The 143059-nt window shown below is 46.6% G+C and overlaps 4 protein-coding genes across 7 annotated transcripts; 1 reads left to right on the top strand and 3 right to left on the bottom strand.

Moving 5' to 3' along the window:
- Nucleotides 1-32732: 32732 nt before the first annotated feature.
- On the bottom strand, nt 32733-55315 carry TSPAN17 (tetraspanin 17). Of its 2 annotated transcripts, none has more exons than XM_066614234.1 (8): nt 55136-55315; nt 43755-43805; nt 43000-43146; nt 37713-37883; nt 36807-36932; nt 36012-36059; nt 35547-35663; nt 32733-34144 (listed from the first exon to the last, which is right to left on the bottom strand). In XM_066614234.1, exons 3-8 carry the CDS (start codon nt 43063-43065, stop codon nt 34079-34081), a joined length of 594 nt encoding a protein of 197 aa, XP_066470331.1. In that variant the 5' UTR covers nt 43066-43146; nt 43755-43805; nt 55136-55315; the 3' UTR covers nt 32733-34078. The 2 variants fall into 2 exon arrangements, with proteins under 2 accessions (XP_066470331.1, XP_066470330.1); XM_066614233.1 differs by having other exon boundaries at nt 55140-55315.
- An 8457-nt stretch (nt 55316-63772) lies between these two features.
- EIF4E1B (eukaryotic translation initiation factor 4E family member 1B) lies at nt 63773-78164 on the bottom strand. Of its 3 annotated transcripts, XM_066613729.1 has the most exons (9): nt 78080-78153; nt 75134-75258; nt 69241-69416; nt 67159-67244; nt 66351-66446; nt 65298-65361; nt 64871-64984; nt 64337-64476; nt 63773-63995 (listed from the first exon to the last, which is right to left on the bottom strand). In XM_066613729.1, exons 3-9 carry the CDS (start codon nt 69253-69255, stop codon nt 63881-63883), a joined length of 630 nt encoding a protein of 209 aa, XP_066469826.1. In that variant the 5' UTR covers nt 69256-69416; nt 75134-75258; nt 78080-78153; the 3' UTR covers nt 63773-63880. The 3 variants fall into 3 exon arrangements, with proteins under 3 accessions (XP_066469826.1, XP_066469827.1, XP_066469823.1); XM_066613730.1 differs by lacking the exon at nt 75134-75258 and having other exon boundaries at nt 78080-78164; XM_066613726.1 differs by lacking the exons at nt 75134-75258; nt 78080-78153 and adding an exon at nt 77409-77602.
- SNCB (synuclein beta) lies at nt 77486-106244 on the top strand. The gene is made up of 6 exons (XM_066613731.1): nt 77486-77903; nt 78880-79014; nt 100474-100512; nt 101104-101222; nt 104606-104695; nt 105461-106244. Exons 2-6 carry the CDS (start codon nt 78894-78896, stop codon nt 105491-105493), a joined length of 402 nt encoding a protein of 133 aa, XP_066469828.1. The 5' UTR covers nt 77486-77903; nt 78880-78893; the 3' UTR covers nt 105494-106244.
- A 12833-nt stretch (nt 106245-119077) lies between these two features.
- On the bottom strand, nt 119078-142496 carry LOC136639868 (glutamate dehydrogenase, mitochondrial-like). Its single transcript, XM_066614462.1, has 12 exons — nt 142004-142496; nt 137322-137402; nt 134428-134483; nt 133346-133409; nt 132965-133059; nt 132513-132692; nt 127942-128079; nt 126579-126716; nt 125328-125408; nt 121299-121514; nt 120194-120256; nt 119078-119756 (listed from the first exon to the last, which is right to left on the bottom strand). Exons 1-12 carry the CDS (start codon nt 142476-142478, stop codon nt 119640-119642), a joined length of 1704 nt encoding a protein of 567 aa, XP_066470559.1. The 5' UTR covers nt 142479-142496; the 3' UTR covers nt 119078-119639.
- Between the last annotated feature and the right edge of the window lie 563 nt (nt 142497-143059).

The following is a 143059-nucleotide window of genomic DNA, read 5'->3' as shown; positions in this document are numbered from 1 at the left end:
TCTTTCCCAACCCCGCTACCCCCTGAATTTGAACCTGGGATACTGTGCATGAAAGAATGCACTCTGCCACTGAGTCACAGTGCATAGCTTAGCTGCTCGTGCATCTGGTCCAGCAACCTCTGTCTCACCTTTGCAGGGTGACATCTCCCAGGTGAACCCAAGCTAGGTATGGTCCCTTATTATAAAATGCTTTACAAGAAGTGCAGGGTCAATCTGAACCACGGAGCACAGCACACTCTTTTTTAATGCGTCCACATCCAGCACTGCACTGAGAGAGCCCAAGTAACAAAAGGTATATTGTATGTCTTTCCCCCTGGTCTCATGTAGTGGTGCTGCTATTTTTAGTCATCATTTACTATGATGTTGCCATTATGCCTGTTACTATGACCTTTCACAACACCTCTTACAGAAGCCTGCTACAGGACAGTATGACATGGCTTACCTGCCATTGCACCATCAAGGTCCCAACCTGCTCCCGTACATAGTTCATACCACAGAATCAATCACATGACCCTGAATGATTCTAAGGTGAAGTGTAATCCACAAGCAGGGTGCCCTTTCTCACCATACGCTAATCTGGGAAAGTTAATTTGCAAAAGGAGAGGGATGTATCCTTCCTCCAGGCTTTCCACCCATCAATCACAGGTAGCAAGAAAGAACAGGCAGCCTGGGATAGAACTGTGGGAGTGTACACTGGCAGTGTTCCTAGTGCACAAGCAAGAAAGGAGATAGCAATGGGGTGAGGGGGTGGGGGAGACAAGTGCTTCCAGTCTTGGCCTTTTGCCAACTTTCCACTGGCAACCAATCAAGGTGACCCCATCAGAGTGGGGAAGATAAGGCAATGGCTGGTATGATCAGCCAAGTTCTATCTACAGACCACCTGGTTGGGATTATGGAGAAAGAATCTTTCAGTGCAGACTTGCCCATAGCATCAGATGTGCCAGCCCACATTTGCACTGAGCTGGGAATCAGCTGAATCTCACCTCTGTTCAGAGTGTGCCCCACCTTAATGCACCAAAAGGAGCATTCTATGGCCAGGGCACCACCTATATGATCCTTGCCTACTCTGTCTCTCTTCCAGTTCCTCCTCAAAATGCACTTTTTTGTAAAGACACTGGCTTAACTTCTTAGTTCCCATTCCCAACTAAAATAAAGCCCCAGTGCAAGGAGTTGCATTTGATCAACTCTATTATGTGTGTCTCTCTTCTACCCTCCTGTCTCCTGTCTTGTTATCTTTGCTACAGTCAAAATGTGTGTAAGTTCCTTGGGGCATGGATCTGTCATTCTGTTTTTGCCGATGTGATTCTGTTAAGCACTATGTTCAATGATATTGCTATATTAATCATAATTATATATATGTTTCAGACCTCCTATTGCTTGGGAGCTGGCTTGACCCCTTAAACTGTGATGCCCCAGTACAATTCTACCCACTCCCCATCTCCACTCTTTTGCTTGAGCACTGCCAGCCACTGCCAGGGCTTGCGGCTAAATGGCACCATGTCCTATCCACATAATCCCTGCTTAGGAACCGTAGTTGGAGATCCTGTGCAAAGGTTCCCTTAGCCTGGCCCTGTTTGCTGCCTCCTCTGCCAGAATGGGAAGGGATGAGTCCAACAGGAAGATGCCTCCCTCCCCACCACTTGCTGCCTGTTCTTCTGCAAGGTGCCAGCTCTCCCTTCCCAGTAGATGCAGCACGGTCTGGGCTCGGCACACTGCCTACCATGCAAAGCATCTCCCCGCACCACTCAGTTCCTCTGCCAGGCAAGCCACACGCATCACCATCTGCTCCATTCTTTCATTAGGAGAAGATCTTCATTATTATTGCTATTGACAAGGCTGAATATCTGCAGCCTTTGCGGCAGTGGAAGTTGACCAACTTCAGGCATGGATGTGATGATGCAAGACCTCTCCCCAGTTTAGCCTTGGGGGTGGGGGCTAGCCATGTTTGTGTTTGCTAGCAGTTTAATAACCACTCCTCTTCCACACAGCATGAGAGTCTCAGGAGGAGCCGGAAAGCAAACAGTTCTGTCTAAGACAGAGACCTGCACGGAAGTTAACCAAAACATACAGAGTCCAGGAATGGCTCTACCACCTGCCTACTCTTTGATCTGAGGCAGGCCATCTCATGAGAAGGGAGGACTCTAGAAAAGATCCTGAGGCAGGGAAAAATTGAAGGCAAAAGGAAAAGGGGACGGCAGAGGATGAGATGGTTAGATATTGTCACCGAGGCAATGAACGTGAATCTGGACAAACTCTGGAAGTTAGTGATAGACAGGGAGATCTGGTGTGCTGTAGTCCAGGGGGTCACAAAGAGTCGGAAACAACAACTGAACAACAACAACAACAAGGCCTGTCCTAAGCCAAACAGGCTACTAAGTTATGTCAAAATTTCTCCCTTTTTTCTGAGCACAATCCTAGCCAGCCTCCACTCCGGCAAAGCACACACTGCACTGGTACTAGCAGTCACTGAAGTGCCATAAAGCACTTTATAACGGCATAGAGAATACCTGAGATACCCGAGAGATACCGAGCTAAACAAGTGCATCGGTAAAGCAGCTACCACGTTTTCCAGACTCACAAAGAGAGTCTGGTCCAACAAGAAGCTGACGGAACATACCAAGATCCAGATCTACAGAGCTTGTGTCCTGAGTACACTTCTGTACTGCAGCGAGTCATGGACTCTTCGCTCACAACAGGAGAGGAAACTGAATGCTTTCCACATGCGCTGCCTCCGACGCATCCTCGGCATCACCTGGCAGGACAAAGTTCCAAACAACACAGTCCTGGAACGTGCTGGAATCCCTAGCATGTATGCACTGCTGAAACAGAGACGCCTGCGTTGGCTCGGTCATGTCGTGAGAATGGATGATGGCCGGATCCCAAAGGATCTCCTCTATGGAGAACTCGTGCAAGGAAAGCGCCCTACAGGTAGACCACAGCTGTGATACAAGGACATCTGCAAGAGGGATCTGAAGGCCTTAGGGATAGACCTCAACAAGTGGGAAACCCTGGCCTCTGAGCGGCCCGCTTGGAGGCAGGCTGTGCAGCATGGCCTTTCCCAGTTTGAAGAGACACTTGGCCAACAGTCTGAGGCAAAGAGGCAAAGAAGGAAGGCCCCTAGCCAGGGAGACAGGCCAGGGACAGACTGCACTTGCTCCCAGTGTGGAAGGGATTGTCACTCCCGGATTGGCCTTTTCAGCCACACTAGACGCTGTTCCAGAACCACCTTTCAGAGCGCGATACCATAGTCTTTCGAGACTGAAGGTTGCCAATACAATGGCATAGAACAGGGGTGCTCACACTTTTTTGGCTCGAGAGCTACTTTGAAACCCAGCAAGGCCCGGAGATCTACCAGAGTTTTTTTTTTACAATGTTAGCGCCATCATAACATATAACATTTATGTGTACAATGTATGTTGGTGTACCTTGAGCCCCACTGAGTATAACAGGACTTACTCCTGAGTAGACATGCCTAGGATTAGGCTGTGAGGCTGCAATCCTAGCCACACTTACCTGGGAGTAAGCCCCATTGAGTACAATGGGCCTTACTCCCGGCGTTTCCTCCCAGAGGCACCTGAAGGGGGGGGTTGGCACTCCGCGATCTACTCATTTTGCCTCGCGATCTACCGGTAGATCGCGATCCACCTATTGAGCACCCCTGGCATAGAAAATGCTGGCATTGGCAGGAAGCCTGCAGCAGCAGTAGCAGCAGCTCCTGTCCGATACAGTGAGTTCCAGCTGAGCAGGGCAGGGGAAGGATGGGGAGGGGTGTAACAGGGTGGGGGAGGGAAGCAATAAGGCAGGTGTGCATCCTATCCCCCTTCCCAGACCTGATCCACCAAGAGGCTGTCTGCTTGCTAACTCCCCCCCCCCCAATGCAGTGTAAGGCAAGCCAGCGCTCAGCGCAGGGGAATTTGAACTGGATCAGACTGCCTGTTGGGTGAGTGCGTCAGTATGCACGTCAGCACCCCTCTCCCTCCATCACCACCATTTCTAGCTCCTTCTCTGCCCATCACATCTTCAGATTGGCTGGGCAGGGAGGGGTCTTGGGAGCAGAACTCCCAGGGTTCTCATCCAGCAGAGGAGGAGAGGAGGTAGAGGGAGGAAGCGCCCCCCCCCTTTTCATCACTAGAGAATGATCAGGAACAAGGTCACAGAGGCCACCCCTACTCCTTCCTCCTCCAGCACTGCTGCTTTGGCAGCAGCATTGGAAAAGGAAGTGAGTCCCTCAGCAACCTCTCCTCACTTGCTGGGCAAAGAGAGTGAGTGAGAAGAAGACGGGGCAATGGCTGGGTGAAGTGGCTGGACAAGTGGTGGGTTGGGAGAGGAGGAAGGTGCCAGGCAGGCACAAGATGTCCCTGCCTGTTCAGCGCCTGTCAAAGCAGCCACATGACTCCAGCTTGTAGGTGGGCCAGGCTTGGCCTTGGACCGAAAAGGAAACAGTGTGGCACATCCTTCCCCTTTCCATGCTGCAAGGCTTTCTCCATGAAGGCCACCCATGAGCACCAGGAATAGTTAGCCACACCTAGTGAAAGCTGAAGTCTTTCTGACACAGGCTGCAAGACCAAACCACACATGAAGTTCAGCCTGTCATTAGTCCTAATGTGTAACTTTCCTTTTCACTTGCAACACCTGGTAAGAAAGCAGAGGAACTCAAGCTGCATGGAAATCTATGCTCCACTTGGATAGGGATCAAAAGTGTTTCTGGAATTCTGGCACATTTGTCTGAAATGACATCTCTGCCCATTTCCACCACTGCCAATTCCTACCCCAGGCACAATTTCCCCTTTTAGGTTGTCTGCTGTACAAAGATATCTGTGTAGACCTGACATCAAGGTCTCGCTGTGAACCTGAACATCTCTGCCTTCTGCACTCCTCTCTCTTCCCCTCTTTCTTAGGGCTGTGCCAGGCAGGGAGCTGGTCCTGAGATGGATGGGCTGCTTCATTCAGGCTCAGCACTTTTTATTCCCCAGAAACAAGCTAGGAAATTTATGGGCAGGAGCAAGTGAGGAACATTAGTTCAAAGTGTGTCCCCGCCCCCAACTGCTTAACCCAGCCAGCAAATGTGGCAGATGATGCTCAATGGCCTACAGGACCCACCCTGGCAGCTCTATTTTGATGAAGTGCACTGTAATGGGACCTTCCAGCCCAGAGTGCATCCTGCAGTTAATTCTGGGGCGTGTGGGCAACAGGCGAACACAATGGCTCTGGGGGTTGAGAGAGTCAGAAGCACCGTCGTGTCATGACATTAGACAAAGCAGATCCTGCCTAGAATTGTAGCCAGATAATCCTGCCCTGTGAGTGTAGCAAGAATTTTTGTGCTCAGGCTTGGAATGCTTCCATGGAGCAGAGCTCCTGTTTCCCAAATGAATGCTGACATAAGCCAAAGGCAGGCAAAATAGGACATCTAGCCCTGACCTACCTTGCAGCAAGTGACATCTTTGCCCCTGCCACACAGGCAGGGTGCAAGAACACTGTTAGACAAAGTGAAAAAGGCTCACTTCTATCATGAGGCAGGAGAGAAGCAAACATTGAGTCTATATACTGGTACAGTCAAAGCTTTTACATTCACTGATGGTGCCTTAACACCAGGAAGTGTTCACACTTTTATTGGTTTTGTAAAGCACAGTTTACAGCCATCTAATGCTGTATATGTGAATGGAATTCTTAAAGGCCCAATCCCATCAGTGCAATATGCAGCCTGACATTTTATTGCACGTGCCACCATCTTTGCAGCTGCTTTGACGGTCTGCAGTGTGCTGCCAGTGGTGCAGCAACTGGTAAGCCCTGGCAGCAGCAAACCACAGACTGCCCATTGGCACAGGTAGGTTGGCAGCAGGGGGCAGAATGGAACAGGGATCTGGCTGGGTCGGGGTAGATTCGGAGATGGATCTTGGCAGTAGCAGTGTCCATGGACCCGGAGCTCCTGTCCTGGACCCAACATGCCCCATGCAGTGGTTCAGATTTACACCAGTGAAAGAGCTGGCATAGATATGAATTGGCCCATAAGAGACCACAGAGCCATTTAATGTTTTAAAGTTTTCATTACTTACCTCTTCCTGTTTGCCTGATCCCCAGCCAACCATGCAGTGTCGCTGTGTCAGAAGCACTGCACCCTGCAGGCTGACCATGGATAGGATTGGGCCTTAAAACAATTAAAGACAGGTCCTGCAGAATTCTAGCATGCCTTGGGCTCAATAAGGATGTCCCAGGACAAAGCTGTTTGATCCCCAAGGGTGGGTTGGGGTGACTGGATATATGGTCTCTCTGGCATACTGCAGAAGTTTATTTCTCAATGTGAAAGGTTCACTGCGGCACATCATATCATTTACACAGGTTTGTAGTGGAGGCCTTTGAGCCTGGGGCACTGTGTGAATGCCCTCCGAGGTTGACTAGTATGATTCTGACAGTACATTTTGAGAAAGCACAGGTCACTTGGTAAGTGCTGTTCCTCCAATGCTGAGAATGTTGTGAAGAGTTAGCGCTCCTACAGCTGTTCTGTTTCCATCCACTCTGCCCTGCTACCCGTTAGACTTCTAACTCCCTCTTGTAAGATAACAGCCCTTATGCACACATCCTCCCTTCCAAGGAACAGCTGTAGTTTAAGTATCCTCAAGTCCCCAGCACGTTCTCTCTGCTAGCCAAACTTACATCTTGTTCTATAGTCTCTGAAAGGGATGTGTGGTGTTGATGGGAGGGGATCTGTCAGCTTCCTCAAGAAGGGGGAGAGTCTGGTCTTTCTGCTCCCAAGTGACCTGTGCACCAGCAAGCAGTGCTGGAGCGGAAAGCAGGAGATAAATGGCTGCTATTATTCTCCCAATCACATGAGATCCCTGGTTGTGACTTAATTTGAATGATAATAAAAAAACCCAGTGCTCTTGTCAGCACCAGCCTGTGTTTGTGCCTGTGGGCCAAGGTAACCTTGGGTGGTTCTGCCACAGAGCCCAGCTGCTTCATGGTCTGACTGCTGACAAGATCAGCCCATGGCAGGGCAATATGGCCTATGCCATGACATTGGCCTGCATTCTCTGGGGGGTGGGGTGGGCGCACTGGGATGGCAGGCAGCTCTCCCACTGCTGCAGCCAGCATCTGGCAACCTGTGAGGGCAGTGCGATGAGCACAGTGTGGACTTGCTCCCCCTCCCATCAAACTGTTTGGCCTGAAATGGGCCTCCTGGAAGTGGTTGGCAGTGATATTATGTTAACTATTTCTGGGTGCATGCTTTGTGTTGCAGCACCACAAGTGTCTGGCTTGCCATGGCTGCAGTTGCTGTGGCTGCCTGGTGAATGGGAGGCCCTGAATAAGGGCCTCAGCCTTGTGCCCTGCCGGTCCTGGGGGCCCACAAAGTGCCAGTTCAGCTTTCTGATTTTGCTTCTCACACTGTCTCAGTGTAAAAGCTAGTTTGGAATTCACCATTTCCCTTTTTGTTGCAGACAGACAGATACACGTGTGCCCTTGTGGAGAAAGATGGGGAAACTGAGGCACACAGCAGAATGGGGCTATGCATATACCCACAAGGAAGCCTTATGTGGAGATCAGGACAGGGCAGTTCTAGGCAGTAACTTCCTAACCTGCTGCACTTATAGCTACTCTGCGTGGAACACATTCCTCACTGTGGAGTGAGGAAAGATACTCAGTTGGAGTGTTGGAGAAGAGGAAAGATACTCAGTTGCACCCTGGGCCCCATCTTGGGAAGAGGCGACTCAAACTGTGAGTTAGATGGAACCATTGACTGAAGGGAAACATGCCGAGGGTGCAGGGGAGGAGCACGTGCTTCCGTGCTGCCTGAATCTGCCCCACTGAAACCTCTGCTAATCCCACTCTGATAATCCCAAGCTGATCTGGAACTGTACGCCTGGGCACATCCCACTCCACACGAACAGGTGGCCTCACAGTTGAGCCTCCCCTGCTAGAGTGGGTCATACCAACACTGCATAGTTAGCCCTCTCCTTTCCTGTGGTAAGCTCAGGGCCTCCAAGAGGCATTGTGTCAGGGGGTACAAAGTTTCTTTTGGGCCCCTTCCCAAAGAGGGAGGGGGTGAAACAGGCTGGGGCGGTGGCAGTGGGGGCGGGCAGCACTTTTGCAACAGCTGTAGCCTTGCAGCTTTGTCCCTGAGCTCCTCTACACTCCTTCATGGCAAGCAGATGCACAAGCCAAAGCAGGCCAGCCTCCTCCCAGATGAGACACTGTTAAGGAATGTACACATTCCTGGGCCTGGTGCATATGGCTTCTGGCAGTAGTTGCTGTCATGTGCCATGTGCATCCCATGCGGGAAGCGGGTCTTGGTGAGATTGGAAAATTTCAGATCCCAGGAAATTTCTGGGCCCCCTCCTTTGACTCCTGGGTCCCTTTCTGACCCTGGGCCCAGGTACAAATTGCCCCCTTTACCCCCCCCCTCCTAGCCCCTGGGTAAGCTGGTAAGAAGTGTGTCACTTGATACTGGAATATCATAGAGCTGAGCACTATCATGCTCAAGTGTGTTCTCACTCAATTTGCTGACGCATTCTCAGGTTGCTTTCCTATAGAACACACAGCTAAGTCACAGAAACAACTACACCCATGCATAAACATAAAGCATAACCCTGTGCATTTCTACTTAGAAGTAAGCCCCACTGAATTCAATGAAACTTACTCTCAAGTAAGTGAAGATAGGATTGTAGTCACAGGGCTCCAACCTATCCTTTTCCTCCCTCTGCTGGAGCACACGCTGCATGCTGCAGGGAGGGGGGTGAGTCCAGGAGATCTCCTCCAGGTAAGGGAACATTTGTTCCCTTAGCTAGAGGTAAGCCTGCAGCACTGGAATAGGTCTGGAACTATGCTGGTGATTTCACTGGCACAAGTTGGAATGGACCTGGGAACATGAACTGAAGCCTGGAAAGGGGATGATATTGGTGGTGCTATCTTTGCCGATACCACAGTTTCAGCCCTCTTTCCAGCCCCATTCTGCCCTATCTGTGTCCTTTCCTGTTCTGCGTCCTGCCAACCTCTTCTGCCCACTCTGATTTGTAGGTACCAGAGGCCATGGAAGATCTGCTGGCAGGCCACTGCTGTCACTTGCAGCCCACCTACATGTCACATTTGCAAACACCATAAAATGCCTTATGCCTCTGGAACACTAGTTACAGTGGCATAAGAGAGCCTTAGAATTGATCTGACAATCACATACCAAAGCTTCTCCCTCTCACGTGAGCCTCCCTGAGAACATAGCTCTATTACTGATGTCCTTCTTCAGACCTCCCCCCCCCCGACCCCCATCGCAGGTTTGGTGAGTGAGTACGAAGGATAGGACTTCTCTGCAGTGGCCCTTGGATTTTGGATTAGGGCCCAGCCCTATCTTTCCAGCACTGGTGCAGCCACAATGCAGCCCCGAGGTAAGGGAACAAATGTTCCCCTACCTTGAGGAGGCCTTTGTGATTGCCTCCCCACCACAATGCATGCCCCATTAGTACAACTGTACCAGCACTGGAAAATTGGTTAGGATTGGGCCCTTAGAGAGGGTCACCATTTTAAAGAAGACTATTCTTTAGTCTATTCTTTGAAGACTATTTTCTTCCAGCAAGCTTGTTAGTATTACCTCTGTGATGTTCTTAATCTGCTGTCAGCCATATTTTGATGTTTTCTGTCATGTTACATTCTATTTTGATGTGTTTCACGGTTAGCTGCCTTGAATGCATTAGTATACAAGAAGTTGGGATATAAATTAATAAATGACGCTCATCTAAATACACCTATTCTCCAGGATGCATCTCTCCATCTTGCAGCACCAAACCGTTACCTGATTGTGCCTCCACTCTTAAGGTGCAATCCTATCCTGCGCTGGAACAGGCAAGCCAACAGGCAAGCCAGCTCAGCCAGAGGTAAGGGGAAACATTTCCCCTTATCTCTAGGTAAGGGCTGCTGGCCCCAATGGGTCTCCTCAGACTTGCACCACCTCTAGAGGTGCTGCAAGTCCAAGGAGAGTGGAGCAGCTTGAAGCCGCTCCGTTCTTCCCGGGAACAGCGGTTGGGATCTGGCATAACTTCTGGATCCCAGCACCACCTCCTGCTCCCACCAACCTGGCTTCCTCCCGAGGAGGCACAAATGTGCCTTAGGGTGCAATCCTAACAGGTAGTTAGGCACATTTGCGCCTCCTCGGGAGGAAGCCAGGCCAGCGCTCCAAGAAGCGCCAGCTTATCCCATCTGTGATAAGCCGATGCAAAGACAAAAGGTAGGCGTGGAGGAGGGAGAGAGGCGTTCCTGGGGGGGGAGGAAGGCAGGTGATGGGTGGCCCTGGGGGCGGGTGGGTGGATGGGGAGCAAGAGGCGGGCTTCAAGCCGCTCAAGCCTCCTGGCTTGCCTGTTCCAGTGCAGGATAGGATTGCGCCCTTACTCTCATAGGCAGGGCCTCTGAGAGGAATTTTATCAGGTGGTACAAAGTGTCTTTTGGCCCCCTTTGCAAAGAGGGAGGGGTGAAACAGAGCAGGGGAGGGTGGTGAAGGGCAAGAAGAACAGGGGCAGGGAGGGGCAAAACAGGGTAGGGGGAGGGTAAAGACAGCTAGAATAGTCTTTGAAGCCCAGGTCTACCAACCCATGTGGCATCAGTAGTGTCCCCAGCATCCCGTGCAGGTAACTAGTCTGAGTAGATAGGAAAACATAACATCCCAGGAAATTTCTGGGTCCCCTCCTTTGGCTCCTGGGCCTCCCTTTGGATCCTGGGCCCGGGTACAAATTACCCCCTTTACCCCCCTCTCCTAGGCACTGCTCATAGGCACACACATAGGCACTGCTTTATCACTCACAGCTGGGCAGCCACACATCCAGTCACACACACTTTATACACTCAAATGCTTAGTCACAGACCTTGCAAACTGTCTCACACATGCCAAGTCCTTGCAGGTTCTGTAAATCAAAGTATATTTCACACATATACTAAAACCAGGAGACAATTCTATCATGCCAACCTGCAGCCAAGTTAAAATCATTTTACGTACGTTTGAGCTGTGAGTAGTGGGTTTATGTACAGCCCCTTGGAGAGGGACTGAAGTTTCAATCCCTAGCATATCCAGCCCAGGCTGGGAAAACCTGCCATCTGAACCCTGGAAGGCCACTGCCAATCAGAATGTATAACGTTGAGGTAGAACCAACAGTCTGATTCACAGCCTAATCCTGAGCTGCCCAGCACATGGGGCTACTGTGGCGTCGAAAATGGCTGCCACAGCACTCAAACCACACCGGGCAGCCACAATGGGCACTTCTGCACACCGGAAGTATCCCCACAATGGGGCTACTCGATTCAGTGGCAGCTCTTTAGGAGCACAGAATCAGAGTCCCACGTTGGGGGGCACTGGATCTGGGGGGCTGAGCTCCGCTGGTCCTGCCCCCCTCCCTCCCCGCTCTCCCCCCACAATGCCTCCTCCCCACCCTCCCCCCACCCCTGATTGCCTCCTCCCCACTTACCCCCACTCACCACTCCTCCAGTCGGTGGTCCAGGTGATCTTCCAGGCCATAGACAGTCGGCCCAGCGCTGGAGCTGGCCCTGCCCAGCCTCATGCTGGGCTAGCTTTGGTGTTGGGCCTGCGGTAAGACTTGCAAACATAAGGCATGTTTGCGACAGTGTGCACCAACAGTGAGCCGGCGTTCAAGGCTCAGGATTGGGCCTTCAGTCGTCTGATTTTCTCCCCTCTCACACACAGTACTAGAACCAGGGGACACTCAATGAAACTGAGTGGTGGGAGATTTAGGAGAGATAATAGGAGATACTTCATCACACAGTATTCCACAGCCTGTGGAATTCATTCACAAGATGTGGTGATGACCATTAGCTTGGATGGCTTTAAAAAGGGATTTGACAAATTGATGGAGGGCAGATCCATCAATGGTTGCTAGTTGCAATGGCTATGCACTACTTATGGTTTCAGTGGCCGTGAGCACGGTTTTAATTTGTTTGTGAGCTCACAGAGATAGCTGGTGGGCCCTGGGCGGGGGGGGGGGTCGCAGGATTCTGGTGGGCCTTTGGCCTGATCCAGCAAGGCATTTCATACATTCTTATTCTAAGGTTGCTTCATAGGTACATTTAAACTCTGCTAACCAGAAGTAGTGATGGCCTACAAAATGGCTGAGATTTAAAAAAAAAAAAAGGTACGACAAATTGATGAAAAGTATGAATATCTAAAGTTATTCGAAAGGGTGCTAGGATATCCATCGCAAAAGCCAGAACAGCTGCTACCAGGACCAGAATAACCATATAGCATTATGGAGCAACTTTTCAGCCCTCCTCTCCCAGCAATTCCTCTACAATTCTAGGCAGAAAAAGTGCCAGGATTGCTTTTCTTTAACCAGCAAATTCCTTACAGCAGAGTGAACTAAAGCAGCAGCTGCACCTGCTGACAGTTAAAAAAAAATAACTAGACAATGTACTTCAAATTTGTTCAATAAACTCTAATGCACTTTGAATGAAGCCACAGAAACTACTGGTGTTAATGAAGTATTAATGGCTTTGGAGGAGGTGTAAATGGTTACTGCCTTAATGCCTGCTGCACAGGCATTCTAGCACAAAGGAGAAGTGAGAGAAGCCACAATCTACTTCCTTGAGTGAGAGTCAATGATCCAGTCTGTTACTCAGGGAAGGGGATAGGAGTGTGCGTATGGTCATATTTTAAGTGGACAACCCCAAGATTGTCAGTGTCCTGGATCCACCCTAAAATTTTAAATTGTCTTTATCCATAATACTATCAGTTGTCTGAAGTTAGAAAGAGTCAAGTAGCCTAGACCAGTGATGGCAAACCTTTGGGCTCAGCATGTCAAAAATTAGGAAAATGCCTAACTTGACTGGGCTAGCATCTCTCTCTCATTCTCTCTCTCTCTCTCTCTCTCTCTCACACACACACACACACACACACACACAGAGAGAGAGAGAGAGAGAGAGAGAGAGAGAGAGAGAGAGAGATTACAGTCCAATCAGGGGTCTCCAAACTTTTTGTCCAGAGGGCCACATCAAATGTCTGGCGTGGTGTGGAGGGCCAGAAAAAAATTTAAATATAAAATTTAAATAAATAAATTAGAGATGGAACTTAGATGAGTGAGTGAATAAATGAATGAATGGGCTCATTCATTCAACCCCTCTGGCCCTCAGAACACCCTCCAGACACAATCAGAGCACAGTTCTGGTCATGTTCAGTTGAGTGGGCCAGAGGCTTTCGGGGACAAGAGGTTGGCCGTGGGCTGGAAAGAGGCTTGCTGCAGGCCACATCTGGCCCCTGGGCTGGGGTTTGGAGACCCCTGATATAAAGGGACATCAAATAATTACAAAAATGAATTATGAGTAAAACTCAGTCGTGTGTTGGTGAACACTGGTGTGCCACCCAAAATGTCGTAGTGTATCACGCATGCCATAGGTTTGCTATCACTGGCCTAGACTCTTGTTGTTTATTATTATTTACATCACACCATCCCCTGGGGGCTGGGGGATAAGAATAGGCCCTCTGTTTGGCTGTACTTGTTGTAAGAGGTGACTAAACAGCCACCGGGTAGATGGGACTCATCAGCCTGGGAAGGCAGCTCATCTGAGAGAAGGAAAACTCTGATCCCAAACCTCCACTGCCTTGTGGCTACATCCAGTTATGGAAAAGGCTTCAGGAGTCAACCTCGAGGCAAAATCCGGAGCCGGAGTCCCTGAGGCAGTTCATGGCTGAACACAGTCACGTTCTGGCAACTCCTGCAACGCCACTGGAACCAACCGTATTGGCTTCTGCCTTTCCATTGGACCATTTCAGCGACGTGGAGAGGGGGGATTTGCTGCATGGGTAACAGCCTATCCTCCGTACCTACTTTACCCAGGCTTCGCGCACTGGAGAGGACACTCTGTTCCAGAACTACCATTCAGAGCGCGATACCATAGTCTTCCAAGACTGAAGGATGCCAACAACATCACACCATCAATATGTATGGCATTTTACAAGAAAAAAGAGGATGGGTTCCTTCCCCAAGGGGTTCCAGCCTAGAAAGAGACACAAGGATGATGACAGAGGAAGGGGGAGGGAAGGGAAGAGGAAGCATGGTGGGATAATTTGAAGGAAGAACATGCAATTTTCGCATGTAAAACTTAGGCTGCAATGTCATGCTTAGGCTGCAATCCTTTACATCAGTGGTTCTCAAATTGGGTTCATGACTGGGAAAATGGGGTGTCTGGGCTTGAAATAGAGGAGGAGAAATAAAGTGGAAAGTCTGGAACCAGCATAGCAAGGAAGCTGTAAACTGAGGCTGAGAGACAGCAGCAGAGCTGATGAAGGTAAGAAAGCTGGGGCTTCATTTTGTACATCATACGCTCCTGCACCAAAGTCCAACTAGCTCAGCATCCTGCTTCCTAAAGTGGCCAGCCAGATGCCTCTGGGAAGCCCACAAATGGGCATGGAAACAACAGTCCTCTCCTGCTGTTAATCCCCCCAGAAACTATCCAAGGGTAGACAACCTCTGAAGCTGGAGGTTCAACATAACCATTATAGACTGGTGGCCATGGACAGACCTGTTCTCCATGAATTTGTCTAACCTTCTTTTAAAGCATCTGAGCTAACAGCCGCCTCTGCAGCAGTGAATTCCCTACATTAATTACATGTTGCATGAATACGTTATTTCTTTTATCACTCTTGAACCTACTGCCAATCTACGTCATTGACTGAACCTGAATTCTAGCATTATGAGAGAAGGGGGGGGAACCTTTTTCTGTCCTCTTTCTTCACACCATACATAATTTTGTAGGCTTTTATCATGATCCCTTCTGTGCTGGTGCCAGGCTGCTATGTCTCTTGGTGGGAAGCTCTGCACTGGGTCCCGCATGGTGCCAGCCCCTGATTGTACATTGGGCACTCCCACTGCCACCGGTACAGAGGGGTAGGGGTCAGCCTGGCCAAGTGGGCTCTCTGATGAACAGTGCCTGAGTTTGCAGACCCCCGATGCCATCCCTGCCCCCCTTAATTTTTTTTTCTCAACAAACAAAAAAATACTTATTTTAGTCTTTTCTCATAAGGAAGATGCACCAAACCTTTGATCAATTGAGTTCCTTGTTATCTTATCCAGTGCTGTGATAACCTTTTTGAGATGGTCACTGAAATGTACACAATATGCATGTGCGGCCACAGAGTTATATGAGGCACTACGATACTGGCTATTGTACTTTCAATTTCTTTCCTAATAATCTCTAACATAGAATTTGCCTTTTATACTGTTGCTGCACTCAGAGCTGACATTTTCAACGAGCTACCCGCTGTGACCCACCCCCACCTATGCACACCTGTCTTCTGGAAAAAAATGGGTCTCCCCTTTGGCTTGGCATAACTTGGGTAGTGATGGAGAGCAACAGATATTCTTGGGCATTTGGGCTACTCTTTGTCTAAAGCCACACTGGAATGGGTCCTGGGTTGCAAGCGGCTCTAAGGTGGCTGAAAGTACAGGTATGCAGCACTTAAGGACGGAGGAGTTATGTTCTCTTATCCTTGTTGTTATGCAGTTAGGTCATTAAGCAAACATTCAGCCCAATCTAGTACCTTTGTAGTGTAAACAGATGCTCCCTGCCAGGCATTCTCTGCACAGGTTACTGGAGATAGATAATCTCTTCTTTGCATTAAGAGTCTCTTTGTTGCGTAAAGGGACACTGCTGCAGGATAAGGGAGTCCTGACTGCCTCATTAAGAGCCTCTGCAGTGCTTTGTCCTATGTGCAGTCCATCATTAAGCAGAAGGTTAAGAACATAAGAACATAAGAACAGCCCCACTGGATCAGGCCATAGGCCCATCTAGTCCAGCTTCCTGTATCTCACAGCGGCCCACCAAATGCCCCAGGGAGCACACCAGATAACAAGAGACCTCATCCTGGTGCCCTCCCTTGCATCTGACATAGCCCATTTCTAAAATCAGGAGGTTGCACATACACATCATGGCTTGTAACCCGTAATGGATTTTTCCTCCAGAAACTTGTCCAATTCCCTTCTAAAGGCGCCCAGGCTAGATGCCATCACCACATCCTGTGACAAGGAGTTCCACAGACCAACCACACACTGAGTAAAGAAATATTTTCTTTTGTCTGTCCTAACTCTCCCAACACTCAATTTTAGTGGATGTCCCCTGGTTCTGGTGTTATGTGAGAGTGTAAAGAGCATCTTCCTATCCACTCTGTCCATCCCCTGCATAATTTTGTATGTCTCAATCATGTCCCCCCTCAGGTGTCTCTTTTCTAGGCTGAAGAGGCCCAAACGCCATAGCCTTTCCTCATAAGGAAGGTGCCCCAGCCCAGCAATCATTTTAGTCGCTCTCTTTTGCACCTTTTCCATTTCCACTATGTGAGCTGCCAGCCGAGGGCTTCCTCCACTGCTTGCTGTTTCATGTCTGTGATGCAGTAGCAACAGCAAAGGAAAGGCTGGCCTTTTCTCAGCCTTGAGTTATTGCAAGAACTTCATTTGTTCATATAAGTTCCATCTCTAATGTATTCATTTTTGTAAATTTATGTAAATTAATTCTTTTTTTCCCTGGCCCCCGACACAGTGTCAGAGAGATGATGTGGCCCTCCTGCCAAAAAGTTTGGACACCCCTGCTCTATACCAATAAGGACACACATTACCAAATGCTTTCTTCTAGCTTTATTTTCTAGATGTTCAGCTTGCAGTTAACTTCTCAAGTAACTGCTTCTGCCTAGCTAATTTATCACCTCCAGCCTTTAGATCTTTTTGAATCTTATCATGAAGTTTATCTTCCAGAGTATCCAACCTATTTTTCAATTTTCTCATTCCATCTTCAGCATGTTTAATATCTCATGCTTCTATCAATAGGTCATTTCAACATGCCTGTATCGGTTTAAAAAAAAAATTGGCTTCCAATATCATTGTAGAATTAGCACCTTCACTGTTGTCTCTGTCTTTTCAATCAGACCTCTAACTGAATTGAGCAGCCATTTTATCACAAAATCCTTGCATTGTTCTTTTGCCCTAGTATTAAGATATTTAAATTTGTCCAATTAAACAAAATCAGCTAACACAGCTTGCAATATAATCAGTCTATCATTTACCAACAACTGACAACCCAATTCTAACCTGTGCTGGCGCAGCCAGGCTGCATAGCCAGTGCTGGATCCAGTGTAGGTTAGGAGGTGCCTGGAGGTCTCCTCTGGATAAGGTGATATTTTCCCCTTGCCCCAAGTAACAACCCAGCCTACTGTATGGGGCTACTTGGATCTCTGCCAGTTATATAGCTGGCGGAATTCTTAGCGGCTCCTTGTAAGGCTGCCTGATCCAGGAGGGTCCAGAGAAATCCTCTGTCAGTCCCATCCCCTTCTGGGCCCGACATACCAATATTCTGCCCTCACTCACTCACAAACGCCCCCTCCCTGCCTCCAAAACGTCCTCCTACCACCCTCTCCCAGCCCCTGTGCTTCTCAGCATGGAACTCTCCTCCACTGGTGCCCCTAGGACTGAATGCAGAGCTGGTGAAATGGTGCAGGCTGTTCTGCCAGTGATGCTTATGCACCGGGTGCTGTGATGTGCCTTACAGCTGCAGCGGCAGAGTTCTCAACTTAGGATTGCACAGTGAGTTACTGCTCAGCCCAAAATGTTTCTTTCTTTCTTTATTTAACCCAGTCATTTCACACCATGCTCCATCAATCAAACTTAACAATAGTAGATATGCTCCAGTCAATCTGTAAGCAAGCAACTTCATACACAGTGTTGATCCTCTACTCCACTGCATTATGAAATAATCCGTTGCTGAAGACAGAAACGTGGAAACTAAAACATTTCAATATACCACCCCCTGGGCACACTAGAGAACCCGTCAGCACAAGACTCTGCATCCATAGCAATGCTAGAACCTGGAGACATCTCCCCAGAAACAAGCCAGTCTTGTAGCTAATAACAAAGAGAAAGACTGCCAACAAGAATAGAGGTTGCTCTTTCCCAAAATAAATTAACAACAATAGTAAAAAAAAAATTATTATTATTATTATTATTGCACAACAACACTCCTTGCCACAGGATGTGGTGACGACATCTGGCCCGGACGCCTTTAAAAGGGGATTGGACAAGTTTCTGGAGGAAAAATCCATTACGGGGTACAAGCCATGATGTGTATGCGCAACCTCCTGATTTTAGAAATGGGCTATGTCAGAAGGCCAGATGCAAGGGAGGGCACCAGGATGAGGTCTCTTGTTATCTGGTGTGCTCCCTGGGGCATTTGGTGGCCGCTGTGAGATACAGGAAGCTGGACTAGATGGGCCTATGGCCTGATCCAGTGGGGCTGTTCTTATGTTCTTAACACACATAATATTTTACACAGAATGAGAAGATGCCAGGGGTTCTCACAATTGAAAAAGAAGGACAAGGAAAACAACAGAGGAAAGGGAGGGAAGTGTAGATGGGGAAACAGGAAGACTATGTGATTACGTGATGTACACATTCTTAGGTACAGCAAAGCCATTAGAACCAAAGCACCATCTCAGAATGGGAGGTAAGTATCCTCTCTGGCGAGACCAACTAACTAAACAATATTTCTTCAAGTCACTCCTTGTCCATCCAAGGTTATTTTTCTTTCTTCAAAAATGACTGAACGTTAAAGCACCAGTCCCTATTGGCTGAGTGTCAGTCACCAGAAGCTTTCCTAAGTAAAAAGATGGGTTATTTCAGTCTTCACAGGATGCACCAGACTTCCACCAATGTGAGTCACCCACGGACAACCATTCTTTCCCTGGCCTCGCGGTGTGAGCCTGGCATACTAGAGTGCAACCGAGAGAATGTTTTGCAATTAGTCTTTGATGCAGGGCACCAGTTAAAAACTTCTGGTAGGTGTGTGGTGGTGGTAGTAGTTGTAAGACTAGGGTGGCCATGGCAGTTCCTGGAGATGGGTAGACATGGGTAGAACTGTGTGCAGCCTCCAAAGAGGTTCAGCTGTTCTTTCTTCATCTGAGAGAGGGAGGAAGAATTCTGTGTTTGAATGTCATTATTCAGCCTGTACATTTTGCTCCATGCTTGAGAGGACATGTCTGACTACCACGTCCCCTTGACCCACCTTCCAGGGTGGAACAGTCACCTCAGTACAGGGAAGCAGTCCCCTTGGCCGCTATCATTTCCTCGCTGGGTATTCTGCCAAAGGTCTCTCCCTCCTCCCTCCAACCTCGTGGTTAGGGTCTTGTTACAGCACCAAATTCCAAACGCAGAGGTGTTCACATAAGCAGCCTGAAATGGAGGCTGAGTGTAAAAGCCTCGCTGCTGGGGCAAGGAAATGACAGGCAAACAGGAAAAAAAAACCCTCTTTAGCGCATCTGAGAGAGGCCAGCAGCAAATTAACTCTGACAGCGCCAGCCTCACTCACAGGGGCTAGTGTGACGGAGCTGGCATAGCAAACGGCTTAGAGGAGGGAGCGAGGAATGACAGAACACAATCCCCTCTGCCAGCATTCAGTCTGCCACCTTCAAATAAGCAAGTTTCCCTCTCGGCTTTGTGGTGTGGATTTGGGCAGACATTTTGTAGGCCAGGAAGTGTAGATTAGGGCAGTGTGGCCATGTCCCTCCCTCTTTCCTCCCTCTCCAGTCCAGCACTGCGCCTCTGTCTCTTCTGGGCTTCCCCAGAAGTGATTTTGTCCTAAGCTGTCCAGTAAGGTCATTTCACCCAGGACTTCCACAAATCAGCACAAATTTACAACCTCTAGCCCAAGAGTGAAGTGTTATCTCTATTACTGGATCCTACCTCTTCTTTTAAGGTCATTGCTTCATTGTATACTTGCCTTCCAGAGCCTCACTGTTTCCGAGCAATCTGACCTCCAGCTGCTACCTCGTACATCCCTCACACTTGCCCTCCTGGCTCCCTAGATTCCCCGACTTCCTCAAAGGAAGAAGTATGTTTGTTTAGGAATCCAGCCCTAAAGTGTGAATCTGTTCCACTGAGGGCTGACCCCAAATGTGTTTTTAATGCTGATTTTGGTTCTGACTTTCTCTGTTGAGTCTGCAGTTCATTGCTGAAGCAACAGGATGGAACCTGAGGTAGCAGAGGTAGCCCTTTGCCCTTCAAGGTCCCACCTGAAAGCCTTTCTCCTGCAGCCTTAGCAGCAACACTACTCTATAATGCCTTATATGTAGGGGAGGCCAGTGCCTCTATGCAGTGAAACATTCTGTAGCGAGCATGAACAAAATCAAGAACCTGACATTCATTTGAGGACAGCGGCCTGTGCTCCAAGTCATTTAAAAAAAACACATGTGGGATGCCACACATGATAAAAGGAGGACCTTTATTGCCCCGTGATCTTCAGGTTATGTGTTGCCTTTTAAATCAACATTGTGCCAGAGGACAAGAAGGCTCTCAGTGTGGAGCACAAGATGACTGGATGTATGGGGGGGGGGGGGCAGGAAACACATCAAACAAGTAGCTCAGTCTAGAGCATGCCTGCCCCCTAGTGGTCTGTTCACAGCTCCCTGAAATGATATGTTTGGAGAAAGTACAGCCAAGGGGCTTTTTGTAGTGCAGTACATGCATCTGCAGCCGCAGAGGTAGAAACAAAACTGGGCTTTATCACTGACTTGCTCCCCGAGTTCCCCCTAAAGAGCAAAGCGACGATAAGCTAAATCATAAACAGGTGCCCAGCAGTGGAGAAAAAGAAGTGGAGTGTTTAAGAAGTTGGAACTGGTAGACTCCCTATTGGAATCATGCCTTCATTACATTCATTGCATGTGCGTTACATGACCCAACAGGCCTTCTGAATTTCTTATGCCATATGATGTGTGGATCTGCTACTGATGCTCTTTCAGTGAGAGTCTGGCTTAATTTTCCACACTTCATTACAGTGAGAGAGGCCCAAAGACTGTTGTTGCTAAGGAACTTTAGCATCTCAGCTTGCTGCTTGTCTTCATCTTTTTCCCCCAGCAACTCATACTTTGCTCTTTTATTTGTAGGTCTGTTGGCTGGAGCATCTTTCATAGCTGTTTATTTTTCATTGCTGTGGCTGGTGGGAGGAGGGCTCTTAGCCAAGTAGCAACCGCACATCATGTAGGAGAGGAGTTATATTAATTTGGTGGTGTTTTCTTTTTCAGAATCATGTTTCATGGGCAAAGTTTAATTAAGTTTTGTTTTTATGTTTCTGGCTTTATTGTTGTTGGCAACCTTCAGTCTCGAAAGACTATGGTATCACGCTCTGAATGGTGCTGCTGGAACAGCGTCTAGTGTGGCTGAAAAGGCCAATTCGGGAGTGACAATCCCTTCCACACTGGGAGCAAGTGCAGACTGTCCCTGGTCTGTCTCCCTGGCTATGGGCCTTCCTTCTTTGCCTCTTTGCCTCAGACTGTTGGCCAAGTGTCTCTTCAAACTGGGAAAGGCCATGCTGCACAGCCTGCCTCCAAGCGGGCCGCTCAGAGGCCAGGGTTATGGTAGCAAGAATAGCACCAACTGAAATAGTACTATTATATATGCTCAAACAGTTAGGATGCATCCAGGATGGCCAGTGGCAAGGACAGGGTCAGTAGCATACCAAGGGCAAGGCGGGGCAGGGGGAGGTGAGTCCACCTCGGGTGCACACTGTGAGGGAGTGCTAGCACACCTGTCCCTTTGAATGCCAGATAGTCCTGGTCTCCCCCAGGGGATGTCAAACATAGGCCAGGTCCATCCATGGCTTTGAACAGCCAAGGGCAGGAAGAGGGAGCAGTCCATACCTGGTATAAGTGTGCCAGGTATGCCACTGGACAGGGTGCCTCTATCTTTAAAAGCTGGGTGGAAGAGGGGATTTCTGGCAGGTGCAACTTGTCATGTTGCACGAGTAGGTAGCAGCACCTACCAAAATCCCTTTTTCAGTGTAACTATTAAAAATACAGTATCCTTGCCCCCTTTGCCTCTGGCCACCCTAGGTTCCTCAGCATCAGCATTACCGGAGTTCCTCTGAACCTGGAGTCTTCGCTTAGAGAATCACAAAGAACACCCCATAATGCATGCATACAATGCAAAGTGAGACCCAGTAAGTTCAGTAGGACGGATGTACAAATAAGTGTGCTTAGGATGGTTATCTAAAAGAGGGGAATTTGGCATTTGGGGAGGATAAAATTTCCTCTTCTACATAACTGTAAAAAGTATGGGAGCAAAGTTGGTCAGTTACTGGACACGGTGAAATGTGTCAGACCTAGAAGCCCTGCTTCTCCTTTTCTGTCTGTTTTTTGCCTGTATTCTAAAGCCTGTCTACATTTTCTTCTGCCCTGACTCTGATGGTGTGGTATATAAATTTGTATGCTGTATGTTTTCACACTGATTTGTAGCAATTTATGTTTCAATCCTGGGCATCAGGTAGAATCAAAGGAGGTTTTTTGGTGGGGTTTTTCCCCCTCTTTTTTTTTTCTTTTTGACAGTAGAACAAGCAGATATGTTTTCCTTCTTTGTTGTTTGTTTACTTACATGTTTGTTAATGAACATGTGTAGTGTGAAGACATGGCTGGTAGTTGGCTTGCCAAAGAGGAAACCAATTTGGCAGTCAAAAGGGAGAACTTAACAGCTTCTCAGGTACAAGGTTATTTGTAACAAATGCTGACGGAGCAGTTTACAGTGACCACTCATGACACATGTACTCTCAGTGTTCCGTTGGTACGGGGTCCTTCTGTTTGTGATGCTAATTCCATGCCGCTTAATCTAAGAGAAGCACCCTGCTTTGAATGATTAGGCCACAGAACCTCCTGAAAGCATTATCGTTTTTCTCCTGGAGCTCTGCAAGCATCCACAAATGCTTGGCACTTTAAAATACCTATTTCTGGTTTTCCCGGAAAATAAATGCCAATAATAAATGTCATTATTTTCCTGAAAGATATTTCTGCTGTGGACACATTCTGTTCTTTCCTAGAGATTCTAGAATGCTGAACTCCCTTCCCCCCTTTCAGAGTTAGGATAGTAAAAGAAGGGTAGGAGTAGAAATTCAACCTTCTGATACACCCTGCAGTTGAAGACGATGGGCCAAATCCTATTCAATTTTCCAGTGCCGGTGCAGCTGTGCTAATGGGACGTTTGCTGCATGCTGTGGTGGGGAAGCAGTCACAGAGGCCTCCCCAAGGTATGTGAATGTTTGTTCCCTTACCTTGGGGCTGCACCGCAGCTGCACTGGTGCTGGAAAGTTGGATAGGGTTAGGCCCTGTATCATATACCTGAATAGTATATACATACATCTACTTTTGATATAAGTGCACTCTGCCTCTATTACTATTTAACCAGATTACCATTACTATTTAACCATATGCACACATAATTTGTGCCGCATTACACACAGAAGCCCCCAGACCAGTTTAAGTCATGTTTATTGGGTGTGACTGGTGGGCATCTGCATTTGGTGCAGGTACGAAGTTCAATCTGGATATGCATCTATTCTACACCATATACAGACATCCCTTGCTGCAGGAGGGTGGAGGGCTGACAGGATCTCAAAGAAATGAGGAGAGCTTTTGTTGATAGCTCCTCCCTTGCAACACTTCAGAATGCTGCAGTATCCATTATTGCAGTCTTCAAACTCAATGCGTTGCTGGTTTCAAGACAACGAATATGGTGTGACAAACAGAACTGAGATTATGAAAATAATTACAGTCATTGAAATCGTAAGGAATGTGAGTGAAGGTTCAGATCTATATAAAGGGTGGTGAAAAGCTGTTGCCATGACACAAAGTCACATTGCACGGTTCACACTATCAGATTTAGCAGGACACCATGAACTTAATCATGGCATGAGAGTGAAATGCAGAGTTCTCTTCGGAATGCACTGCAGGTCAAAACCAAGATTCCACTTACTGTGAAGCACTTGTCGCACATAGAAAAATGATTCCGTGCATCTGCTGATCTCATGGTTTCAACCCAGCCTTGCTGCTCCTCTGCAGCTGCTCAAAAATCTGGGGAAACAAGAGGTGTGGTGGAATCTGAGGCTTAACTGAGTAGTTGGAAGCGGCAGACAATGTTCACATAGGTGCTGGGCTTGGCACCACTTCGGACAATAGATATAGGGTCCCCTTAAAGTACAGCAAATTGCTAATTATTATTTCTACTATGTACCACCACAGCAACATGCTACTTGGACTTTCTGCCCCAAGCACCAAAATGTCTGGGCCCTCTCTACCTCGACAAAGATGCCACAAGATAAGCATTAAAATAGCTACAGCATGCAGTTCCTGCATCCAGCCACCTGAAACTAGCTTGTAGGAGGGCAGCCCCTCATCTTACAATTCAAAGAACCAGAAGACTCCCTACCACCTCCTCTTCCAACGTCTGAAAAAGATGGGATATGGAAGCAGCATGTTGTTGGAATAACAATGATAATATTCATTATTTCTTAAGTGCCTAAGAACCTAGGCAGTGTACAAAGCAGGATTAAAATCAATGAAGCCTGCCTGCAGGCTTACAATCATATGCTGTACATGTAAGGAGATCTGCAAACCATAACACTCCAACAGCAGCTTATACAAGTGCCTGAATTTCACAGATGAAAACAGGGACGGTCTTGTGTAGTTGCAAACCTCCCCGCCCCCATTTTCACACCAAGGATCACTGCCTTCCTAACCCTCTCCCACTTTTACACATTGTTGAAGGCCCATCTCCACCTGCTATATGCTATCTTCATTTACTTTGCAATAGCCTCTTTCAACCTGATTGAAAAATAAGGGTGTTTGTTGTTTTTGTTAAAGGTACATAACAAAATATAATTGGCCTATAATACGTTATCAACAGAATGAACCTCACCTGCTCCAATGTGTGAAGTGCACTGTGGAGCGCTTTAGCACTGATGTCGGCGCATGTACATGCATGTGTTTTGTTGTGTTAATTCTTACTTTTAAATGTCTATTCAGCCAATAGCCCCTAAAGCAGTGAACAAAGAATATAAGACACAAGCAAAACACTGTACGCAACAAACAACCACAGTATCCATTATAAAGCAGTCAGCAACACCAACAGATCATGGAGGGGAAGTCAATCATCTCCAAAGGCCCCAGAGGAAAAACTATGGTCTTTACTATCTATGAGAAAGGAGCTAGATGGGCCTCTAAAAATGAACTGCAGTGACTGGGAGTCACAGTAGAAAAGGCCCTGCCCTGCATGCCCATCAATCTCACTTCAGAAAATGTTAGGACACAAAACAGAGCCCCCTCTAGAGATCTTAGTGGGTAGTGGGTAGACAAATCACGGGAGAGCCCACAGTCCTTCAGATATCTTGGACCCAAGCTACGAAAGACTTTAAAGGCAATGATAAGCAATTTAAATTGGTTTCAAAAACCAATTAAGAGCTCATGCAGTGTTTGTTTGTTTTTTTTAATGGTGTAATATATTTTGAAGAGCAGGTCCCCTTCCCAAACCTGCCTTGGTTAGCGGTAGCAGAGTGGCTGTCAGGGGCAAGGGGATATTGCTCTTTGCTCATGGCAGAAAGAAATGGGTAAGTAATTTGCAACAGTGACAACAGCCGATTTAAAATAAGAGAAAATTAAAAGGGGGAATGGGAAATGAATAGTGGGCGAAATAAGCACCTGCAATTAGACAAAACAAGTCTTGGAGCTTGAGGTAAATTGAATATAGAGTGTTCTATAGTGGGAACACCCAGAATCAGCCCCTTGAGCAGTGGTTTTCAACCATTGTGCTGCAGCACATTGGTGTGCCACAAATGGTTTGCAGGTGCGCTCCAGGAGTTTGGGGAAGGGTCATTTATTAGTAGGGTCATTTTGGGATGCGAGTGCGGTGTGCTTCGCCAATTGTCAAAAATGGATGTGTGTTGAAAATCTTAGTGCCTTGTCAGTGAATTGTGAGATGAAAAAGTATGAATATCACTGCCCTTGAGCTTCCCCTTGCCCATGGTCATGTGGACAACCTTGATCAATAGACAGGTGTGACCAGAGCTGGCCTTTGCATGTAGGGACCTGAAAGTGGAACTGATGATCCCCCTTTACAGCCGCTCTAGTCACTGCTGTGATTCCCTTCTGACTCTCTGATTCAGGGCCCAACCCTATCCAAATTTCCAGCATCAATGCAGCCACAATGCAGCCCTGAGATAAGGGAACAAATGTTCCCTTACCTTGAAGAGGCCTCCATGCTGCCCCCCACACACAGGATGCAGCACATACCCCATTGGTATAGCTGCATTGACACTGGAAATTTGGGCTGGATTGGATCCTCATTCACTTAGCTATTGACCACGATGGCTTTCTATTAAGCTGAAGGTCCCATTAACCACAGCAGCTAAAGCATTTCAGGCCAGACTGAGAGAGGGTCAAGATTATGTACCATCACTGGTGTTACTGGCTCTTGTGCTACCTGGAAGCCAGGAATGCACATGTTGCCTTCCTGCCAGGGGGAGCATGGGTGTGTGACCACCCCCAACTGTCTGCTAGCAGGGAAGGGCACCCATCAGGCTGGGGAGCACACTTGGGAAGGGAGAATGCCCACTGGGCAGGGCGCTGGTAAGATTGGCTGGAATGGGAGCCCAGGTCTACCCAGCCGGTAGATCTGGGCTCCAAGTCCAGGCGGGAGACCAGATCTACCCAGATACCAGCACTCCCTGGTAGGTGATGGGTGCCGGCTGGGTAGACCTGGGCTTCCATTCCAGCCAAGAGCTCCAAGACCAGGTGGGAGTCCAGGTCTAATTGCCCAGGAAACCTCACCCATGGAGGCCATAAGTTAAATCGGGAACCCAAGTCTACCCAATTAGTTGATTTGGGCTCTTCAGTTGGTAGTGATCATGGCTGCCCCCGCCCCAAACAGCATCTGTCCCTGCTTCCTGCCTCACCCGGCATTGAGGTGATGTGATAATACCACTACAATCACTTCTGGCATGTTTGGAATTTACTTTTGTTTTGTTTACTTTTTTTTGAAAGCGAAGAAGTCAGCAGCGCCACCAACTTCTTTCACTTTCAAAAAAGTGAAGGAAAGTGGGTGGCTGTTCAGAGCAGTGCCAGCTTCTTTCACTTTGAAAAAAAGAGCAAAAAAATAGGTGCAGGGGGAAGTGGATGGCCCCCGCAGGCTTGCCACCTGGGACACTTGTCCCTGTTGACCCCTTACATACACTAGTGTGTATCATCCAAGCTCCCCACCACCACTTTGAGTTGCTAAAACGTAATCAGGCATCTTGCCTCCAAAAAGGAAGTCAGAAACTGTGCAGTCATTATCAAATATGCAGGAGTCTAGGGAGGGCATTTTCAACAACTTTTGTCACCACAGCTTTCTTGAAAGTGGATTACTGGAAACATCTGCATCTGCCCTGAGAGGAATCTTCTAAAGTAGTGTTTCTCAAACTGTGGCTCACGAGGTGGGTCGCAAGCTAATTTCAGGTGGGTCCCCATTCATTTCAAAATTTTATTTTTAATATATTAAGACTTGATGCTACCATGGTATGTGACTGCATTTGAGGAAATGTTACAGACCTGTACTTTTAATAGGCTACTATGCATATGCTTTTAACACTAATAGTCAATGGGACTTACTCCTGGGTAAGTGTGGGTAGGATTAAAGCCTAGATTGTTAAAATTTTCCTGCTCGCTGATGTCACTTCCGGTCATGACATCACTTCCAGTGGGTCCTGACAAATTCTCTTTCTAAAAAGTGGGTCCCTGTGCTAAATGTGTGAGAACCACTGTTCTAAAGAATCAAGGACAAGGATGGTGATGGAGTGGTAGATGGGCAATACTAGCAAATCAGAAGAACTCAGTTTCAAAAGGCATCCCACAAAAGTAAAATAGGTGTAGTAATTTACTGGGGACACGTGCCCAAACCAGAAGCCATCCCTCGTAAATAGGGGCCATTGGAGCATATGATTGCATCTCTGCCACATGCTTTACGCTTCTTAATACAATGTTATGTGTCTTTTGAGACATGGGAGTGACTCATGGGAGCTTTTAGGCCTTTAAATTGAGGCAATCCCTAAGCTAAAAAGTACCCACGTGAGGAAAGGGAGAAATAGCTCAGAGCAGTAGCTGATCTTTGTGAGTCAAAATCATTAGCCTCACAAAGAGGGCAAATAATCTGATGCTCACAAAATTGCCTTTTAATATTTTTGCTTCAAAAGCCAGCCAATCTTCTTGTGCTTTCCAGTGTTACAAATTCTTCTTTAGAAAATCATCTCTCTTTGTTTAGGCCAAGTATGTGCCTGTCTCTAGCACTCTTATCCTGAACACGTACTTTCACTCAGAGAGGCAGGTGATTAGTGATAGGACCAAAAGGTACAAGGAGCTGATGTACCACAGCAGCTAAAAGCCGGAGCTGTGACTCAAATCTCTCCTGGTCTGAATCTTGTTTCTGCCGTGACCTCTCTATATGGCCTTAGACAGTCTATTCCCTCTCAGCCTCAGTCTTCTCCATCCGCAATACAGGGATAATACTGTACTTCTTACCTTACTGGGTTGTTGTGAGGACAGCATCAAAGTAATATATGTGAAGCACTGTGCACACTCGGAAAGTGCTATATAAATGTTAAGTGTTATTATTAAGGAACTGCCCTGTACTAGATCAGACAATCTAGTTGGCTCAGTGCTAACCATGATTAGCAGTAACTCTCTGGAGTCTCATCAAGCTGTTTGTCCCAGTTCTGCCTTCTGAGACATTATCTAGAGATATCAGCAATGGAAGCTGGCACCCCACATACATAATGGATCTACAACTCAGTTATAGCCCCTTCCTCTACTTGGGGAGATCAAAAAGTTACTCTGACTTACCAAAAAAGCCCTCTACTCCTAAAACTCCAGTTTTATATTGATCCATATGCCACTTGAAATGTGGCAAAGCAGGGGAACTACTTAAGAGAAGCAGGAGGGAAACCCCTCTGCCCTACATAATGAAACAAACATGTAGAACCAGTCTAATCTAATGGAGTGCAAGCATGCTGACTTCTTACCAAACTACAATTCCCACAAATCTTTGGGGAAAGCCACTCAAGCAAAGCCAGTCTGAAACTGTACAGTAGTTTAGATAGGCCCATCCTTTAGATGGCTTATGACAGTGTCATAAAAATGGGAATTGAGTCATTACATTACAAGGTATTAGAAGGTAACCACCCTGCAGATGCCTGATCTTGTCTGATCTTGGAAGCTAAGCAGGGTCAGGCCTGGTTAGTACTTGGATGGGAGACCGCCTGGGAATACCAGGTGCTGTAGGCTTATACCATAGTCTTTTGAGACTGAAGGTTGCCAACCAACCAGATGATGATGATGATGTATATCACCATCTACACGGCATTTAACAACAGATAAGGGTTTAATGTCAGGATTCTCTGCTGACTGTATTGTCCTCAGCATCCATGCGCTAACCTTTGAAGGAGGCTTAACTAGACTCTAACCTTGGCTCCTGACACAGAACGCACATTGATAATATGCACAGTATACTTATGTGTAAGCTTAAGTAATGATAGCACATTCCTCTTATACAGAGAACATTAGTGTAAACTGGCATAAGGAATTGCCTGCATGATTGTTATCGATGGCAGACTTGCTGTTTTAGCACGTCATGTAGGAGCAGCCATCCACAGGTCACCACTATTGTATTAGCAGAGTGTATTCAATTTGCACTGAATTGTCTAAGGCTAGCTGAAGTGCTTTAAGTGGATGGACACAAATATTTATTAAAAAGTCAATATTTCTCATTGATCCACAAATCTAAAGAGACTGAATTATTTGAGCTCAACTGGAATTCTTTCCAGATTTATTAGGGGTTGACTTTCTATTGCACTGTATATGGGACTTGATTCCAAGAGTCAACGTCCCCCTTAGGTGCTATATACTGCAGTACTTCGTATTTGCATAACAACTTTTGGGGTGTTTCAAGAGCTACATGTACATTAACTTGTCATGATCCTCAGAGCAATCTGGAGGGAGCAACTTGCCTAAGGTCACTGCATCAGTTTCAGGCAGATGTGAGACTGGAACTGGGGAAGTCCCAATTCATAGCTATGTCTCTTAGCTGTTGCACCAGTTCTCTATTTTTATCTTGTCCTGGTACAAGACAACCATACCAAGCTGTCACTGTTGTGGATTCATAATCACAGTTTAACGACCCAATACTTAGAGGGAGGTCTTTATCAAACCATTTTTCATCTTTGCTGTTTTTTACTTGGCTCCATTTATATGTACTTTGCAACTTGCGTACTTAAGCATGCTCTTGTTTACCTGCAAGGATGTTCAAGGGGCCTTTTTTAGTAATGCTGACACTCATAATTTTTGACAGAAATCCATCCATTACATTTTGATCCCTGGGTTTCCTAGCATTCCCTTGTATTCTATTCTTAAGCCATGACTCTAACAGTGCAAACCTAACTTGCTCTGGAACAGGCAGGCCAGGAAGCCTATGCTGTATCCAGCGCAATATAGGGGCCCAAAGTGGATCAGCCGGAGGCAAGGGAAAACTTTTACCCCCAGGTAAGCTACTACAGGCCCAGTGGGTCTCTTCCGACTTGCACCACCTCTGGAGGTGGCATAAGTCTGAGGAGAGCAGAGTGGCTTGTAGTCACTCCGTGCTGCTCGGGAACAGGGGCTAGGATCTGGCCTATCGGCCAGGTCCCAGTCCCATCTCCCACTCCCCGTGCACCCCCAGGACCATGCTCTGCCTGCCCAACCTCCACCCTGCAACACCTCCCTTCTATCTCCTTCCCGCCCACCCTAAAGCCTTGTGTCGGCCGAGCTCAACCAATGCAAGGCTCCCTGTCAGAGTCGGTGCAGAGGCAGGATTCAGCCTCCGCAGGCCAGCATGCGTCCCTGCACCAGTCCAGCCAACTCTCGAGGAGACACAAACGTGCTTTACAGCACGTTTACGACCCTCCTGGGCTGGCGCAAGGGACTTGTGCAGGTCCAAAGGCAACCTAGGATTGCGCCCAAAATCTATTTCCTAAGTTCCTGCTGTAAGTTTCACAGTATAGAATTGCAATCTACTATTACATTAACAGCCCAATCCTATCTAAATCCTCCCCCACCAATGCTGCTGCACCACTGGAGCAGTGTGCTGCATCCTGCAGCATGAGGGCAGTTTCAGAGGTCTCCAAGTAATGTAACATTTGTTCCCTTGCCCAGTGGTTAGCTCTGCTGCCCCATGGGTCTACTTAGACCTGTGCAAAGTCCAAGTGGACCAAGACCGTCACTGGCACGCATTCTCACTGCCCCAGTCTCTGACCTGCTCCTACCTCTCCCTGGCCACCCCCCACTGACTTACTGAGGTCAGAGCTGTTTCGAAGGCTAGTGGCTTGCAGCAACAGTCTAGCTGTGTGGAATGTTGAGTTGCACTTTGCAACTGCTATAAAGCATGCTGCACCACTGGAATGTGAGCCCCAGAGGTATAGTGGACCCACAGGATTGGGCCTTAAGTCCCTACACATGTACAGGTTAGGCAGGGATCCGCATGCAAGCTGAAATGCACACAGGTCAAAAAGTCCAGCTCTTGCAGGCCCAGCACTCTCATGCCTCTACAAAAGCACCAAGGATGTACAGTTTCTGTGCCGACACAGCTGTCTGTAACTCTGACGTCCGTAACTTGCTGACCCAGTATATTAGGTAGTGGGTTAGAGGATTTAAAAAAAATAATTAAAACATTGGTTGGTGGAAAAATACCCAAGTTGTTATTACACACTACTCTTCTTCAAGTAGGAGGCTGTCTTCCCACAAACAGACAGAGCAGACAACTGAACTGATCCATGATTAACAGCTTTTCAGACTAAAAAGGAAACTGCAGATGCCAGAAAAAGACCAGTAGCACATAAATTTGGAATAATACTGAAGGCCTAAAGTGGAAAGTGATTGATAAGGATATGCTTGAAGAAAAACTTGCTTGAGGGGGGCCATCTACCTACAGGCATTAATATAAACATGCATCTCCCAAACAATCCACCAGCTCAAGTTGATTTAATAATGAGAGCCTCCCCTCTACTTATTGGGGCCACCAAATAATAATAAATGACAATACACTGCACAATACAACATACAGAAGTGGGAGTGTGATTCCAGCAAAAAAAAAACAAGGGAGCAATTGATCCAAAGAGCATCAATGGGCCAGGGTAGACAACAGCAGCTTGGAAACCAGCATGATGCAAACGAATGGAATGAGAATGCCTAAGCTGGAGAAGAGTCAGAGATGTAAGAGCGCCTGTAGTCTTACTAGACATGCATTTGTACTGCTAAGCCCTGGTAGTTAACTGCACAGTCAAAGCATACTGTATGAGTAAGAAAGTAAATCTGCTTAGTACGTTATCCTTTGCTCTCCGATTAAGATGGATAGGTTGAAGTTTTTAAATATGCAGTAGTTAGTTTTCATTTTCATATACGCTGACAGCTACATAATACCCCCCTCTCTCTCTTTGGGGCGGGGGGAGGATGTTGCTGAAGAGTTTATCATCACACATGCTTCAACTGCCAAAGGTGACAGTAAATAGGAATCCTGTGGCAGACAGAAACCGTCTGCGCACCCTCATTCCCCCACCACCACCACCACCACATACAGGCAGACACTTTTTTTTTTGTTTTGCATAAGCTTACATCCCTCCATGCTGCAGGCAATAAGCACAAGAGCCAAGCAGTGTTTGAAATTGCTTCGGTGAAGGAAAGTGAGGCAGGAGCACCTTCATGTGGAGACAAAATGGTACTGCAACCAAAGATTTCAGTCTTAGTCAACTGCAGAGGGAGGCAAACCTCACCATTCCCCATAGGGATATCCCAAATATCCATGTCACAAAACGGGAAAACACTTTGGGCTAAAACCAAATAATCAACTCCTTCAACACAAAGGCCAACCTGGCTCACAAGAGTAAGGAGAACAAGATAGTCATTTGGTAAGGGTTGCTTTATTAGGTCAACATAATCCAAAATGACCTGATCAGTCCTGTTAGCAGCAGAATCCAGCAGGATAAGGTGGAAGAATCCATCCAAGAGAGAGAAGTAGAATCAAGTGTGTGGGCAGCACAGATGAACATGTGGACACAAAAGCTTTTCCCTGCCATATGCCAATACCCTTTCAGCTTTATCACCTGCCAGCCTGTGACCTATGGGGCAGCTGTCAAAAAAGACAGAATGCTTTGTCCTGCCAGAGTCAAAGTCTGGTTCAGTTCAGGCAACAAGGCTAGAGTGCACCATGGCTAAGATGTCAGACCAAGACAAAAAAGGGTGGCACATACCTTACACAAGCAAATGGGTGCTCCCTTGTGCTCCAGATAGTCATTTTAGCTACACAGGCAGTTTCTTTCTCTCTCCACTACACAATTGCCCATTATCAAATGTTTAGTTTCTTTACTTGTATTTTTTTTCCCCTACCCAGAACAGATTTTACAGATTCCTGCACTCTCTCTTGGTGAGTAGATGTGGGCCCTTGTTTGATTCTCCCTGGGCACAGTTCACGACACACAGTAGGTGCATGGCTGTAGAACTGGGATTTTCACAGACCCTTTGGGAAAACATAGCAGGCAGAGCCAAGGGTTGCTATGGTAAACGTGCTACAGAAGCATCTTGTCCGATATAACCCTTCTGACTTGTTCCTGATTCAGACAGCAGAGACCTGCCATGTGACCCAGAATGCACTCATATGAGTCTGCACAGGGGAACCCAACCTTGTGTCTCCCTAATCCAATCCCCCAACAGAGAGAAAACCTGAGCATGTTGGGAAAGGTGAACAGGAAATTCAAGTAGAGGCTCAGGGGAGGGTAGGAGTGCAGGGCTGCTCCAGGCAGCAGGAAGAGGGCTCTGGTTTCAGTCAGCTTCCCAATGACAAGCCACACAGGCCATACCTCATCAGTGTGAGATTCCTATGGCAACGCACCTGCTCCAGAGCTGCTTCTATATCATTTGGCCCTAATGGATCTGGCCTGCAGGTGCAAGAGGCCTTCTGTCTCCATAGATTTTTCAGTGGGGGTGAAGGAAGCCCTGCTCTGGAGGCCCTGTATAAATACTATTTACATTGCCACCCACAACTCACATGGTAGGAGTGCCCCAACTAAGAAAAGAAAGCTATGAGAAGTCACCAGACAGCCATTATTATTGGCAGCACTGGCTCCACACATGCAGAGACACCCAGCTGGTGGATGGCACAGCAGCACCCAGTGGTTGTGGCTGGGAGTGTGGCTTCAGTCCTACAGAGGGCACTGTGAGCCGGTGGAAGATGGCACAGGCCCCACTCCTGGGTCACCAATTGGCTTTCACAGCATTGATGTCACTCACTAGGTTCTGGGCCAGGCAGATACCGAAGATCTGAAAGACAAAAAGGTACGGGAGATGCATGTCAAACAGAATGGGAAGCTCTTGTGCGCACATGAGAGGCCATTCAATGAGGCTGCTTATTTCACAGACTGTGCTCTCAACACAATATTATTATTATTACTACTGGTACTACCTCCACCAACAGGGGTGAGGGGAAGCTCCCAATCAGTGTTATCTTTCCAATAAGCTGGCAGCTGTTTACTGAGAGCAGCAGGGAGGAGACAGAAGAAAGCCTCATTGCCCCTTTCCCTCCCAACCCAGGCCACTACAGAATGAAGCTATAATTGAGGGTGTCAGGTCAGCCCAAAATGTTGAAATGACTGAAGCAAAATTTTCAGATGCCACTGGTTATTATGGGGTGTAACCCACTGGAATGTTCTCCTGTGCAAGCCCTCTTCAGACAAAAGAGTCATACACTGTTCTGCTTTCATGCAGACTGTGTCTTTTTCAAGGCCTTCTGCAAAAAGAGAACTCCATCATTGATTGTGCCCTGTGTACCTGTCTCCCACCCATCTACTCTTCACGGCACCCAGAAACCACCACCTGAAATAGCTGCCATCTTGTCTCCCGACAGAGCCACCTCTGCTGGGGAGTTAACACCATCACCTAATCCCTGATAAAAGGTGACCTTTACAATGATTTCATGGTATGATTTAAGCAGAGGATACATATGCAAGTAGACCCAACATGCTTTCAGCATATACCTGGGAGATCCTGAAAGATCCCTCTTGCAAATCACATGAGCCCAATGCATGCTGGATGTGTTCTGAATACCACCCTCTGACAATGACTACAGCTAGCATGATATGCCGAGTTTGTCCTGAGCAGAATCCAGAAACAATGCAGCCTATGCTCCTGATTCTACATATGGCAGAAGCATATGGAAACAGGGAAGCAGCCTTTAGATGTCACTACTAAAGGAAAAGTGGAGGCTCCCAGCTCATTCCACTGCTTGCCTTTTGGAGCTGCTCAGTCAGGGAACGAGGAGACCAGGGAGCACAGTCTAAAAGCTCCATGCACCTATTCCTTCCCAGTGGCAAGTCACATTTGAACCTGAATGCTTCAATAACGCCACTTTCTGCCTTATTCCAGCAAAGAAAGTGCTTCACTCTGGGGAACAGAAAAGGTTCTGTTCTGAGAAAAGGTTCTGAGAAATTAGCAAGCATAGCCTGAGCGAGCAAAGGGAAATGATTTGTGTATGCCAGTTTGGGTCCTGCAGCGTTTCAAGTTTCTTCTTGTTTAGAATTAGAACTCTGGTTGAACTTCACAAAAAAGTATCTCAATGCCTTTTGCAGGTTTCCACTACAGACCTAAAACTCAGGGCCACACTGTCCATTTTCCAGCATTGTAGTCACCCTATGATAAAAACTTCAGTGTCCCTGGAAACGCATACCTGGAGCAGTGCAACACCCACAAAGGTCCCTGCCACTACAATGAGATTGTCCTGGAGCCATTTCTCAAACTGGCCAGCACATCCCTTGGTGTGGATAAAACTCTGCTGCTCCAGCTCCTGCAGGAAGGCAAGCGCAAACACATGAGCAGCACAGCCAGCCAGAAAGATCTTCTCCACCTTCCACCCCCCCCCACACACAAGCAAATTGCTCCTGCTCAAATACTACTGACTTAGATAGTCCCTCCCACTCCAGTGACTCGAATACCATCGTCTCCACAGCCACTACATACCCATCTGGACCCCACTCTAACAACATGCGAGTACCCACCCTTGCATTTCCCACTTTCCTGAACCCAGTGAAATAACATGCTCTGGACTCAACTCTGCCCCTCCTATGGATTACACTCCTGGAAGCCCATCCACTTGGCTCTCCCACCACAGTAGCACACCAGCTTGATCACTCACCAGTTTAAGGCGGACATCATAGCCACACTGTGTGTTGAGGACATCCTCCTGGAGAAAGAGCAGACACACAGCTGATTCAACCATCTTGGGAAGCTCCCCAACCATCTCCCGAGAAATGGGATTCATAGCATCTTCTTTTAATCTCTTCAGCACTTGTTTTGCATTCCACATAGCTCAGCTGCACCCCTCAGTTCTGCCCTCTAGCCCAGTGGTTCTCAAACATTTTGATTGTGGAGTCCTTTACACTTCTAAGGGCCAAATTCTATCCAACTTTCCAGCACAAATGCAACTGTGCCAACAGAAAACACTGTATCCTGCAGTGGGAGGACAGTCACGGGGGCTCCTCAAGGTAAGGGAATGTTTGATCCCTTACCTAGGAGCTGCTTTGTGGCTGAATTGGCACTGGAAAATTTGACAGGATTGGGCCCTAAAAATTACTGTGGAGCCCCAAAGAGCTTTTATTTATGTGGATTCTACCTACCAATGTCTACTTCATTAGAATTTAACCTCTGGATTAGGCATTAAAACTAAGGCTCATTGTTGTGCCAATCCAGTTTATTAAATCAGAGATATCTGAGGTCAGACTATATCGTAATCTAATCTGGCCTACAGTACATCCTGGGCATCAATCCCTTTGTTAAGTCTGAACTGAAGCATACTCTCCAGAAATTATCTGGGTCTAGAGGGGACAATCAAGAAGAGACACAACCCACCCCAAGACTGGCCGTTCCCAAGATTAAATAAGGTTTATTGCAAACTCCTCCTTGCTTCAGCTCCTATCCAAAGGATCCTTACCGCGGGATCCTTCACACAGCAGGAAAAGGGCACTCCACAGCGCTCCCTGCTAGGGTTAGAGTCAGTGCAGTTGAAATAAATGTTGAGGTTCCAGTCATTAGGTCCATGAGCCCCACAGCAAGACCACTGGAGAGGGAGACACAAGGATCCAGTCAATGATCACACTCAGCAGCAGCACCAATCCACGATGATAAATTATTATACACAGAACAAAGATGGATCTAACTAGTGAATCTGGACCTGAGAAGGACCTTTTGAAGACAAAAGCATGATAAGGGGCAAGGTGGCAGCACACAGACCCCAGCGTTTTTATACATTGGTTGCAGTGAATACTTCTGCAACTCTGCCATTTCATCTTCAGCCACAAGGTGGAAGGGTCACCTTTGGTTTTGGCCTGCCAGTCACTACCATTCTAATCCCATGCTGTGCAACAGTAGAGAGCCACTGGACTGCTAACATATCCATCAGGTGAAAGGGGTTCAGGCAGGCAATACCATGGCTTTTGCATTCTAAGGCTGGAACTTTGTATTAGAGTTTGGAACAGTGCACCCCCCTGAACCTGCTTAGTGTGACCCAGAAGAAGGGTTTGCTTCTCTGCTGTACCCAGACAATAGGCACTGCAATGTCAGGGGACTATTCCCTGAACAGACAAAAAAAGAGACCCCCCTCTCACAACACAAGTGCTGTGTTGTGTTGATTAATATCTCACCTTTTTTGGAATTCTGATACTGTAGGGCTGGAAGTGACCTTTAAGGACAGCTTTGAAGCCAGTCTCTCAAGCATTGTCATCAGTTGCTACTCAAGCTGTCACGCAACACATAGAATGGCACCCTCCCTCCCACAGAGAGAGGGAGAGAGAGAGAGCACACGCGCACACAGAGTTCCAGGTAATGGACACACACTCACATATTCCTGAGCAAAGTCAATGAGGTTCTGCAGATCAATGTCATCACGGTAGGCCTTGACATTGCTGTTAATGAAGAAGTTGAGCTGGTCTTTGATCCAGTCCTTGAAGATGAAGGCCAGAACACCTGCTGTCAACTCCAAGAAAAATATGAGCCCCAGGAACACAGAGAACTGGGGACAAAGTGGAGATGTGTAAGAGTCAAAGGCTATGAAACCCAGATGGGCCAAGCAGTGTGGATGCACTCTAAGAATCAATGCTTTCCCCTGTTTTAGGTAAGGATTGCCCAAACACTGACCAGGAAGCCATAGCTCATGGGGAACTGGAAACAACTGAAAAGTTATGAAGTCCCAAAGGTTAGATAAATGGTACATTAATTCTCAGTTCAGGAACAGCCCACTTCCTGTGCAACAAGGCTGGGATGTCCCCCCCCCCCCTGCGCTGGAAACAGTTAAGTCATTGTCTCGTTTTCTCCATGAAAAGAAATCCAGCAACAGAAATCTAACATTCCAGTCACAGTGCCTACTGCTTATTCTAACCATTAGACCCTAATCTCCAAACCCCATAAGAACAGCCCTGCTGGATCAGGCCATAGGCCCATCTAGTTCAGCTTCCTGTATCTCAAAGCTACCCACCAAATGCCCCTGGGAGCACACCAGATAACAAGAGACCTCCATCCCGGTGCCCTCCCTTGCATCTGGTATTCTGACATAGCCCATTTCTAAAATCAGGAGGTTGCACATACACATCACAGCTTGTAACCCATAATGGATTTTTCCTCCAGAAACTTGTTCAATCCCCCTTTTAAAGGCGTTCAGGTCAGATGCCATCACCACACCCAGTGGTAAGAAGTTCCACAGACCAACCATACACTGAGTAAAGAAATGCAGGTGGAGCCTATTTATCTGCGTTAGTTCCATTCCGTGACTCGGCGCGATTAACAAAAAACGCGTTGTGCTAAACTCCATAGAGTTACGCAAATTCGCTGCAGCCTGACACTTCCGGATGGAAAGAAACTAAGGCAGCTGTTCTCAATGCCCTCTCCTCCCCACCGTACTCAGCCCTCCTGTTGCCAGCTGTCCTGCTTCTTCCACAGTTGGAATGGTGAGCTTGCTTGGGAAGCCTCATCCTCTGTGTCCCAGGTGGCCTCCCAACAGCGCTGCAGGTTCTCCTCCTCCTCTTCACTGTTGCCGCTCCTGCAGCCCTCCCTGGCCACCATCATGGAAGCTCCTCTGCCCCGAAGCATTCTGGGACTTGTAGTCCGGCTCTCTGCTCACCCTCACCTGTCTCTCCAAGGCTTCCCAAGTCTTGCTGGGGGGGGAGGGGGAGAATTGGGCAAACAGTCCCTGGGTGTTGTGTGTGTGTGTGTGTGTGTGTGTGTGTGAGAGAGAGAGAGAGAGAGAGAGAGAGCGCTCCACCTCACTGCATGTGTTCTGGCTACAGATATTTTCTGCCCCCCCTTCGCCTATTCAGCCTCGGCTGGCTCAGGGGCTCCAGGAATGTTACTGTTCCTTTGTAAGGGGAGCTTCTTCCATGGTTCCAGGGTTATTCCCTGCCTGGGTGAGGCGCAGCCTTTTTGCAGTGTATTGGGCTGCCTGGAAAGGATGCCAGCTCAGGGCAAAGGAGGCAAAGGTGTATGTGACTTTCAGTTTCCCCACCCCATTCTGGTTGAGACAAATCCGCAGATAAAAAATCCATGGATAAATAGGCTGCACCTATAGTTTCCTTTGTCTGCCCTAACTCTCCCAACACTCTATTATAGTGGCTCTCCCCTGGTTCTGGTGTTATGTGAGAGTGTAAAGAGCATCTCTGTATCCACTCTATTTTTCCCATGCATAATTTTGTATGTCTCAATCATGTCCCCCCTCAGGTGTCTCTTTTCTAGGCTGAAGAGGCCCAAACACCTTTCCTCATAAGGAAGGTGCCCCAGACCAGTAATCATCTTAGTTGCTCTCTTTTGTACCTTTTCCATTTCCACTATGTCCTTTTTGAGATGAACTAGACACAATACTCCAGGTGTGGCCTTACCATCGATTTGTACAATGGCATTATAATATTAGCCGTTTTGTTCTCAATACTTTTCTTATGATCCCAAGCATAGAACTGGCCTTCTTCACTGCCACTGCACATTGGGTTGACACTTTCATCGACCTGTCCACCACCATCCCAAGATATCTCTCCTGATCTGTCACAGACAGCTCAGAACCCATTAGCTCATATGTGAAGTTTTAATTTTTTGCCCCAATGTGCATGACTTTACACTTACTGACATTGAAGCACATCTGCCATTTTGCTGCCCATTCTACCAGTTTGGAAAGACACTTCTGGAGCTCCTCACAATTGCCTTCTGGTCCTCACCACTAGGAAAAGTTTGGTGTCGTCTGCAAACTTAGCCACCTCACAGCTCAACCCTGTCTCCAGGTCATTTATGAACAGGCTGAAAAGCACTGGTCCCAGGACAGATCCTTGGGGCACACCACTTTTCACCTCTCTCCATTGTGAAAATTGCCCATTGACACCCACTCTCTGTTTCCTGGTCTTCAACCAGTTCTAAATCCATGAGAAGACCTCTCCTCTAATTCCGTGACTGTGGAGTTTTTTCAGTAGCCTTTGGTGAGGGACTGTGTTGAACGCCTTCTGAAAGTCCAGATATATAATGTCCACGGATCTCCCGCATCCACATGCCTGTTGACCTTTTCAAAGAATTCTAAAAGGTTTGTGAGGCAAGACTTACCCTTACAGAAGCCATGCTGATTCTCCCTCAGCAAGGCTTGTTCGTCTATGTGTTTTGAGATTCTATCTTTGATGAGGCATTCCACTATCTTACCCAGAATAGTTGTTAGGCTGACCGGCCTATAGTTTCCTGGGTCCCCTCTCCTTCCCTTTATAAAGATTGGTGTGACATTTGCTATCCTCCAATCTTCTGGCACCGTGGCCATTTTAAGGGACAAGTTGCATATTCTAGTCAAGAGATCAGCAACTTCATTCTTCAATTCCTTAATAACTCTTGGGTGGGTGCCATCAGGGCCCAATAAGGTGACTTATTGATCTTTAATTTGTCAATTAGGTCTGAAACATCTTCTCTCTTAACCGCTATCTGACTTAATTCCTTGGTCAGGAGGGGCCGTTCGGGCAGCGGTACCTGCCCGAGGTCTTCTGCCATGAAGACAGATGCACTCATTTAATTTCTCTGCCATCTCTAAGTCCCCTTTTATCTCCCCTTTCCCTCCCTCACCATCCAGAGGGCCAACCACTTCTCTGGCGGGTTTCCTGCTTCTAACATACTTGAAGAAGATTTTATTATTCCCCTTAATGCTGCTGGCCATGTGTTCCTCATAGTTTCTCTTGGCCTCCCATATCACCTTCTTACATTTCTTTTGCCACTGTTTATGTTCCTTTTTATTCTCCTCATTAGGGAAAGACTTCCATTTATGGAAAGAAGCTTTCCTTGCCCTTTATGGCCTCTCTAACTTGGTTGGTTAGCCATGCGGGCACCCTCCTGGACTTAGTCGAGCCCTTCTTCCTTTGCAGTATACACTTCCGCTGGGCCTCTATTACTGTTGTTTTAAACAGCCTCCATGCACTCTGGAGAGACTGGAGTTTTTTTACCTTCCCTTTCAACCTCCTTCTAACCAGCCTCCTCATTTGAGGGAAGTCCGCCCGTCGGAAGTCAAGAGTTTTGTGACAGATTTGCCAGGCATTCTTCCCCCAACATGCATGTCGAAACAGATCATAGCATGGTCACCGTTCCCCAATGGCTCAGTAACACTGACATCTCTAACCAAGTCCTGAGCACAATATTAAATCCAGAGTCACCTGTCCTCTGGTGGGCTCCATGACTAGCCTCTCTAAGGCACAGTCATTTAGCATGTCAAGAAACCTGGTCTCTTTTTTGTGACCAGAACACAAATTGATCCAGTCGATGTGAGGATAATTGAAGTCCCCCATGATTACAACTCTATCCCTCCTTGATACCTCCCTGATCTGTCTCCACATTTCAAGGTCCCCTTCCAGTTTCTGGTCTGGTCTGGAGGACGACAGTACGCCCCCAGTATTACATCGCTCCTCCTGATAATTTAACCCACAGAGATTCTATGGTGGAGTCAGACCTGCCTTCAATCTCTGCTGGATTCTACCCCTTTCTGAACATAAATGGCCACCCCACCTCCAACACACCCCTCCCTGTCCCTCCTGTAGAGTTTATAGCCTGAGATTGTGGTATCCCACTGATTTTCTGCATTCCCCCAGGCTTCCGTTATACCCACTATATCAAAGTTTTCTCTAGTCACCAAACATTCCAGTTCTCCCATCTTCGCTCAGAGACTTCAGGCATTTGCATAAAAGCATTTGTACATGGAATCCCCCAGGATGGGCTGCTTACTAGCTCCTTCATCTCTGCATCCTCTCATTGTGCCAGACAGTCTATCACATCCCATCATGCTTCCATTCCCAATTTCTTCTCCTACTCCATCTTTACCTTGTTGTTCTCTAATCTCCCCATCCTCGTCCCATAGGGATGATGAGTCCCGAACCAGATGCTCTTGTCGCCTTTCCCCCAGGGATCAGTTTAAAGCTGTTCTGCCACCTTTTTAATATTTTTTTTAATACCACCCTTTTTAATGCAACCCCCCAAAATACTGGTCCTTGTATAATACTCTTGTGTTCCCCTTATTCTCCTTGTAGCGCTGAAGGAAAACTCAATTGCTCTTCACCTTCCTTGGGATGCAACACCCACATTCAGCCTCCTGCTTCTATCTTCTAGGGCTACAGAGGCTGGGCAAAACTTGAACATATGGACTTGCCTCATGTAGAGTCAGACCACCTAGCTCGGCATTTCTGACACTGACTGGCAGTGGCTATCCACAGTTTTGGACAGCCTTTCCCAGGCTTGCCTGGAGATAGCATGGATTAAACCTGGAACTTCCTGCACACAAAGCATGTGCTCAATGGCTTTCCTCTGCCTACAGCCCCTCATTTGAAATACTGCTAGAAAAATCCACCTGGTGCTTTTCCTATGCACTTAGAGCACTTGCACACAGCATTTCAGTAATTCATAAGGCAGGAGAGGCTTCTCATTTGCTGCCTTGCAATTGAGGTGGGATGAGGCTGGGCGAGGCAGAGAGAGGCTTCCTAAGGACACCCAGTGAGATAATGACCAAGCTGAGATCTGAAGTTGCCTGTGTCTTTTGAAGCAGAAAGGCAGGATCTACATTTTCTAAGTAAACAAATGTCCAGCTTATATCACTATACGTTCTCCAGGAAGGAAGCAGGAAGTAACAAACAACTTACAAATTTGAGCAGGAAGGTATTCTCTCTCAATGCCCCAACGCAGCCAGCGAAGCTCAGCACAAACATCACCCCTCCAACCACAAGGAAGAGCCAGACAGGGTCAAAGCCACCCAGGTCTGTGATGGATGACAGATTGGAAAGCACGCCCTGGAGGAGAGAGCAAGATGGGGGGGGGGGGAGTGAGATAGGCTAAACTTGACCTCACAGCAAAGAACCCTGCCAGTAAATCAGGCCCCAGACACATAACCAAACAGGCCTAGAATTCCTGCACTTGTATCCTGAACAGAGAGTGGAGCAGGAGCACAGCAGAGATCTGGACAGCCTCGCAGGGCCAAACTACATGCTGCTTTAAACCTGTCTCTTACTGATGGGCTTAACAAGGAAATGAAGCAGAAGTCATCCTCTTACACCAAACAATTTACATTTGTGGGAGACCACAAACAACAGGAGATACAATCCAGCGTAGGGTTGCAGTACACTATGCATGTGTGCTCAGAGCCAGAGGACAACAGCTAAGGGAGGTGTCTCAAAGGGCTCAGAGGTCAAGATCTGTCTATCATTTGTCCCATCACCTGATTTAGTGCACTTTGGCACTGGCCTCAGGACCCTAATACTGAACTACCACAGGCAGTATTTGCTCACACTGCTCTTTCAGGAGCTGCAGAGATGCTTATGACTTCAGGTGTCAGACAGACATTAGAGGTACCAACCCAATAACACCCCATCACTGTGTCCAAGGTACTGATTTCACTCACCTTTTCTGCCCAGGCCCACAGACCAATGGCCAGGAAGGCAGCCCCCAGCAACTGCAAAAGAGGAATGATCACAGTCACACAGAATCAAACAAGAGGAAACCATGTGCCCCATACTGACACAATACCCTACTCACAATGTAGGCATCTTCTGAGCAATAAACGCCTCAAGCTCCAACCCAACTACTATTTCCCACCAAACATAGGCATCTCCATTTAATCTTAGAAATATCCTCTATCAAGGTACCTTCCTTGCAGCTTGAAATTTTCAGATAAGGTCTGCCTCTTTAGAAGGTATACTTGTTACCTAGAGGTAGGGATCAAACAAGATTGAAAGCCTGTGAACAGGGATAGGCAAGAGAGTAGCCAAGGAGAAGATGTTATCAATGAATTGCACTTCACTTTGCTACCAGCACCTTCACATTGCCAGTCTCTCTAGAAGTCATCCCACAATACATGTCCTCACCTACAAACTGCAGCTCATTAGCCCAAGGAAAGATTCCCAGATGTCACAGCATGATCAAGCGCTTCAATGCACGTTAATAGGTGGGTCAGCATCAGGGCCAAGAGGGTGGCTGCCCTCTTTGGCTGCTCTGGGTCTCAGAACTAGGTGATCAAGGAGCCTTGAATCAAAAGACCAATTCCACATTATACAACCAGGAACCCTATACTTTGTAATGGCAAGACAGCATCAAATTAGGTATATTTGCACATTAGCAATTCAAGGGAATTTTTTGCTCAAAGTTAGGTCTACTGCAGCATTTTTCAACGTTTGTCCCTTGCTGTACCACTTCGCATCATCCACCTACTAGAAGTACCACTAGATGTAACTGCTGTTGACATAACTGGTGATGATGGCCACATGCAATATGACAAACACTGCTAAAAGGCTCAGGGCTAATGGGAGGGCATTTTTGAGCATGCGAAAAGTGCACGCTGGAGCTCTGCCTGCCAAGCTCAGCCTCATACTGCTGCCTTGTTGTACTGCGTTGCTGGTCTTGCTACTAGAAGGCAGGGGGTGCCATAAGTACCACCAGACATCACCTCAAGTACCACCAGTGGTATGTGTACCTCTGGTTGAAAAACAGTGGACTAGTGTAGTCTGTTTCTTGTCACAGGGTAAGGAAAGAACGTTGGGGTGGGAAATGGAGAGTGAAGAATTGGAGGCCATTGCCTGAGGAACTCCAACTTGTAGTGAGAGAACCTCCTCAGACACCCCCCCCCCTTTTTTTTTTTAAGATTCTGTGATGAAATAGTTAACAGTTGTGGTTTCGTTGGAGAATTTTCTCTCCAATGTCTGAGGTGCTTCAAACTCAAAGGGGAGCCAGTCAGGGGCCAGAAGAAAATCTCCAGGCCTGAGGAGATTTTCTCTCTCAGAAAATCTCTCAGAATTGAGAGAGAGAAAATCTCTCTCTCTCTCTCTCTCTCTCTCTCTCTCTCTCTTCAGCATGCTTCAGGCTGGTCAAGAGAGGGAGTGCCACTCTCTGATTAGAAGAGTGAAAGCTGCTGGGGGGAGCCCCAGGGAAACAGAGAAGGAACCACCACATCTGCTGGTATCTTTTCCTTGGCATCTTTTTAGATTGTGAGCCCTTTTGGGACAGGGAGCCATTTAGTTTTTTTATTTTTCTCTGTAAACCGCTTTGTGAACTTTTAGTTGAAAAGTGGTATATAAATACTGTTAATAATAATAATAATAATAATAATAATAATAATAATAATAATAATAATAATAATAATAATAATAAATAAGCTAGGTGTGTCAGGTTTTGTTTACCTTAGTTTGTCCTTCCCATCCAGAAGTTGAGAGCTCTTAGTTGCCTCCGCTTACCCTATGGTGAGTTGGGACCCAGGGGGTTAGTCTCAGCCTGCACATGGAGGCTTTCCTGTACAGCCAGCACCATTCAGGGGACATTTATTGGTAAGAACCCAAGCCTGTTTACATTGTTTTCATCTTCCTCACCTGTTAATAAAATCTTTTTGCTTAAAACTTCTGCCTGTTCCGGGAACAGTAGAACTGTCAGTGGAATACCGCTCTGCAGGTATTACTGACAGAGTGAGAGCATTTTAACAAACAAGCACAGCATTCTTGGGAAGAAGTTTTGTCCAAGAAACCCCTCTGGGAACCAGATCTCTTGGGCTGGTGGCAGCAGACTAGATCTACCAGGTCTGGTCCCACCAAGCTTCCAGTTAAACCAATTGAAGAGTGGGGGATGGGAAGGGAGTGAATGCTTGGCACTAGGCATCACTGCCCTGGATTAGCGAGTTGTCACTGGAGTCTCCCCACCCTTTCCTGACAGATCTATTTTGCAAAATGAATGTTAGATTCTCTACCTTTCCACACATGACCGAGGAAAACAGGCAAACTGCTTGCCCCCCAAAGAATTTTCAAACTATCAACTCCCAAATATTTACTTCCATAGAGTCCAGAATGCACAGCTTTACAAATTGATAAACACTAAGGAGAGGGGCAGCTACTCAGAGGTAGAGCACCTGCCATGAGGCAGCAGGTCCCAGGTATTGAACTCTGGCATCTCTAGGCCAGACAGAAAAAAGACCCCTATCTGAAATACAGGAGAGCTGCTGACAACAGCATAGTAGACAATACTGAGCTAGATGGACCAATGGCCTGATGGCATAAGACAGTTTCCTATGTTCATAGTTGGAAGATACATTCCGTTGTTGGGGACAAATGCAGTATACACCCACAACCTGCATACACACAATTAAAACCCAGATTGGTGACCTAAGATATAACACACCCACGTTTTAACAGCAGCTGCTTAACTCTGCTTTAGAGGCAATATTCTTTTGTGAAGCAATCAAAGTCATGATTTCTAACTCTCCTGACCACCATTTCTCCAGCAGTGCTATACCCCAATGATTGAGAAGTGACTCCCCTTGAACCAGGTCACCAGACTATTCCTCAGTTCTACACCTGCCGAACCAACTCCTTAGCAAGACATTTAATAAGGGAGCAAACTCTCTTTCTTAGATCAAGGCTGGCAAGGCCAACTTTTCCTGCTGTAGGATAGATCAGGCTGAATTTTCCCATTAACACCAGCACAACACCCCTCCTCAGCACGGGCCCTGGCTTGCCAGTACTGTTAAAACAGAAGCCTGGAGATGCAGCGTCTGGAGCAAGTCAAAGCCTGGCACAGGATAGACAATGGTCACTCTGTTCCCATAGTGGGGGCTGGACATTCCTCAAATAGCAGCAGCACTCAGCTGAGCTCTTCCTCTGCCCACAAATCAGGCCCAGTCCATTTTTCCATGGCACTTGCTACCACCTTACTTTTGCCTATAGGAAGCTGTATGTAAGTGTTGCAAAGGCAGTGATGGGATCTCAAGAATTCTTGGAGTGCCCCCACATGGTGGCAATGCTGGTCACATCCCAGAAGATGCAAAGGAGCAACACCAGTGTACGCCAGGTACTGTGTAACTTTGCCTGAAACTAGCCTCACATCCAGCCATTCTCAGACCCCAGCAAAATCCCACTATTCCTTATAAGCTCCATAAAAAAACAGAGATTAAGCAAAAGCAGGAGGAATTCAACTTTTTTTACTCCCAGTAATAAAGCCTTGTGCCTCACACAATTTTTTGACAAGGCATCACAGGTGATTTAATTCCACATTAAGATGGTGTGTCAACACTGTGCTGGTGCAGTGATGCCAGCTCTCTCAAGCTGAGGATGTAGGCAAACAAAATATTCACTATAGACAAATGATATGGGGGAAAAAATCACTTTTGCAGTGACTCTATCATGCTAAAAAGAACATCCTAGTCTGCAGCCATGGAAAGACCATTTAACCTTATAGCACAAAGTCTCCTGTACCATCCTGATGGAGAGCTTTATCCCCTGCCTTGTACAGTAACCAGACACTCCAACCTTACGATTCACCACCTTTCCCCTACACCCCACTCTGGCATGATAAAAGCCAAGGCTGGAAGGTCTCCAGGTAAAAGATGCTGCCAGCAGTAAACCTTTCGTACAGACGATTCACTTGCCTCTCACTAGGCTACACATCCACAGGAGTGCTGCTCCTTCTTTCACACAGGAGACTGAATGGCTAAATTGCTCTTTTGTCCACCGTGCCAGTTCAGACCAGAAGTCTGGGAGAATACATTGTACTGTCATGTAAATAGGAAACATAAGGAACTGAAAGAGCACTGTTCCAGTACTAGAACCACACTTGCTGAAGACTGGGAGGGGAGAAAAGAAATTGACCTAAGAGGCTTTTGTTGAGCACCAAGGTAAATCCTCGCCAGAGGAAAATATACCAAAATTACATAATACAGAACTGGGAGACCCTGCTGTCATGCTGATAAAATCACAAAGCCACAAACAAGCTGCAAATCATGGCATTTTTCTAACGCAGAACCAAGAGAGATATCCAAATCTATTTAGCTCCACATCTCCAAATTTTTACCTAGCAGCAGGGATCTCTGAAATAGCAGCAGTTGATAGAAAGTCCAACAAAATATTCAGGATGTGGCTGGATGTGCTACTTTTGGAATTTCACTAGCCCTTTGTCTGGACACAAAGAAGGCAGCAACAATATTCCAGACCAGGCTGTAAACCAATAGTCACAGCAGTAGTCTACTTGGGAGTGGCACTGGTTGGGACAATCATTTTTCAGTGTTCAGGTCCTCATCATTTGCAGTGCATGTGGTTGTTCTGACTGTCCTGTCAGTTTCTGGTCAAACAGTCCTTTGTGTAACATGGGGAATGCTATCTCTATCTACAATCACCTGTAAGACCTTGGAAAAACTACTGTACTCTTTGAACATATGCAAAATGGAATGGCTCAGATGCGGGGGGGGGGGGAACTAACTGGAAGAAATTCACAATGAGAAAGGGGGCACAGCTCAGTGGCTGTTCTGCATATGGATGACAATCTCTGGTAACTTCAAATGAAAGAATCTCAGGTACCAGGCTTGGGAAATGCCTGTCCAGAACATGGAATGCCACTGCTTGTAAAAGCAAACAACACCAGGCTCACTATAAGGCAATTTGAAACAGTCACAAGCCCACCAGGCAGATCCAAGCTGTAGGACAGGGGTGCCCAAACCCCGGCCCTGGGGCCGCTTGTGGCCCTCAAGGACTCTCAATGTGGCCCTCATGGAGCCCCCAGTCTCCAATGAGCCTCTGGCCCTCTGGAGATTTGTTGGTGGCCGCACTGGCCCGACACAACTGCTCTCAGCGTGAGGGCAACTATTTGACCTGTGGGATGAGGGCTCCCTCCACTGCTTGCTGTTTCACATCTGTGATGCAGTAGTGGCAGCAAAGGAAAGGTCAGCCTTGCTTTGTGCAAGGCCTTTTATAGGCCTTGGGCTATTGCAAGACCTTCATTCATTCAAATAAGTTCATCTTTAATGTATCCATTTATGTAAACTTATGTAAATTTATTCAAATATTAAATGTAAATTAATTATTTTTTTCCCTGGCCTCTAACACAGTGTCAGAGAGATAATGTGGCCCTCCTGCCAAAAACTTTGGACACCCCTGCTGTAGGATAAAGCCCAAGCACCTGCGCTAGGATCCATTTCCTTCAGGTCTGCCAGTTCTTCTGCTGAATTGCCTCATCCTGCTCACAGGTTGAGACAGGCACGAACTCCAGGCTGCTCCAGATGTTCTTATCTCAAGCAAGGCCTCCTCTCACTGTGATCATCTGCAGAGGAGGTGTTGCAAGTGCCCTGGCCACTTGGGGTACAGTGGCTCACTGCATAGAACACTGCAGGATCTATGGAACTCCTTGCTCCAAGAGGCTTGCCTAGGATCCTTCTTAACATTTAAGCTCAAGGCAATTTTATTTCATTTATTTCTAGATATTTCCAGATATTTATCTAGAGTTGATAGGGTTTTTAACAAAGTGAATTACCCATTTCAATTCTTCCTTCATACCTTGTTTTACAGATGCTGACTTGTGATTGGATGTTTAATTTGTATTGTGGTATAAACATGTAATAAACAAAAAAATACACATTTTGCCAACAGCAACATTCCCTGAACACATAGGGCCCCATACCCCATCAAGACAGACCATATGGTATGGGAAGCAGCCTTACTTAATCCCAGCTTCCTTGCTAATTGCAGACAAACATAACACTGTGCTATTTGGACTCCCAATACATTGTACTCCCAATACTCCCAATCCCAATGATTGATATAGTTTGTAACAATCATGGCAGCTCAGAAGGGCCTTGAGACTCTAGGCCTGTTTAAGTGACCAAAACAAACAAACAAAAAACCCTACTTTGAGAGCTCTTTCATGAAGCATGTAATGCAACCCATGAGTATGCAGTTATACGGTATAAAAGGACATACATGCATTTCAAGGCATACATATGAAGCAACAGCAGAGCTTTCTCTTTTGTGGTGCTTCAGCCTTAGAACTCCCTCCCTGGCAATCTTCCAACAGGGACTGAAGACATTTTATATGCCATTTTTAACACATTTAACACATTCTATGGTTTGCTCTTTTATTGTCATCTGCTTTTTTTTTTGTTGTTTTATGGTATTTACTGAGCTGCTGCTTTACAGCTTTTATTATTTATTGCCTTGGTACTTTTAGTCATTAGTATTTTAATGTATTTTTGTATTTTAATTTTTTTGTTAGCTGCTTTTGATGGCAGGAAAGGTGGGATACAAATATTTTAAATAACAAGCAGTGATAACTCTGCAAAGATTATACAATATTTCCTGTCTTCCATTGCATCTGAAGTGACCCCAAGTCTCCTCTTAGACTCCAACGAAGCCAGGCAGAGAGAGATCTTGGAAGCCTTCTTCCAAGTTACCTGACTTCCTCCCCCCCAAACCTTATGCTGCAGCATGTAATCAAGGGTCTCAGAAGACTGGGGCAAAGAGTTCAACCAACCACAGGAAGGTAAAGAATTCAAACAGAAAAAGAGTTTACTAAAAATACAGAGAGACCTAGGGTTGAATAATGAGAGGAAGAAAAACAAAACCAGCAGACTTGGAAAATGGCTTAGACAATGAAAGTATCCCCACTGTGGATGTCAGCAAGAGTACAAGCAGGTGATTACAAGCAAACTGAAAGCAAAATAATTCCCAAAACATCTAAAATTCACTTTCCTAACTACTTACTCCAGTATCAGCTTAAGGAGTCCATTACACCTCTTTGAACAACAAGATGAGAACTTGGCCACAAACAGATGTGATGTTTGAGGAGCTAAGTTGGAATACATCCAAACAACCTTAAGCTGGGGGGGGGGGGAAGCAAGGCTGCTCTTCCCTCCATACAGGCTCTTTAAACAAAGGATGAAATGTAGAGCACTCTGAGCAAGATCCTGGCATACTTCACATTTCCTGCTTTGATTCAAGAATGTGCATGGAAGGAAGAGACAGGAAAGGGGGGCAGCGGTCCTATGTGCTTCTCAGGCAGCCCAATAGCTTCAGCCAGCCCTTCCTACCTGCCCCCTGACCTGGTCAGGTGACTTTGGATAGCCAACCAGCTGGTACATGTCAAGCTCAGCAGGTGGACTAGGACCTATTGCTCTTGGAAAAACCAGGTTTTCTTCCTTGGAAAACCAAGGAAGTCACAAATCTACCAATTTGCTTAGCCATGCTGTCTTTCTTCAATGGTGCTAATTACCAATTGTCTCAGGGCAGCCTCTTTCCTATTAAAACTTACACTGAGGCTTTCCTTGAGGGAAACATGTGGGGAAAGAGAATGGAGCTCAGTCATCAAAACACCAAATACTGGCCCAGGTATAATCAGACATAGACAGACATAATTAACTCCACAGCACCAGGAAATGTGTCAGCAGGGCATGTGTTAACTCAGCATTGTGAAGAGCATGTCACAGGACAATATCAATCACTAGGCTGCAATCCCAGACATGCTTACCTGAAAATAAGCCCCATTAAACTCAGTGAGGCCTAATTCTAAGTAGACACACATAGGATTGCATTGTAAAGGAGGTTTGGTTGCTTCGGAAAGCTGCTGGCAACTCCTATCTTAACCACAAAGTCTTCAGTGGTTATGTCAGCCACAGGCAAAAGCCACAAAGAAACCTAAGGAGCCTCAGTCATGCAGTTGGTAAACCATAAGCATTTGAAACAACAACATGAACTCATCTCACCAGTGCTGCTTCCTTCAGCAGGGGAACAGGGCAGTAGAGACTGAAGAACAGCAGAAACTGAAACAGCAACAGTCAATTTCCCTCAACCCAGTTTCAGTGGCTGGATATCTATGGGATTCTCAATGAGCATTTATGAAAAGCTCATTGGTTTTCTGAGACCTCTCTTATTTTGGAATGTTGATCCACGTGCATACTAATCATGCTGGGCATACTGTAGGTATGTTGCTTCATCTGCTGGGCGCCCACCCCAGAGCACCAGCTGTGGCTTGAAACATTTAGGGCCCAATCCTATCCAACATACCAGCACATATACAGAAACAATGCAGCCCTGAAGTAAGGGAACAAATGTCCCTTTACCTTGAGGAGGCCTCCATGACTGCTCAGGACACAGAGCGCACCCCATTGGCATGGCTGCATTAGTGTTGGAAAGTTGGATAGAACTGGGTCCCCAGAGTTTTAGATCTGGATGGAGGAACCACACACATTGTTGCAAGAAACAATCCAGAGTGTTGACCCAAAAACAGGAGATAGTCACCAATCAAAATAGTTATGGGATGGTCTGGTCATGTAGTTCATGGCACTCAGTGAGAAGTTCATCAAAAAAGCTTGCTATTAAAGCACTTATGTGCATGTGCCTATAAAGCAGATGGTTTTGAACCCCTAGCTTGCTAAATGCACAGAATCTCACCTACCATGTCAAGCCAGACACTGAGTTTTTGGAGGGGAAACACTATGCAGTTTATAGCTGAGCATTTTGAGCATTAACATGCACAGTTTATAGCTGAGCATTGACACAGCTGAGCATTTTGAGCTAGATCAGTGTTTCCCAAATTGTGGGTTGGGGCCTACCAGTGGATCATGAGCCAATTTTTGGTGGGTTGCAAAAAGTTTTTGAAACATGAAAAAAAGAAACTTTACAAGCACCCTTGCCTGGTTTGCAAAAGAAAATCATTATCTGGTATGAGGTAATCTTCATACCCCAAATTAAAATGCATCATTTTAGTGCATCATTAAAATCCACTAAAATGCATTTAGATTAGTAATTGGCAAGCCAAAGATCGCATTCGAACCCAGTTTCAGTCTTTTGTCTGGCAATCCCTTTTGTTAGGAAATCCCTAACTGCACATCTTGCTCTCCAGTTCAGCCGTCCGGGTACCCTGGAATGAATACAGGTTGACTCTCATTATTCCAGTGAGTTCCCAGGACTCAGTGGATAGCAAAAAAACACACTATAGCAAATCAATTAAAAAAACAAAGTCTCTTTGTTCTGGTGATTTAAAAACAGCCTTGCTGACCTTTTGAAAAGCATACAGAGGCAATCAGTCTCTCTCCAAGAGCTTAGGCTTCACGAGGAGGCAGCAATCCTTTCCCTTCACCAAGAGCCCCAGCAAGGGGGAAAGAATGGAGAAGGTGATAATCGCTGCCATTTAGCCTTCTGCTCAGAGGCAAGGGAGGAGTGTTGAGTCTATCTGTGTATAACAAGGCTGGACCTGTATAAAGGTTTGGGGGAACAGTCCTTAAACTCCATTTCTAGGGAGAGTCTAGCAAAAGTCTACACACATGCTATATGTAAGGTCTCTAGCAGCCACAGAAGCATAGGACCCTAATAATAATAACTAGGTATTTATATACCGACTTTCTGGTCATCGGGTTACTCCTCTGACTTTATTCAAGGTGGTTTACATAGGCAGGCATTTCTAAATCCCTCAAGGGGATTTTTACAAACATAGAGGTTCTCTCTTTCAAGAACTAACAACATTTCAGAATGGATCTTCCTGGTTTGGTCTCACTTCTGGCCTCCAGTTCTCCCATGCAGGCTGACAAGCAGCTCCACCGCTCAAATGGAGGGCAGCCAAGACGCTTCTTGCTCACACCAAGAGCAGGTGGAATAACTCAGCTCTGCTTGTCAGCTGCTTCAAGGTCTCGCCATTCTCAGAAGCTCAACTGGTGACCTTCTGATGCTATCTTCGGGCTAACGGAGGCTCTACCCTCTAGACCAGACCTCCTGCCCAATAATATTGATTAATACTGTACTTTTATTATTCATAAATAAAATTTTCCTTCTAGATTTTTTTTGTCTAGTGGGTCACATCATATTCTCATTTTAAGAAGTAGGTTCCAGTGCTAAAAAGTTCGGAAAGCACTGAGCTAGACGCATTCTAAGAGGGGCCAAGTTGCTCTGCCTGCAGAAGGCCCCAGGCCTGGCCTTGCCAAGTAAGGAGTCTCAGGGTCCAATCCTACCCAACTTTTGATCACTGCCTCAGCTGTGCCAATGGGGCATGCACTGCATCCTGCAGTACAGAGGCCTCCTCAAAGTAAGGCAACATTTGTTCCTTCATTTTGGGGTTGTGCTTAAGTTGTGCCAGCTGTGGAAAACTGGACAGGATTGGGCTCTCAGGTAGCCATTGCTGGAAAAAGCCTCTCCACCTGGGAGCGCGGAAGGCCAGCTTCCTACACCTGTGCCCCAAACCAGGCAAGGGCAAAGTCTGGCACCGGGGCTAGCTGGACGCTTCTTGGTCCCTGCAAGAACTGGGTGCTCCTCCTGGAAGCCCAGCCTTGCAAGTTCACCCCCAGGCATGCACACTAGGCCTGCCATCCTATCCACACTTACCTGGGAGTAAGTCCTATTGATTATAATGGGACTTGCTTCTGAGTAGACAGGCAAAGGCCTGGGCTCTCAGGCTGCAATCCTGTGGACATTTTCCTGGGAGTAAGCCCCATTGACTATAATGGGACTTACTTCTGAGTAGAGAGGCATAGGCTTGGGCTCTCAGGCTGCAATCCTATCCACTTTCCTGGGAGTAAGCCCTATTGACTATAATGGGACTTACTTCTGAGTAGACATGCATAGGCTTGGGCTCTCTGGCTGCAATCCTATCCACTTTCCTGGGAATAAGCCCCATTGACTATAATGGGACTTACTTCTGAATAGACAGGCATAGGCTTGGGCTCTCAGGCTGCAATCCTATGGACATTTTCCTGCGAGTAAGCCCCACTGACTATAATGGGACTTAGTTCTGAGTAGATATGCCTAGGCTTGGGCTCTAGAGCCGCCTCAAGCCTGGAGGCTGCACTGCCGGACTGACCGCTCCGCTCCCCCCGGGCGCAGGGGGAAGGGCCGCCGGCCGCCTACAACCCCCGGGCCAGGCCCGGACCTTGCAGCCAGCGGTCAGAGCGTCCGGTCCAGCCGAGTGTGTGCCCCCCGCCCCCGGAGACAGCAGCCATGCAAGCCGGCAGGCAGGCGCCCCCAAGCCCAGGCGGGCCGCGTCGCGCTCGCTCACCCACCCAGAAGAGCACGTTGGAAGCGAAGAGCAGGTACTTGGCGCAGCAGCTGACCTGCGGACCCTGGAAGTGCTGGGCTTTGCCTGGCATGGCGGGCGCGGGGCCTGGGCGCTGCCCGCGGCCGGCTCACAGCCCCATGCCGCCAGCCAGCGGCCCTGCCCCGCCGCCGCCGCTCCCTGCCCAGCCCGCCCCCTAGAGGAGTCGCGTGGCCGCTGCAGCTTGCAGAGCCGGCGAGGGGCCGCTGCACGTACGCACACGCTCGCGAGCGGGCATTCTGAAGCGCCCACTGAACCAGCCACAGGGAGACTCTCAACAGCGCAAGCCTGTGCCTGGCTACTCAGAAGTAAGCCCCACTCTGTTCAATGGGACTTACTCCCAGGTAAGTGTGTATATAGGTTTGCAGCCCGAGGCTCGCTTTCCTGGGAGTAAGCCCCATTGAACTCAGTGGGATTTACTTCTGAGTAGTGCATAGGCTTGTGGAAGCAGGTCACCACCTTTTGTATTTTGCTACTGATCATCATCAGGCTTAGCATTATATAGCATCTCTCAGGTATTCCAAGCACTTTCACGTCTATTGTTAAGAACATAAGAACAGCCCCACTGAATCAGGCCATAGGCCCATCTAGTCCAGCTTCCTGTATCTCGCAGCGGCCCAACAAATGTCCCAGGGAGCACACCAGATAACAAGAGACCTCATCCTGGTGCCCTCCCTTGCATCTGGCCTTCTGACATAGCCCATTTCTAAAATCAGGAGGTTGCACATACACATCACAGCTTGTAACCCATAATGGATTTTTCCTCCAGAAACTTGTCCAATCCCTTTTTAAAGGGGGCCAGATGTGGTCACCACATCCTGTGGCAAGGAGTTCCACAGACCAACCACACGCTGAGTAAAGAAATATTTTCTTTTGTCTGTCGTAACCCTCCCAACACTCAATTTTAGTGGATGTCCCCTGGTTCTGGTGTTATGTGAGAGGGTAAAGAGCATCTCTCTATCCACTTTATCCTTCCCATGCATAATTTTGTATGTCTCAATCATGTCCCCCCTCAGGTGCCTCTTTTCTAGGCTGAAGAGGCCCAAACACTGTAGCCTTTCCTCATAAGGAAGGTGCCCCAGCCCAGTAATCATCTTAGTCACTCTCTTTTCCACCTTTTCCATTTCCACTATATCCTTTTTGAGATGTGGTGACCAGAACTGGACACAATACTCCAGGTGTGGCCTTACCATAGATTTGTACAACAGCATTATAATATTAGCCATTTTGTTCTCAATACCTTTTCTAATGATCCCAAGCATAGAATTGGCCTTCTTCACTGCCGCCGCACATTGGGTCGACACTTTCATCTACCTGTCCACCACCACCCCAAGATCTCTCTCCTGATCTGTCACCCACCTTTCATTCTTTCAGTAACAAGGCAGAGCTCAAGCAGCCCTGCTGGAATGTAGGAGGTAAGTACAGAAAGAATAAATGAATGTGCTCTTGAGCAGGCACAGAGTTTGCTTTCTTCATGATCCCACTCATTAACAAGAAGCTTTGTACATCCAATGGTGTTTCTAGGCAAGGCTTGGCTCCCAGCTCTATTTTTCTGGAAATTAAGCATAGGTGTGTTCTGATGGCGTTCTGTGACCAGATAAGATGGTTCAGAGGGATTACCAAATACTGTACTCGCCACATATCACAGGTACAGCTTCTCATCCCTGGCTGCAGAGGTGTGTCATCCCCCCCCCCCAAAAGGGAGGGTTGAGTTAGGAACTGACAAGCTGCAATATTCACAACTGTGTGTGTCTGACGCATTCCAGTCTGGGCCATGCACCATAAATAACCTTACCCACATTATCCCACTGTGTCTATTTTAGGCCCAGGGCCTGCTTTCTTCCTATTAACTTCCTATATCAAGTTTATGACACATGCCACATTTATACCTGAGCATGCCCATTGTAGCTTCTGGCTGGTAATACAGTAGCTTTCTTTTCTTTTTTTAAAGGTAAGAAAGGTAATGCTGCAGTGTACAGGAGGAGGAGAGCTCAAAATGAGTTGGCCAAGGTAGAAGGAAGAGGTCTGAGAGCTGGTCCAGACTGTACTGAAGAAGCTGATAGCTCTGGATAAGGCTGTAGATGAAATATGCAGGTAGAGTTCCAATCAGTTAGCCCACCTATGCAGAAGAGCAACTCTGCTGAAGCCCTGGGAAACTGTTGTGTTTGAACAAGCAGCAGTCCTTATTGTGTTTGAGCAAGCAGTCCACTGATGTATGGACAGACATGATGAGGGACTTACTGGGTTTTAAGGAATACCACCAAAGATATTACTCATATCAAATTACATAACAGCTCTGTCTACATTGGTTTTCCTAAGACAACTGATTCATACCTACAAGTCTTCTCATGATGAATGTTAATGTGCACAGTGGCCTCTAGTGGACCTATGCCATGCAGATCATATTAAGAAAGATTTTAGTCCCCATCCCCCAAATCCAGAAATAGCAGTCCTCTTCTATTTAATAATGGCAAAATACAATTTGGAATATAGCATCATTCTGAACACAATTTAAAAAGAACAACAGTTTGTAACACATCTCCACCCTCTGACCATTCCCATCTCAGGAGTCAGACATGCTTGTCTATTTTATTTGTTTTTGGCATCCTATAGAACTTACAGCTATGCATGTCTACTCAGAAGTAAGTCCCATTGTGTCCAATGGGGTTTACTCCCAGGAAAGTATGTATAGGATTGCCACCTTATAGCCAGGTTACCAGATGCATAGCCAAGATTTTACCTTTCCTTGAGATAAGCCCTAACAGGATCGGAAGAGAAAACTCATCCACCTCAAAATTCCTATGGAACATTGCCCTGTATAATCATGACCATAATTCCATAAAGCCTCAACTTTAGTTTAGCTTCTTTTTTCTCTTTGGGATAATAGGCTAGCATGCCCCCTCAGATACATATCCCTGGCATGCTTGGTTGTTGAAAAAGAACGCCAGGGCAAATGATAGAACTGGGCATATGTGTCTAGCAAAAAAAAAAGACTGGCAACTTCCATATGCTTAAATGAACACCTACTATTATTCCCTTTAAACTGAGCAGCTCAAAGTCACCTGAACCTCAAAGTCATTTAATGTCACCAGTGTATCTGGAAATACCAAGAAGCTACTACACAGCAACATGGACCCCTGAGCGGGTATGTTTATTTCTACTAGAAGAAAATAAGGCTGAAACCTTATACTGGAGTAAGCCCTTTTGAACAGAATACAATTTATTTCTGCGTAACCATGTCTAGCATTGCACTGCAAGAGATTCTAAAACCACAGCTGACTGTTCTACCCTGTGGGTCAGGGGCCAGCTGAATAAATCACAGAAAAGTAAGATATAGGCGAGACTTGAATAGAAGAACTTCTTAACTAGGACAAGCTGTCCAAGGAGACTATAGAATCCCCATTAGTTTTCAAGTGCCCTAGTTCAATTCCACTGCAGTCTCTCACCAACACCAAGTATATTGGATAAGTTACCTTATTTTAAGGCAAGTGTGGGTTTCCCTCTACTATCCTCTGCCATTAGAACAGTTGCCAATAACTTGCACTTATCTGAGCACAAAACTAAACTCAGTAGGACTCCTGCATTGATTTATTCAGGACTGGGTTCAGCTCATAACTGGCATTCTACAGAAGTCAATGGATCTTGCTCCTAAAGGATCATAAAAGCTTTGCTCATACGGGTATTACTTGTTGCATGGGGCCCAAATATCTTTCCTCAGTTTAGTACTGAAGTTGTAGTAAGACAGTACTTTTTCAAGAATGCTGTATTTTTTGTAGGGGAGGGGGAGAAAAGATCATCTTCTCCAAGCTACAGGCGTATTATGACACCCATCAGGAATCTGGTTACATTAGGACCATATGCCTCTACTGCAGATCACCTATGATGGTAATTGTGTCAAGTAACACCCATCACTCTAAGTCTGTGCCCCTTTGTGACTGTGTTATTGAATTATTTCCATTGCTTCTCTTAAAAATCTGAGAACAGTAGTCAGTTGCTTTGGTACCCAGCAGAGCATTCCTCCTCCCTTGTCACCCTTAGTACCTTCTCTTCTACCATTAAGCCATTTCTGCCCATATGTAAGAGGGATGTTGCACATATGTAAGAGGGATCAAATGTGTACACCTGTGGGCTTGGCTGAAATGGGTTAAGGAGGCTCATTAGCACTTGAAGAGGATCATGCCCTTTCTAGAAGTCCACCCTATGGCTGCACTTTGAAATTCAGAACCTGTGCAAAATCAGTCTCTTCCACCTCTCCTGCAGCATTAAAAGATTGTCTTTTTGACTGGTAGGTGTCAAGGAAGAACCAAAGAGTAAGTCAGCGAGCTATGGCAGGGGGGAGCCAGCACTGCTCTCATGTGCTCTCCTAGCAAATGATAAGGTGTCCAGCCTCTACCAGTAGACTTCTTTAAAACAGTGTCCTATTAAAAAAAATATAGTTCTTTGAAGAACTAGAACTGTGTTTGTCATCTTCCAGAGCTACTTTTTAAAGAGATATAGCCAAAAATATAGCTGCATCCTTTGTAACCAAATCTACTACCTGTATTGAGGGACTGGCTGTTGCACCCTGGCCTTTGAATCTGAACTTGAAGCTTCAGAGATCACATAAATGAAGCAATTTCCCTTAAATGTTTCTGTTTTGAATGCTGCTGGCCTTACATCTGCACATCTAATAGGCCTCTGACAGCTCTGGCCAGCTGCCTTGCCCTAACAGTTTAAATTGGTAGAAATTTAAAACTAACAAAATTATCTTCTAATCTCTTGGCTGGTCTTATAGCAGTTTTCTATTTGATTAGCCAAAGCGTTGAGGCTGTATTATGTCATATCCTTGCTACCCAAGGAATTGGACACAAACTGTTCCATGTCTTGTTACATAACCCTCTCAGTTATTGATTTATTTTACTATGTAAACCACTTTGAGAAATACTCCTGATGAAAAGCAGTATATAAATATTCTCCTTAACTCAAGAGTCTCAAAAGCTAAATGCAAAGGTGTACAATGTTTTTAGGACCAAATCCTAAAGGATTATAGTGCTGGTGCTGAGCTTCCCTGCTGGGTGTTGTAAAGCAAGCTTATGGCACCCATGGAGTAGGGAGCACTGGGGCTGGGCCTAGTGCCAGTTGGCACTGGGCTCAGGACCTGCAAGAGTACACCGCCTGAAGGTAAGTGGGACTGGTGGGCAGCACTATGGCCATTCTGGGCAAGGAGAAGAATGAGCTTGGGAGGCCTCCACCACTGGATCCTATCCTCCTTGTCAGGATGCAAAGCCTGACATGGAGGTTCTCAAGTCTGCAGCAGCAGAATAGCCAGTACAGACTTAAGAAGCCCCAGTGCAGAGCCTGGGGATTTCCTTGGGGGAAGGGTATGAAAGTTCCCGTTCCCCCCAAAGATACCGCCAGCGGCTTTCCTGCACCTGCTGCATACAGCAGTTGCCATTTTGGTGCCACTGTTGCTCTGAGAACCAGGAAGCTTAGGATTGGGCTGCCTGTCAAACATACATTGAAAGTGAACAGTATGTATACAGAGTATATACTGTTATATGGAGTATGGTATGTGCTGAACATATAGTACCAAATTCTGAGCACCAGACTGATTTAGTTTGTCTTCTTGCTTGTTCTATAATTAAATTGTGACAAGACAGTTTTTTGAATCTAAAAATTATATCCCTGTCATGACCAAGTGTAACGTCCATGGCAGGAGGAGGCCCTTGCCCTGGGGTCGGTACCGAGCGCGAGGGGCATTCCCGGTCTAGGCTCAGTGGTTGACGGTGAATTAACACACGGGACGTGGGTAGGGCAGCTTTACACAAGCTGTTTAATTGAGTCAACCTCTTTACATTCATGGGGGCTCGTTACTCCACTGCCTCCCTCAGTCTAGGCTGACTGGTGTCATCATCGACAGAGTGGCTCAGGCCCCGGGCCTTCCAGTTCTTTGGAGCTTGTAGTCTTGGCCTCCCGGCCCGAGTTCCTCAGCCCTGCGCCCGGGCTCTGGAGGGCACCGCCCCAGCAGTCTGGGGTCAGCTGGCTGGCCTTGAGAGGACCCACGGCACCTTGCTGTTTGCTCCCTTCTCGATTAGTCCCCCTGGGTTGTGGTTGGCATTGAGCGTCTGTCTCAACAACCACCTTTCTCCAGGGTATGCTCTCTGGGTCTGGGCAGGCCCGGGGGGGGGGGGGGGCAGGGAGGTCTCTGCCCAGGCCTCCTCTCTCCAGAGATGCCCCTAGGTCCCTTCCTATGGAGGCCTTTCTCCTTTCCCTTTGGCCTGGGTTGCTTTCTCCCACTGGCTTCCCTCTGGCCTTCCATCCCTCCGGAGAGGAGCGACCTCTCTTTTCCCCTTCCAGCTCCCTTATGAGGCTTGCCTCAGGCCTGCCTAACCCCACCCTTCCAGCCCACGTGTCTTCCTGCTCCCAGCTGTTCCCTGTCCCTACTCCCATGTAGGTGTCCTGCACAGTCCCCAGTCCTGCTGACACTCGGGGCTTACTCCCGAGTAGGCCTTGACTCCTGAGGAGACCCCGGTGCCCAGGGAACTCCTGGTCACCTGGTCCAGGTGACACCAAATAAATCAATACATTAAATGTAAACTTGATTTGTAATCTGCCTTTCTCCCGGGAGAGCACCCAAGGCAGCTAACATTTAAAAGTATATATAAAACATAAAAAATATATTAAAATAATAAAACAAAAACAACCAGCAGCAATAAAATAAGCAGTAAAAACAATTGTTAAAAGCAGGCATCAAAGGCCTTCTGAAATAAAAAGGTCTTCATTTAATGCTGAAGATAGTTGAAGCTTCTCATAACATGAAATGTTCTTTACTTCCATTGCCTCTCCGGTTTTTTGCATTATTGTTGGATAATGCGAGGCTCTAAGAGTCAGTCATGGCTTTAACTTCAGTAAGAGTAAACTAAATTTTAGATACAACCCTTAAGTATTTAGGAAGTGCAAATTTTGGATTATCGAAAGGAAAGTAGAATCTTTACTGGTGTTCTAGCCTTGAGCATTTCATTCTCTCCCACTCATTCTACAAATACTTATGTCTAGATCAATCCCACACAGAGTTATACATATTCCTCAATTTATAACCACAGCCCATCTTTCAGATACTGTGTTATGCTGAGACTGAAGTACAGAAAAATGTGCATCATGAGCAGTCAATGATAACCTTAGACTGGAAGCAACAAGTATTTTTTGCTGTGTGTGGACTCGACCAAGCAAGGAGAAGAAGTTGCAGCTAATTGTAAGATTTCTATCCCTGCTATTAGAACAGAAGTACAGAGAAGGATCAATATTGAGAGATTGTCAGTTTGTGTTATAGATATCCTGAAACCTCTGATCAAGTTCCATCTAGATTCTGAAGCTGCCATAGACAGCTCTACATAAGCAAGGTCTCTGAATAGATATAAGTGGGGAACATCCACAAATCAAGCTTGGCTACCCTCCTTAACATTCAAAATTATCAGAAGCCTATGCATGGCTGCTTTGAAAGATAAAGTATCTTAGACTGCCACTCATTGCTCAGTAACACCAAACATGGGTTCTGTTTCCTACTATAGTTATCTGATGATATCCCCCGCCCCACTGCAGAGGGGGAGACAAACTGGCCTGAACTTAGGACTTCACTGTAGGTAGCTGTATTTATCAAGGAGATCCAGAACTAGCTAATGTGGCCCAAATCTTTGCTGACTCCCCTTAAAAAAGTCAACGAGCGCCAAATAAAGTAGAGTAGCTATTCTGGATTGCAGAAGAAAACACACATTGGCCCCAGTACATAGGCTACTCCCAGCAAATAACCTCATTGATTTTCAGGCAGTTCTGTGGCACACCTGTCAGTCATGCAAGAAGTGGTCCCAGCATTCCCAGCTATGATGTCATCACCCATTACTTCCAGTTGCATGTCAAATAGGTGGACTATGTGAGGTGGTATGGTGGAGGACAAACATTGAAAAACACTGGGTTAGACTAGAAACAAGGTGCATATGTGCAAGAAAGAATTCCTACAAGTGGGCTGATCTTATAGAAATGATTCCTCTCCAGCCAGAAGAGTGGAGCTGCAAAAAGAAAGTGTCAGATTTATCTAGCCACAAACCTGGATAAGAAGCCATAGAAACCAAGAAAGGTTCAACTCAGTAGCAGGGGAAAGAGAAGATACATTTGGAAATTCAGCTGCTACCCAAGTAGTTCTCACCTTCCTTTCTAGTCATTGGAGTGCACAGGAACAGTATACTGTATTGCCTACTTCATACAGCACATAATTAACCCATAAAATTCATACCACAAGATGTGGCAAAGGTAAGTAGGTGGCTTCAAAAAGGAGATCACACAAAAACTCATGGGAGGCATCCTGCTCATGGGTTTCCTGCAGCATCAAGTTAACTCCTGCAGGAGATGAAGGTACTGGACTAGATGGGTCTTGGGCTTCATCCAGCAGGGCAATTTTTGATTCCTCTTCCCCACCCACCCCTGCCATTTCATGCTAGAAAGCTGCATCTCTGATAAGCTTTCAACAAGGCGAAGGAAATTCAGTGAGGCCAACAGAAGGATTTGATCCCCAGTATGAGTGGTTTCCACACAACCCCAGCTCAAGACAAACAAAACCTTTTTCCACAACCTTTTAATTTGAGAAGTGACAGAAGCAACCCATCTTCAATGCCACTATAGCCACCTTATCCCTCCACCCTAATTCCACAGAGATGCTGCCAGCTTCATCCCAGCTGCTCACACCACAAACTTATTTTTTGTGAGGGAACCACTCTTGGTAGCTGTGTCCGCATGAGCCTGATAACCAATCACCACTTTCGAAGACAAACCCAGGTGCTCCTTGTACACACGCCTGGAAGAAAAGACAAAGCCTTGTGTGACCATCACTAGTTCAAAACTGCTGGGTCTTAGCTACAGAAGAGTTATCACTAGGATATCTTCACCTTTTCCCATCAAGAGCTCCTCCTCAGGCTGCTAGAGATTTCTGAATACTTATTCCATATTTATATGGTTTGGCTCACTCATTAAGCTTCACAATCTTGAAAAGACAACTGGGAATCTCATTTTTATTCTACCCTTGGGCTCCATTCGCCCTTTTCCAAGACGCTTCTTGGCCGAGTTAAACACCTTTCAGGGTTCCAAGGGTGTCTTATTGCAAAACATCCGTTCAAAACAGAAGGGGCAGTCATTTACCCAATATGGATGACTCCATCCCGGTTCTCTGCCTCCTCAGTCCATATTGCAATCTTGTCCCCCTTAGCCCGGATGTTGATGACTGCCCCACAGACATCATCACTGTAGTCATCAAACATTTCTCCAATCAGACACAGCAACTAGATGGAAGCAACAAGAAAAAATTCCTTGAATTGTCTAGAGAGCCATGTGCCAGCACCTACATGATACATTACAAGTAGATACAGGAGGTATGATTTCTAGCCTGATAAAGCTTCAAGTAGCTTTCTTGTCCAAGAGTTGAACTTTTAAGAAAGGTCAACCAGCTTAACTCAGAAGCTTAGTAACACCAGAGATGGATTGGGGGAACTATAAGGGCAAGACACATGGTTTTGCCTTTGCTCCCCGCCATTCCAAGCTACCATCTGGTTGAAGCCACCTTGCTTGTACCATCCTCCCTGCCCAAGAAAGAATGAAACATGCCTTAGAGCCAACATAGGAGCATGCCAGACAGAAAAGGAAAGCATGCATGCCCACACAATCTCAAATACTTACCGTCTCTAACCAGAAGCGGTCAAGTTCTGTATGCCGCTGCTGCTTGGCCAATGTGATAAGCCAACGCCCACCACGCTTGTTCCTGTTGTCTTCCCACATAGGGTCAATACCATCCTGTCGGAAGAATGCCAAGTGACAAGTAATGTCTGCTGAGTGACTGACATCCATCCTCTCTTCCATTTGCCTTTCAACATCACATTATATTCTTGTTCCACCAGAATGCACTAGATTCCTAGCAGGCCATGCACAGCACTAGGGCTTCTGGCAAGACTCAGCTAATAAGAAAAAAACCCTTATGACTGTAGATGGAGTGAGTTGAGTCATCCTGCTCACCTCCCTGCAGGAGTGAGGGAGGTATAAATGACACTGCGTAAGATGAACAGAGACGGGAGTCAGAAGTTGCCAACTAGGAGATGAGATGCCCTACCTTGAAAAGGGAGTAGTCGCAGCCAGACGTCAGCTTGCTAGCCAACTGGATATGGCTATATAGCCTGCAGGCTCAAGGAAATAAGATTATGTTAGGAACAAAATGGGTGGAATGAGGCAATGCCCATTTCTTCCCCTCTCCCTGACTGTTGCGGTGATACATCCTGCCTATACATCTTGCCTAGTGCAAGATCCCTTGAACACTTCCAAAGCAGCAACCTTCAAATGGTTTTCAGACCCATTTTACAAGTCGCCTACTAAGAGCTGGTATCAAACATGTTTAAAAACCTATCTTTCATACATGCTAAACATATGGGAACAGCTCTAGTATTTACTAGAGCCCCCAAAGCTCTAGTCAGACATGAATGCCCCAGTTTCTCTTCTAGTTCCAACTACCATGTTCAACTCTTCCCTAATCGTGGACATCAGTTTTACCTCTGGGATCAGACAAGAGTTATAAAACCATTACAAGTCTGTAGTGTGCATATATAGAAATTCAGCTGTCCCAGCTGCCTCCTAATTTGATGAGGGAGCTGAAGATCCACTGAGAGATGTCTAGCTCTTCTCACAGAATTACAGTCGCCAGGGTTCCCTGAAGTGACAGGGCTTCATTGTTAAACCAGTTTAAATCTGAAATTAGATATAGGTATATCTGGTTTAAACCTTCAGATGGCATGAGCACAGAAGCCACATAGAAGAAAAGATGCTGAATTCTGTTTTTACAGGTCAGATTTCTGGCGTTAATGTCATCAGACCTTTTTCTCTCTAGCAACTAGTGAAGTCTACCTCAGGCCAACCCCCTTATTTGTCACCAATAAAAAAGACTGGCAGAGTGACATTTCAACTGCCCTCTACTGGAGTTTGTTAGTAGTTCCTCCATTAACAGCCTCACAATTTCCTACCTTTCATGGTACATAGGTATGTATCGCTAGCACAGAAGAAATTTACCAGGCCCACCCACTTAAGAGATGCAACTCCATCATGGTCTCCCTACTTCTGGGACTTGGCAACAGCAAACATGGATAGCACAGATGAAGGAGTGGGATGCACTCACGCCCAGAAGTCTTCCACAGTATCAAACTTGGTTACAAGCCGTAAGTTCTCCTGCCAGGTCTTGCTCTTGTCATTTTTGAAGAACCACAGGACCCACCTGGGGGGGGGGGTGAGCAGAAAGCATAATCCACAACTGATGTTCATGCTCAGCCTTCCTCCCATTCCAGTTGGCCCCCACTGGCATTATTCAAATGCCTCTCAGCCTCTCCATGGCAAGGGGAAGCTGGGGAGAAGGGTGGCTTCAGGGGATAGTCTCCTCATATGAACATTTCTCATGCCAGATAGTCAAGACTGAAATACACTGATGTAATCAAACTTGTGGCTTTAATGGTGATTGGGCAGCAGTACTCCTGCCCCAGTAGCAGCTTAAACCTATTTTTGCCCAGCCCACAGGTGAACATATTTGGTCCCTGTTGCATATATGCAAAGTAGCGCAAAAATGACTTAACCCTTGATGCACATAGCCTAATCTGCCCTGACATTCACAAGCCACCAAAAATTAGGTCCCTGACCCACAGTTTGTGAACTGCTGGGTTACATAGTTAGTGAAATAAAGTCCCCTCCTACCAAGTGGGAGCAAGAAAGTTTTTAGATTTCACAGCAGTGCCAGAAATTTACAATAGTATTCTTGAAAACAAAATGGCAAAGATTTTATAGCAGTGCATTTATGCTGTGTTCTCTCTTGGATGCACCTAACCTCCACCATGCATTTTAGTAGGAGAAGTTGCCTTTAAGCAAAGAAAATCGGGACTGCATGCAAATTGGAGCTCTGATTGGTAGCACAGTGAATTTTGCTGCTCAGCTGATACCGGTTCTGCAGGGGGTGTTTGTTGAAGTATTCTATGGTCACTTCTCTCCTGGCCTTGTGCTTCCGCTGCTCTTCTCGCACGCTTACCTGACAATTGAACAAATAAATAATGCACACAGGAACAGATACCACAAGGGCCTCTTGCAGGCTTGACCCAGGCAAGAGGTTCCTGCACAGGGTATAACTAGCTGTGTAGAGAGCAAATCCATGCCACAGAAGAAGAAGAAGACAAGGAAAAACCCACACAGAAAGGCTGTTCTGCAGCAGCAAGACACTACAGAGAAAACAGGAGCTTTAGTCCCCGCTTTTATTGTAAGCACTTACAGAAGAGAAGCCATGTTTGTTGTATTCACAGCAACAGAGAAAAGCCATCAGACTCTTCATTTATTGTGGAACTAGACTTACACCCATTTTTCCCAAACCAGGGACAGAATCCCTTTTCACAGAGCAAAGGAGCTTTGCAAAAACATCAGAAACTTTTTCCAGCTTCAGCTTGCCTCTTAAAAAGGAAACCAGCTTGAAAGATTTAGAGTCCAATTAGTAGCGGACAGCATCTGGGACAATAGCTCAACCACCCCATGGAAGGGGCCAAGGCGCTAACAGAGGCACCTCCAGCTTGTTCGCTGGAGCAGGCTCTCATGTCAACAGCAGCAATTGCCTGTGGAATAGCGTCAATGAGAACACGCACAACCAAAGCTGCTTCCTCTCATCATGCTTTTTGTTTACAAAAACCATTTCTGCCCCAACTTTACTGTCTAGCACTGAAACTACCCATCTAAAAATGAAAAGAATACACACTCAGACTTCTAGTGCCAATTGCAGGGAAATGGACAGCCTTGAAGCTAACGAACCTGGAACTTAGTCTCTCATAGGGCAAACCTAGCAGAGTAAGAATACAGGAGTCTTTTTAAGAAAAAAAAATGGTAAGCCAAACAGAACTAACAAGAACTCATAGCACTTAAGGAGTCAGGCAAATACCCACCTTCCCTGCCCCAAGGGTACAAGATCAAACCACTGTCATATTTGCACTGCCTTGCCAAGTGCAACAGCACAAGAACTGCATGCATAAGCAAGAACTGTTATTCTGCCAGAGATTAAGGTTACCAAGATCAATATGTGGCAGACTCAAGACTGCCAACACATCTTCAAGCAGACCTCGTGCCTTCAGCTGCATGATATGCATAAATTCAGTAGGTGTGATGCTAGCATGCAATGCCTGATGGGAAAATGCCTCACCCCCTTGCATTTTTCTTCTTACACAGAAGCCCTGTGAGAAGAAGAGCTGAAAACAATACACAGGCCTCCTAGGAACAAGAGAGCCTGCTTCAGCAAGTATAGCTTCTCCCATCTTAGAGCTAGGCTAAGAGTGCAACAACCACTAGAGAGATAGCAGGGCAATCCAACTCCTCACTCTTAGGATTTGTCAGCAGGGAGGCTGATCTACCAAGAAGCAAGTTCCAGTGAACTCCATAGATAATACTCCAGAGCAGAGTTTCTCAAAACTGTGGGTTGGGACCCACTAGGTGGGCTGCAAGCCAATTTCAAGTGGGTCCCTATTCATTTCAATATTTTATTTTTAATATATTAGATTTGATGCTGCCATGGTAAGTTACTGCATTTGGGGAAATCTTACAGATCTGTACTTTGAACAGGCTATGTGTATGCTTTTAACAATGATAGTCAATGGGACTTACTCCTGGGTTAGTGTGGGTAGGATTACAGCCTAGGATTGTTAAAAATTTCCCTGCTTGATGATGTCACTTCCAAGCATGACATCACTTCCAGTGGGTCCTGACCAATTCTCATTCTAAAAAGTGGGCCCCAAAGTGTGAGAACCACTGCTCCAGAGTAATTGTGCACAGAACTGCAGACAGGGGGGCTGACTTTGCATCAGAGACAGAAGACAGGATTACAGAATGCCAAACAGAGCAATCAAGCAGTCTCCTATATTCAACCTAGCTTGTCATCTCCCTTAAGGTCAGTCAGGTCTCTAAATGTTAAACAAGGCAACAGCTCCACACCTGTAGTCATATTCCCCAGAGAAAGAGAAGAGCTAGGCAGAAACCACCTCTGTACTACTTACCAGTGCTCCTGCCATCTTCCTGAAGAATAACCAATCCCACCACACCCTTTTGGATTTCCTTTTATCTAGAAGACACCGCCCTTTACTTTAGGAGCATAAGTTGTTAAAGAGCCAGGTCCTTCAAAGAGCAGGATACTTGAGGATGTCTCTGTAGAATGTAGGCCTTCTGTCACCCTCTGTTGGTTAGAATACCACATTTTTGTCAAAATGGGCTCAGCTTTCAAGAATCTAGCAAATGAAGCCATAAGCCTAGCTATCTTAACTGTAGTCTGTGTCCAACACTAAGGAGGAGGAGTAAAGAAGAGCATCAAAACCCCCAGGTTATAACCCTTACAGGGCCCAATCCTATTCAATTTTCCAGTGTCAGTGCAGCCATGCCAGTGGGGCATGCACTGTATTGTATGGTGAGGAGGTAGTCACAGAGGCCCTCTTAAGGTATGAGAACATTTGTTACCTTAGGGTTGCATTGCAGTTGCACTGGTGCTGGAAAACTGGATAGGATTGGGCCCACAGTCTCTCTAACAGCCCCTATGGTAGCATCTGCAGCATGTACCAATCATGGGGTGGCATGTTGACAATCTCCCCTTCCAGTGATAGAGGGAGCCCATCAACAGTCGACAGTGGGGAGTTCCCCCCATGATATCAGCAGGCCACATCCACAATCAGTGGCATGGTACAAATTTTTGAAGTGCAAGAATTTGTCATGACAGGCCCCATAAAGACTATACAGTAACAAAAAGAAAATCAAAGTTCATTTTCTTCACTAGGGTGTTTTCCTCTCCTATTACTTATTTCTGCTTTGAAAATTTTTACACTGCATTTTATCCCAAACTCTTGGGAGTGAGTTGCAGTAGTTTAAAATAAATGTATAAAAATTGAAAAACAGAATTTAAAAATCTCAGATAAACAGTATATTAAAATGTGAGCCCATGCATGTTTACTCAGAAGTAGGTTCAAGTGTGCTTAATAAGATGTATTCCCAGGTCAATTTACACAGGACCAGAGCCTTAAAGTAACATGAGCAATGTACTGCCTCTCAGGCAGCCCTTGGGAAAGACAATGACCTATATTAACATGTCCCTAAGCATACTTCTCAGAGTGCCTCCTACTGAGTATGATGCTTTTTCTGCACTAAGGTCCTTTGAAAGAAGTTTTGAAGGCAGCACCTGCGTGCTCCTGCTGACAGCATTCACCAGTCCCAGAACCAGTAGTCTCCCCAACCGACTACATCTCTGCCCACAACTCACCAGAAACAAGAATGCCACAGTGTCACTGCAAGCATTACTATGTCACAGGCAGTAAAGGGGGGAGGGAAGCCAGGAATCCCAGCATTTAGAGTTTCAAGCCCCAATCCTATCCAGCTTTCCAGCACTGATGCAGCCCTGCCAATGGGATGTGTGCTGCATCCTACAATGGGGAGGGGCAGTCATGGAGTCCTCCTCAAGGTAAGGAAGGGCCCAATCCTATCCAATTTTCTAGTGCTGGTGCAACTGTGCTAATGGGGCATGCACTGCATCTTGTAGTGGGGCAGCAGTCACAGAGGCCTCCTTAAGGTATGGGAACATTTGTTCCCTTACCTTGGGGCTGCATTGTAGTTGCACCGGGGCTGGAAAACTGGATAGGATTGGGCCCAAAATGTTTGTTCCCTTACCTCAAGGTTGCATTGCAGCTGCATTGGTGCTGGAAAGTTGGTTAGGATTTGGCCCTTAGTCTGTTTATGCCACACACACACACACTGCTGGAAATGCCTTTTGGCAGTAGTAGATGGGCAGCCCAATTCTATACTTCCCAGCACCCACTGGAGCAGCAGCGCCAAAGCAGCTACTGCTGTACCCAACAAGCAGCAGGAAGCTGCCAGGAGTCTCCTTGGGGGAAGCCCCAAGCCCCGCAATGGGACTTCTTAAGACTGTGCCAGCTATTTTGCCAGCACAGACTTGAGAGACTCTGTCAGGTCAGCCCAACACAGAGTTCAGGATCCAGTAGAGCTCTGTTCCATTAGTCCCACCCCAGTTCCTCTCCCCACCCATTCCACCCACTCCCTACCTTGAAATATTTGGGTGGCAGTGGTGGCTTCCTGGACCCAATCCTGCCACAATTTCACTAGCACAGGTCCAAGTAAATCCCATGGTGACTTAACCCCACGTAAAAAGAACAAATGTTCTGTTACTCAGAAGAGACCTCTAGGGCTTCCACCCTCCACAGAATGAAGTGCAGGCTATTTTGGCATGGCTACATCAGCAGGGGAAGCATAGAGGAGCAAATTGGTTGCATGGACTAGAGCAGCCATTTTCAACCACTGGGCAGTGAATGGTGTGCAGCGGGAGTTTGGGGGAGGGTCATCCATTAGTAGGTTCATTGGGGGATGAGAGCCCCCCCCTCACCAACAAGGCATGGTGTGCCTTGTTAATTGTCAAAAAAAATGATGGCATGCCTTGATGATTTTAGTATCTTGTCACTGTGCCAAGAGACCAACAAGATTGAAAATCACTGGAATAGAGAGCTATGGTACTGGAAGGAGACTGGCAGCTCAGTCTATCCAATTTTCCAGTGCCGGTGCAACTGTGCCAATGGGGCATGCACTGCATCTTGTGGTGGGACAGCAGTCACAGAGGCCTCTTGAAGGTATGGGAACATTTGTTCCCTTACCTTGGGGCTGCATTGCGGCTGCACCAATGCTGGAAAATTGAATAGGGCTGCAATCCTAAATGCACTTATCTGAAAGTAAGCCCCACTGAAAACAATGGGGCTTACTTTTAAGTAAACATGTACTCAGTTTTCACAGTATATTTTAGATTAATTTGAAATATTGTGAGGGGTACCTTTTATTTTTGCTTTCTTAATTTGTTACTACTTTAAATCATGTTGTAATAACTGATTATAAGTGGAACTGAATCATAATACAGTCATTAAGGCTGCAATCCTATTCATACTTACCTGGGAGTAACCCCCATTGACTATAATGGAACTTACTTCTGAGTAGACATGCATAGGATTGGGCTCTAAAAAGTGCATCAAACTTAGGTACATGGCAGATTTCTCTTGAGTAAAAAATGTGTAAGAACCAGTCTGGAAAGCTTTGCTTTCAAAAAAATGTACAAGTGCTGATTGTGAATTTTTTTTCCCAAAAAGAAAAGCAAAAAAAAAAGTTGTTGCAATCCTATGCATATTTCTAGCACTGAAAAGTTAGGCGACTGGGGTTTAGGAGCCTTGGCTCAAATGAAACCAGTATTTATTGTGAAAATTCCCAGCTACTCCGGCAGCCTAATCTTGTGGGGGGTGGGGTGGGGGCAGTTTACTGAGAAATACAACCTACTAAATTTACTGCAGAGCAAGGCAGGGGGCAGGTGTTTCTAGTAGATATGCTCAGGAAGGTAGCCTTGGGACAGAGGCTGCCATGATGAGTTTCAAACCCCTCTCCTACTTGCTTCTGCACTATCATGAGGACTTGCTGGTGGCAGATTTTGCTGGAAAGCAGTTATTGAGCTGTGGATAATGTCAACTCCAGTAATGTTATAGCAGCAGTCCCCAGAGCTATTTGGTACCTCTTTGATGAAGATGCCTCACTTCATCTTAGCCCTGCAGCTGCTGGGGGAAGCTGCTGTCTGGATGCAGCCTATGTGCAAAGGTGTGATGGGTTCCTGCAGAAAGGTTCCTGCAGAAAGGGACTAACTAACCCCTGCTAATTGGGTAAGAGGCACTTTTTCAAGTGGGTGCTCCGTTTTTTAGCAGGGGGAGAGTAACTGGCCCACCTCACCCCAGCACTGTCTGTTCTGGTGGCTGTCTGCTGGTATTCTTTTGCATCTTTTTAGATTGTGAGCCCTTTTGGGACAGGGAGCCATTTAGTTATTTGATTTTTCTCTGTAAACCGCTTTGTGAACTTTTAGCTGAAAAGCGGTATATAAATACTGTTAATAATAATAATAATAATAACGTTCTGACTAATCAAGAACACAAGGGAAACCAGGCCATGAGATGTAATAAATATGGGATAGGGAAAACTGGAATGACAGTGGACAGTATAGAAAGGGTGAAGTCAAGGAAAGCAGTGCCAACTGTGGTCATTTCTGGATAAGTCAGGCCTGGCCACAGTGATCCATGCCCGGTCACCTCAAGATTAGATTACTGTAATGCACTCTACATAGAGCTGCCCTTGAATACAACTTAAGCTTCTGCATAATAGGAATCCTTTCTTCCTACTCTAGTTATTCCTTATGCCAGCTGAACTCAGGGTGGAACTCTGCGGGTCGGGGAACATAAGAACATAAGAACAGCCCCACTGGATCAGGCCATAGGCCCATCTAGTCCAGCTTCCTGTATCTCACAGTGGCCAACCAAATGCCCCAGGGAACACACCAGATAACAAGAGACCTCATCCTGGTGCCCTCCCTTGCATCTGGCATTCTGACATAGCCCATTTCTAAAATCAAGAGGTTGCGCATACTCATCATGGCTTGTACCTCGTAATGGATTTTTCCTCCAGAAACTTGTCCAATTCCCTTTTAAAGGCGTCTATGCTAGACGCCAGCACCACATCCTGTGGCAAGGAGTTCCACAGACCGAACACATGCTGAGTAAAGAAATATTTTCTTTTGTCTGTCCTAACCTGCCCAACACTCAATTTTAGTGGATGTCCCCTGGTTCTGGTATTATGTGAGAGTGTAAAGAGCATCTCCCTATCCACTCTGTCCATCCCCTGCATAATTTTGTATGTCTCAATCATGTCCCCCCTCAGGCGTCTGTTTTCTAGGCTGAAGAGGCCCAAACGCCATAGCCTTTCCTCATAAGGAAGGTGCCCCAGCCCCGTAATCATCTTAGTCGCTCTCTTTTGCACCTTTTCCATTTCCACCATGTCTTTTTTGAGATGCGGCGACCAGAACTGGACACAATACTCCAGGTGTGGTCTTACCATCCATTTGTACAACGGCATCATAATACTAGCCGTTTTGTTCTCAATACCAAAGAGGAGACTCTCTTTTACCAGGACTCAAAGTCTGCAGCATCCTCACTCTCTGAGTCTTTGGGCTCCAATGGGAGAGAGAAAACCAGACCACTGTGGGGAAGGCAAGGCAGCATAATGACAGCCATGCTGGGCTACTATGTGACAGGTGCCAGCAACAATGCAAAGGGCAGTGTGTGTGGCTGAATAGGTGAACTGCTACAATAGGGACACCTTGTCACCTGCAAGCCCAGTAATTGGTCTATGGAGTGCTCTCTCTGGCTTGTCTCTGATTGGTGCTATGGTCTCCCTGCCAGTACTGTAGTACTATGGGATGCTAAATCCCCCACAAGGTGCTCTTTGTATGTCTCCTACTATGGCTAAGCGGCTAGAGAGTGGCTCTGTATACTGATGACTGTGGGTTTAAGGCAGGGGTAGGCAAATGGATAATCATGAGCTACTTAACAAAATGAAATCTGCCGAAGATCTACTGTGATGTATGAAGTCGTAAAAATTGGATTCTTAATGATTTGCATACTTTTAAAAAAGCAGATTAAAGTTTAATTATGTTTGAACAGTGGGATTCAGTGCTAAAAAATGCCAAGTCTAGAATGTAGTATCTTAGACACTGTACCGCACATGCCACACTGTGCCACACATACCAGAACAAAAAGGGTTTAGCACTCAGTGGAGGTGCTCTGTGTGTGTGAGGGAGGGAGGGAGGGATGGAGGGGGAGTACACACTAAAAACCTAATCCTAGGCATGTCTACTTAGAAGTAAGTTCATGATAGCCAATGCAGCTTATGCTCAGGAAAGTGTTGATAGGATTGCAGTCTAAATGGCAGTACACACTAAATCTCAGCTCAGCTTTCTGGAAGTTGAGATTTGGAGCCAGGATTCTCCAGAGACTGGGAAAGAACAAAGAGAAACTTGCTTTGTTATCTGTGCAAACTTACAGTTTGGATACTGGAGGAATATGTAAGTTGGGGTGGCTCCGTCTAGCATGGAGATGGATTTATAACTCAGTCCACCAAAAACTTGCAGGTACACAAGAAACAACATCACCGGTGGAAGCCTCTGCCTGTAGAGAGGTAATATCTCAAGAGGAGTTAGAAATTAATGCAAAGCTCTGGTATGAAATTCAAACACAAACATAACAGCCATAACAACCTCTGCAATTCCTCCTACCTAGCCCAGCCACCAGCTCCTTGGGGTGTATGAAAGTGCTGAAGCACACTATCTGTTTGCCTTCTAAGCATCCAGGAGACACTCAGGTATTTCAGTGAAAGGGGCCAAGGAGATACCCAATTAAATTGCAATGCCTGAAATGCACTCTACTCTGCACACTCAGAGGCCACTCTATTTTACTGGTTCACAAATGCCTGCCATCCAAAACATATCCCTAATAAGCCCTGGTTTAAATTATATGCTAAAACAGAACCCTGAATAGTGACAAAGCAGCCACGTAGCAGTGGTAAAACATTTTCAGCCCCTTGTCTGCTGCAACAAACCCAAAACAGGCACAACCCGATCTACTGGTTGCCTACCCCTAGTTTAAGGCCTATGTCCACCTCCTCTTTTGTCCCTGCAGTGGGTGTTTCTGACCAGTGGTGCACAAGAGCAGTGTGACAGTGTTTATACAGCGTGCCTCCTGACTAGACCAGCTCCCCGGATGGTAGGATATTGGCACCCTGACTTGTCTGAATGCTGTTGGATCTCTCAAGTTCATACTAGTCCCTCCTCTGGCAAACAGGTTCCTTTCACTTGATTGACTCCCGCACAGGAACTCAAACTCTTGCCCTGGGGAGGCTTGTGCTTTTTTTACACACTGCCCCCCTCCCAAGGAAGCCATCTTCTTTCCTCTAGTCTGCTGCAGTTCCAAAGATATTTCTCAGAGGTTTGTGTTTGTGAGTGGCCTAAGGGGACAAACTCTGAGTGCTGGGATACATGGCAGTTCTCTGGTTTTTTTGCCACCTCGCTGCCTGTGGCACAGTAGCTCCTGCAGGAACAGGTGCCACACACCATGTAGGGTGTGGATGTGTGTGTTCATGGGAGTATCTCCCCATGACTGACAGCAGTAGTGGCCAATCATTGAACCTATAACTGTGATAACCTCCTGTTCTGGCAGTGCTTCCCTGGTCACCTGTGTTGGGGTGGGTAGGCTGCAGTGACTGGCTTCTTGTACATCTGTCCATTGTAGGATCACCACCCCATAATTAGTAGGTGGTATTGAGGATTCCATGTCAGAGTTACTGGGAGGGCTGTGCCACCATGAAATTGTTTGGACTGGCTTTCCCCCTCCTCCTTTGTGCTTGCCAGGCTTAGGATATGGTGGACTTTGCACTGACATAGCAAGGATGCTGGTGTAACTTATAGCACAAGCCTTACTGCATTCAGTGGGACTCCTGGTATATGATGATTGCACCATTTGTCCCCAAAGGTTGTGAGGACAAAACTGGGTAATCATTTTATAGTACCAGCACACCAAGGTCTACCATTGTGACATCGGCAGCTAGACAGAGTAATATGGAAAACCAAACACGCTCCTCAGTCTCTCAAATCTTTTAAATATAGAAAATAATTGCAGAAAATTAGCATCATCGTGTTTAGGCTCATGCTAGAATGGAAAATTCCTGTTTGCAACAAAACATACTTCTTCAATAGCTGTAGTTCTGCAACTGTGTCCCTGAGCTCCTATATACTCCTTCATGGCAAGCAGATCTACACACCAGAGTTACTGTAGCAGGCCAGTTTCCTCCCAGATTTGACACTGTGTTAAGGACTGTCATGCATCTCACATGGAAAGGAATCTCACATGGTGAGATTCGAAAATGCAAGATCCCAGGAAAGTTCTGGGGGCCCTCTTTTGGCTCCTCTGGGGCCCCCTTTTTGACCCTGTCCCCTGGTACAAATTACCTCCTTTACCCTCCCCCCCTTTCATGGGCCCTGCCACTGACAGACTTGACCTTCTGCGATCCCCTTTCAAAGCCACACCTAAGCTACATAAGGTCTTGTGGCAGCGAATTCCACATGCCAATGATGTGCTGCATGAAGTACTGTCGTTCTTTTTGGAGTCGCGTCTAGCCCAATCCTATGCATGTCTACTCAGAAGCAAGTCCCGCTGAGTTAAGCGGGGCTTACTCCCAGCAAGGTGCGCATAGGATTCTCTCTCCCGCCTCCCCTTGCAGCGTTATCTGCGGGCGAGGTGCTGCCCAGCGAGTGCCTACGTGCCTCCGCGAGCAGGGCTCGCCTCCTCCTCTTCCCTGCGCCCCATCAGGCGCTGCAAGAGGTGGCGCGCTCTGGGCTCCCTCTCCGGGCCGGGGCAGAGGGAGAGAGAGGCGCGCTTGGCGCCCTCTGGGCAGACGCCGTGCCGCGCCGCGCCCCAGGTCAGCAGCGGGCGGGCTCGCCGTGCCTGCCGGGGGTCGGGCTGCTGCATCCGGGCAGGGCCGAGGGGCGGGAGCGCGGCTTGCGCGCTGTGATGAAATCCCCTCGCCGGGCGGGTATAGGGCACGCGGCGGCTCATTGCAATATTCAGCAGCAGCAGCAGCAGCAGCACGACGAAGGCGCCGGCGTCTCCGCCGCTCTCTCCTCCTCCCCCTCCCGGAGCCGCTCCATGGCAGAGCTGCCCTGACTGCACCGCCGCGCCTCCCGCCGCCCTCCCCGGCCCGGAATGATCTGAACCCCTCGCGGAGACGCACCCGAGTCCAGCGCTATCGCCGATCGCAGGTGAGCCTCCCCTCCCCTCCCCTGGGGGGAGGTCCGGGGACGTGGCGTTCTCCCTGCACTGGCGGGGGGGGGTCCCTGAAGGTGCACTGCCATTCCCGATGGGTGCCACGGCTGCGGTCCCGGGGCGGGGGGCGATCTCTCCCCCCCACCCCCCCACCTGCCCATCTCCTACACACCTGGTCCTTCCTCCCTTCCCCTCTGGGAATCTGGATTCCGATGGAGAAAGGACCTCTTCGACCTCTTCCCTCCCCACCCCCGCCAGTGATCTGCAGAGGGATCGTCCTCTCCAGTTCTCAGCCTCCCCTCCTCCTCCGGTTTCAAGGACACGGAGTCATCCCCGCTCGGACTTGGTGGATTCTTGGGCACATCCCAGCCTCTCTGGAGAGGCCAGAGCGGGTCCATTTGGGGAAGCGAGATGGAGAGGTGTACTTTTGCCACCCCTGCCTCCGAATGGATGGGAGGGTGGCAGCTGCAGCCAGCCATTAGGGCAGGCAAGGTAGGCCAGGGTGATGGCAGCTTGGGGGAAGGGGCGAGGAGGAGGGGCAACCTTTGCAGCAGGAACAGCTGTCGCCAGACTTGTTGAATGGGTGCAGGAGGTTGGCTTCCCAGTGACTGCAAGCTGGACTCCCCATCTGCCGTGGGGATGCTCCCCCTGCCTTCTGAGGACCCACTCGGTAGCTGCGGTTTCCTACCTTTCCCAACACAGTTGGCTCCTGAACTGCAGTGGGATGCTGCCAGGGGCTAAAGGATACAGGTAGAGAGGTAGCATATTAGCACCACCATTGCTCCAGATCTAGGGAAGCATCCCCAGAGCCATTCCAATTTCCCCCCTCCCTCCGAAGCCAGAGCCCCCCTCCCTCCGAAGCCAGAGCCCCCCTCCCTCCTCTGGCAACATAATCATATCCCCGTTGGGAGCAGCCAAAGGAGCTCTTTGCTGAAGCCATCTTGCATACAGTGCCTTCTTGTCTCCACGCAGAGCTCCGTGCCGGGATGGATGCGTTAATGAAGGGCTTGTCCAAGGCAAAGGAAGGGGTTGTTGCTGCAGCGGAGAAGACCAAGGAAGGGGTGGCAGTGGCAGCAGAGAAGACCAAGGAAGGTGTACTCTATGTCGGTAAGGCTGCTGCAGGCACAGCTGCAGAGCTGCCCCACTGGCTGGGCCCCTTCTGCAGAAGGAACACCTCCACTAGCAAGAGGGAAGAGAGGAGGAGGAGGATCGAGCAAGGGAGAAGGAGTGAGGCTTCCATGGCTGGGCTGCTGGATCATGCTAGGTGGTCCTTCCTGTTTTCCCTCCCCTGTTCCAACTGTTGTGGGGCAGCAGTGAAGGAGCCAACGGTGTACAGCTGACCCAGGGACACTGAGTCAGGTGCTGTGGGGCAAGAGGCTGTCAGGCAAGATTGATCTAGTTGGGCAGAGTGCCTGCTTTGCATACAGAAGATCCCAGGTTCAATGTCTGGCAACATCTCTAGGTGGGACTGGGAAAGATCTTCACCTGGAAGAACCACTGCCAGTACTAGTTGGACCAGTGGTTTGCATGTACAAAGTGTTTTACAGTTACAAATTTGTCCCCTTTAGAGGCCCACTTGAAAGCCAGGGCTGGTCCAACTGTCAGAGATTGTTCCCATCACACCTCTGGAGCTAACCTGTGGGGCCTTGCTTGTCTTTGTTTCTCAAGGACCTCTCTGTCTAGCCCACGTTATCCAGGTACCTAACAATCTTTAATTGTTAGGTTAAACACTGATGAACTGTTGACAGGTAGACCACCACTACAGTATTCCTTTAAGTCAGTGTTTCTCAAACTGTGGGTCAGGACCCACCAGGTGGGTCTCAAGCCAATTTCAAGTGTGTCTCCATTCATTTCAGTATTTTATTTTTAATATATTAGACTTGATGCTACTATGGTATGTGACTGGAAATCCAGGAAATGTTACAGCTCTGTACTTTTAAAAGGGTACTATGTGTATGCTTTTATCAATTATAGTAAATGAAACTTACTCCTGGGTAAGTGTGGGTAGGATTGCAGCCTAGGATTGCAAAAAATGTTCCTGTTTGATGATGTCATGATATCACTTCCAGTGGGTATCGACAGATTCTCATTCTAAAAAGTGGGTCCCGGTGCTAAAAGTTTGAGAACCACTGCTTTAAACCATTTCTGCCCAACGTTGCATATACACAACAGGGATCAAATGTGTACACCTGTGGGTTGGGTCAAAATGTCAAACCCAGAGTGACATGTGAATTTTTGAATTTTCAGAGTAGAATCCAGTTTCTTGTGTAGTTATTTTCTCTTACTATGCTTCTAATACTGCTGACCCAGCAGGAAAAAAAGAGCGCAAGAATCATGGAATTATATTTTTCTTGTTCCAAACAGTAGTTTAAAAACGGCATGTGTAAGTTTTGAATTCCACAAAACGCTTTATCAAGCAAACCAAGCATATTGAAATGAATACGATTTGCTTGATGAAGAATTCTGTGACAATCAGATGCTTGCTTTTTCCTTCTTTAAACGATGAGTTGGTTGAATAAAAAATGTGAATGTTGATTTATACCTTTTCCTGCCCCTGCATAAGGGATACTGAAGCACAGGCTTTTGTCCAGTGGCCACCATAGGCAACTTCTTCAGTGCAAAGCTGGTCCCCATAGATACAGGTCCCCAGTGCAGTGATCTGTGATTATCTTCTAGATGTGATGAGGCAGCTGCTCCCTTCTGTGCAGATGCAAGGTCAGGCTTGAGGGTGGGGTTTAAGGGACCTTCCACCAGGGCATGGACTATGTGTGATGCTGCAGGTCCTTGGGAAATACTGTAGGGAAAGAGTATGGGTGGTTTCCTCTTGGTCAGGCTGAGCATGAGAGCCCAACAGATGCATATTCATAGATATGCTTTGCATTCAGGAGCCACCTAACCGGCTCTTACAGATTCACCCGCAAAATGCCCAGTTTGCTGGGACAAGCCAAACCTTCCTGGATCTTACCTCACCCCAATAGTCAGATATGTGTTGAGAGAGCTCCTCCAATTCTTCTGACATCTTCTCACCAGTAATCTTGTTGCCTATCACTTCATTTCATGTGGTTCCTTGCTCTCTTGGTGCTAAACTATGTGTGTTTCCTGTGCATTTGTGCTTCTTTGTCCTACAACTGTGAATTCATTAAAACAAAAACAGCAACGACGTGGTCCAAGTGCAGTTGCAGTGCAGTTACTGTAATAGATGGCAATTTGCCCAAAAATTTAGCGTCAGAAATCCTTGATGGGATTAATATGTAGCGGGATTTCAGGAGTTGAAAGAGGTCATATTCAGCTTCGACCAAAATGAAATTAGCAGACACAGGTAATGAAGCATTTAGGGTTATGGGTGCAATGATGCAAATGCTGTACTACTTGAAAAGGGAGAGAGTCTCTGACAATGGAGGAGGTGCAGGGTGATGGCCAGAAGGAGAGATGATGAGATGAGACTTCTGCCCATTAATGAGTTTGCACAAGGATGTGGGAAAGTAGAGTCCAAATCATGCAGAGAACTGGATGTGATGTAGACTACCACTCCCAGGCTGGACACACCCTAACATGCTCTTCTGTTAAAGGGCTTGTTTCCTGCCTCTCTTCCTGACAGCCGATTTAGGAATCCAGCCCAACTTTGAACATTTTTCAATGCAGACACTGACAACCAGGAGAACAAGATTGATTTGAACCCTGTATAGGTAAGTGATTGTCCACTCCAGATGCTAAGGCCTGCTCCTCCACATCATTCACCATTGTTCTCAGACTGTGGTGGGCCTTCTTGAGGAGCACTGGACACAAAGAGAAATAAAGAGAACTGCTAGGTCATGGTAATGGAATCATAAGCAACTGTTGTAAGGTACTTCTGCAGGGTTTATTCAGGAGTGATAAGTGTTAGTTCCTGTATTGTTCATGCACCCGTAAAGAAACAGAACAGGTCGGTCCTTAGCATCCACGGGAGTTTTGTTCCCAGAACCCCTGTGGGTGCTGAAAACTGTGGTTAAAGAATTCTGCAGTCTGCCCTTTTTTCTGCAGTCTGACCTTTTTCTGAGGCGCAGGGAGGTTGCATGCGACCTCCCCATACCTCAGAATGACTGCCAGAGCCTTCTGGAAGGCACTTTCAGTTTTTGCAAAAACTAAAAAGGCCTGCCAAAAGGCTCCAGCACGAACTCCCTATTACTCAGAAAACCTCCTGGATGTGACTTCCATTCATGTCTGGGAGGTTCTCAGTGGGTCCTCCAGCTGTGGGTTTGGAACCCTTGGTGGGTCGAATCCTCGGTTTCCAACTCTGCGGATGTGGAACCTGTATACAAGGTTGTTTTTCTCTCTGGAGAACATATACAGTGAAAGCAGTGTGTTGGGATACCTGGGAATGCTTTTTGGTTCTTCTTCCTGTGACTCAAGAAGCCATATTGTTTGTGATGAACAATGTCTCCCTGGGAATGAGGAGGAAAGAACCTCCTCTTCGATGCTCACATGAATGAGCACAAAGTTGTATGGGTGTTACTGTGCCTGAAAGAAGAACTTAGTGTTACTTCCTCACTTCCATTCTTCTCTCAGTGTGAACTGTTACAGAGTATTAAGTGCTTAGAGCAGGGGTAGTCAACCTAAGGCCCTCGGGCTGGATCTGGCCTGCCACCCAAAATCATCAGGCCCGTAGTCCTACAAAGATATATCCACCTGGCCTGTGGGGATCCTAAAAAAGAATTCAAGTTTGTGATTCTAGCTCAGTAAGAGCCCAAACCTGTCCTTGTCTACTCAGAAGTTAGTCCCGTTATAGTCAATGGGCTTACTCCCTGGTAAGTGTGGATAGGATTGTGGCCTTAGAGCGCAATTCTGATTGCTCCTTAGGCTGGCAGAAGTCCCTTGCACTGGCCCAAGGGGGTCATAAACGTGCCATAAAGCAGGTTTGCGCCAACTCAGAGGAGTCAGCTGGGCCAGTGCAGGGATGCACGCTGGCGTGCAGAGGCTGCATCCAGCCTCCAGACTGACTGGGGAGGCCTGGGTTGCATTGGCCGAGCACAGCCAACCCAGGGGTCTGGGGTGGGCAGGGAGGAGGCGAGAGGGAGGCGTTCTGGGGTGGAGGAGGGCAGGCAGGGATTGGGAGGTGGGGCTGGGACCCAACAGTTATGCTGGATCCCAACCCCATTCCCCCAGCAGCACTCTGCTCTCCTCTGACTTATGCCACCTCTGGAGGTGGCACGAGTTCAAGCAGACACATTGGAGTTGTGGTGGCTTACTCTGGGGTAAGGGGAAGAGTTTCCCCTTGCCTCCAGCTGAGCCACTTCAGGTTCCAGTCTTACACTGGATGCAGAGCAGGGCTCCTGGCCCACCTCTGTGCTGTTAGTCTTACAGTGCAAGTATAAGACTTACAGTGTAAGACCAAGTGCAGAAGCTTCCTTTAAGCATTATTCACTGTCTGGGCATGTGTCTCTGTACCATGTCCATCTTTTTTCTTAGCTCTATGAACTAATCAAGAGGTTTGCACATGCATATTATTAACATGCATGTTAATAATAATAATAATAATAATAATAATACCAAATGTGCATTGCGTTTTTATTATTGATGAACTCAGTATCTGGCCCCATGTGGAAGAAGGTTGCTGCCCCTTGGCTTAAAGTGTATTTGTTAAACAAGGGTAACTGAGTGAAAACAACTCTAGTTTCTAGTCCCTCAAAACGGCCATGGTGCCAGAAGATTGGAGGATAGCAAATGTCACGCCTATTTTTAAAAAGGGAAAGAGGGGGGACCCGGGAAACTATAGGCCGGTCAGCCTAACATCCATACCGGGTAAGATGGTGGAATGCCTCATCAAAGATAGGATCTCAAAACACATAGATGAACAGGCCTTGCTGAGGGAGAGTCAGCATGGCTTCTGTAAGGGTAAGTCTTGCCTTACAAACCTTATAGAATTCTTTGAAAAGGTCAACAGGCATGTGGATGTGGGAGAACCCATGGACATTATATATCTGGACTTTCAGAAGGCGTTTGACACGGTCCCTCACCAAAGGCTACTGAAAAAACTCCACAGTCAGGGAATTAGAGGACAGGTCCTCTCATGGATTGAGACCTGGTTGGAGGCCAGGAAACAGAGAGTGGGTGTCAATGGGCAATTTTCACAATGGAGAGAAGTGAAAAGCGGTGTGCCCCAAGGATCTGTCCTGGGACCGGTGCTTTTCAACCTCTTCATAAATGACCTGGAGACAGGGTTGAGCAGTGAAGTGGCTAAGTTTGCAGACGACACCAAACTTTTCTGAGTGGTGAAGACCAGAAGTGATTGTGAGGAGCTCCAGAAGGATCTCTCCAGACTGGCAGAATGGGCAACAAAATTGCAGATGCACTTCAATGTCAGTAAGTGTAAAGTCATGCACACTGGGGCAAAAAATCAAAACTTTAGATATAGGCTGATGGGTTCTGAGCTGTCTGTGACAGATCAGGAGAGAGATCTTGGGGTGGTGGTGGACAGGTCAATGAAAGTGTCGACCCAATGTGCGGTGGCAGTGAAGAAGGCCAGTTCTATGCTTGGGATCATTAGGAAGGGTATTGAGAACAAAACGACTAGTATTATAATGCCGTTGTACAAATCGATGGTAAGGCCACACCTGGAGTATTGTGTCGAGTTCTGGTCGCTGCATCTCAAAAAAGACATAGTGGAAATGGAAAAGGTGCAAAAGAAGCGACTAAGATGATTACTGGGCTGGGGCACCTGCCTTATGAGGAAAGGCTACAGCGTTTGGGCCTCTTCAGCCTAGAAAAGAGACGCCTGAGGGGGGACATGATTGAGACATACAAAATTATGCAGGGGATGGACAGAGTGGATAGGGAGATGCTCTTTACACTCTCACATAATACCAGAACCAGGGGACATCCACTAAAATTGAGTGTTGGGCGGGTTAGGACAGACAAAAGAAAATATTTCTTTACCCAGCGTGTGGTTGGTCTGTGGAACTCCTTGCCACAGGATGTGGTGCTGGCGTCTAGCCTAGACGCCTTTAAAAGGGGATTGGACAAGTTTCTGGAGGAAAAATCCATTACGGGTTACAAGCCATGATGCGTATGTGCAACCTCCTGATTTTAGAAATGGGTTATGTCAGAATGCCAGATGCAAGGGAGGGCACCAGGATGAGGTCTCTTGTTATCTGGTGTGCTCCCTGGGGCATTTGGTGGGCCGCTGTGAGATACAGGAAGCTGGACTAGATGGGCCTATGGCCTGATCCAGTGGGGCTGTTCTTATGTTCTTATGTTATGTTCTTCCAGCCATTCATTTCATCCCTCTCCAATTTCACTTTTGTCTTCTGCCGATCCTGCCTGCCTGCCTCTCTTCCTTACATCCTACCTTCCACTGTTGTTCACCTCTCTCTTCCTCTGTTCTGTATAGTTGAGGACCTTTTGGTTCCTGCTGTGACCTTCTACAAGAAAAACAAATTCTCCATTGTTCAGGAAGACTTAGCAGTGAAATTAGAAACGTCATCATTGACATTGCATGTAGTAGCACATCTTGTTGGTCAAGGCAGAATCAGAGTACCTGGAATAAAGGAACCCCCACTATGTTCTGCCTATAACAGCCCCTTCTGCCTGCGCTTGCCCCTGCCACACAGCCAAGTTCCTTCTTCTTTATATTAGTACAGGTATCGCTGTTGGAGAAAGCTGGAACTGCAGTTGTGGCCATCTTTTCTGCCTCAGACCATCCTGCCTGCACCTCCCAGTTCTTTTATGAAAACGTCCCTGCAGTGTACCTGATTTGTTGATAGAAAATACTAGGCCCCCTGAAATTGCATGTGTTTAAAAATTCCCATTTCTGCAACAGCAAAACTGAAACTTTGCAGCTGGGCTGAATATGCATTTATGGAGGCATCTTTAATTTGGTGACTGTATGCAGCTTGCATGATATTTTGGGGAAGAGGGATTTTTTTTCTTTGCAAAATTGCTTTTTAGTATTCATATTCTCTCCCCCCACCCCCGCCACCCTTTTGCTAGAGTAGAAGGGTTTGAAAAGGAGATTGCTAGGGAGGAGAATATGACTTTGTAAGGGCAGTAAGATGTTTATTTGGGGTGACAGGGAGGGCCTGATAGTTGTGCTGACTAGGGAAGTCCTACGATGTGTTCACTGGACATCCATCCAAAGCATCTCAATTTTGTCTGTTTTGCTATTGTCGGATAACTTTCCTGAGTTACAGGCCATTGGGTTAGAAACTTGTCCCTTAAAAAAACTGAAGCTGAGATGCCCAGAGTTCTGCTCAAGTTACTGGATCCTGGGCCTATGGCCTTGCAGGTTTCTGGAACCGCAGAGTATGTTCTGTCTGTTGGTTGTATCTTAATTAGGAATGCTTAGTCTTTTCTAGCAGGTGTAGCTCTAGCAAACATGGCATACATTAACTATTTGCCCCTCATTATAGACATGTAGATTTTTGGACCATGATAGCCAGCTGTGCTAATCTAGTCTCTGCTTGCTTAAATTAGAGCTGCTGGGGCATATAGAGGAGGATGTGACAGTAAGGAGACAGTGGGTCTTGAGGCAGCAGGTGGAACTTTCCTTCCCACAGACCTAAGTTTTGGCACTGTAGCCACACCCAACTCTGAGAAACAGGAGAGACCTGGGATGAGACATGAGGGTGACAAAATACAAAGTGGGAGAGAAGGAGCTACTATCCTTATATGTTGAGCAGGCTGCACATGTGGGTTTATGCAGAGAGCTCTGGAGGTTGTAAGGCTGGGCAGGGGACGTGGTGAGAACAAGCAAGTTGTGATACCGATTCAAAACCATTCTACCCATTACACAGTGAGGTGGTTGAATTCTGGACTTACCATGTCAGATTGTGGGGGTCTGGGGCCATACTTTCCCTCTCCCCGATATGCTGTTTTCTACATATGGGAAGCTTTCTATGTGGTGGTAGCATTATTATAATGGCACCCCCACTTTACCTTCTGAAATGGTATGGACTCTTCTGCACATGAAGATGTCTTACTTACTGGCTTAGTAAGTCTTGCTACCATGAGAATTGCCAAATTAAGGCAACTGCTTTATCCCTTTCCTAGGAGTAAATCCATTGAACTTAGCGGGACTTACTGAGAAAGCATACTGAGGATCGTGCTGCATGGCTGCTGTCCTGTTTCTGCTTACTTGGCATAATTGCCATTAACACACTGGTCCTGACTTCCAAGTAAAGAGCATAGGACTGGGCAGTAAATTTCCCTCCATTATTGCTACCTCAATGCACTGAATTGTGTCTGGCTATGGAATCTGGGTGGCAGAAGAGCCAAACCTTGATCTGAGATGGGAAATCTAACCCTCTATAAGCTAGTGGTCAATTATCTTAACTGTTTCTGCATTCAGGCCAAGCAAGAAAAGTGGGGAGGGGGGAAACTCTTTAATTTTGCTAACAGTGCAGTCCTAGTCATATTTACTCAGACATAAGTCTCATTGGCTTCAGTGGGACTGCCGAATCGGGTGAAGAAAAGAGGCAGCGATTATCCCGTATAGAGTGTTCTTGAAAATGGTATGGAGTGGTGATCTTGTGGGATTATGATTATGTGACTGAAAGAAGGAACAGGTGCCACGCACTGTGGAATATTGAATCAGGCCTGGTGATCTTCTGAACACCCTCAGAACCATTGCTTTCCAGGATAGACTCCCGTTCCCTTGGTATGTGCTACATTCATTGTTCCTTGATGGATGACCTTGCATTTGGCTGCATCCACGGGATTTTTGGAACACACCCAACCTAGTAAGCAATCCAGATCGCTGGAAGTGCCCACTCCTTTTCTTTAATTACCACTCTGACCATTTTGTATCTTGGACATGTTTTATTGGCAGAGATTTCTCTAGATTGCTCACAAAAAAAAGAAAGAAAAAAGGAGACGGTTGAACCTGCAATGGATCCCTCTGGGACCCTAATACAGGAACCTCTAGTTTTTCCATACTGTACTTAATAATTGGACTGTGCACTTTATTGGCATCGTAAATGGCCACTTTCTTAATTGGAATGTCTCAAGGTAGCCAGTCAATCCCCTTAAGCAGTCTGTTAAAATAATTTCAGTTACCCTTATGAACAGATGCTTGTAAATAATAAAAAGAGAGATCCCAGGAGATGCTGGGGAGGAGAACTGGCTGTGAGATCAGGGAGATAGAATACTCCAGGTAGCAAGGCAGGAGTGCTTGGAGGGCAGGAAGGCAGTTGTATGGGAAGGGCACAGTGGAGTAGAACAAAGGTGGTATCTCTGCAGAGATCTCCAATCCTGCTCCTTTTCCAATCCTGACTGAATCCACAGTGGAGAACAGGGCAGAAGCTCAAAGGAAAGGCAGCCAGACCCTGTTTCACTCCCGATCTTGAGTGTAGAGGAATAGATTTTCGTAATTTTAGTTTGCAGAGTGCTTAGTCATGTTTATCTAAAGACTTTGGGAATTCAGCCTAAAACCTGCTGGCAAATCCTCCTTCCCAACTGGAAAGCTGTATTCTGAGATGAACAGGGTGCATCATCAGACCCCCTCTGAATGCTGCCTTGGATTTTTTTTCCCCCCTATACCTCCATCCCCAAAGTGCAGAGGGCCCAGGAGAGGAGAGATGTAGAGGAACTCGGTGGCAGAATTCATAGCCTGTACAAGGCCCTGGGTTCCATACTTGTCATCTCCACTTAAAGGAGCTCTGGTTGTGAAAACTGGGGCAGCTCTCTGCTTGAAACCTTGAGTGGCAACTTGAATGGACAATTCTGAGCTGCTCAGGGTCTGACTCAGCATAATGCAATTGCATTGATTCATGAGCACCTTGCCTCTCTTTTATCCAAGGTGATTCATCAGCCTTAAGGGTTTTGTGAGGCATTGTTATTTCTCAGTGCTCTTGAGTCTACCTCCTGCCCCAGCAGCAGTGACTCTTGCTTCAGGCGGTATCATTTTCCCCCTTTTAAAAAAAATCAAAATCGTGTACAGAAATACCTCCCATAATGTGGGGCATACATTCTTGAAAAATTGAGCACACTGTGGAACAGTGCTGTAGATAGAAGACATTGTTGAGGATGTGGCAGGAAAATGGCACTGATTTGTCTGCACTAGGCACTGCTCCCATTGACTGTAGTTGCTGTCAATCGCACCCAGGACCAAGAGCATTATAATGAAACAGTGCAAGAGAAAGCAGCATTTTCAGGGGTATTATTATTGTACTGAGGTAACTCAAATTCTGCAACAAAAAAAGCAGAATCCCACAACCTGTATAAATCATGCAAACTAGCAGGGTATTTTTTAAAATTTTGTTGAATTGTTTCTACAGCTCTGTCATGGAAAGAAGCAAGGAGCTTCTATATACCTCCTTGTCTCCTGATCACAGGCAATTTTATATTGTAAAAAATTGGCTTCTCTGGCTTCTGCAATTCATCAGGCATGGTCCACACTTTTTCAAAGCCATCTTTGGAACTATAAAAACTTGAAACTCTAAAACCCCCAGAGATTCTTAAGTAGCTAGCAGCCCAGTCCTAACCTGTGCTGGTGCAGCCAGGGTACATGGTCTGTGCTGTATCCAGCATAGGTTAGGGGGTAGCTGCAAGTCTCCTCAGGGTAAGGGAATATTTTCCCCCAAGTAATGTCCCAGCCAGCACTTTCAGTCTAATTGGATCTCCGCCAGCTATATAGCTGCCAAAGTCTAAGCAGCCCAGTGTAACACTGGCTGGGCCAAGAAGGGGGTTAGGATATGGTGGAGGAGCTTCAGTTGTTCCTGTCCCCCTTCCAGACCTGACCCACCCCATTCCTCCCTCTCCCTGCCCAGGAGCATCACCTCCCAACCTCCAGACTGCCATCCAGCCACCCTCTCTTAGCCCCTGCACTGCCCAGTGGCGTACACTGCCCCTGGGTAACATAGGCCTCCCCGCTGGTTCTGCTTTATGGGACATTCGTGACACCCTTGGCTGGTGGAACACTGGCACTGGATTGTGCTGTGCGTTCTGAAGTCAGGGTCTCATTCTGCCACTCTTCAGCTATCCAGTGGGTGGACGGCTGCCAAGACATTTGAACTCTGGTCTCATGGGGCTCTGCTCAGCCTGTAACTGGACCCTGCCGGGTCTTTGGAACTGAGGAAGCTTCTACTGAATCAGCTAGAGGTCCATCTAGCTCAGTATTGTTTCTGCTGGCTGATGGCCACTCCCCAGGGTTTCCCAGCCCTATCTGGAGGTGTCAGGTGCATAACATGGGCTGTACCATTGGGCTGTGGTACAGCTATTGAGCTCACTCAGTTTCTCCCATTGTACAAATGCCATTGTACAAATCTATGGTAAGGCCACACCTGGAGTATTGTGTCCAGTTCTAGTCGCCACATCTCAAAAAGGACATAGAGGAAATGGAAAAGATGCAAAAGAGAGCGACTAAGATGATTACTGGGCTGGGGCACCTTCCTTATGAGGAAAGGCTACAGCGTTTGGGCCTCTTCAGCCTAGAAAAGAGACGCCTGAGGGGGGACATGATTGAGACATACAAAATTATGCAGGGGATGGACAGAGTGGATAGGGAGATGCTCTTTATACTCTCACATAACACCAGAACCAGGGGACATCCCCTAAAATTGAGTGTTGGGAGGGTTAGGACAGACAAAAGAAAATATTTCTTTACTCAGCGTGTGGTTGGTCTGTGGAACTCCTTGTCGCAGGATGTGGTGATGGCATCTGACCTGGACGCCTTTAAAAGGGGATTGGACAAGTTTCTGGAGGAAAAATCCATTACGGGTTACAAGCCATGATGTGTATGTGCAACCTCGTGATTTTAGAAATTGGCTATGTATCAGAATGCCAGCTGCAAGTGAGGGCACCAGGATGCAGGTCTCTTGTCATCTGGTGTGCTCCCTGGGGCATTGGTGGGCTGCTGTGAGATACAGGAAGCTGGGCTAGATGGGCCTATGGCCTGATCCAGTGGGGCTGTTCTTATGTTCTCCCACCCCACTTTTTTCCAGGAGCAAAGGAAACTACACAACACAATGAGGTGTGGAATACCAGGCTTGTTCAGATGCTAGGTGATAACTATTCTGAGTTGCACTTCTCCCTTCAGGTGTGCCAAAGGACAAACACTGAGCTACATTGCTGAGGAAGAAGATTTGATCAGGGAACAGCTGGCCCCAGAGGCATCCATTCTGGATTGGAGGCTGTGTGCAGACTGCCAGGTCACCCCGTCCAGCAGATAGAGGGTGTGAAATCCTTGGCTGTTGCCTGGCCTCTGGGCAGACAACACAATAATGCTCTTTGCCTGGAAGAGGTTTAGCTTCTCCAGGGCCATGGTTGGCCCTCTTCCAAGGGAGTCAAATAGCACTTGTGCCAATTACTCTTTTTGAAGGAGGCACTGGAAGTGCATAGAGCCTTGGTTGCGCTGGGGCCCTCCCTACCACTGCCTAGATCTGTGTTTTCTTTAGGTGTTGTGCACACCTACCATGTCCCCATGGGACTTGTTAAGGGAAATCAGATCATAGCAGATTACTTTGTCTGAGAGATGATTTACTGTGACATCTCTGACGGCAGCCTCTGGCCATCACAGACTGTACTCCCTGGTGCTGTGTACCCTTTCCTATGGCTTGATTATGGGATTCCCTACTGGGAGGACAGCATTAACTGCATTTCCAGGAGCTGCAAGGCTATGTGGTCAGTACCACCAAAGGCACACAGTTGTCCTATAAGCAAAACCCCTGGGCAAGATCCAGGAGCAGGAAGGCTTGGAGGGGAGAAGATGCTGCATTTGCCCAATATGTTGCAGCCACATTGGGTGACAAACACACAGATTCTGCTAACCTGCGCTGCAGCAGGGACATGAGAGCCTTGAAGACTAAAATTGGATATAGCAGTGCCAGGCATGGAAGCTTGGGAGACTCTTTGTCCAGAATCTGATACCAAGTAAAAACTCGATCAGAAAATATTAATGCCAGCCTTTCCCTGAAGGAGGCACTGCAAGGAGCAGAGTAGAATAAGATAAACCCAGCTGCTGCTGTCCCAGGATTGCCCACAAGGGGGTGGTGTAAGAAGCAGGACTAAAATGTTTGCTGTAGAGGAGCTCTCTGCATCTGCAGTGAGGACAGACACACACCCATCAAAAGTGGTGGAATTAGAGATGGGAGGTGTGTGTGTCTAATGTCCCATTGAAATGCAAATTAGAGCTACTTCCAAGATTCTGTCTGTTTTCAGTGGAAAAGCAAATATGAAATAAAGAAAAGTACAGAATATATTCCGTTTACTGCTTAGTAATTAAGCTAGCACCCTTGCATCTGAGTTTGAAGGGTACTGCTTTCTGAACAGAGGGCATGTTTTCCAGGAACTCTGAACCCCTGACACTCCTATAGTTGATTCTCTGAATGCTGGTTTCACATGGATCATGCCTCACATACCCAGAGAGGCACCAAAAGTTACAGTTCAGATAGTCCTCCTGTATGAGTCACTGCAGCTTCAGGTAGATATTGATGTTCCCATTCTACACAAAGAAACTAATTATACTTCACAGAGGAAGGTTCCTACATTGCCTGTTGAACATGAGTCATGAGGACCATCCATGATGTTGCCATGGGGTATCCCACACAGAACCCATTTATGGCAAGTGGTGCTATGAAGAATATTAACTAGAGGTACCTTTGCAAAGGTTTACTTGCATAGCTGCAATGCATTGTGGGGCATGTTGTACAGTCAAATGGTGGATGGGGAGCCTCCGCGGTCTTGGCAGAAAGCCACTCACCTTGTATATAAGTAATCTTGTAGAGATTTTCTTCATCATCTCATAGGATAGAAGCTGAATGATGGAAGCTGTGATGTGGATTGACTCTTGTGACTTGAAAAGCGAGATGTCTGGCAGGACCTATTCAATCTGGCTTTTGTGATGCTCTGTTAGGAACCCTCTGTTCATTCCACTGTACCGCATGTGATATAAAGCAGGACCCATTTTACCCTTCTCTTCAGGTGTCAAAAAAGCAGATTGCTACACCAAGGAGTTAATGTATTTGTTTTATCCTATGAAAATTCTTAGCAAAGGCATACACTGGACTGTCTTCTCAAATCACAATAGATTTGAGTGCTATAGACTGTAAATATTACATAGGCTAAAAGCATTGTTGTGTTTCCAGTATCAAGGTGCAATTTCCTGCTAAAGGCTTCTCCAGGATATTACAAGATGTGCTGTACCCCGTACTAGTAGCACTGTGCCCTGTCCTGATGGATTGTACCGGGGGGGGGGGGAGGCCTACTTCTGGAAGGGAAGCTGTCCTCCTGTTCTTTACTTTAACACAAAACGTTGAGAGACGACAGTGCCCCAGCACTGGAGAGGGGAAACACCCAACCTTCAAAGAATCAAATTCCCTTATTTAAGAAAAGAAAGGACCACAAAATGGTGGAGCAGGCAATATTTTCTTCTTTTCTGAAAATGGCAGCACACACACGTGTGCATCTGTGTACACACAAGCACATGTGTGTCTGTGTCCCATGCATTGTCAGATGTGAAAGCCGACCCCCTAAAGCAGGGGTGTCCAAAGTTTTTGGCAGGAGGGCCACGTAGTCTCTCAGACACTGTGTCAGGGGCCGGGGAAAAAAAATTAATTTACAATTAAAATTTGAATAAATTTACATAAGTTTACATAAATGAATATATGAAAGATGAACTTATATGAATGAATGAAGGTCTTGCAATACCTCAAGGTCTATAAAAGGCCTTGCACAAAACAAGGCTGGCCTTTCCTCTGCTGCCGCTACTGCATCACAGACGTGAAACAACAAGCAGTGGAGGGAGCCCTCATCCCATAGCTCACGCAAGAGGTCAGACAGTCTCCCTCAAGCTGAGAGCAGTTGCATTGGGCCAGTGTGGGCTCCAACAAATCTCCAGAGGGCCAGAGGCTCATTGGAGACTGGGGTCTCCCTGAGGGCCGCATTGAGAGGCGTCGAGGGCCGCAAGTGGCCCCAGGGCCTGGGTTTGGGCACCCCTGCCCTCAAGGAAAAAAACTCAACCCTATACAAGGTCCAAAGATGGCATGGGCATAGTAGGAAGGAAGAGTTGCATCGTTTGTCCCTTGTGATGCACAGTCACTTTCCAATAGGTGCTTATGACACTGACCCAGCCACATTCCACACTCTGCTTACAATTGCAGCAGCTGAGGAGAAATAAATATTTTCTCAGTGACAAAGCATTGTGGTTTGAACACTGGGAAAATGTGATATACCTGCAACAGAAGCACTGCCTTGAGGAAAGACATCTGGAATATTTGTCACAAGTTATGTTTCTAGATGTATTTATTATTCTATTTTTAAGGCTAGAATGGCCTCAGTGTCAGTTGTGAAGGGTTAACCTAGATTTATCTTCTAGGGGGCCTTCTATAAGATATCAGAGAAGTTCAGACCAGGGCCAGGAATGGTGGTGCTCGGGGAAATGGCATGAGGTTTGTTCCCTTAATCGGGAAGGTAAGCAACTCCACCTTTTAGGATCTACTACAGTATCAGCATAAGGAGGATGCCTCCTGCTGCCTCTTTCTGCTTTGGTCTGCCTAGGACATTTTCGGTCATATGTCTTGCATGGTCAGTGAGCAGATAGGTGCCACTAGACATGTTCTTTGAGATACCCAGCCCATTTGATTGGTTTCAAACCCAGCCTTCCTGTTGGAACCACACTGCATGCTGGAATATTTCAAGGTATTTCAATCCATAAAGCGTTTAAGAAGATCCTGATAGATCCTTCCAACATGGGGGTTGGAAGTTGAAGGTTCCACACAGGGTCTCTGACCAGGTGCTACATGATTAGTCCCAGCTAAAAAACCATAATCCTAGTCCTGTCAAAAGCAGCAGGATTTGTGTTCTTGCCTTTGGTTCTGTTCATGTGTTTTCCACAAAAGCTGCAACAAACTTTTAAAGGTCTGGAACGCAGGAAGCTGCCTTCCACACAGTGTGTCAGCTCATTGGCCCCTGAACCGCCCAATCCTGTGGGCATAATTCAGGAATGGATCTCACAGTCTGGCAGCATATTGTGTGATCTGCCATTGCCCCTGCCTCGTGCCATGCCAGTGGCCCACTAGTGACAGTGCAGCAGCCAGGAAGCCCCGCATTGCCACCTGTGGGCTGCCTATCATCGCTGGAACATGTAAGGTGGTGGCGGGAGCTGTTTGGAGAAGATTTGGGGCAGAGATTGGGCCCGGCTAGGGGAAGTTAGGAGGTGGGTGGAAAGAAAGTTTGGATTTTAGTGGAAGCCACGCATACTGAGATCCTATTCCCCTTTCCCTCCCCCAGGGTTCAAGACTGGGGTCTTTCCATCCTATCTGGGGACGCCACATGATGAACCTGGACTTGCTGTATACAAAGCTGGTGTTCTACTACTGAGTTGCAATATGTCATCTGAACACTTGCATCTTATTGACATCTAGTTCCTCTTCCCCCTCTCCTGTCTTCTTGTCACACAATGACAGCTGGTCATGGTAGAGAATACCACAAAGTGCATTCAATTCTTGTGAAATCATTACACTATTCCATGATTGATTGATTGATCCGGCACCATCAGTGCGTATGATGCTTTTCACAGAAGAGGGAGCAGGTTCCTGCCCCAAGGGGCTTACAATCTAGATACACGCAAAGCAAACAACAGAAGGGGAAGGAAGGGGAGATGATGCCATGATTTCAGTGATGCATACTTAAGCATAACTGTAGGAGAGCAGACTAACAGCCCAATCCTGAGCTGCTTGGGGTGCAGGACTGTGGCAGCACCAAAAATGGCTGCCGTCTAATCGTGCATGCTTTGGGCAGCCATGGGTGGCTCCTTTGGAGAAGGGGACTTTCATCCCCTTCCCCCAGGTAAATGGAGTAGCCCCACAATGGGGTTACTCGATTCACCACCAACCAAAAGGTTAGTGGTGAATCAAAAGCCTCCATGTCAGGCAGTGAGCCCAATGCAGAGACTTTGGATTCCCGCTCCTTCCCCAGCACACCTCCTCTCTGCCCTCCTCCCACCTCCCCGTAGCCTCCTCTGCCTCTCCACTCACCTCAGTGAGCGGGACTTCTCAGACCTGCACCAGCTCATTAGCTGGCGCATTCGAGGAGAGGAAGGGGGTGGGGAGGCTGTGAAAAAGGAGGATAGGATCTGGCATGTGCCATCGCTGTTGGATCCACCCTCTCTCGCGGGCTCCCCGTCCCATTCCTCCCCCCACCTCATTTCACCCCCTTCCTGCCCCAAATGCTGCTTTACCTATTCTAGTGGATCCAGGCAGCTCCAGCAACATCCTGGGAGCACTTCCGCCTCTTGCTGCAGTGTTCCCAAAATGGCCACCAACAGACTGCTGCGCACTCCATTGGCAGCCATTTTATGACTGTGGAACTCTGTCTGCGCACAGCAGCCCAATATGGAATTTTTCAGAGCCGGAATAGGATTGGGCTGTAAGCCATAAGATCATAGCAATACAGGACAAAATTGCATTGGTAGAATTGGATCATTGTTTCCTCCTATTATATCCTTTGTACAAATTAGGTTGTGGTGGTATATCCTGCCATATTGCTGTGCAGACCATTGTATTGACAACCTTCAGTCTCGAAAGACTATGGTATCGCGCTCTGAAAGGTGGTTCTGGCACAGCCACGTAGAATTGCTCTACATCAATACCTTTCAGCCATAAACACTACCTGTTTTTAACCCTTTCCATTCTTTCTACATTCTGCTCCTCTTTGGTTATCACTACAGTTGGGCTCCAGGCCATCAACTTTTGAAATATTTTTATTTCATTGAAACAATGGGTGGGAGCCTAAGTTTAGTTAGTCATGGGGACAGAATACTGTCCTTCAGCACAAGTGCTTTCAGGAGGCTAACAAATCCAGGTTCTGGGGCCTGGGGGAGCTGGCTATCAGCCCATGTGTGCATTATCCAAAACAGGCAGGAGCAGGAAACAGGAACTAGGAGGGTCCAAACCTGTTAGTCAAAGCTAGGCAGGGTTCAGAGCAAGCAAGAACTTAAAGTGGGCACCATCATCCCACTAACAAGAAATTGTGGAAACCAAGGACGAGCGCTGAGGCCAAGACTTTATGTGACCTGATCTACATCTAAGTGTTGAGATGGGCTCTTTGTCATCTAATGGGATACGCAGGCAAGCTAGCACCACAGCTTGTGTAGCACGCTTGAAGTCCAGAGCTCTGTCTACCAGGCTTGCTGTGGGAACTGTTGGCACAGGGGCAAGGTGCCACTGGCAGGAGCCCTGGATTGAGACACCCTCCCCTGGAACCTTATCATGACTGGGCACCAAAAGACAAGTCTTCTCTTCATGGCAGAGTTGTGTAGACAGAGTATGGAATCCCAGCAGGGGCAGTAGCTTTGGACGCTGTGGAACCCTGCTCACTGAGCAGAGAGGGACCTTGTCCAGTAGTGACCCCCCCCCCCATTGTATTTTGCAAGGGGAGAGCAACAGTCCCTGTTCACCCCAGCAAAACATTTTTTCCTGTGGTAATTTCTTGGTGTTTCTTCTGCATCTTTTTTTTTTTTTTAAATTGTGAATCCTTGTAGAACAGGGAAAGAGTTTTTGGAATTATTTTGTTTTGTAACAGCTTTGTGAACTTGGTTTTTTGTTGAAAAGTGATATAGAAATATACTGTGCCCCTCACACGTCACAGTCTCCCCTCCTCAACAGTTAAAGATACAGGGGCCAGGTTCTCCATTGCATCTCACCACCTGAAGGGCCTAGTCTGCTCTTCTCAGTGATATGGAAGGGTTTTGTTTTGCTCAGTCAAGATGCTGGTGACAAATCTTGAGGAGCCATGTGTGTTTCATCATCTTTGTGCATCTTTGGATCTGTTTGGATATTTTTGATGTGCCTTTTGACCCTGCACTGCCCCTTGCCCACTTTGTTTTCTTTTCTTTTTTTCTGTTGGTGCTCTGGCTCCAGCACTTGACAGGTGCATTTAATAGAAGGTAAAACACTCTTTGTTCCCTGATTGCAGGAACTGCTCCTGCTTCAAGATGTCTCTTGTCTTGTTGGAACACAAGCATGCAAGTCATCCCAAAAGGCAGTCACTTACAAGCCCTTTGGCCAGAGAGGCAAAAATTAGTGCTGGGAATAGCACACGTGGCCTCAAATTGCAGCTTGCTATGAATAACCGCAGACAATCTGTGAATTCTGAGTTCTCAGCCAAGGACAGGCCTGTGACTCTGGCTTGTTAGGAATTGGGTCTATCTTGTTGTCATCACCGTGAGCATCCCTTATACACTGATCCTTTTAATTTTCAACCGTACCCGTCAGTGCATAAATCCTGTGAGTTAGCTAGAGAGACTTAGGCTTCTGAGACATGGCCACCTGGTCTGAAACACTAGCCCACTCCTCTGAAATTAATGATACCGCCTTCCTGAAGAGTCGATATCTTGAATCTCTTCCACACTCCTTAAGAAGGCAGTTTGAATACAGCTTGACTTTGTATTGGCAACCTTCAGTCTCGAAAGACTCTGGTATCGCGCTCTGAAGGGTGGTTCTGGCACAGCGTCTAGTGTGGCTGAAAAGGCCAATCCGGGAGTGACAATCCCTTCCACACCGGGAGCAAGTGCAGTCTGTCCCTGGTCTGTCTCCCTGGCTATGGGCCTTCCTTCTTTGCCTCTTAGCCTCAGACTGTTGGCCAAGTGTCTCTTCAAACTGGGAAAGGCCATGCTGCACAGCCTGCCTCCAAGCGGGCCGCTCAGAGGCCAGGGTTTCCCACTTGTTGAGGTCCATCCCTAAGGCCTTCAGATCCCTCTTGCAGATGTCCTTGTATCGCAGCTGTGGTCTACCTGTAGGGCGCTTTCCTTGCACGAGTTCTCCATAGAGGAGATCCTTTGGGATCCGGCCATCATCCATTCTCACGACATGACCAAGCCAACGCAGGCGTCTCTGTTTCAGCAGTGAATACATGCTAGGGATTCCAGCACGTTCCAGGACTGTGTTGTTTGGAACTTTGTCCTGCCAGGTGATGCCGAGGATGCGTCGGAGGCAGCGCATGTGGAAAGCGCTCAGTTTCCTCTCCTGTTGTGAGCGAAGAGTCCATGACTCGCTGCAGTACAGAAGTGTACTCAGGACGCAAGCTCTGTAGACCTGGATCTTGGTATGTTCCGTCAGCTTCTTGTTGGACCAGACTCTCTTTGTGAGTCTGGAAAACATGGTAGCTGCTTTACCGATGCGCTTGTTTAGCTCGGTATCGAGAGAAAGAGTGTCGGAGATCGTTGAGCCAAGGTACACAAAGTCATGGACAACCTCCAGTTCATGCTCAGAGATTGTAATGCAGGGAGGTGAGTCCACATCCTGAACCATGACCTGTGTTTTCTTCAGGCTGATTGTCAGTCCAAAATCTTGGCAGGCCTTGCTAAAACGATCCATGAGCTGCTGGAGATCTTTGGCAGAGTGGGCAGTGACAGCTGCATCGTCGGCAAAGAGGAAGTCACGCAGACATTTCAGCTGGACTTTGGATTTTGCTCTCAGTCTGGAGAGGTTGAAGAGCTTTCCGTCTGATCTGGTCCGGAGATAGATGCCTTCTGTTGCAGTTCCAAAGGCCTGCTTCAGCAGGACAGCGAAGAAAATCCCAAACAAGGTTGGTGCAAGAACACAGCCCTGCTTCACTCCGCTTCGGATGTCAAAAGGGTCTGATGTGGAGCCATCGAAGACAACAGTGCCCTTCATGTCCTTGTGGAAAGATCTGATGATGCTGAGGAGCCTGGGTGGACATCCAATCTTGGGGAGAATCTTGAAGAGGCCGTCTCTGCTGACCAGGTCAAAAGCCTTTGTGAGATCTATGAAGGCTATAAAGAGTGGCTGTCGTTGTTCCCTGCATTTCTCCTGCATTTGTCTAAGGGAGAATACCATATCAGTGGTGGACCTGTTGGCTCGGAATCCACACTGCGATTCTGGATAGACGCTCTCTGCAAGTACCTGGAGCCTCTTTAGTACAACTCGGGCAAACAGCTTTCCTACAACGCTAAGGAGAGAGATGCCGCGGTAGTTGTTGCAGTCACCCCTGTCACCTTTGTTCTTGTACAGCGTGATGATGTTTGCATCCCTCATGTCTTGAGGTACTCCACCTTCTCTCCAGCAGAGACAGAGGATTTCATGCAGCTCAGTGACGATGATCATACAGCTTGACTAGTATGATCATACAGCTTGACTAGTATGAAAAAAAATGAATAAAAGGTGAGCTGGGTCAGTGCCGCGTCTCGCATCATTTTCACCCTATGTGAAAATGATCTTCCTGAGAGGAATCTATGGCTGAGACAGCAAGAACTGAGATTAAGGGGAATTGGCTGAGCTGAGTTGCTACTGCTTATCCGGCAGAAGAGACAGTGTGGTGTAGTGGTTATAGTGCTGAGCTAGAACTGGGGAGATCTGGATCCAAATCTCCATGTAGCTATGAGGCTCAGTGGATGACTTTTGGCCAAGTACTGTCTGTCAACCCAACCTACCTCACAAGGTTGTGGTGAGGGTATAATGGGGCAGGGGGGAAACCACACACACCACCCTGAGCTCCTTGGACAGACAGGATAATAACTGTAATACTGATAATGATGGTGACAACCTTTTGTGGCTACTGCTGTGCCCATTTTCCCCTTGAAAATTGCACACCTCAGGCACTTCCTCACATTAATCATTTCTTTCTCTTTCTCATCAGGAAGCAAAACTCGGGAAGGCGTTGCAGGTGTGGCCTCAGGTACTGGCTGTTTATTCCCCCTTCCTGCTGTGCTCTGGTGGCTGACTTTGCCTTGGCCACTGAGTGGGTGGCTGCACTAATGAGATCACAGGCTAATAGGGCAGTGATGTCACTAAAACCTCTTATGTAACTGGGCCCAGGACAAAGCCTTCCAGCTGCTTCTCACGCGTCTGCAGAGCCAGCTGCAGGCTTCGGCTACTGCCCCACCCTAGCTTTCACAGGAGGCAGGGAAAGGAACTTGCAAGGGTTGGCAAACCCAGGAGCTGTCAACATACTGGGATGGAAAAAGGAATGGGCTTCTCTAAATAGGTTAGGAATGGATGGGGAGCACCTAGAGAGGGAGACTGGTCCTGTGGTTGAGGAACAGTGATTGCATTGTTCCATGGAACACACTGGCAGGTAGCAGAGGGACTGTCTGATTGGACTGCCTGCTCCCTGTCTGGCCCTGCCAGCTCAGTATTTTGATATCAAGGTCTTTGGCCCCTCGGATAGGCTGCAAGAGACCAAAGGCCTAGTAGCATGAATGCAAGGGAAGGAGCAACTTGCATGGCCTTGTGGAACTTTAACCTCCCTTTCACCCGATTCTCCTAGTTGCTGAGAAGACGAAGGAGCAGGCATCTCAGTTGGGTGGAGCTGTCTTCTCAGGGGCTGGCAATATTGCAGCAGCCACAGGCCTGGTCAAGAAGGAGGATTTCCCCACTGACCTGAAGGTGAGCATCTAGGACTTTTCAGGCGACTGTGAAAGCTTTGGGGAAATGGTTGCTAGCCAGTCATAATACCATTCTTCCATGGAAAAGAGCAGCTGACCCCTAAGCTCCACAGGCGCATCAGTCGATGTGAGTGGCATTAGGGATTGCTACAAGATCCTGCCTGTCTAGCACCATCCCACAAAATAGCATATTGACCTCAGTCTTCGGTTTTGCTGTGCCCTGCCTTCCAAACCTGCAGTATTTACACATCCACAATCAATGGACAACAGGAGATGGTGCGGCAATAGACTTGCATGGCAGTGACATAAGAATGTTGAAGATGCCAGTCCATCTCTGAGGGTGCCTGCAGATGCAGGTGCAAGCTGGCAGGTGCAAGAGAATAAATGCTCATGCGTGCCACGGGATATACAATGACATGATAAATGCCCACCTGGGCGCAATGTGTGTCTGCATCTCTCTGTGCCCATCGTGCTTGTTCAATCGATGAATTTGTGCTCATTTATGCCAGCATCCCATGCAGCAGTACATCCCACACACATGTGTACAGTTGTGCTGGCGTGTACACAGATGCCTGTCTACGTGCATGCTTGAGAGCAAGGGTGCTGTGAGTGGGTGGGTGGGCAGCCTGCACTGAAATGGTCTGGCAGCTGCAGGGCCGGTCAGTCAGAGGAAGGGCTCTTGAATCTCCCAGGCAAGCCAAGCTGCCACAACGGTTTCCTTCCAGCTTAGCTTAAAATAGCAACAGCTGAAAAAGAAATGAGGCCAGCGCAGCCAGGCAGGAGCAGGCGCTCTGTTCTGTTCAGTATGGGGGAAGGGAAGGCACTGTGCAGCAGCTCCCTCCTTCCCTGCCATTGGCCAGCTCCTCTTCTATGACAGGGAGGGGACTGACTGAATGGGACCAATCACAGCTCACTTGCCCATCAAATGGGAGCTGTGCCTTGGGTCCTTATTGCCTCCCTTGGCAAATGAGCCAAAAGTTATAGATCTACCAACCAATGTCCCGGGGAGCCTTTGCAGTGGAACTGGAGACAAGAAAATAATTGCACAAACTTCCTGGGATTGTGGGACTCTCAATATTCTGATACAGTAATGTCAGAATTTGAATTTTAGTCAGAATAGACTTTGAGAGATCTATTAAGACCTCCCTCAAATATCTAAAGATGCAAGGTAGACCACCAGACAGGTCAGCTCATCCAGTCTATTTGGGTCATCCTGAAGGGTACTCCTGTGTTCATGGAACAGAAAAGCTTGGAAGATGTTGAGCCTCCCTCCCCTTATGGCAACAGTTCATGAGGAGTATTTGCAACTGTGCAGCTTCTCCCTGTCGTGCATTGATGAAATATGCGATCCCCTGCCCTCAGGGCCTAGGAGAGGGGGGTAAAGGGGGTAATTTGTACCCAGATCCAGGGTCAAAAGGGAGGCACAGGAGCCAAAGGAGGGGGCCCAGAAATTTCCTGGGATCTTAAAATTTCCTATCTACTCAGACTGGTTGCCCACACGGGATGCTGGCAACACTACCACAACTACGGATGCTGGGGACACTATTGATGCCACATGGGTTGGTAGACCTGGGCTCCAAAGACTTTTCCAGCTCACTACCCTTCCCCACCCTGTTTTGCCCCTCCCTGCCCCTATTCTGCTTGCCCGTCACCACTCTTCCCCGCTCTGTTTCACCCTTCCCCCTTTGCAAAGGGGCCCAAAAGAAACTTTGTACCCCCTGATAAAATTCCTCTCGGAGGCCCTGCCTGCCCTTCTCCTGCACTAGATGGGCAGTGCAATCCTTACATGCGCTGGAACAGGCTGGCCAGCGATCCTGTACTGGATCCAGCACAAGTTTGGGGATGGCTGTGGCTCGACCCAAGACAAGGGGAAATAATTCCTCTTACCCCGGGTAGAGCTACAACAACCCCAATGGGTCTACTTGCATCTGCGCCACCTAAAATGGTGGTGCAAATCCAAGCTGCCCTGGGCTGCCTGGGAATGGGGCTAGGATCCGGCATAAGTGCCAAATCCTGGCCCCACCTCCCGCTCCCTGCCCATAGGTCCACTAGCCCTGCTACCTGCCCCAGAATACCTCCTCCTTGCCCTCCCCACACACCCCCAGACTCCTGTGCCACCTGAGCTAGGCCAATGCAGACTTACTGGGCTTTGATGCAGTGGAGGCTGGATGCAGCCTCCACAGGCTGGCACATGTCCTTGCACCAGCTGAGCTGACTCTGGAGTGGGCACAAAAGTGCTTTAAGGCACGTTTGCAACCATCCCAGGCTGACACAAGGGGCCCCTATCAGCCCGATGAGCTCTTAGGATTGTGCTCCAAGTTTCTTTTATATCTAGTATCTGAATAAATTGAAGAGCTGCCTTTAGAATAGTTATTACTGTTGCCCTGCATATAGCATAAGATAATCACACCTGAAATGCACACAAATCTAGTTCCAATCAAGTCCTTTTCCCAAGGCTTGGGGAAAGAAAGATCCTATAAGGAACAGAACTACTTTAGCACAGGATTTCCTAGTGGAGTAGATTCCCCAGGTTGGCCCCTGGAAGTAGTTTTGCCAAGACCACAAGAATGAATCTGGGCATTCCAGGAAAGCAGAAGGGAAGCTCCAACCTACACCTGAGGCATCTCATGGCCCAAAACCCATCTGTAAACCTGTCTTGGACTGTGCAGAAACTTGGCCTGCTTATCTGCTTATAACACAACTCTGAGAGGCCACTGCATGTTTTGAATCAGAGAGAAACAAAGGACCTGGTGAGTCCATGGGACCTACCTAGCACAATACTGGTAATGGGAGAGGGTACCCACAAGGGAGATTGTAAAGAATAGTTGGGGACATAGGTGAGGTATGCTATAAGAAGAGCCTGCAGATTGGGAGCGAGTGTTAGCAAAGAAAATGACAGAGTGGGCATTGGCTTTTGGCAGTCCCAGGGGCACTGGGTCTCTTATCTTCTCCTTCTCCCCAGTGCTGATCTAGAGAGAAGTGGCTGTGTGCATAGGAAAGTGGAACCAGTTAGTAGCATTCTTTCAGGGCAGAGAAGATGCTCTCTATCCTCCTCAAAGCTGCCCTCTAGTATAGCCAGGTGCTGATCAGGGCTATAGGGCACATCACTCGCTGGCCCTGCCCCTCTCTCCTCATTCTCCTGGGTCAGGAGTGCTCAGTATTCCCAAATATGCAGTGTTTGGTGTCTGGAGGGGGAATGTTCATTAAAAGTTTCCCCAAAATATGACTGCAAAGGTTGTGGAACTAATCTGCAAGCTAAACGTTCTTTTTCACAGCTTTATTGGCCTTCCCCAGCACTTGCTTGCCTGCTGGCTGTGGCTATGCTGGCACTTTCAGAGGAAGGCCCTGCTGGTACTGAGCAGCCTATCCCTTTTCCTTCTGCAGCCTGAGGAAGTTGGTCAGGAAGCTGTGGAGGAGCCACTGATAGAGCCACTGTTGGAACCTGAGGGTGAGAACTATGAAGAGCCGCCGCAGGTGAGAAGAGTTGGGCCAACATGGTGGGGAAATGGGGCTGAGAGAATTCTGGGAAATAAAAGGAGCTAGCCTTTCATCATAAGCCCTCAAGAGACAGATCTACGTAACCCACCAGCTATTGAGCCTGGGCAGTGATTCATGTTGAAACAACATGGGCGAGTAGTGGCTTGGTGAGCAAAATCAAGATAAGAGTCATGGGGCAGGGATGCAGTGGGAGGTTTCATGGGGATCTTGAAGAACCAAGAAATGGACCCTATGGTCATGGAGGATTGTAGAGACTCTGCATTCATAGATGCTCATGCTGGGCTGATCTGTGCTTTGGATACATATTGGGCAACCTGAAGAAAAGACAAAAATGTGAAGGTTTGTTAGTACTCATCAAGTGTGTTGTTGAAACCAGAACGGATGGATCTTGGTGAACAGTGTCTGCTAGTCGTGATTGCTATGCCCCGCCTCCAGGTTCATCTGCAGTCTGTCTCAGTACCTATTGAAGAGAAGTAGGAAAGGGCTATCGCCTTTATCTCCTGCTTGTGGGCTTCCCAGAGCTATTGATGTGTCACAGTAGGAAACAGGATGCTGGCCTAGATGGGTCTGATCCAGCAGGGTCCTTCTGTCCCAGTAAAACTGGGAGCTGCCTCCAATAAGCTTTGTCCCAGTGTTTCTCCATGTGTCGCCTGCTGGTTATTGTTCAGCTCCACTGCTGGGTTGCTCTGCCATGTCTCCTCTTTTCTTCTCATACAAAGATGCCATCTGTTTCTTTTCCAGGAGGACTATCAGGAATATGAGCCGGAGGCATAATGGCCATCCCTGTTCCCGACACTTCCACCAGCAGCACAATAACAATAACAGTCCCCCTCCTGCCCCTCCTCCACCTCTCCAAAGGAAGGGCGACACAGATGGCAGTGGAGAGGAGCCCCCACACCCCATTCATCATGAGTTCTTCCTCCAGTTCTGCTCCAAGGGACCTCATTGGGATCTGTGTTTTATGTATCGTGGTCTTTAGCGTTAAGCGAAACCAAGAATTCTGAAGACAAGCCCTGACCGCAGCGGTTTGTGTGTGCGCGCGCATTTGTGAGCCTGGCCTTACTGCCCTGTCTCCCTCCCAGCGTAGTAAGGCCAGGCTTCCCTGTGTCTGTAAAAAGCATGTTGTATCTTCTCCGTTATAAAGCAGAGCATTCCATCACCTTGGCCGGGACCCCACGCTGGGCCTGCTGTACATTTGCTTGCACGTGAATCACGCCAACTCCGCTCCATTACCATTGGTGGAACTTTTTTTTATATCTCTGAATGGATTGTTTACGCCTTTGTGACTTCCCCCTTTCCTGACCCCCCTGGTCTTGTAACAGAGACTCCCTGATTTGACGGTGCAGAAGTTGTGTCTGTGTATCCCAAACAAAAGGAGAACCTTCCCCTTCCTGTCCCCAGCGCTCTGTGTTGTGACTGTGGCATGGATATATACCTCCCACTGTCGCTGTGTGTGAAATCCTGGGGTAGCTGCCAGTGACACAGCTGCCCCTGTGTCCATGAATAAAGCCAACTCTTGTCTGTAGCTGCTTGTCTGTCTCTACATTGTTCAGCAGTCAAGAGGGAAGCCATTGCCTTGTGCTGCACTGTGAATAAGCTGGCTTTTATGGGCCAGGTGTCCAGCAACTAGAATGGTTTTTCAGGAGTCTGAAACAGGACAACCAGTGCTTCCAGGGGCCAATGAGTGGTATTGCTTCCAGTAAGGGAAAAGCAAACAGATCGGTTTCCTCCACCTCAAGTAAGCAGAAGCAAAGGAGGACAAGGCTCCTTCTAATAGCCATAACAGAAGCAGGAATTTCATCATGTGCAGCTTTTCTTCCGCTTGCCTGACAAGCTGCACCTGCCAAAATTTGGCTTTGTACATTATACTTAGAAGGAGCCTGATTCCTTTTCTATATCTGATCCATTAAGGCAACTGCAGACAACGTGTTCTGAGACCATTATTACTACATAGAAATACCAGCCAATATGGTGAGTGGGAAATACAAAGCCGTTCCCACCCAGCCTGCCTACACCAGTTGGCCTGATAGCAGGCGTCTAATAGAGCACCCTCACCCTCCCCAGCCGTTAGTCATATGCAGTGCTGTACATGTGGCAGATGCAAAGGGGAGACAACGTGTACCAATCTTGTTGAGTGAAGTATTAAGTGTACCTCCCTGTACATTTGGATAAGGGCAAAATACCCACTCAAAAGCTGTTGTTCAGACCTGCTGCACCAAGGGGAATAAATTTTGCTGTAGACTCCTGAAAACTGGAAGAAATTTAGCCTGAAGCAAATTTGCTGAATGCATCCTTTTCAGCTCTCCTTCTCAAATGCACCTCACCTATCAAAACCTCAAGCTTGGAAAGTGCCCTTGATTAAGGAGATGTGTAACTTCTAGAAGCCTGGCTTCAGCTCTTTTAACAGTTATCATTTGTCAATGCTATTCCGTCTTCCTTCAGTTCTGGGAAAGTAGCACGGCACTGAAATAAATGACTTGCAATGATGCTTAGGATCAGGGAGTAGGTAACTGTCAAATAACGTTTCCCCAAAGACTATGGAAACATTCTGAGATCATGGAAAGGTGAATAGCCAACATCTGGATAGCAGGATTTCTGGAGTTAATAGAAGGGATGAACCCTAAAGGGGCTCCTTATCACTGCTAAAATGCTACACCAACATCAGCATTGCTGCCACACGAATTGTCACAAAATAGTGACTCGGGCTGCAGTCCTAAGGTACACTGATTACAATGGGACTTACTTTTGAGTAGACATGCATAGGCTTCGGCTCTTAGGCTTCAATCCTAATCACTTCTTGGGGGTAGGTCCCAGTGAACTCAGTGGGATTTCCTTCCAGGTAGCCATGCACAGAATGGGCCTGCCCATTAATTTTCACATTATTTTGTTCTATTGTATAAGACTAGAAATCTATATTAATCCCATGTCCTCTTCCAAATCTCCTTTAAGAACAAAATTCGCATAATTTCCCTATCACAACAAAGAGCTGTTCAACTCCTTCCACCAACCAAGGCCTCATGTGCCACCCTTTTTCTGATTTTATGCCTGCCTTTAGCAATCTAAACTTTTGACATATTTCAAGCATTCAAGGAGAGTAGTGCCTGACTTTCCCTTCCAAGTTCTCTGTTGAGTATTGTCTTATGCTGCATAATCTTACATGGCCATTAATTCTGGTCTTTGCTGTACCAGTTAGTCTGATACACACACATCAGGTTCACAGGCCTGGTTTAGCTCTGAATCTTTCTTTCCACAGTCAATAATTTCCACTACAGCAATCATGTGAAAATGTACCATGAGGCTATATAGCACTGTCAAGTTGTTCTGAATTTCATGCCAAGATCCTCTGTATTTCTGGCTCATGTCCCCCACTGTCAACAAAAACATTTTTTTTTTTTTCAAAATATGTGATTTATGCTTATAAATCACAGTGAACTATGCACTGGGAACAACTGCGTTTCACTCAGTTTATCCTTTCACAGCTGATAAAGTCCTACATAAGAAATCATAGGGTCACTTTCTAATGCTATTGGTTAAGATATTAATTTTTTAAAAAGGTCCTAAGATTGATCCCTGAGAAACCCTACAGGCTATTATCTCCACTGTGAAAGTTTATTAACAAGCAAAAAAGAAAAAGAAAAAAAGCAGTTTCTTCTATTTGTCCACTATTTGTGTGGATAAATTTTCCTCTTTCCAGTTTTCTAGTTCAGTGGTTCTTAAGCTTTTAGTGTCGGGACCCATTTTTTTGAATGAGACTCTGACAGGACCCACCTGAAGTGATGTCATGATCAGAAGTGACATCATCAAGTTGGAAATTTTTAACAGTCCTAGGATGCAATACCACCCACACTTACCCAGGAGTGACTATCATTGTTAAAAGCATATACATAGTAGCCTGTTCAAAGTACAGGTCTGTAACATCTCCCCAAATGTAGTCACATAACAGTCTAATTATATTAAAAATAAAATATTGAAATGAATGGGGACCCACCTAGCGGGTCCCAACTCATAGCTTGAGAAACACTGTAATCTAGTCATTTCCCAACAATGGCTAAAATGTAATAAAGAAGACACGGAGTCACTACATTCTGTGAGATTTAGAAAAGCCAATCCTTACAATGATCATCATTGACACGGATCATGAGATGGGAAGTTCATGAGGTGATGGCCATGACTCATGTAGTGAGTCATTCCAATTTAAATGATATCAACAGGAGGGTAGGGAACTTGATGAAGATAACAATCCCCTTGACAAGTGTAGCAAGTAATTTAGCTCACTGTCATCCAGGATGAAGTGCAAACTGAAAGTTTATGCAGCTCATTGAAAACTGATGTACAAACAAAATGGAAACAAAGTTGTCATTGCTAGAGAGGTGGCCACAGAGGTCATATGAACCTGCTTTATACTGAGACCAATATAAAGCCACCAGTCCATCTAGCAATGGCCCTCCATGGTTTCAGAGAGGGGAGCCCTACCTAGAAAAGCCAAGGTTCAAACCTGGGATTTCTGCATGCAAATCATGTGCTCCATCACTAAGTTACAGTCCCTCCCAACCTCTGTTCCCTCAACCCTTCTGAGGTCTTTTTTTTCCTGGGCCCTGTAAATGACAAAGACTCATGTGTTTCTCAGCTTTTGGTCAACGCCATACCACTTCACATGATTCACCTATTCAAAGTACCACCGGAAGGAACTGGTGATGATATCATTGCCAGTTAGTTCTGGGTTGGAAGGCCAGATATGAAGCAACAGACACTAATAAGATGCTCAGGGTGGCCAGGAGGGCTTTTTCTGAGCACCCAAAAAGCATGCTTTGGAGCTCTGCTCACTGAGCCAAGCCTCCTACTGCAGTTTGTTGTGTCACGTTCCTGGCCTCACTGCCGGGTGGCAGGTGTCCAGGGATTCTGCGAATATCACCAGACACCACCTCAGTTACCACTGGTGGTACCTGTACCACTGATTGAGAAACACTGATGTATACTATTCGCTTGTTGCCCTGAGCTCTTGGGGTTGGGTGGGAGACAAATAAAAAAAAAATCAGTGCACACATTGTATAGATTGTTTGATTGTTCTCTATGACTCCTACTTACATTTTGCCATTATCTTCCCTAGCCGTGTTCTGAGAACAAAGTAGTTACTGAAAATATCTGGGTGTTTTTTTACACCCTCCATACTTCCCTTTTAAGCATTGTATGCTATGCAGCCATAGCATTTTTCATCAATGGCACTCAAGCGCCAGTAGATTCAGTAGAGCTACTGATATCTTATATCTTGTGGAAACACAGAAGCGGTCCACAACTACACACCTTTAGAGAAACCCAGCAGCAGCAGAAGCAGCAGCTAGTTCCCACACAATTGTGTGGTTTCAAATGCCAAATGATGACTTCTTACACATAATTGAAATACACAATTACCACTGGCTTTGACAGCACAATTGTGCATGCCTGAATAGTCTTGCTCCCAGCATGCTGTACTGTTTATTTATTTACTCACAGTTTTATACCTCCATCCTCCCAGGAGCTCAGGGTGATGTTCCTTCCCTCCTTTTGTCATCACAACAACAATGTGAAGTAGATGAGGCTGAGAGAGAGTGATTGGCCCAAAGTCACCAAGGAAGCTTCATGGCTGAGCAAGGATTTAAACCTGGACCTTCTAGGTTTAAGTGCAACACTAGAACCATCACAACCTCCTGGCTCTCTTTATTAAGCATGCGCATATATAATATACTTCCCAGAAGCAACTATCCAGATGCCACATTTCTAGGCCTACCCTCACACTGGTGGTTTCCCCTCCTACATTGTACAGGGCTCTTATAGTATCTGTTTGGGTGTTGAGTTGGAGCATGGCTGGAAGGAATTCTGCTTGAAGGATAGCTTGTTTGAAAAACAGTCTTCATGAGAAACAAAGCCTCAGATTTATTCTTATTCAGCTACAAATCTGGAAGAAGGTTGAACTTTTCCCTTCTGTGTCATGGCAGTTTAAATTCAGATGCCATTAACTAATCTGACACCAATAACTACAACCTTATTCATCAGTCTCAAGGTGGTTTCTATTAATAACCAAGCAATCCCTGAAGGAGAGTTGCCCTAACCAAGCAGACCAAGCAGAGTTGCAAAGCAAGGCCATAGTCAGAGGAGTAGTCTACTCTAAACTAATGAGACTTGCATTAATATTCTGTGGGAAGAGGGCAGAGCCTACCAACCTTCCTTTCCCACTGATCACTTTGACTGGAAGCAACAGGAAAATATATTCTGACCATAGCTATGTGCAGAACTATGTGCAAAAGCAATTCTAGATTTCAAAGACAGTGCAAATGTATTTATCAGCTAAACAGGGAGAAATGTAATAAAAACTTCCACTGGTGTAAAATGCCACCTTGTTGCTGATCAGAGCACATTACACCAATATTCATCTGCACTTGTTGTCTATCAGTTACCAGGCTCAATGGGATTTTGCCTAAATATCAGAATTTCCGTTATTGTTAGCGATTAGTTAGCCAATAACTATAGAAAAAAAAAATACTGTATTGCTCCAGTTGAGACTGTTGTAGTTTTCATACAAGAGTGCTTTAAAGTTGACTGTAGAAATGCCATCCTGGACAGAGACTGCAAACACTTCCCATTGGTTGATAGGATTATCATCTAATTGTTTAGTTCTTCTAGGGTTCCTCAAGGACCAGCCTTTGCTTGTACATACCCCATCATGCTCTCCATTCAATATCTGAGGTCCTACTCCATATGCTGTCATTGACTGAAGCTTGGCAGATGTCCACTAGGAACTGAGCCTTCTAACTGGTAGCTCCAACTTTATGGACTGTCCTCTCCAGGGAGACCCATCTAGTTTTGATACTACATGCCCTGAAGTATCAGGCAAAAACCTGGCTACTTAAAGAGGTATTTTGGACTACCGGTAATTGATATTGTTTGACCCTGAACTATTTATAGTTTTGCTGTCAGTTTTTGTTGTGTAGATTATGTCTGGTTTAGTGAGTTTTTATCCTTTGCTTATCTCTTGCTACTCTGTTTTGGTAGACTGTCCTTTTATTTGTTTAAATGGTTGGAAAACAGGAAGAAAAGTGGGGAAAGTTATCAATAGGATCTGTCAATAGGGCAGTTGATAGAAAGTTGCATTCCGGTAACTGGCAAGACACTCGCTTAAAAAGGACTGGGCGGGCTGTAGAAGGCAGCAGGGGGTGGGGGTGGCGAGCAGCACAGAGACTGCCAATGAGATCAGCAAAACTCAGGTCGCCCTGCTAAGTGGAGATACTATCTTTGGGAATATTATCTGCAAAGAGATGCCAGTTAAGATCATCTTTGAGGATGAGAAGGTAGGCAAGCAGAGGCAAGCTGGGCTGTGCAGAATGGCAATGAACTCACATTATATGGGCTTTGGAACAGGTCCGGCAGGACTGGACTAACAGTCCATGCAGGCCACCTTTCTGGCCTCGTCAGCAGTCAGCCAGGTGTCTTTGGAAAGCCCCAAATAGGCAACAGCATTCCCATGTTACTTACCTTCTGGTACTTGGATATATACTGCCCTTGAACATGAAAGCTCTAGGTAGCTATTGTGGTAATCACTAAAAGTGAGGTTAAGGTAGAGTGGCATGTTCAAGATTCTCTACATAAAAAGTGGCACATGGTGTGCTGCAGGTTAGCCACCCCTGTTCAAAGGACTCTGGTGATCATTAACTCTTAAAGCACCCTATATCATTGATGGAGCCATAAAGAAAAATGTACACATAATCGTACAATATCAAACATCTTAAGTGGTTAACACCACTATTTAATAGCTGAGGATAATCCTAGACAGTGGTTCTCAAACTTTTAGCACCAGGGCCCACTTTTTAGAATGAGAATCTGTCGGGACCCACCAGAAGTGATGTCATGACTGGAAGCAACATCATCAAGCAGGAAAATTTTTAGCAATCCTAGGCTGCAATCCTACCCACACTTACCCAGGAGTATGTTCCATTTACTAACAATGTTAAAAGCATATAAATAGTAGCCTGTTAAAAGTCAGATCTGTAGCATTTCCCCAAAATGCAATCACATACAATGGTAGCATCAAGTCTAATATATAAAACATAAAATATTGAAATGAATGGGGACCCACATGAAATTGGCTCGTGACCCACCTAGTGAATCCCAACCCACAGTTTGAGAAACACTGTCCTAGGAAATATATATCCTAGGTATGATGAAGGAATCAAGAGGTTCCAATCAATTGCAGCTGTTTGTGATCCAAACCATGCAGGGAACATATCTGGATTCAGACTCCAATTCAGCTACATTAGTGTAGAAAACTCTTTATCAGCAACTGTAATGCATTTCCAGCACACAGACCAGCCACCGCCAAGAACAGCCAACTATGTATCTCCTGTACTAAGCTATTTGCCATGCTGGCTGCATTGTCTTTCTGGGATGATTTCTGCAGCATGACTGAGCAGTAAAGCCCAGGGTGACAGCAAATGCCACTTCTTCCCAACACTCCTAGTTGTAAGGAGGGACACATGTCACCAGAAGCACTGGTTATTTTCCAGTGATGTATTTACTGAATCTGCTGGAAAGAGCTTCCTTCCTCCAGCTTTACCAAGGGAACAGCAAGCAACCATGGAGATTGTCAGCATGCAGCAGAATCTGGCACTTCTCCTACCTACTAAACAGGCCCCAGGCTGCTTAAACTTGACAAGGCTTGTGATAATCTGCTGAAACTCTAAATGGTACAGGATGACATGTTCACTCAGAAAGGTGGGTCAAGAGGTGCAGTTCAAAGAGGTAAACAAGGTGTCTGCTAACCACTCAACTGTATGTTCATGTTTCCAAGTGACTGTGGATGTAATTTGAAAGCTTCTAGTACAGACGTGAGGCTAGATCTTTTCTAGATGTGAAAATGAGGATTTAAACCATTTCTTTTAAAGAAGCCATCTCACAGTGGAGGACTATGAGCATATCAGTGTTTTCATAATCATTGGGCATGTGGTCCAAACACAGGGCAGCTCAACCTGTGTCAGAGTGGGGAAAAAAATCAGAACTGCTCAACTTATGCTGGTCCACAACCAGACTACAAGTTGAACCAAGTATAAGACTATCTTCATTATACGGCTCCCCTACCCTTGCCCTGCTGCCAAACAAACTCTCATTTTCAGTGAAAACAGTATTATGAATCTGCTAGAAGCCATTATTCACTTCTTGTCAGGATCATGATAGGAATTCCTAGGGGCAAACAACTCTTCAACCCAATGACTGAAAGCTAAAGCTGATAGTTGCACTTGTGCAGAAAAAGCTGGGACACAAGATGAACTGTCCACCAACTGGAGTCCTATCCATGAGATTTATTTCCCACATTTCCTCCTTGGAGTGGGTTGTGCTCATGGAGTTTTCCCTTCATATGCTCACAAGAATCCTAAGGTTAGACTGAGGGTGAACATAAGAACAGACCCACTGGATCATGCTATAGGCCCATCTAGCCTAGCTTCCTGTATCTCAGTCGCCCACCAAATGCCTCAGGGAGCACACAAGACAAAAGACCTGCATTCTAGTGCCCTCCCTTTCATCTGGCACTCTAAGGTAACCCACTTCTAAAATCAGGAGGTTGCACATACACATCATGGCTTGTAACCAGTGATGGACTTTTCATCCAGAAATTTGTCCAATCTCCTTTTAAAAGGCACCTAGGCCAGATGCCATCACCACATCTTGTGGCAAGGAGTTCTACAGACTAATTACAAGCTGAGTAGAGAAATATTTTCTTTTGTCTGTCTTAAAATCTCCCAACATTCAATTTTAGCGGATGTCTCCTGGTTATGGTGTTGTGTGCGAGGGAAAACAGCATCTCTCTATCCACTCTATCCATCCCCTGCATAATTTTGTATGTCTCAGTCATGTGCCCCCTCAGGAGGCTTTTTCTAGACTGCTGACTAAAGTCACCAAGCAAATCTGCGGCTAAGCAGATATTTTAATCTGTGTCTCTCCAGTCCAACACTCCAAACACTGTGGCACACTGTATCTCGTCTTCACAGAAATGGTTTAAGTTAATAAGGTTTTGCAGTAAGCATGGGAGAAATTTTGTAGCCTAGATTGGGGAGGTCTAAGTCAATGAACAGACATGATCCAGATTCCATTCTGTCCAGAGATATCTCTGGTCAGCAGTTTCAGCGGCCCACAGAACACCCAGATGCAGACAATATATCTGACCTTTGTTATTTCTTACCCATGCATCAAGTCACCATCTACAATTAGAAATATTAGAAGTGCCCATCCAGTATGAGACAAAGTGAGACTTGAACCTTAACTACTTGGCCTATGTTACAATTACGACTTTTACATTTGTTTAGGAAACTAGGACGACCATCCTTTCAAGCAAGCCTTACAACAGAATTGCAATCCTATCCAACTTTCCAGCACTGATGCAGCCATGCCAACAGGGTGTGTGCTGCATTCTGCAGTGGGAGGGCAGTCGTGGAGGCCTCCTCAAGGTCGAGGAATTTTATTCCTTTATGTCAGGGCTGCTTTGTGGCTGCATCAATGATGGAAAGTTGGATAGGATTGGGCCCTCAGTTGTTTAAAAGGGCTGGCAATCTTCACAATATTGTTAGGCCAAAAGAGAACTCTACTAATACAACAGAAATAAGAAATTCCAAGAATATGAAGGATTTTAAAATGCTCCTGTTGCTGTTCTTATCTTTGTCTTTAAAATCCAACCCTTATATCTAGAGGCAGTAAGCCTGTGCATGCTTCCTCACTGAGACATATTTATAGGGTACCCAAGCTGCCTCTGACTCCTGCTGTGTCCTCCTCAGCAGAGTTACAAACAAACAATACAAACGTCAGCCATCTGGCTAGACTACCTGTGTGTTGTAGTATGTGATGTTGCTTCTAGACCTAAAAAAACACTTCATTGGTTCCTGCCTCCCCAACCTACCCCAGCACATACACATGGGCAACGTTAAGTCCTTCCAAGCAAGCATCCTCCTCTGCTCATTTATCTTATGAGTTGCCTGCAACAAGCACAGCCATGCAGCAGATACACTGATGCTCACCTACCCAATGATGAGCTCTTCTTTCCAATAGGTGTTTTATTTGCAAGATATCATCCAGAGCTTTGGGCACCAATAGAGACCTCTTAGCAAGAACTCTTCAACCCTTTTAACAGGAGTAGACAAACACTACATTCAAGAAGTCTCTTGACAGCAGACTGATATGAACAGAAATTGCAACCAAAGAATGACTTATAGGTCAGTGGAAGTGGGTAAGGCACTGCAAACATGACCTTCCATAAGAACATAAGAACAGCCCCACTGGATCAGGCCATAGGCCCATCTAGTCCAGCTTCCTGTATCTCACAGCGGCCCACCAAATGCCCCAGGGAGCACACCAGATAACAAGAGACCTCATCCTGGTGCCCTCCCTTGCATCAGGCATTCTGACATAACCCATTTCTAAAATCAGGAGGTTGCGCATACACATCATGGCTTGTACCCCATAATGGATTTTTCCTCCAGAAACTTGTCCAATTCCCTTTTAAAGGCATCTAGGCTAGACACCAGCACCACATCCTGTGGCAAGGAGTTCCACAGACCGACCACACGCTGAGTAAAGAAATATTTTCTTTTGTCTGTTCTAACCCTCCCAACACTCAACTTTGGTGGATGTCCCCTGGTTCTGGTATTATGTGAGAGTGTAAAGAGCATCTCCCTATCCACTCTGTCCATCCCCTGCATAATTTTGTATGTTTCAATCATGTCCCCCCTCAGGCGTCTCTTTTCTAGGCTGAAGAGGCCCAAACGCCGTAGCCTTTCCTCATAAGGAAGGTGCCCCAGCCCCGTAATCATCTTAGTCGCTTCTTTTGCACCTTTTCCATTTCCACTATGTCTTTTTTGAGATGCGGCGACCAGAACTGGACACAATACTCCAGGTGTGGCCTTACCATAGATTTGTACAACGGCATTATAATACTAGCCATTTTGTTCTCAATACCCTTCCTAATGATCCCAAGCATAAAATTGGCCTTCTTCACTGCCGCCGCACATTGGGTCGATACTTTCATCGACCTGTCCACCACCACCCCAAGATCTCTCTCCTGATCTGTCACAGACAGCTCAGAACCCATCAGCCTATAGCTAAAGTTTTGATTTTTTGCCCCAATGTGCATGACTTTACACTTACTGACATTGAAGCACATCTGCCATTTTGCTGCCCATTCTGCCAGTCTGGAGAGATCCTTCTGGAGCTCCTCACAATCACTTCTGGTCTTTACCACTCGGAAAAGTTTGGTGTCGTCTGCAAACTTAGCCACTTCACTGCTCAACCCTGTCTCCAGGTCATTTATGAAGTGGTTGAAAAGCACCGGTCCCAGGACAGATCCTTGGGGCACACCGCTTTTCACCTCTCTCCATTGTGAAAATTGCCCATTGACACCCACTCTCTGCTTCCTGGCCTCCAACCAGTTCTCAATCCATGAGAGGACCTGTCCTCTAATTCCCTGACTGTGGAGTTTCTTCAGTAGCCTTTGGTGAGGGACCGTGTCAAACGCCTTCTGAAAGTCCAGATATATAATGTCCACGGGTTCTCCCGCATCCACATGCCTGTTGACCTTTTCAAAGAATTCTATAAGGTTTGTGAGGCAAGACTTACCCTTACAGAAGCCATGCTGACTCTCCCTGAGCAAGGGAGAGTCACACATTCAGATTCCAACACAGATTCAGAGACGGAGAACAGCCAGACAGAGCCTGAATCTTAAATATGCAATCCAGCAAAGGTGGTGGAATCTAAGGTGAAAATGGCATTAGCTCCATAATGCCCATAGCCAAGCACTATTGGCACTATTGTCACTATTAAAAATTGGACAGATTTCTAGAAGAAAAGTCCATCACAGGTTATAAGCCATGATGAGTTTGTGCAGCCTCCTGGTTTTAGAAGGAGACTACCCCAGAATGCCAGGTACAAGGGAATGGCATTTGGACGCAGGTTTCTCGTTGTCTTGAGTGCTCCTTGAGTCTCTTGTTGTCTTGTGTGCTCACAGTGGACCATTGTGAGATACAGGAAGCTAGACCAGATGGGCCTTTGGCTTTATCTAGCCGGGCTGTTCTTATGTTCTTATATTCACTAGTCAAAAAAAGGTATCCGGAGAATGAAATGACACCAAGGCACTACAGGATCTTACAGATATAGTACTCTCTCATTTGAACATGCTTTTCAGGTTCCATGAGGCTGAGCACATACTGAGGATGCCATGCAGAGTGTTGACTTTGGATCATTTGTGCTTACTTATGAATATTCACTCATTTTGCTAGCATGGATGCATAAAACCATGTGCTGTACTGAGGCTCACAATCACGTTCAGAGCTGGACCCTGACACAGGCAAGCCGTTTTCTGACCTATGCATCAGCAACATTTTCACTAAAAAAAAAATTTAACTGTATTCACCAGTAGAGTTCTTGTGTTCCAATTCAAGCAGCACAAGAAAAGGTGAAGCAAACTGTACAATTTTCTAAGAACAGATTGACACTAAGCACAGTGCTGTAGTAGAGGGAGCGATCATTTATCTCCATGTTTTTTTTCTTAAGCTGTGTGCAGGAAGTACATACCAGGTGAAAAACACAGAAGCTGCAGGGAGATATACCAGATGCACGGACTGGAGCCTGAAAGCTAGGAAAAGGGGTGTGAATGCTGGAAATGCAAGTGAAGGGCATACTAAGAAGCGGGTGCAACGCTAAGGGCGCAATCCTAACCCACTTTCCAGCAATGACATAAGGGCAATGTAGCTCCGAGATGAGGTGACAAACATTTCCTTACTTTGAAGAGGCCTCAGTGACTGCCACCCAACTGCAGGATACAGCACATGTCCTGTTGGCACAGCTATGCCAGTGCTGGAAAGTTGGTTAGGATTTAGGCCTAAGAAACACAGTTTACAGGTGTGGATTATATATTTTGGCACTGGAGAGGTTATAGCATGAAGAGGGCATACTGCAGGGAATAAACTCTGAGGGATCAATCCTATCCAACTTTCCAGTGTTGATGCAGCCACAATGCAGCCGTGAAGTAAGAGAACAAATGTGAGGAAGCCTCTGTGACTGTACCACCACTGCAGGATGCAGTGCATGTCTCATTGGCACACCTGCATCAGCACTGGAAAGTTGGATAGGATTGGGCCCTAAGACAAAAACCTGTATTGAAATCTGGACCAGAAAGTAGAAAGAAAGGATTGAGAAAAGATACCCAACTCTTTTGTGACAGAAGAAGTGGATTCATTGTCACGATGGGGGCAACTCCTTTAAAAAAAAAAATCCTTCTCTAATTGTATATGTTTGTGAGTGTATGTAAAAACCACACACACACACAAAAAAAGACAAGACAGAGAGAAATCAACAAGCAGGTGGGGAGGACCACCACTACAGGCACTGCCATAGCTCAGGAAGCAATGCGTTTGGGCCAAATAACTGTGACATGATCACAACACCGAAGCAAGGGGAACAAACGCGCAATGAAGCATAGTCACACAGAGTCAAAGGATCAAAAAAAGGCACTGAACTCTAACAGATGCTTAATTTAAACCGTTACACTGTACAATTCATTTTGATGACCCAGTATGGGTGGAAGAGAGGAAGAGAGAAATGCAGCAAGCAAGCAAGCAAGCAAATAAATAAATAAATAAAATACAATGCCACAAAACAGTATCCCTGGGCTGCTGGCACCACCTACAGGTCAAAAAAAGAACTACTTTCATAACATGTATAGCTGTACACATCAGAGAAGTCGAGAACAGGAAAGGAGGAGTGAAAGAGAAGGGGGAAAGTTTCCAGCAGACAGCAGCAATATCTGAGAGGTCTATTTTCTCACTGCAGTGCACCTTCTTTTCAAGAGTAATGCATCCAATTTACTCTTTGGCCAATGGACAGGATGTCAGCAGGCAGATAGGTGATCTTCTCAGTAAGTAAAACTTGACTCACTGTAAACCGTAAATATTTTTTCAATGGCAGACACATAGGCAGCAGTTCTTTGGTCCAGGTCCAGGTTGTATTTCACGGCTGTGTTCATGATTTGCTAGAACATAAAACACAAACATAAAGGAATATAGTTCCCAGTTTGCAAAGAGGCACTCTTCTTCTGAATCTTTTCAGGTTGTGAGCTCTTGGGGGACCGGGAACCATTTCTTTATTTACTGAGTTAAGTAAACTACTTTGTGGACTACTTTTTGTTGAAAAAGCAGTATATATTCATTTTTTAAAATTGTCTCTATATTCTTCTTGCCCTCAGCCAAAACTCCAAATTTGGAAGCTAGAAGAGACTGGGCTGCACTGCCATTGTAGAAACAAGTACATACATTCTGATAATATTGCAGTGGAGGTCACAGAAACATACAGAAAGGAGATTAGGAAGTTAGGAACTTCCCACTATATGACAGTGAGGGCTTGGCCCAGGATCCTAAACAAAGGAAAAAAAAGTGAGTGAATAGAGAGATGCAACACAGAAGCGTCTACCCTGGCTGAACGTTCCATGGTGTAAGCTAGTCCTGAGTGAACAATATCCTTCTCTGAGGCACCCTACAAGAAAAAAAACACACTTGGTCAGGATGTATACAGGATACAGCTTGCTACAAATATTTACATATTGCTATCATTCCCTTATGCGTGGGTCATTTGTGCAGTGAAGTGGGTGGGGTACAGGACTCAGAGTGGAAACTAAGGGCACAATCCGAACTAACTTTCTGGCACTGATCTAGCCTCAATGCAGCCCCAAGGTAAGGTAACAAACATGCCATTAACTTGAGGAAACCTCATTGACTGCATCCCCACTGCAGGATGCAGTGCACATCACATTGGCACAGCTATGTCTATGCTGGAAAGTTGGTTAGGATTGTGCCCTAAGATATTTACTGGGCATCACGATCAGTCCAGCTTACATCCCACAGTTGCTATGAGGATAAAATAAGGCAGCCCTATGCAGTTGCCTTAAACTCTTAGGAGGAGGGTGGGTTAAAAATTTGCCGTCAATCTTTTTAAAAAGGTTGGATAAAATGCTTTTAAAATAAATAGTAACATGGTAAATACATAAAGGTTCTTGCTCTTGACCTTCCAGTCAAGGACGCAGCCACTTGTTCATCATGAACAATCTTGGAAACCTATGCTGGGGTTTTTGAGTGCTTCCTCTAGTGAGACACAGGCCTATGTTACAACCATATGACATCTCCTGCCTTTCCAGCTTCAACTGAGCTGGATTAAACCTGAGCCAGACCAAAATTCTGGCAAGTATGAACTCTCCTGAAGCCTCTGAGGGAATACGCTTTCAGTCATAAGATGGCCTTTAGAACACAGCTTGATACAAGGCTGTTTCAACTTCCCCACATCCAAACTGGGCAAAACATGCAATACTCTGTGTGATCACCCTATGTAGGTGATACATAGGCACTTGATCCTGGGACAGTCACCAAGGGAGAAAAAAGAAAAAAAAGAGACTGCATATCTCAGGCTGCAATCCTGTACACACTTTTCTTGGAGTAACTCCAACTGAACTCAGTGGAACTTACTTCTGAGTAGATATGCATAGGATTGGACTGTTAAGGACATAACTAAAGCTGTGACTTACTGACACCCTGGCCTGGAACTCTGGTGTGGGTATAATAGGAATCCCTCCTTTAGTTTCCCCAAACTTTTTCTCCAGGCTGTGCTGCACTGACATCAGCAGGTGGTAGTTAGAATCACGTTCATATTTGAAGGTGAGGCGCCCATAGCTGACATGGTTCAGGTTCTTCAGCCACTCAAAGAAGGAGACTGTCACACCACCTGCATTTATGTACAAATCCTACCGGAAGACAAAAGTGACTGTTACAATTATCTGATCCTCCAGAAACAGCAGGATAATGATACTATCTTCTCAGAAACATCTATGTATCTCGGTGCCAAGAGTTACTTCCTGCTACCTCCCTTCTTGTAGAAAAGCAGCCTGAACACAACACAGCAACGATATCAGCAGTCTTCTTCATTTCTTCTTCAGGGCAACACTCCAAATTATGAGATGCTAGTGTGACAATTGCACTTGCATGTATTGCCTCCCCATTGAGCATGTGGTCTGTGGTGCAAGTTTACGAGTCTATATCCCACCACCAACTTCCTTCCCTTATAAGGAAAAGCTACAACATTTGGGGCTCTTCAGAAAGAAGGTGCCAGGGAGGGCATGACTGAGACATAAAATTATGCATGGGGAGGATAGAGGGATGTTCTTTTCCCTCTTGCGCAATACCAGAACTGGGGGGGGGGGGACAACCACTAAAATTGTCTGGCAGGACAGTTAGAACAGACAAAATAAAATATTCCTTTATCCAGTATGTAATTAATCTGTGGAACTCCTTGTCTCAGGATGTGGTGATGGTATTTCACATAGATACCTTTAAAAGAAAACTGGACAGATTTTTGGAAGTCCACCACAGGTTACAAGACATGATGTATGCAACCTCCAGGTTTTAGTGGTAACCTCTCTTTGACTGCCAGATGGAAAGAAGTGGCAACAGGATATAGATATTGTTGCCTAGTGTGCTTGCAGGGGCATCTGGTGAGTCACTGTGAGATACAGGAAGCTGAACTTGTGGGTCCTTGGCCTGATCCAGGAAGACTCTTCTTATGTTAAGCTAATGGTTCTTTATAGATCCAGATCCATCTTGTAGATGGATAGCAAAAGGTCAAAGCTCTTGACCTTTCTGCTTCTGTACCAACCACAAAGCAGTCCCCTTAGTATTGAAGTTGGGGCACTCAATACAATCCATGCAATTACAAATTCACAAACTGACATGAGTTAGAAGGGAGAAACAGAAGCATAATGATCGCTGGTTGCAAAGTGCCCCTGTTGGGGAGGTAGGGAAAAGTTGTAGCAGGTATGTGTGAATGCTGCAGAGAAAAGCAGGCAACTGCTTGTGGCCCTATTCATATGACAATTTGGTTAACTTGGATTCCTGAAATCTTGTTATCTTCTTCAAAGCAAAAGATCTGCAGCTTCCAGGCACCTCTCCAGCAAAGCTTGCTTTTCTAATGAAAAGCTCCAGAATGTGCCACATACTGCTAACCAATTATCATAGTCTGCATTCATTTTTCAGCCTCTAGCACTAGAAGTGCTAGACAGTTGTTCTTTTTTCTCCTTCCTTCACACTCAGGTTGTATTCTTTATTCACATTCTAGCATGCTCATCATGCTAGCAATTTGAATTGCAAGCTCGGAGCTATTAAAGACTGCTGTCTCCATGCATTTGATTTCTGTTGGCAAACATGGTGGCCTCCATACATTCTGGTAACAACAACATGCAATTGATTTCAATGATGGGACACCATTTTGTCATTTTTTAAAATAAGCCACACTGGAAGCATGCTAGAAGCATGCTAGAATCGTCATTTCCTCTATCTCCTATTAGAAAAATAAACGTAGCTACAGATGGAGTGAGTGAGCAGTTACAGCAGTTTCCTTATGGAGGTGGGACCTGCTTAGTTTCCTTTCTCATCAACTGTTCCAAAGGGGTGGAGGAGCAGGTGCTGATAAGCAGCTCTGAGAATGTACTTTCTTTGTCTCTTTTTAAATCTTCTGGCTTTAAAGGGACAGGATGCTACAACTAATTAGCACCTATTTATTATTTATTTATTTTTATTTAAAAAATTTATATCCCTCCTTTCCCATGCCAAAGCAAATGCCTAAGGCAGCTTACAGAGCTCTATAAATAAATGTACAATGTATCACAACAATTAGGGGTAAAAGAACATTACAACAAGGCATTGAATTGTTTTATTAAATAATTATTTTATTAAATTAAAGTACCTAATTGACCATATTATTTAAAAAAATGAGCCTGCGCAAATTGCTCTTCTGGTATTAATTGGTAAATCACACTGTTTCAAAGATATGCAAATTAAGAGCATGTAAATCAAGAGCTAGCTATACTGGCAGTGTTATTTTCAATGCCTTTCCTTATCATCCCTAGCATGGAATTTGCCCTTTTCACTGCCAATGTACACTAAGTTTACTTTCTTACTGAGCTGTCCACTAGGACTCGCAAAACCTCTTTCCTGCTTAGTCAGCATGAGTTCACACCCCATTAATGCATATGTTAAGAGGTTTCACCTCAATGGCCCCACTTTACATTCACGTTGAATCTCATTTGCCATTTTGCTCATCACTCATTTTGGAGATAACTTTTTACAGCTCTTCTCAGACTGCTTGAGTTTTCAGTATCCTGAAACATGTGACTTCTTCAGCAGACTTGTCCACCTCACTGCTTGCCCCAAATTCAGATAAATTATAAATAATGACCACAAGTCCCAATACAGATCCCTAGGGAAACCACTGCTTATTTATTTATTTTATTTTTCACATTTTTATACCGCCCTTCTTCCAAAGAGCTCAGGGCAGTGTACATAGCTGCTCCCCTCCTTTTGTCCTCACAACAACTCTGTGAGGTTGGTAAGGCTGAGAGAAAGTGACTGGCCCAAGGTCACCCAGGAAGCTTCATGGCTGAGGGGGGATTTGAACCTGGATCTTCCAGGTCTAAGTTAACCCCCCAAACCACTACACCATCCTGGGTCTTAATTCCCTCCACTGCAAGTAAAGAACTGTCTGTTTTCCCCTACCCCCTGCTTTCTCTTATTTAACTGTTATTGTTAATTCATAAGAGAACCAGTCCTTGTAATCCATGATTGCTAAGGTTACTGAGGAGAGTTTGGTGATGGACTTTATCAAAAGCGTTTTAGACATCTAAGTATATAATGTTTAAGAAATCACCCTTACCTACAAGCCTGTTAAGTGAAGATTTCCTTAAGAAACACTGTTAGTATTGATCCAATTTGGGTTGGAGGAAGTGGAAACATCTCCAATGAAAAATTAATTCAGGAAATAGCTCATTTGCTTGGGGATATCTTTTTAGAACCACAACAGAAAAGAGAGAGGCACAGTTCACCTTCAGCAATCATCAGGCACAGAAGAGATACATATTCTATTCTAAAGACTAAAGAGCTAACCTAGAGTGAGATGGAAGCTGAGGGGGAAGAATTTTGAACTGCTTCAATTCAGAGTGCAGGTCTGGGGTCATATTTTTGAATTCTCATCCAAACCAAAAACACTGTGCAAGTAGGAAACCAGCAAATCAGGACTTAGTCTGCACGAAACCTTTCTTCCAAGGTGCTTACTGAACCTCATTTAGTGAGGGTTTTACACAGGAAAGCATTATAAAAGGTGACCCGACACCTGTAGTGTTCTGTATTTATAGCAGAAAAATAGGCAATGTAACATATAGCAAGCCTTCTTGCTTAACACTTGCTAACCCCAATCTCCTGGACTAAATGTAGCCCCTACTGCAAATAGAGACTAAACCCAAATACAATGCTGGTGCAAGAAGCCTTCTTGGTATACTAAATTACTACCATGTTGCTGCACACACTTCCCCCTTCATAATGCTTCTGAATTCAGACAGACTTGTTTGCAGAACTGCACTGCAAAAAGCCTGCCCAATTCTGCTGCAAGGTACAGTATGCCTCAGAAGAAGCTGCTTAAAGTTTAAGCCAGACCCAAGCAGCTTAGCCAGACCCAAGCATCAAGACATGAAATAGGACATCACTGGAGTTAAGGGATGTGTCACACATACTGGGAGAACAAGGATGTTTCTTTGCAGGAAGATATCATGGGCATCTGGGGTGGTGGGGCCATTGGCACCTTCAGCGATGATCTACGAGGCACAAAAGGATAACACAGACATCAGAACAACACTACCGAAAAGAAGCAAGCCTCAACTAGCTACCCTAGCAAAGTATTTTAGTTCAGAGTATGGAAATGAAGGTATAACAAGTTAAGTCAAGAAGCGGTCACATTTAGTACCAATTCACGTGCATGTAGTTTTCCAATACATTGTGGCTCAACCAACAGCCCCAAAGGTCTGAGCAAAGTTTATATAAAGTAGAGATTAGTGCAGTCAAATATATCTTTAAAATGGAGGCAAGTCTCATGGAGAATACAATTCCCAATACACCTGTTTCATCATGACTCCAATAATGTTTCAAACTATGGAGGCTATGTACATCCCTGACGACACTAGGGCCTCATTTTCAGATGTGGTAATCTATCACATCTATTCTGCAGTCTAGCTCAGAATCCAAAGAGCCTAGCAACCAGTCTCTAGGTAGTCAGATATTGTTTCTGCATTGTCATTTCCTTCCGCAAGTGAACTGGACAGGACCTAAGCCATCTTTCACTCTCTGCTGTTCTCTTTCTGCTGCTGGGAACTTTCTCTGTGAACAGGAGAGCTCTGCTTACGTAAGTAGTCCCTCCACTTGCACAAGGAACCCTTGCATGAGTGGAACACTCCTTCCATTCCTGGACCCAACAACAGAAATGCCAATAAGGATGTTACAATGTTTCAAACAATACTGAGATGAGAGAACAAGATAAACAACCGATATTGCTTTGTCTACCCCCACAACTGAGGAACCTCATTTTGTTATTCATTATAACTCTAATAAAAAAGGGGGGGCTGCAAACACCCTCTGATCCTGGGAACACATCAGAACATAAGAAGAGCATTGGACCAGAAGAACATTGGATCAGGCCAAAGGCCGATCTAGTCCAGCTTACTCAAAACAAACAACATATTTGATTAGCCTCTCATAATCTAGTCATTGCCTGCCTACCACATATGTGCTGCATGTTTAATAAATACATATAATCACATCAGTTCAATAGTAGCTTCATACAGGGTAAATATCAGTTGTGTGAGAGCCCCAAACTTACTACAGCTCAAACTTTATCCCCAGTTCAATAAAGCAAGTACCTTCTTGCTTTCTTTTCTCCTGGAAAAGAGATTAGGAGCTATTCAGAAAAAATGACACTCTCTAAACTCTACCTTTGCTTTGACACGCTGAGCATTCTCTTTTGTGAGCTGTTTCTCAACAGCAGCTGGGATGAGGATATCACAAAGCACCTCAAGGATACTGTCTTCAAAAGCCTTAGCTTTTGGAAAGCCCACTATGGTGCCATGTTCCTGGAATGAGAAATACACTTCAGTTGTGCTGAGCCTGACCTCCAAAGAGTACAGTTAGACAAGTGCTTTCCTACAATATTGAGAAATGTTGTTTTAGGGACCAATCCAATCCAATTTTCCAGTGCCGGTGCAGCCATGCCACGCACTACATCCTGTGTTGGTGAGGCAGTCACAGAGCACTCCTCAAGGTATGAGAACATTTTGTTCCCTTACCTCGGAGCTGCATTGCTGCTACACTGGTGCTGAAAAGTTGGATAGGATTGGGCCCTGAGTTGGCCACTGGCACCAGAGTGGTCACCCATATCTGGGTAATACTAGCCTAATAACCCATAATATACTATTTGATGGGGAAAACTGTACTGACCTTTTGCAGCAATTCAGTCACCATCTCTCATGACAATAACCACTTGTCAGGTCCCCACCCCAGATGCCCGGGTCCCCAACTTACCCCAGAAGAGGGAGCAAGGACCAGGCGACCGGCGCCGCTCAGGGCAGATGAAGCACGGAAGCTCCAACTCCTGCAGGAGCCTGCCCGTGCTCAGAGACAAGGAGGCGTGACAGGGGAGTTGCCCAAGACACCGCCAATGCTTCCCCCACTGCCACGAAAGCAAGGCAGTAGAGGGCTCCTCCTGCCCCAAGGTGGGGTGGCAGGAGAGGCTGGCCAGCTACACCTGGGCCAGGTGAGTGGTGTAAAGGACAGGGATTCAAGGGAGAGTGGGCGGTACCCAGGAAATACCTTTTCTGCCCCACCAGGAGGAAGGGGAGGGGCCAAGGGGGCGGGCTCACTCCATATAAGCAGGGAGGCCAGGGATGACAGGAGGCCAATGTGAAGCAGGAGCTGTGGAGTGAACAGCTCCTGCCTTTGAGCCTAAGGTAACTGCCTTGCCAGGGAGGAGGGCCAGGGTTCTGTAACCCCCTTCCCCTTTGAGCCAGTCTGAAGCTTCCCCAGGTGAGGCCGCCACCCCAACCCCTAGAGTTGAGGACCTCACAACATTCACCAGTGCCTCCACACAATGGTATTGGCAACCTTCAGTCTCGAAAGACTATGGTATCGCGCTCTGAAAGGTGGTTCTGGCACAGCGTCTAGTGTGGCTGAAAAGGCCAATCCGGGAGTGACAATCCCTTCCACACCGGGAGCAAGTGCAGTCTGTCCCTGGTCTGTCTCCCTGGCTATGGGCCTTCCTTCTTTGCCTCTTAGCCTCACAAACTGTAGGATCCAGAATACCTCCTTGTAATCTTGTAGCTCCTGGGGGTCAATCCCATCAGCATTGTAGATGGCACCATCCAGCTCCCCAACACATATGCAGCGTGCTCCATAGCGGTGCAGGTATCTCATTGTATGCATGCCCACATGGCCATAGCCCTGAAGACAGAATCAAGAAACATGAGGCAATTCAATCTGCAAGGAAATACACAAATCCTTACCAAGATGATCTGATCCTCATCAGGCATCAACAGCCTAATCCGATTGAGCAGGTAGAGCAGTAGTAGGAGTGAAACAAGGCAGGAAGGGGACATGATGGTGTGTGTGAAAAGGATAGGATTGGGCTCCTAGAAACCTAATCCTATCCTCAAGGTACTCTGGTGCAAAGGTTCTCAAACCTTTTGGTCTCTGGAGCACTTCACACTCCTGAACGGAGTCTCAGGAAGCCTTGCTGCACATGTGCAGAATCCTGGGCAGCCCCAAAGCACTGGTATTCCTGGAGAAGAGGAAGGCTAAGTGTTTCAGGTGTCTGAACACTGGTGTAAAACGGGCCCTCCCCCTTGCCTGCAGAGCCATTAGGAGCAGCGGAGGCATATCCTCCCAGTGACCTGTCCAGGGTCCTGAAAGCTCTGAATGGTCATCCTCGATTCCAGGTCCTGAAGTATGGCCTGCTTCCTTTCTGCCTGTATTTGGTGCTTTCTGCTCCTCTTGCACTCTGGAGTCTTAAGTCTGGGTTGGACTTTGTCTCCCTTGTCAGTTCTGATTTTCACTGTCTGCCCTTCAGCACTTGCTGGATCTTTTGTCTCCTTGGCTGTGAATTCACTGTTTCAGGCCTGTTTCAGACCTGGATGGAGTCAACATCTGGATACTGCCTGTAAGGAGGCAGCACTCTCTTTTTTTATATACCTTAATGGCCTTTAGGGCTGAAAAAGGCACGACTAGAGATTCCTAAGAAGTAAAAGAAAAGCTGAAAAGAGGCCTAAGTGGAACTTCCTTGCATTTCAGAGCAGTTGGTATTAATGCCCTGGAGAGAACAACTGCAAGTTTGCTTGTCCTGAAATTATACGGTGGAAGGTGCTTTGCTCCAAACAAAGTGTGTTTCCTTTTCACTCAGAAAATCTCTTAAGGAATGAAACACTTTAATTGCTCTGGATAGTTTTTTCTTTTGCCTCAGAAGCAAGCAGTGCTTCCCCTTTTCACCATTAACACTGACATCACCAAGGGCTTATCTGTAAATCACCTGCGATGTCTAAGATCACAATCTCTTTAGCAATGTACCAGCTGCTTGAATGAACTTTTCCAAAGGACAAATCCAGAGCAGCACCAATAACCACACATGACAACTCAAATCAGAGTGTCCCCTAGGAAAATGACAACTGCCAAATGCACTGCAAACATCTCTTCTTATTCCACCCTAATTTCAACTGGAATAGATGAAAATGATTACAGACGAAAAAGAACACAATAGCACAATAGCTGAGTTCTTCCCCTTTGAGCATTTATTCATATACCGCTTAGCTCCTAACTCATCAGCATCTTTCCTCAGTTTCTTTGAAGAAAAACTGAAACTTGATTTATTGGATAAGGAAAAAAAATCCACAAAGACAACACTCCCCAAGGACTAGTGGGCTTCCTTTCTCAGTTTAATTTTCCTGGTAAGTTAATTAGAGTAAGCGAAGTATTCCTTGGGGAATTGCTCAACAAACTTAATTCAATAGAGGTGACTTAGAGACAGTTCCTTGTACAAGCTCAGCTCTGCCAGCCAAGTTTTACAACCTGAGGGAAGAACTGCTTAGGGGACAAACACATTTGTCTTGGACTGAAGGGAGGCTGGCAAACTGCCAGCTTAAAAACCTACAGACAAAGCAATGTATTAGCAGGATAGATGTCCTGATGGAAACTTGGTGTCCAGTAAAGGCTTTCCCCAAGCAAAATCCAGCTCTTATTCAATGAATCATTCTGCGCCCAGCAGTAGAAACAATTCAGCAAAATCCAGAGGAGTAACTGTGTTTTACAACAGCAGAAAAAAATAAACACCTAGAAATTAACAAATACTTTGTGGCATAAGCTTTCATGGGCCAGCGTCTCTCTAATGCATCAAAAGAAGCCTATAGGTAAGTACCCTACTACCAAGAAGAGAAGCAAAAAAATGTCTTTTTACAAAGTGAAGCAGTACAAAAGTAATAGGTGTGCCACAGTACTAAGCAAAACAAAAACACAGAATCCAACCAGAGTGGCTGAAACTCACTCCCAACTATTAACCAACTGGTTATCAATAGGCACAGCAAGATCAGAGTGAAAACTAAACATTGTGGAAGGATTATAATTCTGCAATAAGGTAGTCGATCCCAAAACAAATCCCACACTCGCAAATTTGTTGATTAATTCAATTGGCAGTTTCATGTTGGAGTCTCCCATTGAATTTTTTTTGTTGGTACATGGTGACAAGCAGCTCAATCCTACTTAAACCCCTTCCACTGATGCAGCTGTGCCACTGGAGCAGGCACTGCATCCTGCAGGGTTAGAGCAGTCCCAGAAGTCTCCTCTCGGTAAAGGAACATTTGTTCCTTGCTCAAGGGTAAGCCTCCACCACCCATATGGGTCTACTGAACCTGTGCCAGTGATTTTGCTGGTGCAAATCTGAGGGGACTTGGGAAAGTAGATCAAGGCCAGGAAGGGGGATAGGATATCAGTGGCACCACTGCTGTTGGTACTGCTCCTTTCCCAGCCTTGATTTGCTCCCCTCCCCACCCAATCTCTGTCCCATTCCACTGATCCCCTGCCCCATTCTACCCACATCCTGCCTCGCTCCCTTACTGGGGGTCATTTTGAGGCCATTTACCACTTGAGGTAGCTGCCCAGCTGTGAAAAATGGTGTGTCGACTTTTGCGACAGCCATAAAGGACCTTGCACTGCTGGACTGCTAGCTCTGGCAGCACAAGGCCCAGGGGAAAGGGGGCCTGAGACCCCAATCCTGAGCTCTTCAGCACCAGAGGTACAAGTGTACCTTGATCCACTCTCCTCCCCCCTTTGTCCTGTTCTGCTGATTCCCTGCCCCATTCTGCCCACCCCCAAGTGTACCGCCAGTACTGGGTGTCATAATCATAAAGCATATTTACAGCATCCTCCATGTAGGGAGCGCCACTGCCAGCCCAGCCCTAGTTCGCCCTGGGCCCAGCACCGGATGGACACTGCCTGCAGCAAGGAAAGAGCTCTGGGCAGTGGTATGGTTTGGGGGGGAGGTGTTCTGGGGCAGGGGAGGAACCAGGGTGGGAGGGGGTGGGACCAGCAGAACCCCGCTCCACTTCTCAACATCTTCCATGTTGAACTGCAAAGTCCAACACAGAGGCTCTCAAATCTGCACCAGCAAAATAGCTGGTGCAGATTTGAGAAGCCCCGTTGCAGGGCTTTGGGCTTTCTCCAAGGGAAGGGGCAAAAGTCCCCATCCCCCTAGGAGACCTCTGGCATCCCCAGTGGTGCTGCTGGATGCAGTAGAAGCCATTTTGGCATTGCTGCACTTGGCGGCACCACCGCCTTTAGGATTGGGCTGCCAATCTTCTACACAATGTCTTGGGAGAAAAAAATCCTACATAGATTTCTGAGATAGCAAACCTATACACACCTATCTGAGAGCAAGCCCCACTGAGCACAGCGAGACGGGCAGCCCAATCCTGAGCTGCCCAGAGCTGCGGGACCCGGTAGCTCCACAAAGGGCTCCCGCCAGATCCAGAGCCTCCCGTGCTACTGCAGGAGGCTCCTCGGGAGAAGGGGACGTTTGTCCCCTTCCCCTGAGTAAGGGAAGGAGTCCCGCAATGGCACTACTCACTTTAGCGGTGACTGTTTGGTTGCCGCTTAAGTGAAGGTGCTCGTGTAGGGTGAGCAGCCCTGCCCTAGCGCTCTGGATCGTGCGGAGCTCAGCTCCACGGACCCGCCTCTCCCCCGCCCCAGGGAATGCCCCCCCACGCCCTTGACCATGCCTCCCCCCTCCCCGGAATGCCTCCCCCACACCTCTGACCACGCCCCCATTTCCTGTTCCGCAGCCCGGCGGTCAGAGACCACTGAGCCACGGAACATGGGCGCCCGCCGTGCGCTACCTCAGCGCCGGCCGGAACTGAGCCAGCTCCAGTGGGAGACCGGCAGTAAGTCCTGCAAATGTGCCTTATGGTACGTTTGCGACTGTGGTCAGCGCCGTGGAGGTGCAGTGCGGACCACAGAATTGGGCTCTTACTTCCCAGTAAACATGTATAGGATGCACTATAAATGTTACTGTTTTTAACATTTGATGTTTGTCCATTTCCACAGAAATAGATCTATTTGGCATATGTTAATGGCAGAAAGGTATTGTTGGCAATAGACAGATGTATCATGGGAGTAAACATAATAAAAATCACCAGCAACTCAACAGGATTAGCATTGGACTTATCTTTTTGCACAAACTGCATCTTGATTCCAGGTTGAGATGGCACCAGTTTTAAGCACCAGGCTAAAAAAAAAAATCTCTTCGGTGTATGCCCCAATTTTTAGGCTTGCAACATCAGACAGCTGGGAATTTCTCAATTAATAATAATACAACAGCTTTGTTTTGTGTTTACCTGCAGTACAAACGTCTTGCCAGAGAAGCCAGTTGAAAGGCCAATGCGATCCATGTATTCCTTGTTGTTGATGTAATTTCTAATTCCATACAATATTCCACGGCCTGTGGCTGAGATTCGCCCATGGATACCTCCTTGACTAATGGGCTTCCCTGTCACACATGCAAAGGCATTGATATCCTATAATTCCAAGCATGAAACAACAAATGAAGTGAAGGCCTCACCATGTAAACTTACCACAAAGGATACTGAAGAGTTTGGGACTAGGTTCTCCCTAAAAGCACATTCTAAAAAGAGAGCACGTTTTAAGATGCTAATTGTACCCAAGTCTGCAGAGTCCCCTCAGGCCAAACCAGACCTCTGCAGAAGGACAGTGACCAAGTTGCAAAGTGAGTTGCCTTCTCTCAGAAAACAGCCACACACTAAACTTTTCAAACAATAATCAATATTACCCTGTATCCAATAGTGTTGGCATAAGTATCAGCAATCCAGGACATCTCTCTTTCTCCTGTACCTAAGTCAGGAGCAGCAACATCGATTCCAGGGCCTGCCAAGGACAACAGATCTGTCACAACTTTTTCCTCTCTCAAATCAGAGCACTAAACGAATCTGAGCAGTTAGTTTACTTGCAAGCTTATTATACCCCAAAGAATGAAATTTTCTCATTTGAAATTAGTAGACACTGAATTGCACAACATTTCTATTTACTCTGGTCACATCAAACTTCAAAGCTTTGCCATCAATTAATTTCTGCAGTGGTTAGTGCTGACCTTTTCCAAGCTTCATTCGTTAATCAGCAAAAGAAGGAAAATGTGCAAAAGAGATGCCCTCACCAATAAATCCCTTCTTGGCCATTTCTATTGTGAATTGTCTTGTTATTTTCTCCAATTCACTCTCCTGCATAAGAACAACAAAATTCAGCTGTTACGACACGCTCTTGCAGGGATGCCAACTACTTAGTGAGAAAAAGAATCCATGGCACCCAAGCCAGGTCAGGTGCTTTTGCAGAGGAAGACCATATCCTGAGACAGAAATTGTTCCACCAGGATGCTTTGCTTTGGGAGGCACTTCAGAGTAAAAAGATGTAATTCTGCAGACTTCAATTGTCCTCAGGTGGGACACTCCATTTTGTACCCAACAATTAATGCTCACTCAGCCCAGTTTTACCTTTATAATGACTTGCCATCCACAACCTGTCTGTTATGGGGAAAATACACCAGCTACAGTTTCATAAGACTGTGCTCTGGCATCTGTTTTGACACTTGTCATCTCTTCTCCCTCTTTCCTTCATGTAACAGAAGGTTTTTTTGCAGCCATTGGGCAAGCATACTCAGGGAAACTTGGCTTTCTCATTTTGCTTTCAGAGTTGGCCTTTCAGTCAGAGATTTGTTAATGCTGTTTTTAATTCATGCTTTTATGTTATTTGATATTTTACTTTGTTTTGATGTAAGCCAGTCTGAATTGCCTTAGAAGCAAGAAAGGTGGAGTAAAAGTGTATTAAATAAATTAATAAAATAATAGACATTTCTGGTTCCTGCCTCTTAAAGTCCAACACTAGAGGTTTACACATTACAAAAGCCTTTACTTGATGTGTCCCACCTGTCCCTGAGAGATGCATTACAAGGAGAACTGTAGCACGTGAGCTCACAGCTTCTTAGCATCAATTCCTGGGATTGAGGTAGGAAAAAGGGGCCATCACAACTGCAGAAATTGCCATTGAGAAGGTGTGGGGTGACCAACACTCAACATGCCAGAATTCTCCATATAAACTCAATTCCCAAAGAATAGTTGGAGCATATCGCATTTTTGTAATGTGTGAATCAACCTCAATTGATGGTCATACCTGAAATATAGATACAAGCAGGCCACATGTATGTATACCCGACAGAGTGAAAAGGAAAGGGCATACACTTACTGAATACTTCTTTGGATCAATAGTCACACCAGCTTTAGCCCCACCAAAAGGAACATCTGAAATATCAGACAGACAAGTCAACAACTAATCATCTGATCTCCTGCTTCCTAATCTAACACTGAAGAATTGTGACAGCAATTATTTTAAGAACTGTTGAGAATGAATAGGTTCAAAATTTAAATCCTACCTACACACAAAGCCTTAGTAAATAAGATCTAAACAGTTTTAAACACTGAGAAACTATTTTATAAATGAATCTAGTATTGGAAAAAATAATCTGCTCAAACCTGGAAGATAAAACTTGCAAAAATAAGCAGTCCTTGCTGATGCAGCTGAAAGGTACTCAGGCTTTGGAATAACAATGGAGGAAGGAATTTCCAGAGCTGAGATTGTGCTTCTCTTCAAACATAATATTGTCAATCTGAAGTAGCACATGTTCTGCAGCACCTTGGTGTAAAATGACTCTAGAATTCTCTGGCAGCAAGATAATCTCCACAGGTTTCACCTTACATTCCACAAATCACCATCGTACTATAGATACAGTAGATCTCATTGTTCCAAAATCTTTTTCACACATGATCACATCCCATCATTCTGGTTTCCCCTTGCACAAAATAAGTGACCTCAGTTTCACAATAAATTCCAAGAAGAGCCACCTAGAAGAGCAACAAGCCTCTCAGATCCACATACCACCACTACAGTTGCATTTCTGTGAACTTCCCAATGCCAGTTGTTTGGCTTTTCCCAATCTCCTACACCAGTGGTTTTCAAACTCCCATGGAGAGTTTGCAACGCTGTACGTCCTTGCAGGGGCAGGGGGAGGCAGTGGGGGGTGGGGGGAAGGCAGCGACGCGATCCCCAGGATCATGCTGCTCAGGAGGCTGCAGGGACTGGGATGCACTCACCAGTTCCTGCAGCAGCCTGTCAGGGGTTCAGAGAGCCCTGCGCGAGTGTCTGCAGGGCTCCCCAGCTTGTTAGAAGTGAATGTGGAGCAATCGCACTCCACTTCCACAAAACTGGAAAAAACTTCTGCAAAACACATACATAAACTCACTGGTATTCCTGGGCACTGCCTTGCCTGGGGTACACCTCCAGGGGTGCCTCCTCCCACCTGGAGGTGCTGCCCTCTCAGGATCACTGCCTCCCCCAGGTGCTCTGAGGGATGGGAAGGCCGCACAGCAAATGTGATGATTTTCTGCCACCCCAAAGGCTTTCTGCAGACCAGGGAAGCTGTGTACCACCTCCCTGGCCCTCAAGACGCCTTACAAGGCTTTCTGGATACCAAAAATCTACACTACCAGTTTTAGGCTGAAAACCGGAAGTATTGATTTTTTTATTCTAGAAGGCCTTACAAGGACTTCTGAGGGCCAGGGAGTCTGTGCACAGCTTCCCTGGTCCTCAGGACACCTCTGGGGGGAGGCAGCCCCCAGATCGGTACGCCAATATCAGTGTGCCGATTGAGTGCCGCGGGATGGCGCTGCCAGGGGGACTGGATGGCAGCGCAGCACTCCCTCCCAAGCCTGGCACCCAGAGCATTAGCACCCCTTGCCCCCCTCAGGTATGCCACTGCATATACTCATTATCTTCTACATGTATGCTCAAAGGAATTCCCTTCCTTGCTTGCAGGGTTATTAGTATTATTAGCATTGCCTCTACTCAACCTGAGTTAGTGAGGACCTTGCCAATACCTCCATAAAGCCTGCGCCACAGTGGCAGTTCCTAGTCTGCCTTGCTTGTGGGTCACCCACAATGAGGAAATCTGCTCTCTAATAGAAGAGGGTTATACATATTTTCCCACCCAGGGCATGAAGAAGCCCAAGGCTGGACTACAGGTTTGATAAAAAATGAGCAATGAAGAAAAGGAATACTAAAAGGGGCAAGAAGAGATAACTTTCTCCCATATCCCAACTACTCACACATTACTTTTATGCCCATGCTTAGCCACCATTCATGATATCCGAACTATGACGGTTCCACTGCATACTTTAAGGCAGGGGTAAACAAACTCCAGCACAGGTGCCACTTGCGGCCCTTGGGGACCCCCAATCTGGCCCACGGGGAGCCCCCAGTCTCCAATGAGCCTCTGGCCCTCCAGAGACTTGCTGAAGCCCACGCTGCCCTGATGCAACTGCTCTCAGTGTGACGGCTAACTGTTCGACCTCTCGTGTGAGCTGTGGGACGAGGGCTCCCTCCACTGCTTGTTGTTTCAGATCTGTGATGCAGTAGCGGCAGCAAAGGAAAGGCTGGCCTTGCATTGTGCAAGGCCTTTCATAGGTTTTGAGCTATTGCAAGACCTTCATTCATTCATTCATATACTATATTCATTTAGGTAAATTTATTCAAATTTGAAATTTAAATTAATTCTTTTTTCCCCCGGCCCCCGACACAGTGTCAGAGAGATGATGTGGCCCTCATGCCAAAAAGTTTGGACACCCCTGCTCTAGGAGTTTGGAAGCCACAGTAAGTCTTTGCAGGGAAGGGGGAATGCAGTGACGCAAACCCCAGGATTTAAAAATAAAGACTGTGACCCACTTCCAGATTTCAATTGAGAAACCGGAAGTAGGTCGCAGTCTTTATTTTTACATTTTCCAAGGCTTAGGGAGCCCTACAGAAGCTTCAATGGGGCTTTCTGCATCTCCAGGAGGCTGCTGCTGGTGTTAAATAAAACGGAAGTCTCTGTTGCCCCTGGCAGTGGCACAATCCTGGCAATTGCATTGCTAGATTCCCTCCCTCCCCGCCCCTTAAAGGGGCAAAGTCAGAGCTCCTCAGATTAAGATGTCAATTTGAGAACCTCTACTTTAAGGGTATGCTACGTTTCTGAACTACACACAATCTCTTCTGTGTGTCTCATGACAAGTACATTTCAATAGCTCTACCATAAAGTGATAACTCACCAACCACTGCACATTTGTATGTCATCAAAGCAGCTAAGGCTTTTACTTCATTAACACTAACTGAGGGGCTGTAACGAATCCCTGGGAAAAGGTAGAAAAACAGGAACGTAAGAGTATGCACAATACAAATGCATCTATTTATGTTGATTTATCGTTCTTTCTCCTCCCACTCACCCCATTCCAATTCTAAGGACCGAAAGCAGTACATATAAAACACACAGACTTTGGTGTTCTTAGTAGGCTTTGAACCTCCAGGTTTTGGATCTCTGATGGAGATTGTTAACTGATACACTCACTTTTGGCAGATGCAGGGCCCAATCCTATCCAACTTGCCAGTGTCAATGTAGCCACAATGCAACCCCAAGGAAAGGGAACAAATTTTCCCTTACCTTGAGGAGGCCTCCATGACTGCCCCCCTCCATAGCAGGATGCAGCGCGTGCCCAGTTGATACAGCTACATCAGTGCTGGAAAGCTGGATATGATTGGGTTGGTGATCTCATTAGTATAAGGCACTTCTGGCTATTAGAATTGAATCAAATGGATAGAAAGATCATTTTTTCAGACATAGGTCATTACAAAATAAAATGTGTTTCAGGAGCAGTCATCTGTAGTTACCTGCTCTAAAGGGATTTTGGTGTGTTACACCTTAATTACTTCTGCTTCTTTTTTTGTGACATGCTGCAGTCTGCACCGCATGGATTAAAAAAGGAGGGATATCGGATTGTTCTTTTAAAAATGTCAGTGGAGATATCTTTTCATTCCCTTTTTAATTTTCATTCCCGCCACCACTACACCAATGAGATGTACAAAGATGCTCAGGTACCTTAGGGAGTAGCAACTGCAAACCCATTACAAACACTAGGTATATTTGAAATTTTTTTTCAAAAGCAAATGACAATTTTTATGGGTTTTTTTTAAATGATAACCACTTTCCAGTTAGAATGAACCATTTCTAGTATTACTATGTGTAAACATTCCTCTCATGGACAGTGCTAATGATTAAAGTCTATGTTAGAAATTGCAGCCCAACTGATAACAGTGCCTCTATACTGAGATAGATGGTAGCATCGACCAAGCAAGAGAAAAGCAAAATGAATGCCAAATTCAACCCTTGCTACTACTCATATAGCCCCTTTTTTTACAGGGAAGAAATTTAAAAAGTCCACTGCTTGTGCTGGAAAGTAACCAATCTGGGATCCATAATCAGCTTTACAGAAAAATTCAATGAAGGGTTCCTCAGCATCTCAGAGAGAGGCTTGGCGCTTAATTCCCAAAGTGTTTCCTCAGAACTTGTGAATCTCTGGAAAGATGAAGTGCTCAACAACCCAGAGACACAAGAAATTATGTGGTATGAAGCAGAAGAAAAAGGAACTCCCACCAAAAAGGGGAATAAAGAGACTGGTTTACATTGGGAAATGTGACTGTTGAAAAAAACTAAAGGAAGTAAGAGGATGCCAGCCAGAGATGTCCTAATAGAGCAGCAATGCTCAACTTTTGTCTCCTACTGTACCACTTCTCATGGTCCACCTATTAGAAGTACCACCAGAGGTAACTGGCAACTATGACTTCTAACCTGTAATGAACTTCTCCAGAAATTTGTCCAATCCCCTCTTAAAGGCATCCAGGCAAGATGCCATAACTACTTCTTGTGGCAAAGAGTTCCACAAACTAATTACACGCTGGGTAAAGAAATATTTTCTTCTGTCTGTCCTAACTCTCCCAACACTCAACTTTCGTGGATGTCCCCTGGTTCTGGTGTTATGCGAGAAGGAAAAGAGTGTCTCTCCAACCACTCTGTCCAACCCCTGCATGATTTTGTATGTCTCAATCATGTCCCACCTCAGGTGCCTCTTTTCTAGACTGAAGAGACCCAAAGGCTGTTGGGTTTCCTCATAAGGGAGGTGCTCCAGCCCAGTAATCATCTTAGTCACTCTCTTTTGTACCTTTTCCATCTCCACTATATCCTTTTTGAGATGTGGCGACCAGAACTGGATGCAATACTCCAGGTGTAGCCTAACCATCGATTTGCACAGCAGCATTACAGTATTAGCTGTCTTATTCTCAATGCCTTTCCTAATTGTCCCAAGCATGGAATTAGCCTTCTTCACTACCGCCACGCATTGGGTCGACACTTTCATTGAGCTGTCCACAAGGACTCCAAGATCTCTCTCCTGATCTGTCACAGACAGCACAGAACCAATTAGCCTGCCTTGGACAAGGATTGTCCTTGTCCAATTACCCTGAGGATTGGACAAATTTCTGGAGAAGTTCATTACAGGTTACAAGTCATAGTAGGTATGTGCAAGCTCTTGGTTTTAGAGGCAAGTTGCCTCTGATTGCCAGATGCAGGGGAGGGCACCAGGACATAGGTTGTGCCTGTTGTCTTGTGTGCTCCCAGGGGCATTTGACGGGCCACTGAGAAATACAGGAAGCTGGACTAGATGGGACTTTGGCCTGAACCAGCAGGGCTCTTCTTATGTTCTTAATGATGTCATTGCCAGTTACGTCCAAATTGGGAGACCAGGTGCAATATGACAAACACTAGTAAGAGGCTCAGGGATGACAGGAGGGCTTTTTCAAGTGCACAGGAAGTGCATGCTGGAGCTCTGCATCATAGAATCATAGAGCTGGGCCTTATAGGTCATCTAGTTCAACCCCCTGCCTTAGGGAGGCATCCTGAACTGAGCCTCCTACTGCTGCTTGTCATGTTGCATCATTGGTCTTGATGCCAGGTGGAAGAGATTTAGGGGTCCCACAAGTATAACTGGACACCACCTCAAGTACCACCAGTGGTACTCATACCACCTGTTGAGAAACACTGTACTAGAGCAGGGATGTATCTTCAGGGCCAGACCAAGAGTGCCTGTTTGGCTTGAAGAAAAGGTGTGTGGTTGTTTAGGCGTGCTAAAAGTCACCCACCCCTTCTCATTCCAGGTGTGTGCCACTTAACATGGGGATACATTCTGCAATCCCTGTTGTTATTCGATTACATTGTTAAACAAACATTCAGCCCAGTCTAGTGCCTTTGATGTGTAAACAGGCACTCCCTGCCAGACAGTAGCTGGCTGCACAGGCTACTGGACACTGATTGCCTCTTCTTTGCATTAAGAGCCTCTTTGTTGTGTAAATAGACACTCTGCTGCAGGCTATGGGAGTCCTGACTGCCTCATTAAGAGCTTCTTTGTTGTGCTTTGACCACCATTGTATATGCAGTCCATCATTAAGGGAAAGGTTGTTAAGCAGTGCACACTTGTATTTTTGTTTAAATATTTATATTCTGTCTTTCCCCTTTCAAAGGGAAGTGCTCATCCATTGTTTACCTTGCCACCCTTCTCCCTTCTTTTGGATAGAGAGGATTACTGGGAGTGGGAAGGGCTACATTGTGACTGACTTGAAACTGAGAAAAAGAAAACAATTATTGTTCCACTGCTTCCTGCAACTATTCACAGGCAGTCTCTGGATCCTTTTATTGTGGTGCTCTGATACATGCTTTTAACACCTGAGTGGCAGACAAGTGCAGAATTAGCCCCCACCTTAGAGTCCAATCATGCACCTGTCTATTCAGAAGTAGGTCCCACTATAGTGAGTGGGGCTCACTCCCAGGTAAGTGTGGCTAGGATTGCAGCCTGAGAGCCCAGTCCTATGCATGTCTACTCTGAAGTAGGTCATGCACATTGGGGCAAAAAATCAAAACTTCACATATAGGCTACTGGGTTCTGAGCTGTCTGTGACAGATCAGGAGAGAGATCTTGGGGTGGTGGTGGACAGGTCGATGAAAGTGTTGACCCAATGTGTAGCAGCAGTGAAAAAGGTCAATTCTATGCTTGGGATCATTAGAAAAGGTATTGAGAACAAAATGGCTAATATAATGCCTTGTACAAATCGATGGTAAGGCCACACCTGGAGTATTGTGTCCAGTTCTGGTCGCCGCATCTCAAAAAAGACATAGTGGAAATGGAAAAGGTGCAAAAGAGAGCGACTAGGATGATTACTGGGCTAGGGCACCTTCCTTATGAGGAAAGGCTACAGCGTTTGGACCTCTTCAGCCTAGAAAAGAGGCGCCTGAGGGGGGACATGATTGAGATATACAAAATTATGCATGGGAAGGATAGATTGGATAGAGAGATGCTCTTTACACTCTCACATAATACCAGAACCAGGGGACATCCACTAAAATTGAGTGTTGGGAGAGTTAGAACAGACAAAAGAAATTATTTCTTTACTCAGCATGTGGTCAGTCTGTGGAACTCCTTGCCACAGGATGTGGTGATGGCATCTGACCTGGATGCCTTTAAAAGGGGACAAGTTTCTGGAGGAAAAATCCATTATGGGTTACAAGCCATGATGTGTATGTGCAACCTCTTGACTTTAGAAATGGGCTATGTCAGAATGACAATGCAAGGGAGAGCACCAGGATGCAGGTCTCTTGTTATCTGGTGTGCTCCCTGAGGCATTTGGTGGGCCGCTATGAGATACAGGAAGCTGTTCTAGATGGGCCTATGGCCTGAACCAGTGGGCTGTTCTTATGTCCCATTGTAGTGAGTGGGGCTCACTCCCAGGTAAGTGTGGACAGGATTGCAGCCTGAGAGCCCAGTCCTGTGCATGTCTACTCGGAAGTAGGTCCCCTTCTAGTGAGTGGGGCTCACTCCAGGAAAGCGTGGCTAGCGTGCGGCAGCCTCACCGCCTTTGCAGGGCAGCCGGTGCTGGCTGTGCTGAGCGCGGTAGCCGTGGATGACCTCCCAGCTGCCACTGTCCCTGCGCACGGGGAAGGACACCTCCAGGACGTGGTTGCAGTTGTGGATGGTGCCCAGGATCCCGCGCACCCGCTGCTTCCTCTCGGTCTCGATCCTGGGGGTGCGGAGCCGTCGCACCAGCTCCTTCTCCACGACCTGCGTCGCCCGCTCGCAGTAGATCTCGATCATGTCCAGGAAGGAGACGTCCCCGTCCCGCGCGTGGAGCCACCTGCGGCGCACGGGCGCCGTCCCGCCCTCGCCGCCCGGGCCCTGCCCGCCCGCTCCCTCCCGTTGCCATGGAAACACGGCCTGGCGTCCCAGCACCCCAGCCAGGCGCAGCAGCCTCGCCGGCGGTTGTCCCGCACGGCCCGGCGCTGGGGCGGCTCGCCAGGGCGGGCTCCGGACTCTCAGCAGCCACCGCATGCCAAGCACTCCTCCTCCGCCGCCTCTACCGGACGGGAGCGACCGAGCGCAAAGACCACCAGCCGGCCCGAAGGACTTCGAGGCATGAGGCTCCTTGACAGACGTCCCTCGGGGACTCTGAGCCGAAGGCGGGGCGTCAAGGAGCAGAGCTTCCCATTGGTTGGGCGTCTGACCAATGGGAGGAAAGGCGGGGAGTTCGTGACGAGGCCATTAGTGGAGAAGCGGAGCCTCCTGGAAAGAGGCGGGATTAATGGTCTGAGTTGAGGGGGGCCACCTAGGACAGACCTCGAGAAGGAGCCAAAGTAACTCTGGTGTTGGGTATGGAGGAGCTTCTCTCAGCAGGTGAGGGAGCAGGCCCAGGCATAGGCATGTGTACTCAGAAGTAAGTCCCATTAGAGTCAATGGGGCTTACTCCCAGGAAAGTGTGGATAGGATTGCAGCCTCAGAGCCCAGTCCTATGCTTGTCTACTCAGAAGCAAGTCCCATTATAGTCAATGGAGCTTACTCCCAGGTAAGTGTGGGCAGGATTGCAACCTTAGTGGACTTATCTAAAGAAGCTGAGATGGGAGCCCTCAGAACAT

Source organism: Tiliqua scincoides, chromosome 2 (genome assembly GCF_035046505.1).
Source record: "Tiliqua scincoides isolate rTilSci1 chromosome 2, rTilSci1.hap2, whole genome shotgun sequence".
NCBI lineage: Eukaryota > Metazoa > Chordata > Lepidosauria > Squamata > Scincidae > Tiliqua > Tiliqua scincoides.
Note: the sequence above shows the minus strand (reverse complement) of the source record. Positions and strands in the feature narration are given on the sequence as shown.

What these genes read in the sequence shown, in the direction of transcription:
- TSPAN17 (XM_066614233.1), bottom strand. Translation starts at nt 55,226, where the DNA reads ATGCCAGGCAAAGCCCAGCACTTCCAGGGTCCGCAGGTCAGCTGCTGC. An exon ending in TTGACTTTGCTCAGGAATAT is followed by an intron (nt 36,933 to 37,712) that starts GTGAGTGTGTGT and finishes CTCCCTCTCCAG; the next exon opens with TGGTCTTGCTGTGGGGCTCA. An exon ending in GCTGTGTGAAGGATCCCGCG is followed by an intron (nt 36,060 to 36,806) that starts GTAAGGATCCTT and finishes CTCTTTCTCCAG; the next exon opens with GAGGATGTCCTCAACACACA.
- SNCB (XM_066613731.1), top strand. Translation starts at nt 78,894, where the DNA reads ATGGATGCGTTAATGAAGGGCTTGTCCAAGGCAAAGGAAGGGGTTGTT. An exon ending in GGAAGGTGTACTCTATGTCG is followed by an intron (nt 79,015 to 100,473) that starts GTAAGGCTGCTG and finishes CTTTCTCATCAG; the next exon opens with GAAGCAAAACTCGGGAAGGC. An exon ending in CGTTGCAGGTGTGGCCTCAG is followed by an intron (nt 100,513 to 101,103) that starts GTACTGGCTGTT and finishes CGATTCTCCTAG; the next exon opens with TTGCTGAGAAGACGAAGGAG.
- EIF4E1B (XM_066613730.1), bottom strand. An exon ending in ACTGTGGAAGACTTCTGGGC is followed by an intron (nt 65,362 to 66,350) that starts GTGAGTGCATCC and finishes TTGAGCCTGCAG; the next exon opens with GCTATATAGCCATATCCAGT. An exon ending in GATGGAGTCATCCATATTGG is followed by an intron (nt 63,996 to 64,336) that starts GTAAATGACTGC and finishes CTTTTCTTCCAG; the next exon opens with GCGTGTGTACAAGGAGCACC.
- LOC136639868 (XM_066614462.1), bottom strand. Translation starts at nt 142,478, where the DNA reads ATGCGGTGGCTGCTGAGAGTCCGGAGCCCGCCCTGGCGAGCCGCCCCA. An exon ending in GGCCAAGAAGGGATTTATTG is followed by an intron (nt 133,060 to 133,345) that starts GTGAGGGCATCT and finishes TGTCCTTGGCAG; the next exon opens with GCCCTGGAATCGATGTTGCT. An exon ending in GAAACATCCTTGTTCTCCCA is followed by an intron (nt 121,515 to 125,327) that starts GTATGTGTGACA and finishes GTCTTCCGGTAG; the next exon opens with GATTTGTACATAAATGCAGG.